Consider the following 144,179-nt stretch of genomic DNA (forward strand, 5'->3'; position numbering starts at 1 on the left):
TTCGACACAGAGCCGCGCAACTCACCGCGGTCCGCCGCGTAAGAGCTTCTCCTCATAGGCCACGGTAGCCTACGGTTACCCAACGCCCCCAGCGTGATTATCACGTTCTATTAGGGACTCTGAGGCAGTACCAGGGCTCCTTAACCGGATCACACCCGCGTGCTGCAGGCCTTTTCTTCTCCCGCACCTCCTTTAGGTGCCGCGCTTTGCGCATGCTAGGTCGCAGGGAACTCCCACTTCAGTAGGGAACAACACACCTTTTACTTTTCGCGCTCGTGAAAAGCAAAATTGTCGTCCCCCCTCTCTAATAAAAATCCTGAACGCAAGATGGCGGACGCCGCTTGTACCTCCCCTGCCGTTACCCGCAGCATGGCTGCAACGCAAGAGGCGCGAGGGTCGACTGCACCCGTCGACACTCGCGTCCCGCCCGCTACCGTGGACAAGGGGCCAGCTGGTGACGATCGGCAGCTTGGCGCGAAAGCGCAAAAGCAGCTCGAGAAGCGCCGGCTGATCAGCGAACTCTTCGGTGCGGACGTATCTCCCATGAAAACAGCCACACTGAACATCACGCTACACTCGCCTGCTACTGGGCAATCATGTACCATCGTCCCTCCGACGCCGCAGCCTCAAGAGACCGAAGCCGTGGCGGCGGATGCGGACCCAAATAACCACTACACAGGGCCCTGGCAGGTGAGGGGCCCAAAACGCAAACACCAAAACACGACACAAACACGCGAGCAACCAAACTCGCTAGGCAACCGAAAGGCGCTGTTGCCTACACCAACTAGCACACCTCAGGCTAGCAACACTAACACGAGACAAGACACAAACACGACTATGGCGAACAACAACCAAGCACTCAAAGCCGCAGCTGTGCCCACACAACACAAGACTGGTTTTCCCCCAGTCGTTATACAAAACTATGGGAACCTCAGTGCCCTTAATACCACATTCGCGAGGAGGCACCCTAACTGCACACTACACGCAAAGTACTCTGGGGATAGGGCCTCACTGTACGTTGCCACAGACAATGAGTACAAAGATCTTCTGACCTTCCTCAAAGGTCAGAATATCGAACACTATACGTACAGAACGCTGGACGAGAAAACCCAGCAGTACGTGATTAAGGGAGTGGATCCCAGTACCCCTAACGATACAGTACGGGAGGCGCTCTGTTATCTGGGATTCGACTGCAAAAGTGCTTCCCGCATGACAGGGTTCCGAACACACGCACCACTACCTCACTACATGGTTGAGTTGGCCAACACGGCTGATTCCCGCGACATCCTGCAGATAAAAAGCTTTCTGCGGATGGACGTACGTGTAGAACTCTACGAACCACCTATGGCCCCACAACAATGCAACAATTGCCAGCGATTCGGCCACTCGGCCGTTCGTTGCGGCCTGGCACCTCGTTGCCGCGGATGTGCTAGCAATCACAAATCCAACACATGTACACAGACACAACCACACCAGCGACGCTGTGCCAACTGCAATGGGCCGCAGGCGGCCAATTACAGGACGTGCAGCGCATACAAACAAGCGCTGAAGCGTAAACTAGAAAAACATAGGGCACTCAACGACATCCCACGTCCAAGGCCGGCGCCGCACCCAGTTAGGAACGGCGTCACGTTTGCCAAGGTTGTTCGCCCTGGCGGGATGGCACAGGCTGCGGAACTTCAGCGGCCTACACCCACACAAGAAACAACCGCTGCCACAACCACACAGCAGCCACAGACAACACCTGTAAACCAGGAAGCACCGGTGCCAACACCTTTGCCTCCAAACAACACGACCCCACTCCCTGAAATCACGTGCTGCGAAGAAACGCACGCCACACAGGGAAACGCACTAACACAAAAACCCCCAGAACCCCAAGCCCAGAGGAAGAACAGACGTACACGAGGGCACAGGGCAGGGAACTCCAAGACGCCACAACAAACCACCCAGCAACAACAGACCAGTAACACACAGGAAAACAGTCAACAAGACATAGAGACTGTAACCCACACTACTACCCCCCTCACCACAGAAGTAACACAGGCGCCTCAACTTCTGTCACAAAACAGAGATACAAACGCCGCCCCTAACAACATACCACTACCTGCACAAGCGGCCGCTAACTCTGCAACAGCATCACAGGCTGCCACATCCAACACCAACACATCACCTGGGCGAATAATGGAAACATTATTTCCTCAACACACGACCACTCATATCCTTGCCAAGGTGCTGACGGTCGTCACTACACTCATTACACAGCTCATGAGCGCCGAACCCGGCCAGTACTGGGCTATCATACGCACTGCCATCTCGACACTTTTCACTCCCCTACATGGATAATATTCCACACCCGCCCCGTAACGCAAACCCACGCACACTATCACAGATCCTGTTCTGGAATGCAGACTCGATCTACAACAAAAGGGCAGAATTTGCCACGTTCTTAGAGCGCAAGGGAATCCTTGTGGCACTATTGAGCGAGACTAAGCTCAAACCGCATAAACAATTAAACTTTCCTGGCTACTGCGTCTATCGTACCGACCGACCGGGCGACGCAGTGGCAGGTGGAACTGCAATCGTCATACACAAAGACATTGAGCACACAAACATAGAGCTCCCTGAACTGGAAAAAATCGAGGCCACGGCCGTCAGGGTCAAGTTCAATGGAGCCTACACTACACTGATATCCGTATACAACACTCCTGAAAACATTTCAACACGCGATATCAGCACGCTACTCAACATATCACCGCGAGTAATAGTCGCTGGAGATCTGAACGCTAAACACCCAGAATGGAACTCACGCATACGAAATCCCAACGGCAAAAAACTGTACGAACATTCACTAGGCAGAAACTACATCACACTAGCGCCGACTGAACCGACGCACATTCCCTATCAGAGGGGACACAGGCCAGATGTGTTAGACATGGCCCTCATCAAGGGCATTACATCAACACTCAACGTTACCGTTATAAACGATCTGCCCTCAAATCACCAACCTGTAATACTATACATAGAGGAAACACTGCAGCACATGGAACAACGCAAGATGCTGGACTATAGGCGTGCGAATTGGACCTTGTTCAAGGAAACGCTCGATAGCCACATCCCACCCATACACGAAATTAACGAAACAGCGCAAATCGACGAGGCAGAAGAAACCCTCACTAACGCCGTCCAGGACGCAGTGGCGGGCACCATACCGGAACGCACGCCACAACAACACAGTGCTGCGCTGCCCCAGGAAATCCTGGGCCTCATCTCGATGAGGAATCGCCTGAGGAGACAATGGCAGCGTAACAGGCGACAGTACTTCAAACAGCACATTAACAGGCTACAGGGTATCATACACAACAAAATCCAAACACACAGAACACAACAGTGGGACAACAAACTCGAAGGGCTAGACACCTCACGTCCTGGCGTGTGGCAACTAGCCCGACACTTCACCAGAGAGAAAATGTACACCCCAACGCTACAAGGGCCAGACGGATCCGCATACTCAGCGGAGGAGAAAGCAGAACTGATGGCCCGCACACTCGCAGCGTCATTCACTCCGAACCTGGTACCATCAGATCCAGTGTTCACACTTGCTACTGACCAGGAGGTTACACGCATTTTAGCCCAACCATCGCGCGATGACATCCGACATGCTAGCACAGCCGAAGTCTCCTGGGCTATAATGCATACCGCTGCTAGGAAAGCCCCTGGCCATGATGGCATTCAAAACCGTGTTCTCCAGGAGTTCACGGATAAAGCTGTAGAATACCTCACACATATCACGAATGCCATACTAAAACACCAACACTTCCCCGCCTTTTGCAAGATGGCCAAGGTCCTGATGTTCAGGAAGCTGGGGAAACACCACTCCCTCCCACAAAATTACCGACCCATCAGTCTGCTGAGCGCACTCAGTAAGATCGTTGAGAAGGTAATACTAAAACGACTCACTAGGCACTGCATAACAAACGACACCCTGAGACCGGAGCAATTCGGCTTCAGGAATCACCACTCAACAACACAACTCCTCCGTGTTGTTGAATACATCACACATGGATACAACATGAACAAAGCAACTGGCGCGGTGTTCCTGGACATCGAGAAGGCTTTCGATCGTCTGTGGCACAACGGCCTAATACGCAAACTTAGCGACGCAGGGTTCCCAGACGGGCTGGTGCGTCTCATACACTCATACCTCACAGACAGGAGTTTCAACACTGACATGCAGGGAAAACAATCAACACGACACGGTATAAACGCGGGAGTACCCCAAGGAAGCATCCTAGGGCCCCTACTGTTTAACCTGTACATAAACGATCTCCCAACCACACACAACACAATGATGGCAATCTACGCGGATGACACTGCCATCCTCGCGCAAGATTGGAAACCATCAAACATTACGTCACGACTACAGACTGCACTCAGAGCGGCTGAGCCTTGGCTGGAGAAATGGCGTGTTAAAGTAAACGTCGACAAGTGCGAAGCCGTTCTGTTCACAAGAAGACCGAAACATCTGCGCAAACATCGGCACTGTAGACCAATAACACTACATGCACGCCCAATACGTTTCTGCGAGAAAGTCAAATACCTTGGTGTCTGGCTGGACCGGAAACTACTCTGGGGGGACCACATACAACACATGACCAACAGAGCAAGCGCGAGGCTCAGACAACTCTACCCTATGCTCAACAGGCGTAGTACACTGAACAGACGGGTGTCGAGGTCCCTATACATGACACTTATTCGACCCCTGATGACGTATGCAGCCCCTGTCTGGGGATACGCTGCGCCCACACATCTGCGCCGTCTGCAGATCATACAAAACAAAGTACTCAAAATCATAAGCAATGCTCCACGATACACATGCATCGCGGATCTTCACCGGGAATACCGCATTGAGACTCTCACGGAGGTAATCCATAAACTCGCCACGAGACAATACAGAAACTCTAGACACTCGCAGAACCCGTTTATTCTGAATCTGGGGAACTACGACCACAACCATAGATGGAAACATAACAGACCAAAAAAGATACTTGCTAGGACCTAACATCTATGGCCAAGTGCATGCAAACACAACGGTACAGGTGAGCCCCTGCCTATCAGCCACGACTACTGGATAACCAGCTGTAACACACCTGCCGAAGAACTGGCAACACGCAGGGAAGCTGTACCGTACACAACATGCAGACAAGCTACACCCACCCCTCACACAGTGAGATGATTTTTGGCCAATCACCCACTAAATATATAACGAACCTTGATTGTTCCAGGACTGTTTCAGGAATGCAGCAGCAGCAGCAGACCAGGACACATCGCCATCGCGTCACGGTATGATGCATGATACCCATACTAACAAACCCAACCTTGCATGAACTGTCGCAGCTAGTAAGCCACTACTGCTCTTACTACCCATCCCACTGTCGCAGAGGTTTTTTTCCCTCGGCACGAGCCTTGGCACTTTTTTTCCTCTGCTCTTCAAATCGCTACCCTCATTCGCGTTTCGCCCACAATCTATCACCTGATGGACCGTGTTAATGCGTAGCCTTACCAGACGCACGGATAACATCACAGCCCAGCATCCTGTGATCCACTAATTAGATAACTAACAAGTTGACGGAGGTGACAGTAGAACTTTTGGTTTGGTCACCACGTTGGTGCGGGCGTGGAGGGGCCCCATCTCTGTGCCTAGCAGTCAGTCGTAGACTCACCTCAGATGATGTTGCCCGCAGCTGGCAACGAAACGTCAGGGAGAAGTATTTCTACTATTGGACCACGGCCTCTTAGCCCGGAAGTTTTAATTACTGAGGACGCCGGCTGTGAAAGCCTACACAATATGATTACTTTATATCCATTACTGATAGAATGGGACTGTCAGGATCAGTAAATAATGCCCTTGAGTATCTGAAACTAGCCTTTACAAATAGCTTCAGGCACATGAATATGTCACTCACTTCGCCAAAAGAAATAACTTCCATAATAAAATCTATGAAAACAAAGCATCCTAGTGGTTACGATGAAATATCAACAAAGTTAATTAAGGCATGTTCTTGTGCGTTTAGTACAATTCTAATTTACTTGTGTAACCAGTCAATTATAACTGGGACATTTCCTGACTGGCTAAAATATGCAGATGTTAAGCCTCTATTCAAGAAAGCGGATAAAGAGATACCATCAAATTACCGACCGATTTCACTTTTGCCAGCATTTTCAAAAATTTTAGAAAAAGTAATGTACAGGCAGCTGTAGGTGCTCCCTCATCATACAGACCAAGTACAGGGTCAGTCATCAGAGCTTTTCCCAGCACACTGAAAGAATCTTGTTGAGCACCACCCCAAATAAATTTAGTATCAGCTTTTAACAACTCTTGGAGTGGCCTGGCTTTGATACAAAAGCCTGTGATAAAATGACAGTAATAAGTACATAATCTGAGGAAGCTCCTCACATCTCTAATACTTTTAGGAATAGGAAATTCCATTACAGATCTCACATTTTCTGAGTCTGACCACACACCTTTGTTTGACACAAGGTGTCCAAGTATTTGGATTTCTTTTGCTCCAAAGAGACATTTTCTTGGATTAAGTTTCAGTCCACCTTGTTGGAGACACTTAAGAATGGCCTTCAGTCTTTTTATATGTTCATCAAAGGTCTCTGAGAACACTATAATGTCATTTAAATAACAAAGACACCTCGTCCACTTCAAGTGATATAGAAGATTGTCCATCATCTGCTCAAAAGTTGTTGGTGCATTACACAAACCAAACGGCTTCACCTTGAACTCATACAGGCCCTCAGGCGTGATGAATGCAGTTTTCTCACGATCATCCTCATCTACTTCGATTTTCCAGTATCCTGAGTACATGTCCATGGTTGGGAAAAACTTAGCCCCCTTCAGACAATTTAGTGTATTGTCAATTCATGGAAGAGGGTAAACGTCCTTTATAGTTATCTTATTAAAGTTCCTGTAATCAACAAAAAAAGGGCCAACTGCCATCCTTCTTCCTGACGAGGACCACTGGTGATGACCAAAGGCTCTGCGAAGGCTGAATGATGTTATTCTTCATCATTGTCTCTACCTCGTTGCGAATTATTCGAAGTTCCGATGCTGACACACGGTATGCTCTCTGGCTTATTGGTTCATGGTCTCCAGTGCTAATCTGGTACTTCACCATCGATTTGTCTAATTTGATCTTCACCTGTGGATTGAAGCATACAGAGAACTCTAGAAGAATAGCAAGTAGCTTCTTCTGTTGTTCCTTAGTGAGATCTGGTGATAGTTGAGCTAGAAGATCTTGTCTTGTAGTGGTGGTGCTAATTTCGCCACAGACTTGGCATGGGAGGTTTCTATGATGTTCAGCTGTTCTTCAATTAATGGCTTGGCATTTGACATGCACATGCATCTTGGAAGGATCTGCAGTTTTCGCCGACAGTTAACTATCCACAATTCACCGAATCCATTCTTAAATGAGACGACACAGGCTGGGATGACCAGTTATTCTTCAGTGGTATGCTTCTCTTACATTCCACTACAACATCCATGGGTTGATGCATGGCATGACACATGATAGTTACTTTTCTAGTGCTGACTGCTGGAATGATCACTTCATCCAGCACACAGTCTCCACACACTCGGATGTGCATCTTCCTGTCCACAGTATTTCATTTCATCTAACATAATATTTGAGCTATCACAATCTATAATTGCCTAAGACGCTTTCAAAAGTCCCATCCAAGAATGATGTCACGACTACACTCTTGTAAGACAATGAATTCGAAGGGCTGTATATGGCCACTTATACTCACACGAATGGTACATCTTCCTGTAGGTTTCGCATATTTCCCAATAGCCACCTTCAGAAAATATGGTTCTCTGCAACTGGTGACGGTACTTCTCCAAAATGACTGAATATGATGCTCCAGCGTCCACAAGAACTTGAGCTGGTCAGCTATTCCTGAGGATATCGAAGTAGTTTCCTATCATTTTTGTAGTGACTGATGGCGGACGATTTTTCTCTTCGGCAGCCTCACCTCCAAGTAAGGCCCCACACTTTAGGTTTCCAGGTTGTGGAGGCTAGGTGAATGGCTGGAGCTTCTAAATGGTGATTGAGATGGTTGTCCTGCAACCACATCTTCTAGGTCATCTTCGTCATCCCGGAGTTGGTAGAAAAATATGTTAGCCAAACACATAGTATCATCCCATTTGCTAATTTTGGCTACACGCTCATATACCTTCAGCCTCTTGTTTGGATCTTGGCGATCATCACCAGAGAATCTGGAAGGATGTCTCATGTGGTGGTACACCTTTGCTGTCATCATAACATCTTTTTCTTCTTCGGTCTCTGGTAGATTGCGATCTGTTGAATATGGCTCGAACTCGGGTTTCTCCCCACGTAAACAGTGGCTCTGTCAAGGCTTGATGGGAGCCACTGTGTCATCAATAATGTGCGCTATCACAAGTTCCAATATCTGGTGTCTCCACCAGAATAATGTCATATAGAAGAAGGTGTAATTAGATGAATGACAAATGCTAACTTCACTTAATGAAGGTTTATTCAGCACTTGCACATATAAGAGCACGGAGCGAACTGCCTCTGGAACAAGCACGTACAGTATATATACAGCTACAGAACATTACAGTACAATGATTCTTGACATTTGTGGATACTGCTAGAATGCACTCAAACTGCATATAGAAATTAAAATTGTACAGTCCAGATTAGTTTTGAACTCATGACCCTCCATGCAACAGTTTAGTATCATAACCGCTGCACCACAGTGCTATTCAGCTTCTTCCGCAACTATATTATACCATTCTCTGCAACAAAATCCAGATGGGAGGCATATTGCTGACATTTCACATTTCGTTCTTGTGATTCTTGTATTTCTTCTATTAAAACATTGTCTGCCTGCACCACCATGACTATTCGGCTTAAAATATCTGCATTCTGCTGCAAACGACCGAGTTCATGAAGCTCATCATAGACATATTCTGATAATCTTAATGCCCAGAGAGTTAAATGACAACTGGGATCATTTAAAATTAACATCTACAAAAGGGCAGCATTGTCAGTGACCACAGTGAATTTTCTTCCATGTTGTTGCTGTTGTCTTCAGTCCTGAGACTGGTTTGATGCAGCTCTCCATGCTAATCTATTCTGTGCAAGCTTCTTCATCTCCCAGTACCTACTGCAACCTACATCCTTCTGAATCTGTTTAGTGTACTCATCCCTTGGTCTCCCTCTACGATTTTTACCCTCCACAGGGTGTCTCTACCTCTCACTAACCAAAATTGTCACACAGGAACATAAAACTTCGTTTTCACAGCTTCTACTTTACTCACACTTCTTTTCACGAGGACCTGTAGCCAGCCAAGAATGTTGTTCTGGCTGACTGGATCAGCCAGCAGGACAGATGTCAGCTGCTGTCAAATTTGATGCCGATCCAGAGAATTCTTTCCTTACCACCATTAATTGCAATGAGAATGGTAGTCCACAGTTCTAGAGAAACCTGGGAAATGGTGCTCTTTCATGGGCTCCTTGTGGCTGTGGAGTATGGGCATCACTGCTGAAACAGTGAAATTTCCCAATGAATTGAACAGTTTGCATCCTATAATCTCTCATGCCTCTATACTGATGTAGAAAATCATTCTCCAAAATGACATCAAAATCTCTCCTTCTCTTCCTCACAACTTCCATATCCCAATGGTAATTACTGCTACTATCAATTTGAACTTTAAAGAGCATGTATGTACTGGATTAGTCCACTGATGTGATAATGTGGCTGTTTTAGTGCTCACTTATCACTGTTAAACACAAATAAGAAACTGATATGCACACCAGTATCAATCAAAATTTTGACAGTTTCCCCTTGGAGTTTACCTTCCAATATTACGTTAGCCACCTCATTGATGTCCTTGTAATGGACTGCATTCATGGTTTTTATTGGGAGCAGGACTGGGTGGCAGGAGCTGTCTGTCTTGTCATTTTCCCACTGTGAACCCTCTTATTGTCTGTAATTGTTCCTTTATCGATTGTACTGTTCTTGCCTCTGGATACAGCTATTGCTAATGTGTTCTATCTCTCAAAAATTCAGACAATAAAATGCCCTATACCAATCAGCGGAGTCTCTGGGTTTTCTGCAACACCCACAATGTCTATCATTAGCAAACACTTGGTGCAGCTCTGTACTGCGCAGCGGCATGGATACAATTCTTCCAGCCTCTTTGGCAGCAAAGCAACCCAAATGCTTCATGTAACGATATGAGCGATACCTTCTCCATCTCACTACCAGTTTATGGGGATACATCCCTGATTAATACAGTAACTGCTGTAGCTGACATTGAGCTTTACATTGGCAGCCCTGTAGCCAGTGTGACAGTGGAGCAAGGACACTGAGTGCAGTGTCTGAGTACTGATGATTCCAGCAACAGTGCACGCTGGTGGGCATGGCAGGTAGACACATTCGCCCAGCATCACAGTTCAGCAAAGGTAGAGCTGTAACACACTATCAAGGGGCACTTCAGTTGTGGCTCAGGAGTAAATTTCAGCAGTGGAGTGGTAATTGAATCAATTCAGCCGTACTTTTATGGGGTCACTAGACCTTTTTGTGACTAACCTCATTTATTGCCTAAGTGTGTGCAGTGTGAAAAGAAATTTGAGAACAATGTAAGAGCCTGGAAGACTTTGAAGTTCGTAAGCTGGGAAAATGAGAAAGAATGATTTATATTTGTAGTTTAGTATGTTTTCATATAGATTCAAAGTGGTCCACATTTTAATTTTTAAACAGAGAGATAGCGCTAAAATCAGAACAGAGGGTTAGAGTCAAATTTAGTATGCAAGGAAGGCTGGGATTTAACTAGGTGATCTGTCTCTTGTCAACATCATGTCTTTTTACCACATTGCAACTTTTTAGTGTGTAGTATTTGTAAACATGCTCTACATCAACCCTTTAACCTCTTGGTACAAACAGTGTCTCAGAAAACATCACACACCACACCAATGATGCACAGAATAGCAAAATACATTACTTGCTATCAGACCATAAAATGTGCAATATGCCACCTTGTTAAAGCCCAGGCTTATGTGACACTCTTGAAGAAATAAAGCAAGACCAGAGAAGATGGAAGATAGGAATCAAAAATGTGTGGTAACAAAAGAAGAGAGATAATTATGAGTTTTTCAGAGAATTGTTAGCAAGACAATATGCATGTATACTTAGCCTCTGAACTGACTTTTTCCACATTATTTTGATAGAAATTGTTCAAATGATCTAGGGAACAAGGACTTCACTAACAATATGAATCTTGTCAGACCAAAACCATCTGCACCTTTTTTACTAGGTGTGCCACTGGCACTGCAGTACAAATTTTCTTGTTTTGTCTGGAGAGTTTAGGGCACCGAGTTGTGCACTTGCTTGCTACAAGACTAAAATAATACAAGACAGGTATGAATGAAAATTTCAGAATTTTCATATTAAAAATAAATAAAGCAAAACTGCATCCTATTGTCATGCACACTTAGTCTGAAAATTTGTCTTTCATGATAGTACAATATATGTCCTACATCAGGAAAAATTATATTTTGGGGGCTGATGAATTGCTTACAAAAGACTAGGAGTAGCCAGCTATTAAAACAGTAAGAGAAATGCCTCTGTATTCTAAACTAGAGATAGATCCTTAGGTAATCAAAAGGCTGACTTTTTGTCCACAAACAAAATATTTCATGTGTTTTTCTCATTTATGGACGCTTAATGACTCAGTTATCAGCAGCCATACAAATACTAGTACAAACAAATGTGGTTAAAAGGGCACAAAAAGAGAAAGAGGAAGTCTTACACAAAAACACACATTCTGTCCCAACCTCATTCAAGGCAATCTGCACTATCACATAGCTCATACCTTCAAAACAATGTACAAATGTTCAAACAAATTTCGGGCTTGCAGCTGGTTGTCGTTCAATACTTCGCACAATATTTCAACTGGGCGCCTGCCAGTCATCTTCAGGTGAGTCGTTGCAGACTGGGAAAAACGTCCTCCATTCCGCAATATATAGCGTACTGTAACTATTCTGCGCACGCGTTGAAAACTTGATAGTTGAACCACACTGCCCGCCGGCATCGCCCTCGCTGGTAGAATAGCGGAACTCAGTCGCCCTCTGCGTTGCTGTTTGCCACGGCCGTCGACGCACTCTGTCGTGTTCGATTTGAACAAATCATGGAGATGATGGGATTCCATACACTGTCCAGCTGCTGGCACGGTTTAACAGATTTTCTGCCAGTCGTATTTCTACGGATTCTTTAATAATGGAGTCCCAGAAAGACGTTGCTGTGGACAAAATCATAGTTGCCCTCACACATTGGTAGAAGAGTGTTGTTACAGGAGTGGTGATTGGTGTGCAAAATGGAAAATTAGCACAGGTGACAGATGTCAATTTTCAAAATTTTAAATTCTCATAATTTTAATAAGGACATTTTCTTTTGTCTTTGCCTGGCCTAGCAGACAATATTTGTGGATAATTGTGTTTCAGAATGTCTGAGAGGGTGTTGCCCTGAGTTCCAGAGCTGTGGAAGGATGAGCTTGTGTGTGGATTATCCATTAGAGATTGTGACATTTCCTGGAGGATGGCCAATCTGGCCACTGGCTAAGCAAGGCAACTGACTGCATTTTGGCCCCACCAAACTTGTACCTGACTGAAGTGAGTGATGCTGTCACCAGCTTTTAGTGGCTGGCAGGAGAGCTTATTTTGTAAGGGTCTTTTTTCACACTACTCAGCCATCACACTTGGAAATTAGTAGAATTATGACGTGAGTGGTGCATTATGCTAACAGTTACAGTAGCAAGCTGAGATATTGCCCAGGAGAACATACACATTAATCAGTTGTTCCACTGAATCAGTGATGGAGGAGGCAGCTTGTATGTAACCAGAGCATAGTGAGAGAACTAGCCAAGAACCGTATGTGGGTTATTCAGACTTTTTACAAAATTGCCTTACCCTGAAGCAGGACTGCTGCAGGAAGGGGGACTGTAGCCTATGATGTGCAGTGATGAGGTCAAATGGTCACTTTATATTCTCTTGGATTTACAGGAGTATGGATAAGTGTTAAACCTGAGTGACAAGTAGTTTTACCAACTTTTGTGTCTGATGGCCACTTGGTGTTTTGATCAAACTATTTTTGAAGGAGGAATTTTTGGAATTTAGGCGGTCAGTATCTAGGAACTTTGACTACACAGATGTGCCATCAGCGCATAGAAAAGCGTTACTTTGGTGTACCGCTGCATGATGAGCCATTACAAAAATACATCTGCTTACAGTTTCAGGAGCATGAGATAATTTGTAATATTTTGAAGGGAATGCTCCCCAGAAATTGATGAAGTGTCATTTTTATTGAGCAACGTAAGAGCTTCAAGAAGATGGAAGACTGATTTTGAAGGTGCAGGCCATATGCCATACTGAAGATACACATGTGGGGATTGAGTTAAGGAGTCAACAGCCACTTGACAGTATGGCAGCCATATGAGAGCAAGGTGTCAGATAATAGATCACTCTCATCAGGTATCGGATGTTATAGGTGCCAAGTTAAGAGCCAACTGGTGAGGAATTTCAAGTAGCCAAAGAACAAGTCTGGTATAACCCAAGAGGTGAAGGGTATTTCACCTTAAATTCCATTCTGTAAATGGATCTTGGATATTTGTGTGTGGGAGCATCATTGAAGAACCAATGTGTGCATTTTGGTTTCTGGAAGTTCTATGAGCCTGGTAAATCATGTTTGATATCTGACATAGAGCTGGATATGCAAATTTCCTGTGTCACTGGTGGGAGAGTGTCCTTAGGGTAGCAAATTCCAGGGAAATGTAGTTGTTGGGGGAAGTTCCCATTAAAGTTCAGATCCACTTACCAAGATGATTAAAGCCAAGGTGGCTTGGAATTTGTCAGTTCCCACTACTTTGGGGGCGAATTATGTCCAATATATGGACCTAATCCCAGATTGGAGGAGAGGCAAGTTTTCCTTTGGTGTCCATAGGGTGCATGCCTAAAACTTTCATAAACATTTGTCAGGAAGAGTTGCACGGGAATCAAATAAGAGTAGTTATGACAGATGCTGCTGAGAGAGAGAGAGAATTATGATTTTAGTCATTTATCTCCTGAACAGGTTGATTGGCTCTGCCAGCTATGTAGTCATGCAGACACTAAACATGTCTGGATGAAATGGGAATAATATAGAACAAAATTTACAGACAATATCCCCATAAGGTATCCACCATATCAAATGTTCCCATTTTGGATTAAGCATCTTAAGACTGCTATAGATGAGATGCTGGAAGAGGGGATTATGAGACTGTCTAAATCACTCTATTCTTCCCCCATCTTTGTTGTACCTAAGGGGCAGGATGGATATAGACTACAATCTTGGCCACCGTCCTTTCTGGAATTTTGGACGAAGCTTTTTTGTATCAGCAGTTTTGGTGTAATTACCCTGGCATTTTGTAACTTTTACTGAATGTTTTGAGTAACATCTTGAGCATATTACAATGCTGGATTCACTGTTAAGTCATCAAAGATGAGCTTTGTGCAATGTGATACTTTCTTTCTGGGTCACGTGGTTTCCAATCAGGGTGTTGGAGACACACTAAGTCCATTCAGTCATTCTCACACCTGAAAAATTCGTAGGAAATAGTGCACTATATTGGTTTGGTATCTGTGTCTGTCTATAATGCCATTACAATAAAGAACTTGGAACTAATGATGCTGGCAGCCAGCAAATTTGTTATGGTGGACAACGAAATGGGCATCTGTGTCATGGTATTGGAAAGAGCTTCTGGTGTCAGAGACAACAAGGTACTGTGGCTGCCAACTCAATGCACTTCTATGTTTGCTAGTTTAGAAGTCAGACATGACGATATTCCACCACAGATAGACGGCTACCTGTTGTAACATCCACGAGATAAATTTTAGCTACAGTGCGACGAGAGGAAATTATGCCTCTAACTGTTATAAACATTATCTATGCAACATATGAAAAAACGGTGAAAATGATGATAAATATTAATTATTTATATAATATTCTATGATGTAATTGGACATATCAAGGTGTATCATACAAAGACAATGATAATTGTAAATTCCTTTTATGATCTGCGTTTGTCTTCCTTTGTTTTTACCTTTTGTTGGTTGACTTTTGTAGGTTGCGGACACATATCAAACTGAGGTCAGTTAAGAAATTTTAATTATTTGTTAATTATTACTTGAGAATAGAGTTCATTATTATTATAAATATGAGTGAATAATTATTTGTAACTTTAATTCCTCTCCCAGTAAGCATTATCTGTGTTAATTATTTCTTTCCACTGCAAGGAGTGCAGCCATTGATGATAGCGATTTGTATCGTGTTTTTGTCTGCGTTTTCCTTAGAAACAAATCAAATGTTTGCTTGATGAAGTCTAAATAGTGCACAATACGAAAGTAGAGTTTATAGAGTTTAATAAGCATTTCAAATACTTACATATTTGGTCTAACAACAGAATGTCTCCATCAATTGTCTGCCCCAGTCTTAACAATTATCTCAGCGGCAAATTCAAATTATGCAACTCTGCAGACATAAATGCCAAACGTAATACAAATGTATAAAAATAAATGTACACCGGTGGTTCTGAACTCATTTTAATGAAAATAATTCGAATCAGATTGATTCTTTAAAAACAGTGCTCACAGCACGATCGTTATAACAAACTTTTCTAGCTGATGTATGGAGCCGAATTTAATTAGGCATGAGTTGCAAAGAATATTGTTTCAGGTAACATACGTCAGTGTTGTGCGCGGCTGATATTCGGTGGTTTTAATGATCATTTTGCTGAAGATAACTATTTCCATCATAATTCATCGTTGTATAGAATCTGTTGTATGAACTGTGATTTAGTGACACTTACACAACTTACAGACAACACTTTAACACGATGTTAACTTGGGAGTTCTTTAGCAACTTGACCAATTCTTTAGCCGGGAGAAAAATTATTTAGTAATTACTCAATGTAATAAAATAAGATTATCATTTTCATTGACTGGAATACTCTCTTTCAAATTCTAAACGTGGCACGGGTAAAATACAATTTGTACAGAAACCAGATGGCAGTTATAACAGTCGAGGGGAATGAAAGGGAAGCAGCGGTTGGGAAGGGAGTGAGACAGGGTTGTAGCCTCTCCCCAATGTTATTCAATCTGTATATTGAGCAAGCAGTAAAGGAAACAAAAGAAAAAATTCAGAGTAGGTATTAAAATCCATGGAGAAGAAATAAAAACTTTGAGGTTCGCCGAAGACATTGTAATTCTGTCAGAGACAGCAAAGGACTTGGCAGAGCAGTTGAACGGAATGGATAGTGTCTTGAAAGGAGGATATAAGATGAACATCAACAAAAGCAAAACAAGGATAATGGAATGTAGTCTAATTAAGTCGGGTGATGCTGAGGGAATTAGATTAGGAAATGAGACACTTAAAGTAGTAAAGGAGTTTTGCTATTTGGGGAGCAAAATAACTGATGATGGTCGAAGTAGAGAGGATATAAAATGTAGACGCGATGGCAAGGAAAGCGTTTCTGAAGAAGAGAAATTTGTCAACATCGAGTATAGATTTAAGTGTCAGGAAGTCGTTTCTGAAAGTATTTGTTTGGAGTGTAGCCATGTATGGAAGTGAAACATGGACAATATATAGTTTGGACAAGAAGAGAATAGCTTTTGAAATGTGGTGCTACAGAAGAATGTTGAAGATTAGGTGGGTAGATCACGTAACTAATGAGGAGGTATTGAACAGGATTGGAGAGAAGAGAAGTTTGTGGCACAACTTGTCTAGAAGAATGGATCCGTTTGTAGGACATGTCCTGAGGCATCAAGGGATCACAAATTTAGCATTGGAGGCAGCGTGGAGGATAACAATCATAGAGGGAGACCAAGACATGAATACACTAAGCAGATTCAGAAGGATGTAGGTTGCAATAGGTACTGGGAGATGAAGGAGCTTGCACAGGATAGATTAGCATGGAGAGCTGCATCAAACCAGTCTCCGGACTGAAGACAACAACAACAACATCATTTTCATTTACAAATTAGTTAAATACCATACCACAGAATAAAACAACGAATGACACACTGTTTAGAGATCTCTCCCCCAATTTGCTCTCTTGACATACTTGCCATTTTGTACTTGTACAGTTGACGTTCCTGGCTTGAGTATGGTTTAGATTGGTTCAGTTCTTTGTATGTTATTAATATCAATGTTGACTGCTTCGTATGGCCCAGAGACAGTGTGGTGTTTTCCACCTTGTTTGCAAGTTTATACTTTTAAATCTGTACCCTGGGAATAAGTTGTAAGAACTGGCATGATCAATGTTTTTCAGAAATTTATTTCCAACTTTGCTCAGATTGTGCACCTCTTTATAACCACAGGGAAAAAATGAGGAAATTTGAATGTGGCTTTTCCCAGCAAAAAGCATGCAAAGCCTTGAAGGTAGCTTTGGCTTGTGCCCCTGTGATGGCACTGCTCAATTTTAATAGGGAATTAGGTGTTGTGGCTACCCTTCTACAGGAGGATGCTAATGGGAGACTGCCTACTGCATATGCTTTGTATACCCTCTCCTCACTTGAACCAAAATATTCTGTGTATGAACTAGAGGCTCTGGCCATTTTGTTTTGAGTTGAGAAGCTGAAAATCTATTTTGAACACTGTCCATTCTTGTTAGAAACAGATAACAGGGCCCTCAGTTAGGTGTTGGCAATGCCAAGATGTATTGCAATATGGGCAGCGAGGATTTCTACTTTCTAATTCTGGGTTAAGCACATCTGCAGTACCAAGGATATTATTGCTGATGGCCAAAGCAGGATGTTTGGGGGAGAATGAGATAAACTTCTGGATGAAAAGACATGTGAACCCAGTAAATTGGATGCCTCATATCATTGAATTTGCTCAGTATTAACCACATGTTCTCTTCTTTTTTAAAGATGTCAGGAAACACCAGGAATCTGTCACACAGCTAAGCAGATTGAAGGAGAGAATTAAGAAAGGGGAAATTGTTTGGCTGTATTTCATGAAGGGGAATATTCTGTGTTGTTCTGCTCGGGTAAGCCATGGTCATAAAATAGTGTCACCCATGGATTTAGTCTCTCGTTTCTAAATACTACAATGAAACTCCTGCAGGAGGTCATATGGGGGTTTAAGATGAAAGCTATGGAATATTTCATACGGAAGGCTATCAATAAGCAAATTTGGGGTTTTCTATCAGATTATAAGATGCATGGAATTGGCAATCTAGCATTAAATACTTAACAATGATTTCTATCATTGAAAGTCATTAATCAGCCCATGGAAAGGATGTATGTTGATTACGTGGTGGTATTCCCATGCTCTTGAGACTGCAATCAGTATATGTTTTGTGTATGTGAATGTGTTTACACACTTTTACTAGTTGCTTCTTATTCGGGGCACTACATCCCAGATTATGATAAACTGCCTCCAATCAATATGTGAGACCTTTGGGGCGTGCATGGTTTTAGTCACAGATATGGCCAGTATCTTCGTCTGGGCATCTGTCCACTATTTCTGCTTTGGTATTGCTCATGCCATGACACCGCCATATTACCCTAATCACAGATTGTGCACTGCCATACTGACTCCCCATCACACAGGCCATATCTGCTGTGATAGTTCCCTACCCTGCTTTGGGTATGCCTTCAATATGGCCATATATGAGGCTTGTAACCAAACACATTACTCTTATGTTTGCCTTTAGTCTGAACTCCCCCTTGTCCAACATAAAGTCAATGAATGATCTGCTTTTGGAAATTTGATGCTATGCAGATTTATGCTACCTGGAAAAGTATGAAAATGACATGAAGTTTGTCCAAGTGAAATTGGAATACTGCTAGAATGCTGGGAGGTGGCCAATCATATTAAAGCCGGATGACATGATTTGGGTATAAAACTTTGGGGCAGTAAGCTGGGAGAAGGGCAGACAAGGTAATGGGGAAACATTTGCCCAGGTTTATTGATCCAGTGCAGGTCCTCCACTTGCGACATCTGTCACCTCGCTTGTCAGAAACCCTAGGACAAGGTGAATTTTAGAGGCTATGTTTCTCCAACCAAATCATTTCAAGATGGTGAGCATAAAGTTTATTAAATTATGCACTAAATGCTACCCTTTCATTTTTTGTGGCACTTTTCAATGATAATAAAGTTAATCAAATTATGCACTGCATTGTACCCTTTCCTTTCTTGTGTGTGGTGGGTCCTCCACAGGTTGCCCACTAATGATGGTTTCACTTCAATAGCCATGCATCCCATTGGCATGCAGCACACCTTGAGATTCAGTTTTTTTTTTTTTTTTTTTGGGGGGGGGGGGGGGGGGTTGTACCATCCTCGTAGCCCAGGCCATTACACCAAGAACCTCGTTCCCTGTGACACACCAAGTTCCACTGCAGTGATGTATGGACTGACTACTGATACAAAAACTCGTTGTCATGACTATTTTTCATCTTAGCAAGTGGGTTAAAATAGACCCTTTACAGCAATTCAGTTTCTGCAAACACTGGCCCCATATACAAGGTTGTTCCTACACGAAAACAGAAGAAAATATGTTAATAAGTGTTTGACTATTACCTCAACAACAGTGTCACCATTTACAACATTGTTTTCATGAAGAATCTCCCTATTCATTAATTAAATTATGCTTGTCATCACGTGAAAAAAATAAAATTTTGTTTTGGGAAAGGCATGCACAGCTGCTCTGTGGTGTACTGAACCCCAGCACCATATATTAGTTAGTTAACGTGTTCCATTAATCAATCTCATAGTAACTGTTATGAAGTGGACGTGTCAAGTGCAAAGAAATGTACACACGAATCAAGGTTTCCTTTTTTTCCCCCTTCTTCTCTAATAAAGCTTACAATTTTTATTTCCTACCCCATTTCCTTCAATGGTACAAAACACACACAATATACCTATAGATTTGTTTATTCCTATTAAAGAACTCATCTATGGTATAGAGGAAGCTGTCAAGGAGATATGATTTCAATTTATTTTTGAAACTATTGCTGCTGTCTGTCAGTCATTTTATTTCATCCGGTAATTTATCGAAAGTTTTACAGCAGCATATTTTACCACTTTCTGTGCTAAAGATAGGTTACGTAGAGGACAGTGTAAGTCTGTCTGTCTTCTGGTATTACAATCATGAATGTCACAGTTGTTTTTAAACTGGTCCATGTTGTTGAGAACAAATTTTATTATTGAGTAAACAAACTGTGAGGCTGTTGTAAGAATTCCTAACCTTTTAAACAGGTGCCTACAATATATGCAACTATGGGCCTCACACATTATTCTCACCACTTTCTTTAGAGCAGTGAATACATTTTGCCTAAGTGTTGAGTTACTCCAAAATATTATTTTGTATGACATCTGAGACTGAAAGTATGCAAAGTATGTTTGCTTGCTAACTTCTATATCCTCAAAATTAGCAATTATTCTGACTGCTGCCCCTAGTCGCTTTAGGAGATCCAAAATTAGAAAATTGGATGTACTGTGTTTTTTCAAAGTTCAGAGCAAGCCCATTCATAGAAAACCAATCAGTAACTTTTCCAGAGATATCATTTTCTATTGGAGTCTCTTTTACTGGATTAATAATGATGTTTGTATCATCAGCAAACAGTGTCAGTTTAGCTTCTTGTTTCAGATAAGAAGGGGACCCATGATTGAACCCTGTAGAACACCTAATGTAATTTCACCCCAGTTAAGTGAAGTGGGGAAACTTCCTTAAATCACTTAAACCATAAGAAGAAAGCTTTTGCTTCCTGTTCTGTAGATATGGCTTAAACCAATCATATGCTGTTCCATTAATACCACAGAATTGCAATTTTTGTAATATAAGTGTCATGGTTCAGACAATCAAATCCTTGGGATAGGTCACAGAAAATTCTTATTGGTGACATTTTACTTTTTAAGGACTGTTATGTAGGCAGTGGAATTTTATATTGCTTTAGCATTTTGGAAATCCAAACGGTGATTTACTAAGTACTCCATTACTGTTGAGATTGCTAACCACTCTAGTACATTACTTTCTCGACAATTGTTGAAAATGCTGTAAACAAGGATACCATTTGGTAGTTATTGGCATCTGTGGTGTCCTCCTCCCCCCCCCCCCCCCCCCTTCTTTGAGAGTCTTGACAATCATATTTTAACCTGTATGTGGAAAATACCTTGAGTTGGTGATGCATTACAGATGTGACTGAGAACATCAGATGTAACTGCTCCACATTGTTTTAATATCTTGTTAGAGATGTCATCTACTCAAACAGAACATTTATTTTTCAAAGATTTAATGATCCTCCTCATTTCACAAGGGGTTGTTAGATGAAAAGTAATCTGACAAGGATTTCTCAAAACTGACTCTTCCGTGTACTGCTTTTTCCTTACTAATTCTTGGTGTCTCTCGCAATTTTATTTTTCTTTCTGAAGATACTTTAATACCTGTAGTAATCCAAGGTTGCTTTGAAAACTGGTGGTACATTTACTAATTTTGTTGGGGGCAACAATGTTCAAAAGGGGATATAAATTTATCCAGAAATATGTTGCATTTGTCATTAGCATTTGGCTCATTATATACATCTCCCCAATTAACATTTCTTAATGTTGCTCTGGAGTGCTCTATAGATACTGGGTTGACCAGCCTTACACTTTTACTTAATGGTTTCTGAACTGTACACCCTGCTAGGTTCCGCAAGTTAATCAATTGTGCATCATGGTCTGATAATTCGTTTACCACAGGGAAAGCATGTGTTAGTTTTAAAGCCTCTTGCTATACAAATACATTATTTGTTAGACTGTTACTGTCTTGAGCTGTATGTGTAGGGAAGTTGATCACTGATTCTAAGTTGTATGTCGTTAATAATACTTCTAGTTCACTTTTCCTATCAGAATTGCTTAGAAAGTTTACATTGAAATCACTACATATCAATAACTTCTTCTTTTCTGACAGACAGCATAATAGGGAGTTACACTTCTTTATGAATATGCTAATATCAACACTACATTATCTAGCTGTAGTTCACATGCACAAACTTCAAAATGCTAATTGTCACAAAATTTGCTTACATATACAGTTTTGTACTTATAACCTTGATTTGTGTAAATGAGAACTCCCCTTCTATCCATGCTAGATCTGCGAGTGTAAGATGCTAAATTATACCCATTTATACTGACACTTCCCATCCCCACAGTTATATAGTGTACAGACAGACAAAGTATATCAATCTCACTATTATTTTTGGTATCAATTAAACACACTAACAGCTCATCTACTTTACTCTTTATTCCCCTAATATTTTGCTGAAGTAAATTGGCACTACCCTTAGCTTTCTCCCTATTTAGTGTACATGAAGCTTCTTTTATTCTATTTTTCTTGGATGTTGTTTGTCTGAACTTTGACTTTAACCTAAAAAACCTGTCTGCCTGGTCCCATTAACCACAGGGATCATCATGTGTGTGACTGTGGTCCCCCTTACAGTATCAGCTAGTAGAGAAGCTAACATATTTTCCCTTCTTATTTAGGTGCAGGGCATGTGTAGTGTATCCCCACCTACCAATAGCATCAACTGGAACTCCACTTACCTGAGATTTTGCAGGTGTCTGGAGCATCCTGTTCAGATCAGTGTAGACATGTCGTACAACAGTATTTACCCAGGGCCGTCAGGGCACTGAAAGACCTCTACAAACCCCACAGTTGTGTGCTCAGTTTCTGCTCTTATTTTGTCCAGGTTGCTCTTAATATTATAACTTGGATTCATAGCCAGGCTGTTTCCTGCTCACCAACTACAATTACCTGATCTTCCTCCTCAAAGTCCCTGCATAGCTGACATAAGTTTCCTGTCACCTGGCTAAAGCTAGCACTTGGTTTCACAAAACTTGTGACCTGGTACTATGCACCTATTTTCTCCTGAAGCTGCTAGCCTACACCCCTCCCTTGACTGCTACCTAGAAGCAGAATTCTCCTTTTACTGTTCTGTTTTGATCCCCACCTCTCTTTTTTCTTTAATCAAATATTCTGCTTCAACCTACATTCAACTACATCTGGACGAGGCCCTTCCTCCACTACCTCAGATAGCAAGCAAAACTGATTTACTAAATGAATTTCCAAAGTTTTATCAACAGTTTCCCTTTTTCGCCCTTTGCTTGCTACCTTTTCCCAGCACAGTCTCTCTTTCCCCCCGTTGCCTACATAATTCCAAATTTGTATTTTCCAATTCAGCGTTAAGTGCATAAATTTTTGTCTCCTGTTAAGTGAGTTTTCTGTTCTTTTCTACATAACCTACATTGCCATGGCAGAGTCTCATTACCAGTCTCCATTTACTCACCGCTACATTCGCCCCAATTAAACCATAACCTACAGTTTTCACAGAAAATTTCCCCCTTTAGATTTCTAAGGAACCATCACATTTTTCACACATAGTTTGATGGAAAAATTTACTTAAAGGCACAAGAGCACTGAAGTTTCGTAGCATGTACAAATATGTAACTAAACACTAATGTAAACAAACTTTTAAACCTACTTTTGAAAGTTTTAATTAAATACCTAAACTGTATATGGAAGACATGAATTAATTTAACTTTGAACCGCTAAGTCTAATAATAATAATAATAATAATAATAATAATAATAATAATAATAATAATAAAAGAGGATCTACACTCGCACGAGATTCATGACTAAAATGTAAACAAAACTAACGACTATCAGTCTTTATGAAATACTTTCTTTTTGATCCAAATACATTCAGAAAAGCAAACCCTTCAATACATATCCTAGATAAAAAGTAAATGCACTAGAGTGGCTGGAACAATAGTAGAGTCCTCACGGTTACGGCCACTGCCTGCTGCCAGGAGGGGCTGCGGATTGCGATTCGCCCGCCTCTTGGCTTTGTTTCCATGTAGGTCCCATTAGCGGAGCGGTAGGTCACAGGAGCTGGAGGCTCAGTGTTACCATGCTATATCGAGTGTTCACATCTGATCTCAGACTTTAGAAAGGTGCTTTGATGTGTGTTTGGTGGTGAATAAGAATGCAGGATCAACGGCCTACTAGTAGTACTCCTCCGGTCGGTGTGCATAAAGGACGGAAAGACAATCGAAAATTGCCGTATCGAATGTACTCAAGTTTTTTACCGATCTGGCCGACAATGAAGAAGTGAGGAATAACTTAAATTTTGTGCAAATTCATAAACTTACTGCTAAAGCGTGTGGTGTCTCCAAGTCAACTGTAGGCCGTATTAGCAAATCTGTGTCAATGGCAGAATTTCCAAATTAATGAGTGTTTCGATTCTCCAAGAAAGGGATACGAATGTGAATGGAAATCAACCGACTTTGACAGTTTTACCAAAGAGCTCGTACGTAGAACCGTACTTGGATATTATGACAGAGGAGAGTATCCAATGGCTGGGCTCAGGGACCCCCGTTCTTCATCTTCCCTACTCCCTTGGTTTCCGATTCAAGAAACATAATGACGGACGGAAATTATTAATAGAACGCAGAGACATTGCAGCAGCAAAAGCAAAATTTTTGTGTATGATGTACTTCTTGTGTGCTGAAGACACCAGGCCTGTAGTGTACTTGGATGAAACTTGGGTATCACAGAACCACACCAATAAGTATATATGACACGACTCCAAAGGAAACGGTGGTTTGAAAGTGGCCATTTAATCACCATGCTGGTTCATTAACCACAGACTTCATATCGGAGGCCAAGCTTGTTTTTCATGGTGGGAAAAGTTCTTGCCAATCTGATTACCATTCAGAAATGAATGGAGAAGTTTTTAAGAATTGGTTTATTCAACTGTTGTCTGCACTGGAAGAAGGGTCAATTACCGTGATGGATAACGCCAGCTGTCACTCCATTCAGATAGAAAAGTTGCCACATTCAAATTGGCGCAAGGCAGATATTATGGAGTGGTTATAGAGAAACAATGTTTCACTTTGATTCAATGAAACGAAGGCTGAAATCCTGTCTAAGGAAGAAATCGTAGGTGCCAAAAAGACTTGCAAATTAGATCAACTGGCAAACAAAATGGGACACCAACTGGTCGTCTACCACTGCATCACTGCCAGTATAATCCCATTGATATATGCTCAAGTAAAGTGAGAAGTGGCGAAAAGAAATAATACTTTCAAACTTGCTGGTATCAGGAAGCTAACACACGAAGCTCTTGACAATGTTACTCAGCAGGACTGGGAGAGGTGCTTAAAACATGCAGAAGCATTGCAAGAAACTTATTTCTTGAACCAAGGTTTAAGAGACACCATAGTGGAATCTGGGATGATATACCTGGATGAAACAAGCAACAGTAAATCTGAAGACACAGAGCCAGAAAAGAGGACACACTGTGAATGTTTTTCCCTTACAGTATACGTCTAATAAATTTATCACAGGCGGTGCCGATTGGTTCACTCGACAGTAAGTGTTAATTAAAATAAGATTGTTAATTCTGCATTAATTAACAACAGTTTTCCCTAAAAACCTTATTGAATGTCTTTACATTTGGATATAATCTTACTGCATTCAGTTTAATTGTACATTCGAAAGTTAACTCCTTGTTTTCATGGGAGGATTTACTGGCTGTTTCGTAGTAAAGTGGTAATGCAGTTCATAAAATCACAAAACGTTGTGGTGCTTCTGTATCGACTCTATATATATAAACAGTGCACTAATATCAGAACAGTCTCGGCACCTATTCTGATTCTTAGAGAAGAGCATAGAAATCTATGATATTTGACAACTTTTACAAAAAGCTAGAACGTAGAACTGTATTACTTTAGTTTGAGAAGAGGGTAGTATCCGACGTCTAGAGAAATACAGGGTAATGCCCCTGATAAAATTGATTAGTCAGGCCAGTCACTTCAATGCGCTGTCTTCTCCAACTTTTTTTAAAAACTCAGCACTGTAATGATGGATGAAATTTGTAACACAAGACAGGGACATTGCAGTAGTAAGAATGAGGTTTTTGTGTACCGAGCACGTATTGTGTGCAGAGAATAATAGGCTTACAGCAACTTTAGATACAACCTGGGTTTCACAAAAACTTTCAAACAAATATTTTGCTAGACTTCGGTGACAATATTGGCTTCATATTAACGACAATTACTTTTGCATAGTGTATGGTGGCATTTTGAGTGATGGATGCAATAACAAAGGATATGTATTAGCAGCTAGTAAAATATTTTTGGAAAGTAGAAAATATTCTCAGTCATATTAAAGCGAGCCGTTCGAACAAAACTCTTGGCGACGGCCTACAATGACTCGTGCACTGCTGCACATGGAATATCATGGGAGTAATTTGTCTCTCTATGTGATACAATAAAATAATAATCTCTAAAATGTTACCAAAAATAATTTAGTAGTTTTCTTAACAACTTTCTTGTGGGAAGTTTCTTCGCAGTCCAGAATGAAAATACATCAGCGACTACATTTTTTGCTATGCAGTCAGCATGGTTTGACACCTCTTATAATATTTTAATTTTCATCTTTGAATACTTTTACATTTCTGAAATAAAAGATGGAGCATAGGCATCTGTAAACTTTGAGGATGTTCATATATTTTTTTCAGTTAAATTACATTAGTGATTCTGTTGCTACCACAGGTTGAAGTAAAAAATTATTTTCCTCCAAAATTTCTTGTAACGGTAGTTTCATTTTTTTCTCTAGCAGCTAGTGAGAATTTGCTTTTGTAAAGTACTCCATCATATTTTAAACTAAAAACAGAATTGCCCAATACGTACCTGTAGTCTTTCCTGGCGTAAACTGTTGAAGGTTTCTCGGGTTTCCAGCCAGATGGTAGCGTTGATATCTTACAACGTTTCGGGTAGTATGAAACTTCTCAAAACAATGCAAGATATCAACGCTACCACCCGACTGGAGACCCGAGAAACCTTCATCAAGAGTTGTCCACTATTTTTCTTAAATTTTTATGAAAATTTGAAATTATCAGTGGGAAAAAAAGCTGGAAATGCTGTAAGACGGAGAGATGACTTTGAAGCCCTTTTTTTCCATTCCAGCCACTATAGTCCAAAATGTAATTTTAACTAAACTAGCTTTGATTTCAATATTAATCACTTAACATAGCAAGAGCTTCGTGGACGCATGTCTGCCAGAGATCTGAGGCACATTAGGAATTAACTTTTAATTACGACTTCGCCCTGAATGAGTCCCAAACCATTTTCATGCAGCTGTTCCATTTCCAGATGACCCAGAACACTCACTTTTTAACTGGTTCAATAGTATCTATAAATTTGTACTGCTTTCTTTTCAGCATACTGATTAAACATAATTCTTTCTTACTTTGCAGATAGTTCACACAAGAATTACATTACAATGACATTATTTTGGGAGAATGCACACATCTTTATTTCAACTTAAAGTGCACCAAAAATTCCATTAATTCTGAAAACATTCTTCATACATTTATCAAACAGGAACACTGAATATGACAAACAAATAGATTTTACTGGAGTGGTTCACTTATTTGCCTTAAAATACAGAGTAAAGCAAAAAAGTATTTGGGGTTGGAAGGAGCTATTATTTTACATGAACAGTTCCAGGTGATCAAAATAATCTGCTTTGAAAGAACAGTATTGGTACTTTTGGCATACATGAGTGTCTAATATTAATGGCACTGTCATTGCAGATATTTAATTGATAGTAATCATGTCTGACATAACAGATCTAAGGTACTGCAACTGAAAACAGTTAAGCGCCATTTGAAACTAGCTTGCTATGCACAATGACAAACAATGAGAACTTTTGCTAATTTTACACTTTTTAGTTACAGAAATGAAACTATGCCTACCTACATTTATATATTTTTCCACTTACATATATGGATAACAAAAATTATTTGGAGTGGGACAGTGGTCACATGTATGGTGCCCTATGACTAAAGACTGGCTTATTTGCACCAGAAACAACAAGTAAGTTCTTGTCGTCTTATTCTGCATTCTTGATACTATTAGCTAGAAAATGTGTTTATTCATTAGAAATTTAAGCAACAGCAACATAAATATTATGCCACAGTCAATACATTTGTTCTGCTACTAAAACGAAGCATTTTTAATGTATAACAAATTTATAAAATGATGTTTGTGGCAAGATAATTACATCACAACAACCTTAAATAAATAATTTTTCACATACACAACAATATTTTCATATAAAGAACTTAATGCAGCACACACAAATGTTACATGGAAAAAAAGCATTCTGAGTATACAAATAGGCTTTTCATTCTGCTGGTGGCTCAACAATTTTCAGGCAAATGTCAGCAAATTCCACAAACATAGGTTCCATCATTGCTGCCTGTATTGCTTGTGAAGGAAATTTAGACTTATCAATTGCTATTAACATCTCTCTTAATTCATGATTTTTCAGAACATCTTTGAGTTCATCCGATTCCGCTGAAAGATAATTACAATAATAGTATTTAATTTAGTTATATGTAATCTGTTGTTCAAACAATCATCACTGCAGTATATAAATGTAGAGAAGTATTCAGTATCATAGCAACCACAATATAAAAACCATATAAAATTAAACCTTTTTTCCAAATATAGTTGTGACTGATATAACAAAGTGTTTTTTTTTTGTAGTTTTCTTTCATAGAAATACATTTTCAGGCAACTTCTTGACCCTTCATCAAAGAAAGGTGAGGGACATTCCAAGAGCCAACTGCAAATTTTCTGTTTAACTGTTCCACTGTCACTGAATTTTTGTCCACTAGACACTTCTTATTCCTGTAAGAGCCCCAACATATGCACGTCACACAGGGATAAATTAGGTTCCTTTGAAACACATTCAGTAGGTACCCAGTGAGTTTCATAGTTAAGGCTGCTGATGCAACTGCACCTCTTCTGGAGAAGCAGAAGATCAGTAATTGGTTCCCACTATTATTTCCTCACAGACAGCATTTACATCCAACAATAATGTACAGTAGTATGCTATATTTATAGTCTTCATAATAAAGAAATTTAAATAGCTACACTTTCTGAAAGAGGGGGGAAAAATGCATTTCTTAGCAAAGTGTCCAGGTGCCAGGGCGAGGAAAAGAAGATTTAACAGATTATATATATAAAAATACAGGATACATGGGACACACGATGGGGTGGCGTATTTGTCACACGTCATTCAAAGGGACAACACAAGTCAATGATTAAACAGAGTCCGAGGATTTATCAGGTAGACATAGTGGGAGAGTCATGCCATAACAGGCTGAGAATCAAGTTAAGAGAAAGGGCGCAAAAACAACTGGGGTCATATGTGCCCAAGTCAAAACTATGGAACACGAAGACAGGAATTAAAAAGTGATTGCACATCAACCCCAATCAACATGAGAATACAGCTAAAAAAAGGGACATGGAGAAAGGTCTGATTCAGAGTGCACAGAAATAGAGGTCCAGAACTAAATATTAAATGGCCTTTGCCATATTGCTACGACAGATAAAAAGTAAAATGCAGTCTACAGCCCAAGTGCCGCTTGCTAAAATGGCCAATAACTAAGATGGCAAACCCAAGCAGGAATGTAAGCAGTTAAAAAATGGGAATTCTATCGGGAAATGGCAAACAGTTAAACTTGGGCACAATGTGCACAAAGTGGTGGGGGGAGTGCTACTTTACAAATGGCAATGGCTAAAAAGGCAGTGCCCAACGCATAGTGTAATTAAAATGACCTCCTTGTGGTGGGAGGGCCGAGAAGAGGTTGTCCAAGCCAATGATAGAGCCTTAATGATCTGGAGCTTATTCCCACGAAGAGGGGATCAATGCCGATGCCAAAGTGACACCACCACATGTCAGGCAACACAACAGAGAAACTAAGGGGCTGAGGTATGAGGACTGCAGCCTTGGCAGCAGTGTCAGCAACCTTGTTTCCTGGCAGACCGACACGACCAGGAACCCACATAAACATCATAGTGGCTCCATCAAGAGTGAACAAGTGACAGTTTTCCTGGACCCATTGCACTAAGGGATGGGCAGTTTACAGCGCACAGAGACTTTGAACGGCAGAGTGTCTGAGCAGAGGACACAATCAGAAAGCCTGTGTCGCAGGATGTGCTCTGTGACCTGATACAGGGTGCTTCCATCCTGATGTTGGCCAAACAAAAGAATGGTGAGTACTGGCTTTAAATCAAATGCGAGAAAAATTTTTAAATTGTCAATAAAGTATTTCCTGCAACTCCCTAAATAGATGCTGACTTTGACAAAAGGAATGTACTTATTGGTGTTTCATCATTACAAATCGTGAAGAAATAAGTGCTACAGGGTAGAGCACACATTCCAACCTTCTGTAGTGCCCACTTAATAGCCTCAACTGCCCCACTAGTAGATTGTGATTGTTGTTGGTGTTATGACCACATTTCGAAAGCTTCTATCCTCCTTTTGTCTGTGCTTTTTATCACTCCTTTTTCACTTCTGTATAGGGTAAATACTGTCACAACAGACTTCATAACAATTACTTATATTAGATTGTAACAAGTTTCTCTTTTTCAGAGATGGTTTTCTTGGTGTAGCCTGCCCAAATTTGATACCTTTTCCTACTTCAGTCATAAGTTATTTTGCTTCCCAAATATAGCAAAACCTATCTACTACGTTTAGTGTCTGACTTTCTAATCTTTATTTCCTCAGCATTGCCTGCTTTAATCTCATTATACTCCATTAACCCTTGTTTTTACTTTTGTTGATTCGTTCTACAACTCTTTTCAGCAACTAGCCATTTCATTCCAAGTATCTTCCAAATACTTTGCCACTTCTGACAATTACAATATCAGCAAACCTCAAAGTTATTATTTCTTCTCCCTTTTAGAAATTTCTTGTTTCATGTACTGCTTGCTCTACTTACAGTTTTATTAACACAGGCGATTAATACATCCCTGTCTCACTTCCTTCTCAATTACTGCCTCCCTTTTGTGTTGTCCTAATCTAACTGCAATCTGTAACACATTGTAGAGTTTACGCCATCTAACACTGTCAAACAAAACCTTTTATCTAAGCTCAAAACTGCTATAAATCCCGGTTTGACTTCCTTCAGTCTATTTTCTAAAATAGGTGATTCTATATCGCTTTGGAAACCAAACTTACATATCCCCTGAGGTAAATTTCTGCCATTCGTTCCATCCTCCTCTACATAATTCATGTTACTATTTTGCAGGTATGAATTGTTACACTGATAGTTCGTTGACACACACATCTCCAATTGCATGCCTTCTTTGGTATTGGCGTTATTGCATTCTCCTGGGTGTCTGTGGGAACCTGTATATCTTACATACCACGTGGATTCTCTCAAGGATCATAATAATTCTGAGAGAAAATTAAGTACCTGAGGTACTTTGGTTCAGGTTAGGTCTTTCAGTGTTCTGTGAACTCTTTTTGCAATATCACGGCCCCATCTTACTTTCATTTTCTCTTATGACCAACTTAAAATTTTGGCTTTTTATGCTCATACGGATGCTTCTTCTACTTTCAAAGTCTTTAGTTAATTTTTGTATAGTCATTCATGCTTCTACAACTCTGCATTTATTCTCTAGCCAGCCCTGCTTCAAGTGTGCCACATACATTTTTAGATATCGGTCTTCTCTACTGTCTGCTTCATTTGCTGCACTTTGCTATTTTCTTCCTTCCTCAATTAAATTCAATATCTACCGCGTTATACAAAAAAAATTCTGCCTTATTCTTCTTTCCATGTACTCCTTTCATTTAACTTTTTCTTAATGTTCCCTTTGGAACACTCAACATCCTCTAGTCCTTTCAATTTATCCAGGTCTAATTTATTAACCTTTGAGTGGGTGCAATGGGGGATCGAGTACCACATTGCAGAATTTCTTAGTGCTGTAGTGTAACACATAGCCCTGTGACATGGCAGCTCTAGGTATTTGTTCAGCTGCCGCCCCTCCCCCCCTCTACTACCCTCCCTCCACGACTCAAGAGCCCACAGTATTGTGTTGTTTCACAGGGAAAGCGGTAGTGGGCACTCCAGACCCTGCGCGCCTGCTTGTGTTAATACTTGATTTTTTCCTGAGAATTTTGAAGGTTTGTACCATTTTCACTTTCACTTTATTTACTAACACAGAACAGGATGACGAAAACGAGAGTGAGGAAGAAATAAGTTCAGAAACTGAGGTGTTCTTAGCAAAACACAAACTTTCAAAATGAAATAAAAAACTGGCCTCTAAAACAAAACCATCTAAGCAAAATCATAACACAGAAGTTTCACCCAGTCTCACAAGATATCCAAACATTATTTATAATGAAGTTTATACATTTTTCAAGCTTTTCCAAACTGATATGACTGATAATTTAGTATCCCATACTAACAAACAAACGGACAAACTTAGAATACACTATAAACATACAAGAGATTGTTAAGTTACATAGATATGTGAAATTATGGCACTATTTACGTCTTATTTTTGGTAGATTTCAAGAAAGGCCAACATGTAAATTTAAAACAATCACGGGAGTCAATTATTACTGGCATGGATATCCTGAGAGCCACAATGAGCTATAAGAAATTTTTAGATATAACTTTAATCATAGACACAAGTGATATGAGCCACCATCCCCTGTGCACAATGCTTTTATTCAAAACTAGCCTGTCGAATGTACTGCAACCAATTTGCCCTTTGTATCGTCCAACTTCGTGGTCTCCTGTCAGCCACCGCCCTAGCCGGCAGATGTATCCACACTGGGAAGTGGTCACTAGAATGTAAATCTGTAGCCACTTCCCACTGAATGGCGTCTGCAATAGCTAAGGAACAAAAACAAAGGCCTATGGCTGAAGAAGGCCCTGTGGGTGTGGAAAAGTGTATCATCTGACCCATGTTCAGAAGGCAGATATTCTCAGAATGGACGAGTCGCTCGATCATCCGAACCTTGTAACAAGGGGTAGCTGAGCCCAACAGCACACTGTGTGCATTGAAGTCTCCCAAAAGGAAGAATGTTTGGTTGTTTGATTGGTTGGTTTAAAAGAGGACAGAAGGGACCAAACTATAAGATTATCAGTCCCTTGTTCCTAACAAAACAATGCCACAAGTGTGAGAAGAAAACGGATGAAACACATAACACAAAACAGAAGAAAAGGGAGAGCCACAGGAACGAAGGGAAGGCAACCAACACTAAAAAGAACAAAAGAGGACAAGAAAACAACAGAGAGACGCTAGAAACAGAAGAGAGTAAAACATGAAAGCACATTACAGTGGCTGGCCAACCAATAGAATAAAAAGGGAAAGCCAGCCACTCTGAAACACATTAAAACCACCACCCTAAAAGCACTAGGGTGGAGGACACAGAGGGACAAAGGACATATGCTAAAACCTACATAGAAGTATAAAACCCACTCTCACGGATAAAATGTAAAACTAAAGCTGCTGTGGAGGCATTGTCGCCCAACGCCGAAGATAGTGTGCTGGGACAGTTGAAAGCCTGCTGCAGAGTGGCAAAAAGTCGGCAGTCCAGCAAGAGGTGAATGACTGTCATTTGGGAGCTACAGCAACACTGAGGTGGGTCCTCGCGATGGAGTAGGTAACCATGCGTTAGCCATGTATGGCCAATGCAGAGCCGGCAGAGGACAACTGATTCCCTGAGAGAGGCCTGCATCGAAGACTTTCACACATTCATAGTCTCCTTAATGTCACACCGTTTGTTGTGCGTGCTGTTATGCCATTCCGTCTCTCAGAGCCGGAAAACCCTGCAGTGTAAGACAGAACGCAGGTCAGCTTTGGAGATTACTATCTCCAGAAGCGGTTTCCGTCTCACCTGTTTGGCCAGCCTGTCAGCAAGTTTGTTGCTGGGGATTCAGACGTGTCCTGGGGTCCACACAAACACCATAGAACGGGACTACTCCTGAATGGACACTACCAGGGGGTGGCAAGGGTAGCACTGGTCGATAGCTTGTAGGCTGCTCAATGAGTCAGTACACAGGAGAAATGACTCACCAGGGCATGAGCGGATGTACTCAAGAGCATGAGATATGGCCGCCAGCTCTGCAGTGAAAACACTGCAGCCAACTGGCAAGGAGTGCTGCTCAATATGTCCTCCATGAACATACGCAAAGCCTACATAACCATCAGCCATTGAGCCGTCGGTGTAAACCACTTCAGAACCCCGGAACACGTCAAGAATCGAGAGGAAGTGACAGCGGAGAGTGGCAGGGTTAACAGAGTACTTAGGGCCATGCAAAAGGTCCAGACGAAGCTGCGGGCTGAGGCGTGTACCATGGAGGCGTACGTGAACAGACCACAAGTAGAGGTGGTACCGGGAAGGACTCTAGTTCGGAGAGAAGAGACCGCACGCGAACCGCAATCGGTAGCCCCGATGTGGGCTACTGATGCAGGAGATGGACTGTGGCGGGTGCGAAAAGGAGACGATAATTCGGATACTCAGGGGAACTATGTATGTGTGCTGCGTAACTGGCCAGCAGTTGTGCACATCTGATCTGCAGTGGACGGATGCCTGCCTCCACCAGTACACAGGTCACCGGACTTGTCCTAAAAGCTCCTGTCGCTAATTGAACCCCACTGTGGTGCACAGGGTCGAGTGAATGCAATGCTGAAGGCACTTCCTAACCATAAACCACACTCCCATAGTCAGTTTGGGATTGGACAAGGGCTCTTTAGAGCTGCAGCAGCGTACAGCGATCTGCAACCCAATTAGTGTTGCTTAGGCAACAGAAGGCACTGAGGTGCTGCCAGCACTTCTGCTTAAGCTGACGAAGATGAGGGAACCAAGCCAATCAAGTGTCAAAAACCAGTTCTAGGAATTGCTGTCTCCATTACAGTGAGTGGACCATCATTAAGGTGAAGTGCGGGTTCCAGATGAATGGTACGAAGCCGACAGAAGTGCACAACACACGACTTTGCGGCTGAAACTGGAAGCCGTGGGCTAGAGCCCATGACTGTGCCTATTGGATGGCTCCCTAGAGGTGCCACTCAGCAATAACAGTATTGGGGCAGCAGTACGAAATGCAGAAGTCGTCTGCATACAGAGAAGGTGAGATGGAGGGCCCAGCAGCTGCCGCTAGACCGTTATTGGCCACTAAAAATAGAAACACTCAATACAGCGCCCTGCAGGACTCCATTCTCCTGGATATGAATGGAATTATGGGAATCACCAACTAGGGCATGGAAAGTACGGAGCGACAGAAAGTTTTGGATAGAAATCTGGAGTTGTCCCTGGAGACCCCACTCATACAATGTGGCAAGGATATGATGTCACCAAGTCATGTAGTATGCTTTATGTAAGTCAAAAAAGACGGCAATCTAGTGTTGCCATCTGAAAAAGGCTGTTTTGGTGGACACAAGATTATCAGTGGTGGAGGGAGCCTGGCGGAAGCCGCCCTGACATAGAGCCAGCAAGCCACGTGATTCCAGAACCCAACCCAACCGCCGACATACTATACGTTCCAGCAGCTTACAAAGAACGTTGGTCAGGCTGATGGGCTGATAGCTATCCACATCAAGCGGGTTTTTACCGGGTTTTAGCACCGGAATGATGGTGCTCTCTCGCCATCGCACCAGAGCTGGTTGAAGATGACGAGAAGATGTCACTTGCAGTCAGATGAGAGGTGTTTAATCATCTGGCTGTGGATCCCATCTGGCTCAGGAGCTGTGTTGGGGCAATATGCAAGGGCACTGAGGAGCTCCCACCCTGTAAATGGGGTGTTATAGGATTCACTGCAGCACGTAGTGAATGAGAGGACATTCCCTTCCAGCCATCGTTTGAGTGTGCAAAAGACTGGGGGGTAATTCTCCAATGCAGAGGCTCAAGCAAAGTGTTTGGCAATCGCATTTGCATCGGTACATAGCTAGCCATTTATGGTAACACTGGAGACAGCTGTTGGGGCCTGGTACCCAAAAAGACATTTGATCTATGCCCAGACTTGGGAAGGGGACGTGTGGCACCCAATGGTGGAGACTTATCTCTCCCAACACTCCTCCTTCCGTTGTTTGATAAGGTAGCGAACAAGGGCATGGAGCTGTTTAAAGGCTATGAGGTTCTCCATGGAAGGGTGCCGCTTATGCCGCTGCAGAGCTCGCCAATGCTCCTTAACTGTTTCAGCGACTTCCAGTGACCACCAAGGGACTGCCTCTCAGGCACCCAAAGACCAAGGGATCACGTTTTCTGCCGCAGAAACAATTGTGCTAGTCACCTGCTTAACTATCACATCGATGTTACCATGTGGGGGAGATTCAGCAGTGATGGCAGAGGTGAAAGTTCCCCAGTCCGCCTTGTTCAAAGCCCATCTGGGCAGGCGTCCGTGTGCCTGATGCAGGGGCAGTGGCAGGAAGATGGGGAAGTGGTCACTACCACACGGGTCATCATGTGCCCTCCAGTGGATCTAATGGGAGAAGTTCTGGGCTGCAAATTGATAAATCAATGACCGAATAAGTACCATGAGCCACACTGAAATGTGTGGTGGACCCAGTATTTAAGTGGCAGAGGTCAAATTGCGACAGTAAAGCTTCAACATCTCTGCCTTGGCCAGTAAGCATGGTACCACCCCAAAAGGGGTTATAGGCATTGAAATCTCCCAGAAGTAGGAAAGGTTTAGGGAGTTGATCAATCAGTGCAGCTAATACATTCAAGGTTACTGCACCATCTGGAGGAAGATATACATTGCAGACAGTTATTTCCTGTGTCATCCTTATTCTGAAAGCCACAGCTTCAAGAGGGTTTTGAAGGGGTACATGTTCACTACAGGCCGAGTTTAGGACATAAATGCAAACTCCACCTGACACTCAAGATTATAGTTGCTATAGTTCCTGTAATATCCCTTATAGCCGCAGAGGGCAGGGGTCCGCATTGCTGGGAACCAGGTTTTCTGGAGTGCAATGCAGATGGCATGTGTAAAGCTTAACAGTTGTCGTAGCTCAGCCAGGCGGTGGAAAAAAAAAAAAAAAAAAAAAATCGCCTCAATACCACTGGAGGATGACATTGTGAGACTGGGTAGGCATGGAACATTCAATGAGGCAGTTTACACCTCGGAGTAACCTGGTGCCACCAATTTATTGCCTGAGCAGTCTATATCCATTGTGTCTGACGGTCTAGCAAAATCTAGGTCCTCAGCGGACGCCAAAATCTCCACCCCATCCTCAGCAGCAGAGTTTGTAGGTATCAGTGGTGTGGGTGCCACCGCAATTTCCTTGGTCTTGGGGGGGGGGGGGGGGGGGTTCTTTTTGGATTTCTCTTGCTGCTCCTTGGGTTTCCCTGGCTGGGAGGACTTCACTGGCTCAGCCTCCAGGATGATGAGCTTTAAGCCCTACAATCAGCTGCTTTTGGGCTCTTCAGCCGCTGGCAGGTGTCATCTTTCCCACCAGAAGAAACCTGGGAAGGGAGTGACCCAAGGGACCCCTTCCTAGCGAGAGAAGCCAGGGAAAACTTATGCTTCTCCGGCTTAGAAGTGGGGGTGGATGTTGCTGATGGTTGGGGGCGGTGTTGCTTCCGAGGTAGGTGGTGCAGGAGGAACACGGAAGGAAATGCCCCCCCACCATCAAGGGGGCAGGTGTAATATTCCGGCTCTGAGAGATCACGTGGGTTGATGGAGCTGATGATGCCAGAACTGTTGTAGCGGTGGCATAAGATGATGTCATATGCACAGGATGCAAGTGTTCAATTTTTCTCTTAGCCTCAGTGTAGGTTTGTCGGTCCAGGGTCTTGTACTCTAAGATTTTCCTTTCTTTCGAGAGAATCCTGCAGTGAGGCGAGCAAGGCAAATGGTGCTCTCCGCAGTCGACACAGATGGTAGGCGGGGCACATGGAGTATTGGGATGTGATGGGCGTCTGCAATCTTGAAGTGTGACGCTGGAAGTACAGTGGGAAGATACAGGGCTAACTTCCAGCACTTAAAGCACCGCATCGGGGAAGGGAGATAGGGCTTTACATCACACCGGTAGACCATCACCTTGAGCTTCGCGGGCAATGTATCTCACTTAAAGGCCAAGATGAACGCACGAGTGGCAAACAGATTATCCTTCGGACCACGGTGGACATGCCAGACGAAATGTACACCTCGCCGCTCTAAAACTGGCATGCAGCTTATCGTCGGACTGCAAAAGAAGGTATTTGTGAAATATGATACTCTGGACCATATTTAAGCTCTCATGGGGAGCTATGGAAAGAAAACATCCCCCAGCTTATCACAAACGAGTAACTCCCGTGACTGGGCAGATGTAACATTACGAGTCAAGATAGCTGTAACAGAACTTGAATAACGTAAAGTTATCATTAAAAACGAACGCCGCGCGATTTGTTACGATTTGGTCGGTCATAATAATAGTAACATGCTTTTGAATACCATTAAAATATGACGGCGATACCTGTTTAGTGTTATTGGAAACAATATGTAGTAAATTAATGAGTAAGGTAGCCAATCCTATAAGAAGAGGTAAAATTGGGCATATTAAGGTGTTTTGCTTTATATCGACTAAGCCGATGATACGGCGTCTTTTTTTCTGTTTACTCTTAGGGGGAAAAAAAAAATAATTAAAAAAAAAACCAACAAGTAAAGAAGTGCTAATTGTGCGTTGTGAAAATAGAGGGGCGAATTTTAAATAGCTACAGTGCATAATCAGACTAACAAATGGACATTCAGCTACGAGAAATAGCGGATAACGAAATGTGGTCATTAAACTGAGTACACCTACAGGGCGGTCAATTCCGGGATAAGTCTATTCGCATCTCACGAGGGACGCGGTATTGAGACTTTTTTTTTTTTTTTATTATTATTATATCACGGAGTGCAGGCTTCAGTTTATAAAAAGGAGAAAAGCTGTATCATTATCATTGACTGTTGGTGCCAAGCAACCAAAACTGTTAATCAAAGGGTTTCGGTGAATGAGTGGTGAATGCGAATGAAACTGTGCACGGAGTTAAGTTATGTTAAATAAAGCAGAAGAGACAAGACAGTTTGGTCGTATCTGTTATTAGTCCATAAACTGTAACATTTCTTCTCGTTGTACGAAGCCTTTATAGACGATCATTATGACAATTTGGTTTGAAGGGATCTCGTTCCGAGCTAAGTTTTGCGGACCTGGTCAAGAGGGGATAGTTCGTAGATCCTAACTACTGCTGCTATTCTGGAATCAGGAGCTACCGTGACTGTTGTGTGTTGTCAATGGCTTAAGGTCATCATATCTCATGCTCTAAGATCGACACGCCTTTCCTCTTGGTATAACAGAGTCTCATGGTACCAAAAGACAACGCTGACAATGAAGAAACGGTAGACAGAGGATGCCGTTTTGATCAAGACTGACCCAGATCTCATTTTGGACAAGCCCTCCACCTCCCTGAACTTGTCCTCTAAATGCTCAACAAAAAACTGAGGCTTCATCGTCATGAAAGATTCCCATCAGCTCTCGAATACACAAGGTACCGGAGTGAATAAGATCCGCTGCCATCCTTAACCTGACTTTCTTCATATGGTGTGGCCAGGGTGGGTAACGATTTGGGGTTGTACTTCTGTGCGTTGAATTGAGGTCGTGATTGCTTAAGAGACTGCTAGTATTTCACCACCAGCAAGAGATGATGGACTATGCTTCATTGGGTGTCATCCACCCTGATGCCATCTACTCCAACTAGGTGCCACCCAGCCGCACCAAACGCCACCTGGCAGGATGGCCATCTACCCTTGGCATACGTGGGGAGTTAATGGCGCAGGCATCAGCAGAGAGATACCTGTGTGTTCAGGGGGCTACAACCAACAGGGTACGTGGTGGTCCCACCACAATGTGCTGGATATCAGGTGCAAGGAAGTCCATGGTCATCGTCGATGCAGAAATTGACAGTGCATGGTGGAAAATGCACCCAAGAAGGTGTTCTCAATCAAGAGATGGAGAATGGGCAGGACTGCAATGAGACTACGAGAAAATGGGCTAAGGTTCTCAATGCATGATGGACAACATGCACCTTGTAAGTGGCCCTTCCCCAATTGGCTCGCTCTTCAGGAAAATTTTGAAAAATGGAGGTGAAACCCTACAGGGGTCCATAACATAATGGCTGAAACGTGTGAAACTCTTTTTAGTCACCTCGTATGACAGGCAGGAATACCTCTGGCCTATTCTAACCCCTGGACAAGAAGGGGGAGGGGGGGGGGGGATGGGCGTGGCAGTGCCAGGAAGAGTTCTGTCAACATGTCTGCATCCAAAGCATCATTAGGTGGAAGTTACAATAAACACACTGTTACATTAAAGGGCACTAGGACTGTCATGGCAATTGCTTGTATGGTCACGGTAAGAGGAATGGCATCTGTCATCAATGACATCAGCCACTTCACCTTTATCCCTGTCTCCAATAATATCATTCTTCCCATAGGCATGGTAACCCTACAATGCTGGTGTGTCGGTGACTTCAAGATGTGTTTCTTGTAAGCAGATGCAGAATGGTTTCTCCTGGACCAGGAGCTGTAATGCTTCCAAATGTAACATCCATTTAAATTCCACTACAATACGAGAAGTCCCTGCAGAAGACATTGTTTAGCAATTGTAGCTCTTCTCTTTCTCACTCGGAGGTGACAATTTACCGGGTAGGTCAGGGGGAACGTTAGCCGGTTCCTGGCTCTCCGGTTCCTCCGGTTAGAAGTCCATACTCTCAAGAGCACAGTCCCCATCAAATAGGGAGAAAGCTTGCCGATCCAAAGGTTAAACTACCACTTTCTTTGACTTGGAACTACTTTCCGAATAACGGTTTTCTTTCTTATGGGAGGAGGTGGTTGCTTGGGTTGAGGGGACAGTTTAATAGGCTTCTGATGGTCGGCAGTGGTATGTGGCTTAGGTGGTGCCCATTGCTGACTGCTTCTGAGTAACTTTTGTTACCAAGTGTCCCCCCCCCCCCCCCCCCCCTCTCTCTCCTCCCCCACAGGTACACTGGCAAGTACAAGCGCTCATATTTAAATCTGTCATCTTAGTTCGTGTATGGGCATAACACTTGGCAATTGACGTCTTAAGGGCTGATGCAAAAGAAGTAGCAAAAATGGAGGTCACATAGCTTTGAAAGCTTTCTTAGCTTCACCATAGTGTGTGTGTCTCTGACTTTCAACTCCTGACTTTTCCTTCCCTCACTTTAAACATTACATTCTGCTCCACACTGGGTGATCCCTGAAGTAGTTTACACATTTCGGAGGAAGTATATAAGAATTGCCCGATTTGTGAGCTGAGTCTCTAAAATTGCCACATGTATCCCTCCCTTTAATTCCCATACTGGTATGGCCAAATCTTTGACATTCAAAGCATCGCATTGGGTTAGAAACAAATGGGTGAATTTTAAGACAGATGTACTGTATCGTACACAAGAGCATCACCAGCAAACAATCACAGATTGCTGCCCACTCTGTCTGCCAAATCATTTATGTGTATAAAGAACAGCACTGATCCTATCACACTTCCCTGTGGCACTCTTGATTATACCCTTGTCTCTGATGAACACTCACTGTCCAGTAGGCAATATACTGTGTTCTATTGCTTAGAAGTCTTCGAGCCACTCACTCATCTGTGAACTTATTCCATACGTTCATACCTTTGTTAACAGCCTGCAGTGGGGCACTGTGTCAAACACCTTCCGGATATCTAGAAATATAACATCTGCCTGTTGCCCTTCATCCATAGTTTGCAGTATATTATGTGAGAAAAGGGCAAGCTGAGTTTTGCACGAATTATGCTTTCTAAACATATGCCGATTTGTGGATATAAAGCTTCTCAGTCTCAAGAAAGTTTATTATATTCAAACAGAGTATGTTCAAGGATTCTGGAGCCAACCAAAGTAGCGGTATTGGTCTGTAATTTTCTGGGCCCATTCCTCTACTATAAATATGATGCTGGCAACAATCAGAGCAAAATGCCTCGGACCTTTGGAGGTGACGGAGTCCCACCTCTAACTGACAAACCAGGGACTCCTAAGATACGACTTGGCAAGCAAATGGCAATGAGATGGGGAGCTATTAATATCAATGGGGGCTACTCTGGTAAGAAGGTAGAGCTGGCAGAGGCTGCAAGTAAGATGGGGCTGGACGTTTTAGCTGTTAGTGACATTCGGGTAAAGGGTGAGAAAGAAGAGGAGAATACAAGGTCTACCTGTCAGGAGTCAAAGCAGGAATAGCACAAGGGGGTGTAGGGCTTTACATCAGGAAAGAAATGGAACCCAGTGTAGTTGCAATAAGGTATGTAAACGAACGACTGATGTAGATAGATATGACAGTGTCTAGCAAGAAAATTAGGATTGTGTCAGTATATTCGCATTGTGAAGGGGCAGATCAAGACAAGACGGATAGTTTTTATGAGGCACTCAGTGATGTAGTTGTTAGAGTAAAGGACAAGGACAGTGTTCTGCTCATGGGTGATTTTAACGCCAGGATTGGAAATCGAACAGAAGGGTATGAAAAGGTTATGGGTAAATTTGGAGAGGATATGGAGGCCAACAGAAATGGGATACAACTCTTGGATTTCTGTGCCAGTATGGGCTTAGTAATCACAAACTCCTTTTTAAATATAAGAACATTCACCGGTATACTTGGGAAAGCAGGGGAACCAGTTCTGTCATTGACTATATAATAACAAATCTGGAATTCAGGAAGGCTGTGAGGGACACACGTGTATTCAGGGGATTCTTCGATGAAACTGATCATTATTTAATCTGCAGTGAAATTGGGATTGTGAGGCCGAAAGTGCAGGAGGTCAGGTTCATATGTAGGAGGATAAGAGTGGAGAAACTTCAGGATAAGGAAATCAGGCACAAGTACATAAAAGCAATCTCAGAAAGGTACCAGTTAGTTGAATGTAGTCAGTCATTGGAAAAGGAATGGACAAGGTACAGGGGGACAGTACTAGAAGTGGCTGAAGAACGTCTGGGAACAGTAGTGTGTAAAAGTAGGATGAAGCAAACAGCTTGATGGAATGACACAGTCAAGGCAGCATGTAAAAGGAAAAAGAAGACGTATCAAAAATGGCTACATACTAGAGCTCAGGTAGACAGAGAAAGTTATGTTGAAGAAAGAAACAAAGCCAAACAGATAATTGCAGCATCCAAGAAGAAATCTTGGGAGGACTTTGGAAACAAATTGGAGACCTTGGGTCAAGCTGCTGGAAAACCATTCTGGAGTGTAATTAGCAGTCTTCCAAAGGGAGGTAAGAAGGAAATGACAAGTATTTTGGACAGGTCAGGAAAACTGCTGGTGAATCCTGTGGATGCCTTGGGCAGATGGAGGGAATATTTTGAAGAGTTGCTCAATGTAGGTGAAAATACGATCAGCAATGTTTCAGATTTCGAGGTAGAAGGGGATAGGAATGATGATGGAAATAGGATCACATTTGAGGAAATGGAGAAAATGGTCAATAGACTGAGGTGCAATAAAGCAGCTGGGGTGGATGAAATTAAGTCGGAACTCATCAAATACAGTGGAATGTCAGGCCTTAAATGGCTACACAGGATAACTGAAATGGCCTGGGAGTCGGGACAGGTTCCATCAGACTGGACAAAAGCAGTAATCACATCAATCTTTAAACATGTAAACAGAAAAGATTGTAACAACTACAGAGGTATCTCTTTAATCAGCATTGCAGGTAAAATCTTCTCAGGTATTGGAGAAAGGACAGTGCGAGTATTAGTTGAGGACCAATTGGATGAAAATCAGTGTGGGTTTAGGCCTCTTAGAGGTTGTCAAGACCAGATCTTTACCTTACGACAAATAATGGAGAAGTGTTACGAGTGGAACAGGGAATTGTACCTATGCTTTAGAGATCTAGAAAAGGCATATGACCGGGTTTCTAGGAGGAAGTTATTGTCTGTTCTACGAGATTATGGAATAGGAGGCAAACTTTTGCAAGCAATTAAAGGTATTTTCATAGATAGTCAGGCAGCAGTTAGAGTTGACGGTAAATTGAGTTCATTGTTCAGAGTAGTTTCAGGGGTAAGACAAGGCTGTAGCCTGTCTCCACTGTTGTTCATACTATTTATGGATCATATGTTGGAAACGACAGACTGGCCGGGCGAGATTAAGACATGTGAACACAAAATAAGCAGTCTTGCATATGCGGATGACTTAGTTGTGATGGCAAATTCGATTGAAAGCTTGCAGAGTAATATTTCAGAGCTAGATCAGAAATGTAAGGACTATGGTATGCAGATTAGCATCTCCAAAACGAAGGTAATGTCAGTGGGAAAGAAATATAAACGGATTGAGTGCCAAATAGGAGGAACAAAGTTAGAACAGGTGGACGGTTTCAAGTACTTAGGATGCATATTCTCACAGGATGGCAACATAGTGAAAGAACTGGAAGCGAGGTGTAGCGAAGCTAATGCAGTGAGCGCTCAGCTACGATCTTCTCTCTTCTGCAAGAAGGAAGTCAGTGCCAAGACTAAGTTATCCGTGCACCATTCAATCTTTCGACCAACTTTGTTGTATGGGAGCGAAAGCTGGGTGGATTCAGGTTACCTTATCAGCAAGGTTGAGGTTACGGATATGAAAGTAGCTAGGATGATTGCAGGTACTAGTAGATGGGAACAATGGCAGGAGGATGTCCACAATGAGGAAATCAAAGAAAAACTGGCAATGAACTCTATAGATGTAGCAGTCAGGGTGAACAGGCTTAGATGGTGGGGTCATGTTACACGCATGGGAGAAGCAAGGTTACCCAAGAGACTCATGGGTTCAGCAGTAGAGGGTAGGAGGAGTCGGGGCAGACCAAGGAGAAGGTACCTGGATTCGGTTAAGAATGATTTTGAAGTAATAGGTTTAACATCAGACGAGGCACCAATGTTAGCATTGAATAGGGGATCATGGAGGAATTTTATAAGGGGGGCTGTGCTCCAGATTGAATGCTGAAAGGCATAATCAGTCTTAAATGATGATGATGATTCTTCTAACCATCTTATATACTGGAGTTACCTGCACTTTTTTCCAATAACTTGGGACTTTGTGCTGTGCAAGAGATTCACAATAAATGCAAGCTAGGTAAGGAGCTAATGCCGCAGAGAACTCTTTGTAAAACCATATTGGGACTCCATCCAGACCTGGTGATTTATCTGTTTTCAACTCTTTCTGTTATTTGTCTATGCCAGTGATGCTTATTACTAAGTCCTTCATCTACATCTACATATATACTCCGTTAGCCACCTAGCGGTGTGTGGCGGAGGGCACAATTCGCACCAAAGTCATATCCCCCCCCCCATCTGTTCCACTCGCAGACCGTGCAAGGGAAATATGACTGCCTGAATGCCTCGGTACAAGCTCTTATTTCCCTTATCTTTGAATGATGATCATTACGCGATTTGAAAGTTGGTGGTAATAATATATGCTCTACATCCTTTGTGAAGATTTGACTTCAGAATTTAGTGAGCAGCCCCTTCTGTTTAGCACGTCGTCTATCTGCAAGTGTGTCCTACTTCAAACTTTCTATGAGATCTGTAACCCTCTCACGATGGCTAAATGTACCTGTCACAAATCGTGCTACTCTTCTTTGGACCTTCTCAATCTCTTCTCATACGAGAGACTGCGCGATGGTCAAACAACGTTACCTTTGTACGATTCTCCTGCATGAATCATTTCTTAACTGCAAAGTTTAAAACTTTATCTTTACTTTTCCTATCTCCTACTGCTACACTAAACTAGTAAATGGGTGAGTGGATAGAAGCCTTAGACCCACTTAGTGATTTTATGTGGGACCAGATTTTTGTTGAGTTCAGCAGATCTATTGCCAATGAACGATGGTGGTAGTTGTTTAAAGGTTCACACATCAATCTTTTTAAAGACTGATGAATTTCTGTTAACTTTCGCCTGTCGTCAGTCACGCTTTTTCTTTTGAACCGAGAGTGTAACAGTCTTCAATTCCCAGCATTATTTGAATTTTGTTGTTGACTACAGTGGGTCTTTCTTGTCCTTACTCCACATACTAGGCACATATTTCCGCAGAATATGATTTACAATCCGTTTAAGATTTACCCTCCGATTCCATCATACATCCAAGTTGGATGCTAATAACTGTCTATCTGCTCTTTCCAGCAGAAATACTCTCGTAGGCTACTTTATCAACTCCATTAACTTTAGTTACCAAAGTTGCTATAATGACATCATGATCACTAATACCTGTCTCCATACTGATACCACCAATCAGGCCTGTTTGTAGCTATAAGGTCTAAAATATTTCCATTGTGTGTGGGCTGTAGAACTAGCTGCTCAAGACAGTTTTTGGGAAACTGTGTTCAAGAGAACTTCGGAAGACTGTGTGCCTGTACCCCCTTCAATGAATAGTTTATATTCTGTAGTTTAGAGTCTCCTCCAATTAATATTGCACAATGTGGGTACTTCCATACTACTGACTGTAGACTGGCTGTCAATGACTGTAAAACTGCCACAGCAGAATCAAGTGGCCAGTAAAAACAGCCAACAATTAACTACTTTTTCCACCTAGATCTGGTGTATGTGACCAGGTAGCTTCACTGGACAGGATCAAATTCAGTCTCAGTAGAGAGAATATTGGTTGCAATGTGGAATTTTTTTGGGTCCAAGTGAAAGCTACATTTTCATAATTCATTTAACAGACCTCTAAATCCTAACCTGTAATTAGATTTTTGTTAGATATAGCAGTACATACATGATATTACAATGTGGTATAATTGAAGCTTCACTGCAATTTACTTACATTTGCTAGACATATCACATTAATGCTTGGATACAAAAGAAAAAGAAACTAAAGTTAATGAAAGTGAACATTAATTTTAGTGGGAAGTAAACTGGTGCCCATTACGTAAATAAAACTGCACACTCTCTCTCTCTCTCTCTCTCTCTCTCTCTCTCTCTCTCTCTCTCTAGCTTTGCCATTTACACATTCTTACAAGTAGATGAACTATATACGGGACTACTGTATCACTAAATACTACTATGTAAAAAACAGCAATGTATACCTAACGCTTGTAGTTTCTCCTTGGCAACAGCATCTTCTGACGTGGATTCAGCATTTTCTTCCGCTGCACTTACCAAATTAAGACGACGCTGTACCTGTCTGTATACTACAGGCTTACATGTTGTTGAAGATTTGTGAGTCTTCCAGCAGTCAAGAGAACAACTGAAATATGTATTACAATACAATGTACCATCTATGGTATTAATGGAAAATGTATTCTACTTTCAATACTCTTTCCCTTATGTACAAATTTTCTAAAAGTCCAAGCCTTCACCATGGTGTGATGACTAAAACCACAATGATGTAGCTGGCTTAACAGTGGACTTTAATCCAGGATTGAAGTTCTGTTGTTGCAACAGAAACTGGAAACAATATATAGGCCTATAATTCTATAATGCGACTGCTGTTAAGATGGTAAAAAATCCGGACTTTGAAAATATATCTACACAATCTCCTTCAATTTCAGCAAAATATAACTGAAAATAGTTTTTGTTATGGCTAGGGGTGATATTTATTTAAGATTCCGGTCTCGAGACGAATCAAGCACTATGTAGTTCGCCATTAGCTCTGAGCTCATGGGAGTATTTCAGAAGTGTATAAAAGAAAAAACAGAAGTAGGGCGTAAATCCTAAAGAATATATTCATGGTGCAAAATGCAAAAAATGGGCTTCCACATTACAATAATAGCCTACGTATCAGACAGAGTAAATACTTACTAAGAAATCAGACATTCCGGACATTTATACTTCGACTTTCCAAGCTCACATACATTGCAAACAATTGTCATCTTCCAGTCCTTGCACTTCACACACGGTTCTGGCGACAGCTATATACAAACACTTACTTCAGTTTTCAGTAACTGTAATGTTGGTGTGCTTGCATATTCTAGTAGTAGTAGTAGTTTGTTTTTACAGTAGTGCCATGAGATTTTTTTTTTAATTTGAAGGATTATATTGAAGAAACTTCTTTGTAACTTGTGCATTTCTTGACATTTGATATGAAACATTAATGTGTCAATAAAAATATTTTTTCAAACGAAGGTTTTGGAAAATCCTAGAGGAACAACGTACAACTCTGTTATCGTTGTGTTGTCATCATTGTGAAAATATGGCAGATACAAATTTGCCGCTTCGTCTAACTTTAGAGTTTGGGTATGTAATTTTTCTGACTTAATTTTATTGGTATGGGTAATTTTACGCATTTCTCCTGCTTTTGCAGTACCGTTGTGTTCACTTATTAACATTTCCCAAAAGTCACTTCACCAAAAGAGAAAAATGTAATACTAATGTGTCAGTCGTACTTACAATATATTTATTAATCCTGCTCTGCCCTGCCGCTGTGCACAGTCGTTATTTTATGCTTCTGTGTGTGATAAAATACCATTTTACTAGCGGTAGTGTATCTTTCTGTAGTTTCAACGTAATACAGACTTTGTGGACGAATGTCATCAACGAAACTTTTATGATTTTCAACAGAAATAAGACTTGCTCTTCATGAACGGCGAAGCACGTTTCCTAATCCTTACGTTCGATAGGAGGGCATTACGTATCATCAGTGTGTAGTGTGTGGTAGTGTAATCTGCGATGTCAATAGGATGTGTTGAATCTCTAGCGAATAGTTACATGTGACTCATACAACTCTTGACAGTGGAAGAAAATTCCGGCAAGATTATATTTTACGAGCATTATTTATTTATTTATTATTTTCGTAATTAATTTTTCTCTTTGCACGTACCTGTGAGATTATAGAAAAACGACTGCCTGTTGCTAACGTTTTACTATACATTCACTTCTGTATGAGTGTTAACAGTGGGCTTCTTGAGATTTCAGTATTTCTATAGTAAAGAATGTGCTCTTTAATTTTTGCACGGAGACGTATAACAGAGGGGGAAAACTATTTTTCAGAGGAATGTAAAATGTTGCATTTGAATACTGTATGTGAATTAAAGGATGGTTATTACCCTAATAAAATTTTTGGGCTTCTACTTGAGATTAACAAACCATTTGATCATGGTAAAAAGTTGTCCTGTCTATTACATAATCATAATTTGTTTGTTAACCATTGTAGTTATGAGAAAAGTAGTGTTAGTAGTGTATTTAAAGTAATTATAGTAGATGAACTCCTCTCCATAAAGACTGACACTGTGCAAAATTTGTCCTGTTGTAGTTTATACAGATTAATGTAGCTAAATGACAGGTAACAACTATTTAAGGGACAAAATAAACTTACGCTTTATTCACCCAACACACATTAATACATTTGACTACCAAATTATATTATGTTGCTCCATCAACAAACATGGGACATATATATTCCATAGAGTCTAATGCACTCTGCACATCGTATCTTGTGCACCACTATACACGCTGGAAAATGTTTCTTTACATATACCCAACACTCCCTGTTGAACGAATGTTTTTCAGATACTCAACACTATACATCCCAGGTTAAACCATAATGTTTCACCAGATTCTGAAATTTGTCCTTACTGAAAGGTTTGGTTAAAAGATAAGATAATATTTCTTCTGTGCATAGATAACTGAGGATTATATTCCCCTCTTCCACATGATGTCTTATATAGTGATGCCTTATGTCAATACGTTTGGATCTTACACTGGTGACATTATTTTTTGCAAGTTTAATAGCTCCCATATTGTCACAAAATATCACAGTTGGCTTTAATGTTGGAGGAGATTCTGTTTCACTCATCAGTGTACGGATCCAAAGAGCTTCTTGGATAGTGGAGGACAAGGCCATATATTTAGCTTCTACAGTACTCAAAGCAACAGTTCTTTGTCTCTTACAAGACCGTGATATCAATCTTCCCATGAGTCTAAAAGAACTTGCAGTGATGGAGTATCTTCTTTCCAACTCATTTCCCCAGTCTGCATCACTGTATCCTTCTAAATTTGCATTTCCAGTTTCAGAATATTTTAACTTATAATCAGCAGTTCCATTTAAATATCTGAATATTCTATTGACTGCCATCCAGTGCTTTTCTTTCAGATCACTGCAAAACTTGCTTTCTGCATTTGTGGCAAACGCAATGTCTGGTCTGGAAGACTGTGCTAAGTACAGTAGACTTCCTACAGCTTCCAAATAGGGTACACTTTCCTTACATTTCTTGTCATCATCAGTTATTAGCAGTTTAGCATTGTTTTTCATAGAAGTAGGAACAGGTTTACAATTTTTCATATTGAACTTTTCTAAGATCTTTCTTGTTTACAGAGATTGAACAATCCATAATTCTCCTGTGTTGGCACTTCTTAGAATCTTCGTGCCTAAGTATTGATTAATTTCCCTTAAACCATGCATATTAAATTCTCACCGTAACTGTTCTTTAAAAACTTCATCTGGCTTTCACTATTGGTTAAAATAAAAGAATCATCTACCCATATGGCCATGATTGCAATTTCTTCATTACTTCTTTTATTATATAAACTGGGATCTGCCTTTGACTGTAACATACCTAGTTTTATCAAAGTTTTATGCAAACATTTATTCCAGTAATGGCCACTTTGCTTTAAACCATATATGCCTTTCTTCAAACACCAAATTCTCCTTTTCCCTTTATAAGGTCGCTTAATTTCATCAGGTGAAATCACACGTTTCCTTTTCCAGTCTTCCATTCAGGTAGGCTGTTTTCACATCCATTTGATGAATTAATAAGTCTTCCTTTACTGCCAGAGCTAAAAGGTATCTTAATGATGAATACTTCACCACTGGCGAGAAAGTTTCATTGTAATCTATTACTTCTTTCTGGGAATATCCTTTAACTACCAATCTGGTTTTGAATTTTTGTATTGCACTTTCAGGATTTTTAATACTTATACTCATCTTGTTCTCAGTGGCTTTTTATTTTCAAGCATGCCAACCCATTCACATGTATCATTATCCACAAAAGATTGCAGCTCCTTTTCAACAGCCTTTTCTCAATCTTGAGCATTTGAACTTGATGAAACTTCATCAGCTGTGATTGGTTCATTGTTGATTGTTTGGGCAGCATATATTTCATAATCTGGATATTCTTTTGGTTTTACTAAATGTGAAGACCGCCTTAAACTGACTTCCTCTGTTGAATCTTCTTCCTCAATTTGATTCTCAGGGGCACATCAGCTTCCTCTTTATTATCCTCTTCTTCTGTTTCAGCTTCCATCTCTGTTTCAGCACTATCACACATTATGCTTGACTGCATTACTGTGTCATTTTGACTACTTTTCTTTATTTTAGGTCTATAATCCTCCAAAAATACTACATCTCTACTACGTATTGTCTTCTTATTCACAGGATTATAAAATCTGTAGCCTTTTGAATCCTCACAGTAGCCAACAAAAATATATTTTTGAGATTTTGCTTCCAACTTTCCTCTTAATGGTTTTGGAATCTGAACCAGGGCTTCACATCCAAAGACTTTTAAGTGCTTTAGATCCAGTTTCTTCCCAGTCCATACTTCATAAGGTGTCTTGTGTTTCACAGCTTTGGTAGGTGATCTGTTAATTAAATACACTGATGTTGACACAGCCTCTGCCCAAAAACACTTAGGTAGCTGCGCATCACTTAACATACTTCTTGCCTTTTCTACAATGGTTCTGTTGGCTCGTTCTGCAACTCCATTCTGAGGAGGACTGTAGCGAATGGTAGTCTGATGTCTAATACCCATTCCATTCAACTGTTCCTTTAACCGTCTGTTTACATATTCTGATCCATTGTCTGATCTAATAATTTTAATTTTCTTCCCAGTCTGTCTTGTTTGGGCAGCACATATTTCATTATTTTGCAATAAACAACAGATACATCATTCACTTGATCCTTGCTACTTATAAAATAAACATGCATGTATGTAGAAAAATCGTCTATGAATGTCAGGAAATAGAAGCTACCTCCTAAGGATTCATTCTCCATAGGTCCACAAAGATCTGAATGTATGAGTTGCAAGACTTCGGTAGGTCTGCTCTGACTCGATTTAAACGGCAATCTAGCCTGCTTCCCTTGCAAACTCACATTGAACATTATTCATTCCATAATTTTCCATCCTAGTTGCCATATTGTCCAGTAAAGTCATACTTTTCCTATTCAGATGTCCAAGTCTCCTTTGCCACAAGAAACCTTTTGCAGCATAAACAGAGTGATTTCCTGTTTCAGCATTATTTTGAACTGTGTTCACATTGTAAATACCTATTACATTACTTGCAGTAGCTACAATATCACCACAAGAGTTTATCACTTTGGCTCCCTCTATATCAAAGATAACTTTGTTACCCTTCTTTACTACTTCGCTTACTGACAACAATTTAGTTGCAATATTCTTTACATAATGTACATCATGAGCAGTAACAATTTCCTTTTCCCCATTCACAAGCAAATTAAAATCCACTTTTCCTGCGAGTTCACACCTTAACTTAGATCTGTCAACTGTAGAAATTCCAATGTCTGTCCTTGACTGAACATCATACAAACCTGATGGAGCTTTGGTAATGTGCACAGATGCCCCTGAATCTAGCACCCATTCTGCGTAACTCGCTTCATTAAAAGAGTAAAAACAGAAAATGCCTTACCTTTATCGATAGTCTTTCTCTCAGGACTACTAGAATTAACATGCTTCTTTTCTTTTATATTTAACTTTTCATTACACTTTAAAGCAATATGTCCAATTTCCTGGCATCTGAAACATCTTATTGGCTTCTTCTTCTTGTACTTAGAGTGTAAAGCTGACACTGTTTCTTTTCTTGAGGCATTAGAATCTGGTTCATTCTTCACCTCCTGTAGAATCTTTACTTTAACAATATCCGCTGTAATGGATATTCTCGAACTTTCCAAACCCATAATCATTGGCGAAGACTTCTCTGGTAGTCCAGCTAACAATAAAGTTCCAATCCATTCGTCCGCAATTTCAAAACCAATATTCCTCAGACGATTGGAGTTTGAAATTATTTTATTCACATATTCATCCACACTTTTACACTTGTGGTTATCAGCTCACAAAGTAATCCTACTTTTCTGGTTAAACCACCATCTTCAAATGCGTTTTTCAGTTTGTCCCATACCTCCTTTGCTGACATAGCCTTTTCTATATTAACTTCCGATCCTTAGTAGCAAAACGTGATTCCGTAGGTGCCAATTTACCATTTATGACATCCCATAAGTCATCCATATGCAAATACACTTCAATGGCAAATTTCCGGGTCACGTAATTTTCACGCCCTACAAGCTTCTCTATTTGCGGTTTCTGTGTTGTACTCAATGTACAGTTATTTTCTTCTTCGTATAGCGTACACAATCCAAGTTTATACAAACTTCCGTGCACCTTTTGCGCAAATACACGTCACCTTAAAGCTTGTTATTCCGCTTTAATCCAGTACCTGGACCCATAACATGTTGTAGTTTATGCAGATTAACACAGCTAAATGACAGGTAACAACTATTTAAGGGACAAAATAAACTTATGTTTTATTCGTACAACACATATTATTACATTTGACTACCAAATTATCTTACGTTGCCCCATCAACAAACACTGAACATGTATATTCCATAGCGTCTAATGAATTCTGCACATCATATCTTGTGCGCCACTATGTATGCTGGAAAATGTTTATTCATGTATTCCCAACACCACCACCAATAACCTTCCACCCATCAGCAAATGTTGTGATGTTTATAATGATTCAAAAATCCATAGTGAAGAGAAGTGAGTTCAGATACCTTTGTAAGGTTTCTGCCAAATTATCTAATCCCTTCACAAGTTTCCTACCCTGGCTGGTCTAAAATAACATATTCTCTTTATGTAATGACCTCAGTGTCAATATATTCAATTCTGAGCTTGCATTCTTTTCTTTCTAACCTCGAAAATACACTGGTGTCCAAAATTCAAGCAACAGACAGAAATTTTGTAAAGTTACATTTATTTTGCCACAAAACAATGTCAACGCACAGTAGTAAAGTAGAAACAATGTAAAGAACACAGAATTTAAACAACTGCAACATGCTTATCAGTAGAGAAAAAAGTTCTTAGTTTTTTTTTCCAACTTAACGGATTTGAGCGCACATTCCGACAACTGGTTAATGTGCTCAGCATAGGGTGTTACCATGTCTAGTTGCAGTACAGGCATGACAGCGATGGGACGTGCTATGAGTGATGTCATCAGTCTCATGTTGAGGCAATAATGTCCATTCTTCCTGCAGAGCTGCTTTCAAGTCTTGGAGAGTGATTGGTGGATTCTGACATTATGCAACCTGTCTCCCTAGCGCATCCCAGACGTTCTCTATGGGATTCAAATTGGGAGAGCGAACAGCTCATGCCATATGTGCAGTATCCAAGAAAACATCAACCATCTATGAGGTCGAGTATTGCAATAAGCCTTCGGGCCACATCAGTTTGCAACTGTCCTGCAACCATTCTTCTTATGGCCCTCTTGCACAGAGTGTGTGGTAGGTGTCTTCTTTGTGCCATATTGCACCATCTGTGACTGTGTACACAGCGATTGTGGATGTCGGACTATCGAGCAAACACTACCTCATTTGATGGGTGCCCTGACGTTATCGTTGACGTGGTTGTCCATTTATCAGAATGCCATCTTCCGTACAGAACACAATTGTATGGACATTGTTGACATTTTGTGTGATTATACCGTAAATTAGATATGGCATCGGGAAAAAGCGGTTTGTCTTTTTAATTTTGGACACTATCAAATTCTTTAATGGGGGACACTGCAACTCATGGAAGTAGTTCTTTTTTAGGTTAAGCTCATTATCTACATATTCAATATTGAAACAAGATGCAACTGAGAATGTTAAGCATAATATTTGTGAAGACAAAAAAAGTAACAGTAAATTTACTACATCAAAATATCAGAGGTGTAAAATTCAAAATTAATGAATTTCATATCTGTTTAGATGAGCTACAGTCTACAAATCCTGTTGATATTAATTGTATTTCTGAACATCATTCAGGTAGTGAAATTGAAATGCTTAATATGGAAGTATATATGTCAGCTTCAAAGTATTGTAGAAAAGAGATGGAGAAAGGAGGCATTGCCACTTACATTAGAAAGGGTTGCAATTGTAAAAACATTGACATTCTTAAATACTGTAGTGATCAGCATTTTGAAGCATGTGCCACACAAGTAGAAACACACAAAAGAAAAATAATTATAGTAACAATATACAGTGCTCCAATTGGTAATTTCCAGCTAATCACTAAACATATTGATGCAGTGTTAAATTTCGTAACTTCTAAAAATAATGAACTCATACTAAGTGGAGATTTTAATTTAAATTTTCTGGAGGATAGATACTCAAGATCCATACTGGAGCCTCTTACCACTTCTTATAATCTCATTCCCTTAGTACAGTTCCCAACCAGGGTTATGGGTCCCAGCAGCACTGACATTGATAACATTTTCATAGATACTACCACACTAGCAAATCCTAGTATAAATCCAATATTTAATGACCTTTCAGATCAAGGTGGCCAGTTGCTTACATTTAATATAGTGAGGTCTGATTCAACTAATAAAATGAAGTGGGAAACTATACATATGATAAATGAAACAGGAATTGAAGGTATAAAAAACTGTTTGAGGAATACATACGGGAAAGATGTATACAACTCACTCGGGATAAATGAAAAATATAACCATTTCTCTAAAACGGTCATAGGTCACATTGAAAACTGCTGCCCTAAGAAAGTAATCAAAGCAAATAGATTAAATGTTGCCTTAAGAAAGTAATAAAAGCAAATAGATTAAATGTTTCAAAACTTTGGATTACAAATGAAACAAAATTATCTTGCAAAACAAAAAGAAGACTGTACTTAATATCAAGAGAAAACAATGACTACAGAGCTAAATCACATTATAAATTATATTGTAAAATTCTAAACAAAGTAATCAGAACTTCAAAATGTATGGAATTGATGGCGTTTCCAGCAAAATACTAAAAACTTGTTCTCAACAGATAAGTAAGATTCTCAGCCACCTGTGTAATAGCTATCTGGAACAGGGTATTTTCCCTGATAGACTGAAATATGCTATTGTTATACCTTTGCATAAAAAGGGTGATAGATCTGATGTCAACAATTACCGTCCAATCTCCCTTCTAACAGCTTTATCCAAAAATTTTGAGAAAGTGATGTATTCAAGAGTAGCTTCACATATCTAAAAATGAAGTACTAACAAAATGTGTTTGGTTTCCAGAAAGGTTTTTCAACAGAAAATGCCATATATGCTTTCACCAATCAAATTTTGAATGATCTAAATAACCAAACACCACCCATTGGGATTTTTTGTGGTCTCTCAAAGGCTTTTGATTGTGTAAATCATGAAATCCTGCTAGACAAGCTCAAGTATTGTGGCATGAGTGGGACAGTGCACAAATGGTTTAATTTGTACCTAACTGGAAGAGTGCGGAAAGTTGAAATAAGCAGTTCTCATAATATGCAAAGATCAGATAGTTCCTCAAACTGGGGAACTATCAAGAATGGGGTTCCACAAGGGTCAGTCTTGGGTCCTTTGTTATTCTTAATATATATATATATATATTTTAATGACTTGCCATTCTATATTCATGAAGAGGCAAAGTTAGTTCTCTTTGCTGATGATACAAGTATAGTAATCACACCTTACAAACAAGAATTAACTGATGAAATTGTCAATACTGTCTTTCAGAAAATTACTAGTAAGTGGTTCCTTGTAAACGGACTTTGAATTTTGAGAAGACACAGTACATACAGTTCTGTACAGTGAATGGTATGATGCAATTAATAAATATAGACCTTAATCAGAAGCATATAGCTAAGGTAGAATATTCCAAATTTTTAGGTGTGTCCATTGATGAGAGATTAAATTGGAAGAAACACATTTATGATCTGCTGAAACATTTGAGTTCAGCTACTTATGCAATAAGGGTCGTTGCAAATTTTGGTGATAAACATCTTAGTAAATTAGCTTACTACGCCTATTTTCACTCATTGCTTTCATATGGCATCATGTTTTGGGGTAATTCATCACTGAAGAATAAAGTATTTATTGCACAAAAGCATGTAATCAGAATAATAGCTGGAGTCCACCCAAGATCATCCTGCAGACATTTATTTAAGGATCTAGGGATATTCACAGTAGCTTCTCAGTATATATACTCTCTTATGAAATTTGTTATTAACAACCAAACCCAATTCAAAAGTAATAGCAGTGTGCATAACTACAATACTAGGAGAAAGAATGATCTTCACTATTCAAGATCAAATCTAACTTTGGCACAGAAAGGGGTGAATTATACTGCCACTAAAGTCTTTGGTCACTTACCAAATAGTATCAAAAGTCTGACAGATAACCAACAAGTATTTAAGAAGGAATTAAAAGAATTTCTGAATGACAACTCCTTCTGCTCCAAAGAGGAATTTTTAGATATAAATTAAGAAAAAAACAAAAACATTATAAAAAAATAAAAAAGTTGTTACATTAACTTAAGTATGTTGTTAAATTAACTTAATTATGTCATGTATTGGAAAATTTGACTCGTTCCACATCATTACGAAATATCATATTCATGATCCATGGAACTAGTATTAATGTAATCTAATCTAATTTATTTTCAACAAAAAATAAATGACTCTAATAACAAGATAAAAACTATATGGAACATAGTAAAAAATGAAACAGGAAAAACTAATCAGGCAAATGAGGAAATTATGTTAAATATAAATAATGAGTTTACTAGAGATACCTCCACAATTACAGACACTTTCAACAACTTTTTGCTTTCAGTAGCAGACAAGTTAGTTTTGCATAGTTCCTCAGAAGACAGCTTAAAATATTTAAAAAATGCATTTCTGCAGAAGTTTGACAAAAGTCAACTATATTCCTCCTCACCGAAGGAGATTTCTAGCTCTCTTAAGAACAAATGTTCCAGTGGTTATGATGAAACAAGTACTACCATAATTAAACATTGCTCCTTTGAACTTTGTGACATTCTGAGTTACTTATGTAATGAATCCCGCCACAGTGGTACTTTTCCAGATAGGCTTAAATATGCTATTGCCAAACCATTTCACACAAAAAGGAGACAAATCATCACTGGAAAGTTCCGTCCCATTTCATTATTGGCAATATTTTCAAAAGTGGGTGAAAGGGTTATGTACAATAGACTTTATAAACACTTAGTACAGAAAAATATTCCCATTCGCAATCAGTTTGGATTTCGGAAAGGATTGTCAACTGATCAAGCTATATTCACTTTTACAGATAATATATTAGAGCCAATAAATCAAAAGTTATTACCACTTGGAATATTCTGTGACCTGGCTAAAGCTTTTGATTGTTTTAAGCATGATGACCTTATACAAAAGTTAAAATATTATGGGATAACAGAAGTAGCAGGCTCTCCTATCTTTTTAATAGAAAACAGTGTGTGCCTGTATCAGGCTTACCACATAACAATAGTCATTCAAAATATGAAACCATCAGACAAGGGGTGCCCCGGGGTCTATTTTAGGTCCCATGTTGTTCTTATTATATATTAATGACCTTCCATATGCAATACCACAAAATGCAAATTTTGTCCTATTTGCAGAGGATACAAGTATTGATATAAAAACACGGTACCTGTGATCTCATTGAGCAATGGGGCCTAATGAAATATTTGTAAGTATCAGTGGGTGGTTCAGAGCAAATGGGTTGTCACTGAATTTTGACAAGACCCAGTACATACAGTTTAGTACCTAACAAAGAACACCTGACCCTATAAGTATATTGTATTCAAACAATGAAATTAAAGCTGTAGACAGTGTACAATTTTTAGTGCTACGAATTGACCACAACCTAAATTGGAAAACTCACTCTCTAGGCTTAATGAAACACCTTAGTTCAGCTACATTTGCAGTATGCATGATAGTGGAAATAGGTGATTTAAAAATGAAGAAGTTAGTTTATTCGGCCTACTTCCATTCACTAATGAGTCATGGAATCATCTTTTGGGGAAACTCACAAAGAGAACATTTTCAAAATTCAGAAACAAGTCATTAGAATTATATCTGGTGTCAGTCCTAGATCATCATGCAGAGACCTCTTTAGGAAACTTGGTATTCTAACTACTACTTTTCAGTACATATATTCGTTGATGTCCTTTGTCATTTCCAACATGTCTCTTTTTACACAAAATAGTGCAAAACATGATTATAATACCAGAAATTAAAACAATCTGTATAAGGACTATAAAAGCTTAACATTAGTACAAAAAGGAGCCAAATACATGTGTACTCATACATTCAATAACTTTCTAGAGCATATCAAAGGTCTTGCAAGTGATAAAGATCGGTTTCAGAGTGAATAAAAGAACTTCCTGATGGCCATCTCCTCCATCGATGAAGATCTTCACAAGGATTACAGCTCATAACTCGGTCTGCATTAGAATTGTACATTATCCATGTATCTGGGAGGGGGGGGGGAGGGGAATCCACATCCCAGAGACCCCTCTCCAACAGATCAATGGAAAACGATAAATGTAATGTTAATGCTATGAAATCCTAAGCACATCATGTTATTGGCTCTTGCCCTTGTTTTGTTATTAAGAAGTAATAAAAAAAAGTTTTAGATTTAGCACAGACCGCCATTGTCTTTAGGCCTCTATCTTTTGAGAACAAAAGATTAAGAAATGAGCTACCAAGTCCTAAAATATCCTCCACTAACCTCAACTACATTTCATAAATAACTTAGAACTAAAGGAAAGAAGTCACTGAATAGAAGCATTGAGACATTGACAGGCAAATAAAGACGAGTGAAAACTTCCAAGAGAGTATTCTTCCAAAAGCTAATGAGGTTTTCATTCCTTTGTGTGTACCTGTCAAAGACTCAACACTTCTACTGTTCAGTAAGTTGTTTACGTAACTCCTACATTTTTTATATTCTGCCAGAACTTTCCATACTGTCTGTACATTATTTCAATTTAAAAAAAACTTTGTGATTGACATTTCAGTGATTGAGTGGTAGGGGCAGGACATCAGCCAATTGTGGCTGTTTCCAGGGGTCGGTCCTCATACTCACTGTGCTGCCCATTCTGCAGGCATTAGCAGAAGTGCTTTGCTAGATGATGCAGGATATACATGATGGGAGAAAACACACTTAATTCACTCAAATACTGGTACTAACACCGTGTTTGGAGTTTTGGGACACTAAAACAATATCTAAAAATTGAAAGGTCATGTTGATGAAAGCTGTCATGTTTCAAGCTGGGTGGCAATGCTAAATACCAATATGTTTCGAAGTGTGTCATACTCATCATGACCTGTTCTGGCAAAATGTCAAGATATTGCAGATGTAGCCCCCCCCTCCCCCCCCCCCCCCCTCAACTTACAGCACTGGGTACTGCGTACTGTGTGGGTGGTGAGGCAGAGGGGGAGGTTGCAGTGCTGAGGGTAGCCAGTGTGTCTCACTGAGTATTCCTGCCATATCTTATGATGGGGGAGGGGGATGGTGCTGGGTGATCTCTTGTCGTACTGCCGCTAGTGCAAGGTTCTGTGCCACACTCAGGTAGTATCCTTCATCCCTTTTGACCAGTTTCTCATGAATCTGTATTTCAGTGTATTCCTTCATAATGCAGCCCCAATAGCCAGTTGCTTGGTGTAGCACCTTGATGTTCTCAAGGCCAAAAATGTAGTCTTCTTTGTTTCCATGGTCTGCTATTGCTGATTTCTCTACATGCCCCAATCACAAATATCTGATGTGCTTCTCACAGCATTTTGTAATACAGCACTGTGTTTGACCAGTGTGGTGTTGGCCACATTCACAGATGATGCTGTAGATTCCAGGTAGGTTCAGTTTAATGGGTCTTTCGCAGAGCCACACTCTCATCTTCAGCAGTAGTCAGAAGACGGCTTTTACACTGTTTTTTCAAGTAGCCTCACAGTTCTTGCTGAAAGTGGTCCCAAACATGGGAGAAAGTGAGTCTCTTGTCTTCTTCCTCTTTCCAGTTTGCTGCTTCTTTTCTCTTCTTGAAAGCCCAGCTGTCTGTGCTTCACTACCAATTTTTGCAAAACACTTTCCTGTATTGTTGTAGTTCGGCTGGGAGGCTTTCTTTATCGCAAATGTCTCATGTCCTTTGTACCAGGATGGTAAGCACTGTCTGCCGTTGCCCTGTGTGATGGCAGCTTGTTGCATATAGGTGTAGGTCTGTGCAGGTTTTGTTCCTATGTACTGAATGGTCTAGTATACCAACTGCCTCATTCATTAGTATGTCTAAGAAAGGGAGGTAAAACAGTCTCCTTTATTTCCATACAGAAAGCAACATTTTGATGGTTCCTTTTGAAGTTATCGAGAAACTGATCCACTACCTGTTTTCTATGCTCCCATACTACAAAAGCTTCATCAACATAGCGGAAGAAGTGCTTGAGTTTCTGGCTAGCACTTTGAAGAGCCACATCCTCAAAGTGTTCCATGTTGAGATTTGTTATCCCTGGACCCAATGGGGATCCCATGGCTATGCATAAAATTCTCCATTGCACTTGGAGTAGGTGGTGGTCATCATTGCATGTTTAAAAAGTTTAACTATCTATGTCTCAAAATGTTGAGACTGATTGCCAAGGAATCTTACAGAGGTAATTTTATGAATGGTAATATAATATTGAAACTCACTAGCATGTCATCTCTTTGTAGGTATGTATCCTTAACTACTTTCACCACATTGGCTGAGTTCTTAATATGCCCCTTAAGGGATTTTAGAAGTGTTGCAAGATATTTAGCTAGTCCATAATTTTGTGAATTAATGGTGTTGAGTATTGGCTTCGTGGGCACCCCTTCCTTGTGAACTAGCCAAATATCTTGCAACACTTCTAAAATCCCATATGGGACACGTTAAGAACTCGGCTGATGTGGTGAAAGTAGTTAAGGACATATGGCTACAAAGAGATGACCTTGTAGATTTTGGGCAGTCCATACAGGTGTGGCATCACTGGCACCCTAGGAAATGACCACTTCTTCACATCCTCTGGTAGACCTGAGCTCTTCAGTAGAGTCACTGGTCGCCATAGTGGTTGCATCCTTCTTGAGCTTTCTATAGGTCGGACCCTGTAGCAGTGAGCCAATTTTATGATAATAGTTGTCGCTGTACATCACCAGCATTGCATTCCCTCCATCTGATGGAAAGACCATAGTGTCAACATAAAAAAAATGGCTCTGAGCACTATGGGACTTAACTTCTGAGGTCATCAGTCCCCTAGAACTTAGAACTACTTAAACCTAACCAACCTAAGGACATTACACACACCCATGCCCGAGGCAGGATGCGAACCTGCAACCATAGCGGTTGCGCGGTTCCAGACTGTAGTGCCTAGAACCGCTCGGCCACCCCGGCCGGCATGTCAACATCATCTCTCAGTGATTGGATAATCTCTCGTTCCATTGCAATTATGTACGCTTTCAGAAACACAGACTTGTTGATGACCTTGCGTGTTTCCCACCTGATCTCCATTTCTTCCTTTGCTTCCTCAATGCCATTAATAATTTTCCATTTCAGTATAGTCCTTGCGATGGGTATGATGCTCATACCTTCATGAGGTCTGAAGTTGTAGCTGAATCCAGTACTTTCTTTATCATATTCGCAATAACTCTGGTGTTACTTGCTCCTTGTTGACCTTTGGAGCTCCTGACAGTGGCAAATTTGCTGAGCTGTTTTGTGGTATCATGTCGTTTCTGTACCTCATTATCAGTGTAAGAGTTGCATTCCACCCATTTCATGTGTATGCTGGTAGTGCCTGTGCCATATGCAGGTGGCATGGGAGCAAAGTTTGCGCATTCTTGTCCAGCTCTTTCTACGTAAAGTGAATGCACTCCCTCACTATGGCCATGCCTGCCCAACTGGATTTTACATACAAGTAAGCACATCTTACACACACGAATGCCATCTTTGGCAGCTTGGACTCATTCTCACTGCCGGAGACAGCAGTAATATGGGTGTGAGGTGTACTTGCTTGTGTAATGAATGTGTGCATGTGCGTGCACACACATTTCCTTTTCTGAAGAAGGCTTTGGCCGAAAGTTAATTGTGTAACAATCTTTTTGCTGTGCCTCTCTGCAATTCAGCATGTCGTACGTCATCTTTACAGTGACTAGCAGTCTATCTTTTCCCTTATATTGTTGATTTTGATTCTGGAGTTTCCATTGTTTAACTTTTGAATTTTATTTTCATGTTTATACTTCATTTTCACTTGTACAAATGTTGGCAAAAATATATGTTACTTAATATTTGATTTACATTTGAACGGTTATTTCAATAAGTCCATATGTAGCAATTGTATTGATTTGGAAATGTGTGCCATGTTTGGCTATATTTGGCATGGAAATTATTTACACACTTTTAATACTACCTCTACAACACTTCGATTAAAGTAACATTGTGGTTGACATTTTTGGCTGGGCATGAGCCAATCACAGCTGCAGCTGGGGCTCTACGTGCTTACTTCATAGCCTATTCTGCAAGCAGAAGCAGAAGTGCATTGTTAGACGATATGGGATATATGGGGTGGGATTCAGCATGCAACTGGCACTAACATTATGTTTGTACTTTCAAAACACTAAAGCAATATTTAAAACTTTAAAAACCATGTTCAGATAAGAAACACCATTTAACTTGCGATGTTGTATCAAGATGTACCAAAAACAGCCACCCAGATGAAATTATGTAGTCTTTTGGAAATAGGAATACTAAATTGTATTTGTATAGAATGTGATCATTATACAGATGCTGACACCGAGTAAGTATTTCAAGTAAGTATTTAAGGAGAACAAACAGCCAAGGTCATGAGTCTGCTATTCACTCCCCCCCCCCCCCCCTTTTCACCCTCCCACCCAGGACAGAAGCAGTGTACCCAATCTCTCTGCATGTAGAGTACATCCTGTATGCAAGTGTGAGAAAGTGTATGCGTAGCATGTACCTGAGGTGAAACTTGGGAACCAGCCCAGTATATTCACCTTGTGGGATGTGGGAAACTGTCTAAAAACCACGCCCAAGGCTGGCCAGCACACCAGCCCCTTGTTAATCTGCTGGACGGTTTTGATGTGGGGCCAGCATACCTCCCTGCCCAAGAAGTGGTTGCATTAACATGTGGCTACCTGGCCAGGTATTACACAGAAGTGGAGATATTATATTAAAATTGATCTCGGAAAGATGCATCACATTTGGCACAGAAATACTAAGGGGAGAGTTGCTGGTAAGGTGTGCTATCAGAAAGATGTGCATGTAATTCCCATTTATGTCAAAGTGTTGTGCAGTGTTAGCACCAGTCTTTAAACCTTAATGTGTATGATTCATAAATGGAACCAGAGACAGCAATAAATCTGAAAAAAAAATTAGGTGAAAAATTTAACATTTGGAGAAGAGTTAAAGGAGGAGATATGATCTCAACCAAGTTATTTACAGTTTGAAGAAACTTTAGAACATGCCTGTAGAAGACAAGATTAAGAGAACCCAGGAATCACAACTACAGGAAAGAAATTGTACCATCTGACAGTTGCAGATGAAGTAGTGCTCTTCGCAGGTAGTCCAAATGATCTATAGAGATAAGTCCTATAATGCAGCAACAGCTAGCAATTGGAAATTGGTACTCAGGCTACTAACAAAAAGAGAAAGTATTGGAGCTTTATATATTTCAAGAAGGCTAACTTAGTAGTATGTCTGAAAAAGAATGTTTTCAATTTGTGTATCGATCCTACCATCTCATATGGCTCCCAGACCTGGTATTTGTCATCCAGGCTTTAAATAAGAAAACAAAATTAGAATGCATTGGAATGCAGCACATAAATATATGGAGAAGATTGTTGTTGTTGTTGTGGTCTTCAGTATGAATACTGGTTCAATGCAGCTCCCCATACTACTTTATCCTGTGTAAGCTTCCTCATCTCTGAATAATTATTGCAACTTACATCTTTCCAAACTGCTTACTGTATTCATCTTTTGGTCCCCATCCTACATTTTTTGGCCCCTACACTCTGATACTAAATTTGTGATCCCGTGATATTTCAAGATGTGTCCTATCAACCAATCCCTCCTGCTTGTCAGGTTGTGCCACAAATTTCTTTTCTCCCCAATTCTGTTCAGTACCTCCTCATTAACTATGTGATCTTTACACTTAACCTTCAGTAATCTTCTATAGTACCACATTCCAAAAGCTCAAATTCAATGTTAACAAATGTCTCTTCTTCAGAAATGCTTTTATTGCCATTGCCAGTCAGCATTTTATATCCTCTCTGTTTAGACCATTATCTGCTATTTTACTGCCCAAATAGCAAAACTCATCTACCACTTTAAGTGCCTCAGCATCACCTGATGTAATTCAGTTACATTCCATTTCATGTGTTTTGCTTTTGTAGCTGTTCATCATATATCATTTCTTCAAGACACTATCCATTCCTTTCAACTGCTCTTGCAGGTCCTTTGCTGTCTCTGACAGAATCACATCATTCCATCCTTATCCCAGTACAAAGTGAGGGAGTGAATCATCTTACTAAAAGTATCTTTTAATTCATCAGTGATATTAACTTTGATGCATAGTTGACAAGGTTCTGCTAGTTGTCAGTGTGTTCACAGCCTCAAAGTTATGAAAGAGTTTTATTGAGTCAGTTATACTCTGCAGCAAAAAAGCTGTGTTATTGTATTATACATTACAAATTAAATACCTGTTTCATCTGTGGATACTCTCCAGCGGCTTGTAAATCTTTCTTGAATTTGTGCGTGTACACTCGGAGCCCCAAGCTATTGCAGCCTCACTACCTGGTTTGCAATAGGATGGACGGGGACACATTCATCGCCACAAAGCCATTGTTTTTGTGGAGAACAAGTTTGACGAAATGGAGTCTCTCTGTAAGCTGAGGTTGGACTTCTGGTTGATCATAGCTTTTTCTACATGCTTTTTATCATCTAGTCCCAGTGTCTATTAACCCTCACCAGTCTCTGAATATGGTCCAGTGAGTGATTTTTCATAGGGACCTCATCCTTTGAACTGATGAGGAATTCCGGGCTAATCTGCAGCTATGAGGCATTCATTTTATTCGACGTGTGCAGCAATGTTGTAAAGACAACCACACTAATACCGGCACTTTTATTCTGGCTTTCGAGGGAGATACTATTCCACAGAAGCTCCAGGTTATGTGTTACCAATGTGGCATGAAGCCATACGTACTGCCACCCATGAGGTGCTTTTCTTTTGGGAACATATCTTCCTGCTGTACAGCGGACACTCTGTGTGGTGACTGGACATCCACTCCATGAGGGAAGCCCCATTGTTTCACTATGTATGTATAAATAGTAATGACTGACACTCTCCACGCTTGCCTGATTGTCCATATTACAACAAAGAAAAGGAGATCCAAGAGTATAAGTCTGTAGATTGTCTTATACTGAGGCTCGTCAAAACTATAACTGACTTCACCCAGTGTTGATGTCTTCTTCTTTTGGCTTTGTTACATCCTTTCCTCATCCTTCCTCGTCCTTACTCTGGTCCCATGCCCCCTTCTCTCTCCTACCCCTGCAGTTCCCCCTTCCCTCCAGCAGCTCTTGTCCCTCTCCTCAAGGAACCGCTCGTCCTCCTCCTCCTCCTCCTCCTCCTCCTCCTCCTCCTCCTACTTGGCCAGAGAAGAAATTGTCTTCCCTGACTCCAGCTAGGGATGAGCCCCCATCTCCAAATACCTCTGCCCGGTGTTCTCAATATAGGAAGCATGCAACCTCGGGTCAGATGAGGGCCCCAAAGCTGCTCACACACTGTCCAATCTGGACATCACTGCCACATATTCCCTTACTGATAACACCTCTTCCCTCCCTCCAAGGGAGAAGAAGAAGCAGGAGTACAAGTCCAAGGTCGAGACTTCGCTGACATCTTGGGTGGCTTTGCCCCTTCCTTTTCAATCTGAATCAGACCTAGTTTTTATGGATGTCACCCCATCCTCATCGATGATGACCACTGACCCGATAACATAACTTCCCCTTGGCTTCTTTATTAACCTGGACTCTCGTGACACTATAATCGAGTGGAATTGCAATAGATGTCATAATCTACCACGAATACAGCTTGTGTCTCTTATTCTGCGTTCTGCCCTTTTTTTTTTAAGAAACACTCTTCCATTATGACCACTCTCCAATATTTCATGGTTATTGAGCATTCTGTCAGAACTGTGCTCGCCCCGAGATAGCATCTGAAGGGGTCTGCATTTTGGTTCGCAGTGATGTCATTAGTCACTGGATCTCCCTTTGTACCAACCTGAAAGCAATAGTGATATGAGTGCATACGGCCCCAGAAATCACCATTTGCAATTCCTACCTGCCTTCAGATAGGCCACTTCCTTATATTGAACTACTTACCTTAATACAGCAACTCCGACCCTCCTACCTCCTCCTCAGGGACTTCAGTGCATAACACCCCTTGTGGCGGTCACTCAACAATTTATACATCTTTCACAGACTAACCTTGTCACTTTTAAGTGTTACTGTGCTAAGGCTCGCTACATTATTAAGCAGTGTAAAACGGAATGCTGGGAGCACTGTTTTTCCTCCCTGGGGATGTATGGCTCTTCATCCCAGGTTTGGTCCAAGCTCTGCAGCCTTCTGGACCACCAATGACAATCAACTGTCCAGGGTCTTATCCTGCAGGGTTCTTTGTATACTGATCCATCAGTCCTTGCAGAATACCTCACGGCACACTTCGTGACAGCGTAGGCATCCTATTCCTATTCTGCTACCTGTCTCTCGCAGGAATGATGAGTTGAAGAATCCCCTCTCTGTTTCAACACCCACCAAGCTGAAGGCTACAATGAACCATTCCTTGAATGGTAATTCTTGCACCCTCTTACCTCTTCACTTGACTCAGCCCCAGGCCAGATTCCATTCACAACCCATTAGTGTAACACTTGGATGTTACCCAAAGGCAACATCTACTCAGAATCTTCATCTGCATTTGGCTCACGGGTGTCACCATTGCAAGGCGAGACGTCATAGTTAGCCCCATATTTAAGCCCAGCAAGAACCCAGTGTCTCTCGACACCTGTTGACTGATTAGCCTGACCAACTTACTTTGTAAACTGCTCGAGAGGATGGTTAGCTTGCGATTATGTTGGGTACTCGAATTGAATCTAAGGGCCTTTTGTCCATGTATCAGTGTGGTGATCATGTGATAATAGGTGTAAATGTGTATAAGCTATCTTTAACCAATCAAAAGATAATTCTCTCTGAACTGGGGTAGGGAAAAAATGTGGTACACTATTTGCTGTGAATAATTTTCATTTTTCTCAGGTGAAGACCCAGAAGAAAATTTATTAGGTTTCCATTCCAATTGTTCCCAATTAAAAATATGATGGCCTATAGGATTCTTTTCTTATTTGAAGAAGCAGCATCAGTTATGAGTAATGACTACATTTCTCATGTTGACAGATTCAGTTTTTTTTATTTTGCCAAAACACGGTATAATTAGCACAAAATCACCTTGCAGTAGGATCTTGAAACAGCATCTTATTAAACAAGCAATAGGTAGCCAGAGAGGTCAATACATTACATAAAACATTGTGCTTGTTTGCAGTAACACAAAAGTAGAAATTTCATGTTTATTTTCATACTAGCACATTCTCTTTTCACTACCTATCAATGATTTTATAAAAATTACTGTATTGGATTGTAAAAATTAAATAAAAGCTACAGCTATGGCTATATTGATGTAGAAGTTCCGTATGTCAAGCACGTGACAAAATACTCTCCACTTTTCCTGCTATTATTTGCCAAAACCTTGCTTCAGTATTTCAAATGGGTTAGGAGGTATTGGGCATGTCACGAATATTTCATTCTCATGCACATTTGATCAGAAGTGAATGTTCATTTTCTCGAGTTTGGAGACCACCTCCCAAATGTAAAGAAAAATTCAGTACCATAGCTAAATTTCATAGAAAGAAACATACATCTACATCCACATTTTCATTTACATTTTACTCTACAGTGTGTGGTGTGTGTAGTATGCTGTACCACTACTAGTCATTTCCTTTCTTCTTCCATTTGCAAATAGAGTGAGGGAAAAGTGACTGTCCATATGTCTCTGTATGAGCAATAATTTCTTGAATCTTACCTTTGTGGTCCTTACGTGCATTGTATGTTGGCTGCCATAGAATCATTCAACAGTCAGCTTCAAATGCTGGTTCTCCAAATTTTCTCAATAGCATTTCTTCAATAGAACTTTGTCATCCCTCCAGGGATTCCCATTTGAGTTTCTGAAACATAACTCTTACATATTGTTCGAACCTACCAGTAACAAATTTAGCAGCCCACCTCAGAATTGCTTATGCCTTCCTTCAATCTGACCTGGTACGGATCCCAAACACTTGAGCTGCACTCAAGACTGGATCGCACCAGCATCCTATATGTGTGCTCCTTTACAGGTGTACCAGTTTTTTCTGAAATTCTTCCAATAAACCAAAGTCGACCATTTGCCTTTCTACCATAGTCCTCACATGCTTGTCCCATGTCATATCACTTTGCAACATTACACCCAGATACTTAAATGACTTGATTGTGTCAAGCAGGACACTAGTTGTACTGTATCCGAATGTTACAGGTTTTTCTTCCTACTCATCCTCATTAACTTAGATTTTTTCACATTTAGAGCTAGCTACCATTCATCAAACCAACTAGAAATTTTGTCTAAGTCATCATGTCTCTTCCTACAGTCACTCAACTTTGACACCTTACTGTTGTAACAATGTTTTTGAGTTGTGAAGTTTGGGATGTGTGTCGTTGCTTAAAAATCATGTTATGGATATCCTCCACCAAATAAATAATAAGTATGTTGTGTAATCCCTGGTGCTGCTTCTTAATGCTGCCATAGGTTCACCTTGATGTTGCTGCATCGCCACCCAGGTATCATGCAATGGTTAAAAACGCTTCCAGTATTTCTTGTTCGCAAAGAGTGTTATTTCGCACGCTAGATGTTTGGTGGTGAACTACATGCGTAAAATTGAGTTAACACTGTCTCATGACTGATGTAAGACTGACTTCAGACCAAAATTCTGGCTGCGTACAAATCGCCTCTAAATATGGTAGTTTTAAACAATTACTGTCATTTCCTTTCTTTCTTTCTTTGGGCCTTGTCCCATGTCAGTGTGGGGTCAGCCTTGTTATTATGGATTTGGTAGTGTTAGTTGCAGAGGGTGGCCAGATACCCTTCCTACTGCCACCTCAAACCTCCTGGGACATAAGTAGCGTACCTCAGCTGTCTGCGTTGAGTGTAAGCCATGAAAGAGTGCGAACCTGTACAGATGTCTGTGAGTCGTGTAACTGAGGTGGAACTTGGGGACCAGCCCAGTATTCACCTAGTAGGATGTGGAAAACCGCATAAAAACCACATGCAGGCTGGCTGGCATACTGGAGTTACCTGCACTTCTTTCCAGTCACTTGGGACTTTGTTTTCGGCGAGAGATTCATGATAAATGCAGGCTAGGTAAGGTGCTAATGCCATAGACTACTCTTTGTAAAACTGATTTGGGATTTCAAATCTGTCAGTAGTGTCTCTACGCCAGGGATGCTCATTGCTATGTTGTCCATATGGGATTCTGCATGAAGTGTCAAATCAGTGCTGCACCAGACTGTTAAATCAGGAACAAATGGAAGCCTTAGACCTGCTTAGTGATTTTACATAGGACCAGAATTTTCTTGGGTTCTCTGTCAGATCTTTTGCTAAGGTGTGTGATGGTGGTGGTTGGTGCATGCTTCATGCAAATATCTTTTCACAGATGGACGAGTGTCTAGTAACCTTTGCTTGTCGTCATTTGTGCATTTTCTTTTGAACCGAAACTGCAACAGCCTCTGCTTCCACAGCTTTTACCGATTTCATTATTAAACCATGGCAGATCTTTCCCATTCTTTGTCCACTTACTAGGCACGTAACTCTCCAGACCAATATTTACAGTCCGCTTAAGCTTTGCCCATAATTCCACTATATCCATCTTACTGGAACTAAGTTATGTCAATTCAGTGTCTAAGTGAGATGCTAACAACTACTTATCTGCTCACCTAGTAGAAATGCTCTCCTAGTCTCCTTGACTGATTTATTACCTTTTGTAGCCATAATTGCTATAATGACATCATGATCGCTAATTCCTGTTTGCATATTAACCTTTCTGACAAGATCTGGCCTATTTGTAGCTAAAAGGTCTGTGGGCTGCCGAGCTTGTTGCTCAAGACATTTTTCAGAAAACATATTCAAAAGTATTTTGCATGACTATTTGTCTGTACGTCGCACAGTGAATCCTTAGACATCCCAGTCTATACTTGGTAGGTTAAGGTCACCTCCAAATTGTATTACATGATCTGGATTTTTATGCATTACTGACAGTAGACTTTCTTTGAATGATTATAGAACTGTGACAGCAGAACCGGATGACTGGTAAAATTATTCAACAATTTTCTTGTTTTACCGACACCTATTATACTTCACTGTCACACTCAACTTTGACCTCAGTAGAGACAATATTTTTCTGAAGTGCAACGAACACTCCTTGTCCTGTGGCCTCTAATCTGCCTTTCCAGTATATGTTCCATGACTTGCTAAATATCTCAGAGCTTTCTCCTTTGGGTTTCAGCCAACTCTTGATCCTACATATAATGTGAGTACGAGAACTTTCCTGGAGGACAGTAAATTCGTGAACTTTATTACAAATACTTTAACAGTTTACTGATAAAATTTGGGGACTTGAAGTGTCTGTACTCTGACCGCAATCTGACTTCCCTTGCTGCATATTGCCTGACGAGTGTTCATCAGAGCATCTGAAAATACTGCCTAGCCGAAAAAACCTTCATTGGCACTTCACAAGTACTCTGCTACCTGAATAGTTACTTCCTTTGTGTATTACATCCCTGACCTATTCAGGGAGGTCCTACAAATCCCCTCATAACACAGGTTAGAAATCTGCAGCCAAGACTGTCACAGAATAAACAAAGCCTTTGTTGGAGACCTTCCACTCGGCCTCAAACCAAAGAGCCCCAATCAACTCTGGGAATAGTGCTGCAAATTGTGAGCTCTGCTTGCACCCAATTCATGAGGCCAGCAGTCTTCATCACCTCCACCAGCCGTTTGTGCAAACCCATGTGACAGGAGTCATTGCTGCCAGTGTGAGCCACAAAATGCAGATAACTGCACCCTGCATGCTCAATAGCCACAGGTGAGGTCACTTCACATCTTGGATAAGCCCCCCCCCCCTTTCCCTCCCTCCCTCCCTCTCTCCCTCCGGCAGACATACTGAGTGCACATTGATTTCTTTTCAGCCCTCAACATTCTCTGCATAAGGAGCTCCATAATGCGCATAGTGTTAGAGCTCTCGATAACTAGTAAACCCCTCCCCGTGTGGCTGCTTGGACTTTGCTGAGGGAGTGGCCACCTGCCCATACACAGTGGCCACATTGGCCATCCATATTGAGAGATGCAAACATGTTAGCACACCCTGCAGTGAGGGCAGATAAACCATGATGGGCAACACTGTGAGGTGCCTCGGAAGCAGAGCCCTTGCGCAAAACAAGCGGCACCTGAGGTGTCCCACATGACGCGCCAGATTCTCCGCCACTGCTACACCCTGAGGCAGCAGCCTGAAGGTGACGGACTGTAGCAAAAAGCGTATTCAGCTGTCTGCGAACTGCGACCAGCTCCTCCTGCATCCACGCACAGCATGCACACGTCCTAACCATCCTCACAAGACTAACTGAAGAAGTAAACTATAAAAGGAGACAACTTCCTATGCTCCAGATGTGTCACCAATGGATGCTGACATGTTAATAAGCTATGAAGCTGGCTGCTCAGTGAACAGCTATTGAGCTACAGGCTAAATGAATTCACCCTTGCAAAAAACGAGGTTGAACTCTTATACAGAGAAATACACGAAATTTAATAAATGTACTATGACAAAAACACAGAATGATAAACACTTAACTTGCTGCTCTGTAGATGTATATCAGCTGAGAGCTGGAGCCTGACTGACTAGCTTACCAAATGTATTGTCTATTACCTTGCGTAATAGTCAATTTTTCATTTTTGTAATAAATGGTTTCTGTAAAATTGCGTGAGGAAGACTGCAGAGCTCAAAACAAATGAACAACTCCTGCGCTACAACTGAATGAATTTACACTTACAAAACTGTGAGATTAATCCTAATCCTCTTTAAAAAAAATTACACACATAATGTACTAATTAGGTTGCGAGGAAAACAGAGAAAAAGATAAACATTTAACTTGCTGATTTGTACATATGTATCAGCCAAGAGCTGTGGCCTGATGTATGGTGTAATAATGCACCAAGACCATTAGAGGGATGATGGGCAAATCACCATGAAGCTGACATACGAAGCTAAACCTTTCGTTATAGTAATTTCTTTTGGAATAAGTGGTTTTTGTAAAATCACGTGAAGTGTGCATGATGTTTTGCTCATAATGGGGCTGCTGTACACTGACTAGCAAGCTAACCAGCATTTTCTATGTGCACCTGTAAGAGCATATAGTTCACTGGACAGTGTGATGAGTCAGCACACAGACTACCAGCTTTCTTTCCAGACCCTGGCTTACAGACAGGATGAAAGAAAAACCTCACTAATAAAATGGCTACCATACTGCAGCAGTACATCAGTGGGTTCAGGACATGTGAAGGAACTGCAAATATTAGTGCAGGAGTTTCCCCTGTTCTCATGTTTACAAGAAATGCATTTTAAGCTTACTGCCATCCATTGGGCATTATGCTGCACCCTCCATCACAAGGGTGACATGACGGGCAAGACGAGGGAGGATAGCTGTGTTTCTTCACAATACATACCACTCTTCGGAACTATCCATGGTCATTGAGCTTCAAACATTTGCAGTTGAAGGTCATATCGGTCGGAGGATCGCCATGTGGTCACCTTATTTGCCTCCACAAGAAGCAATAAATTCTTACACTCTCACAGATCTTACTAACTCTCAGTACTTTTTGTCTTTTTGTGAGACTTAAATGCTCATAATGTGTTATGAGGCTTCCAGTCTTCTTGCCCCAAGGGTCCTTCTCATTAGAGAGCCTTATGATATCTCTAAATGGGCAATCCAACTCATTTTGACTGTGCTACTGGGCTATCCCCAGCCTTAGATCTCTCTTTCTGCTCCTCAGCAGTTGCAGATTCTGCTGAGTGGGAGGTTACTGTTGATCTTCATTCCAGTGATGGCTTCTTACTCTGGATCCACCTACCAGATGGAGCAGTACTGAAAAGTAAACCACCTAGATTGATGATCAGCTGACATAACTAGACTCTGTTTAGCCAACTGACTGTGTTTGAACACTGAGGCAGCTGAATGAACTACAGTACTTGAGTGATCCACCATGCTGCCGACTTATCCATCCAAAAGTCTTTATGTAATCTTACAAGGCAGCCTGTACCTTAGTGAATTGAGGAATGACACTCTGCAGTTGGGGTCAGGTGTTAAGCTCTGTGACGGTTTAAGTTCCGCACAACTGTAGAAAACCTTGTTCTTGCTGTTGTGGTCTTCAGTCCTGAGACTGGTTTGATGCAGCTCTCCACGCTACTCTATCCTGTGCAAGCTTCTTCATCTCCCAGTACCTACTGCAACCTACATCCTTCTGAATCTGCTTAGTGTAGTCATCTCTTGGTCTCCCTCTATGATTTTTACTTTCCACGCTGCCCTCCAATACTAAATTGGTGATCCCTTGATGACTCGGAACATGTCCTACCAACCGATCCCTTCTTCTGGTCAAGCTGTGCCACAAACTTCTCTTCTCCCCAATCCCATTCAATACTTCCTCATTAGTTATGTGATCTACCCATCTAATCTTCATCATTCTTCTGTAGCACCACATTTTGAAAGCTTCTATTCTCTTCTTGTCCAAACTATTTATCGTCCATGTTTCACTTCCATACATGGCTACACTCCATACAAATACTTTCAGAAACGACTTCCTGACATTTAAATCTATAAGCGATGTTAACAAATTTCTCTTCTTCAGAAACGCTTTGCTTGCCATTGCCAGTCTACATTTTATATCCTCTCTACTTTGACCATGATCAGTTATTTTGCTCCCCAAATAGCAAAACTCCTTTACTACTTTAAGTGTCTCATTTCCTAATCTAATTCCCTCAGCATCACCCGACTTAATTTGACTACATTCCATTATCCTCGTTTTGCTTTTGTTGATGTTCATCTTATATCCTCCTTTCAAGACACTATCCATTCTGTTCAACTGCTCTTCCAAGTCCTTTACTGTCTCTGACAGAATTACGATGTCATTGGCGAACCTCAAAGTTTTTATTTCTTCTCCATGGATTTTAATACCTACTCCAAATTTTCCTTTTGTTAGCTTTACTGCTTGCTCAATATACAGATTGAATAACATCGGGGAGAGACTACAACCCTGTCTCTCTCCCTTCCCAATCACTGCTTCCCTTTCGTGTCCCTCGACTGTTATAACTGCCATCGGGTTTTGGTACAAATTGTAAATAGCGTTTCGCTCCCTGTATTTTACCCCTGCCACGTTCAGAATTTGAAAGAGAGTATTCCAGTCAACATTGTCAAAAGCTTTCTCTAAGTCTACAAATGCTAGAAACATAGGTTTGCCTCTCCTTAACCTTTCTTCTAATATAAGTCGTAGGGTCAGTATTGCATCATGTGTTCCAAAATTTCTACAGAATCCAAACTGATCTTCCCCGAGGTCGGCTCCTATCAGTTTTTCCATTCGTCTGTCAAGAATTCGCGTTAGTATTTTGCAGCTGTGACTTATTAAACTGACAGTTTGGTAATTTTCACATCTGTCAACACCTGCTTTCTTTGGGACTGGAATAATTATATTCTTCTTGAAGTCTGAGGGTATTTCACCTGTCTCATACATCTTGTTCACCAGATGGTAGATTTTTGTCAGGACTGGCTCTCCCAAGACTGTCAGTAGTTCTAATGGAATGTTGTCTACTCCCGGGACCTTGTTTCGACTCAGGTCTTTCAGTGCTCTGTCAAACTCTTCATGCAGTATCGTATATCCCATTTCATCTTCATCTACATGCTCTTCCATTTCTATAGTATTGTCCTCTAGTACATCGCCCTTGTGTAGACCCACTATATACTCCTTCCACCTTTCTGCTTTCCCTTCTTTGCTTAGAACTGGGTTTCCATCTGAACTCTTGATGTTCATACCAGTGGTTCTCTTATCTCCAAAGGTCTCTTTAATTTTCCTGTAGGCAGTATCTATCTTACCCCTAGTGAGATAAGCCTCTACATCCTTACATTTGTCGTCTAGCCATCCCTGCTTAGCCATTTTGCACTTCCTGTCGATCTCATTTTTGAGACGTCTGTATTCCTTTTTGCCTGCTTCATTTACTGCATTTTTATATTTTCTCCTTTCATCAAATAAATTCAATATTTCTTCTGTTACCCAAGGATTTCTACTAGGCCTCGTCTTTTTACCTACTTGATCCTCTGCTGCCTTCACTACTTCATCCCTCAAAGCTACCCATTCTTCTTCTACTGTATTTCTTTCCCCCATTCCTGTCAATTGCTCTCTTATGCTCTCCCTGAAACTCTGTACAACCTCTGGTTCTTTTAGTTTATCCAGGTCCCATCTCCTTAAATTCTCACCTTTTTGCAGTTTCTTCAGTTTTAATCTACAATCCAATAGATTGTGGTCAGAGTCCACATCTGCCCCTGGAAATGTCTTACAATTTAAAACCTGGTTCCTAAATCTCTGTCTTACCATTATATAATCTATGTGAAACCTGTCAGTATCTCCAGGCTTCTTCCATGTATACAGCCTTCTTTTATGGTTCTTGAACCAAGTGTTACCTATGATTAAGTTGTGCTCTGTGCAAAATTCTACCAGGCGGCTTCCTCTTTCATTTCTTTGCCCCAGTCCATATTCACCTACTACGTTTCCTTCTCTCCCTTTTCCTACTGTCGAATTCCAGTCACCCATGACTATTAAACCTTAGAGCTTTTCAAATAGCTAGAACCAGGGCCCGACACGTAATCAGTGAGAGCAAGAGAAGCTCATGGCAAGAGTTCTTGGGCTCTATCAGTCACACCACTTGTTTCGCGGAAGTATGGAGGCCATCAGAAAGATTTCTGGTAAATGCATTTGTGTATGTATTGCAGTGGTGCTGAACCAGGGATGTCTCCAAATAACACCATAAGACATCGTCCAGACAGTGGCAGTGCGTTTTGCAATGAATACTGACACTGCCAGGCATGATCCAGCATTTTGCTGCTACTGTGCAACGTGGAACTTCAAATTCACCAATTCTTTGTCCTATAATTGCTCTTTCTCCATGTGGGAGTTGTATAGAGCACTGTCTGTGGCTTGTGATACTGTGTGCAGTTACAACCAAATCCGATGCAGCAGGCTGCAAAACTTGCAATCAGCCACAATGGAAATACTCATAGTGTGTTTTAATTTGATGGTGGACAAGACAAGTTCTCAGTTGGTGAGGTGAGACACTTTTGATACCTCTCCTCAAACCAGAAAAGCAGAAAATGCATCCCAGTAGTTTCCTGGGTGTCACTTTAACACACTGTGTAGGAAAGTCGTTGGAGCGAATTCCGCATCGGTTCAGGAGACAGCAGTCAACTGTTGACTAGCTGACCCTGGTGGAGGTGGCTATCCAGCAGTATTATATTGGCATATTTTAAATGTCACCCTATTTGCCATTGCCATTAACAGTATGACATCTATGGTGAGGAGTCTTGTGGCCAATTCTGCAGTTCTGTCCCTCCTCCAAAACTACAACAGTGACTCCATTACTTACAACTTACAGTGAAGAGGCGGGAGAAGTTAGTAGCAAAGACGAATATTACAGTTTCTGCAGATAAATAAATGTGTGTGTTTGTGTTTGTTTGTTTGTTTGTGTGTGTGTGTGTGTGTGTGTGTGTGTGTGTGTGTGTTTATTTTTAAAATTCTCATTTAATTTTTAATGTACTTGACTTGCATACAAGGTATACCATTCTACACTTTAAAGACATGGTGAAGTTTCTGGGCCACATTTTTGATTCCAAACTGTTGTGGTTTCCATAACTAAATGGCAAAGGGCAAGAACACAGAAGGTACTGGGTATCTTAAAGTGCCTTAGCCTCAGAACAGGATGAGTATGCTGCAGTATTTTTAGGGCTTTTATGAGACTGCAGCTAGACCATGGATGCACAGTGTATGAATCAACAAGCTGTTCATGCCTGAAGATTATTGACACTAATCACCTTGAGGAGATCAGGCTGGCCACGGATGATAACAGGACCAGTCCCATACACAGTCACTATGATGAGCCTGGGGAACCACCACTCACCATCTGGCCGCAGCTCCTCATTGTGTCAAGCATGTAAGGTCCTCACTGCTCTTATTTCACCAGCATACCATACTGTTGCTAATGAGACTTTGTAAAACCTTTTCTCTAATTGTCCACGAGCAACTAGGCTGTTTGGGATCTGCGTGAAACATATGCTGGAGTAATTTGGTATGGGACAAGTACAAACTCAAATCCAGGTTTTTAACTGACTGTTCCCCTGGTTACAGTAGAGGCCCAAATTAATTTTAGATTTAAAATGGTACTGGAGAGGTTGCACTCCTCCATCTCATACAATATTTTATGATGTTTTTAATTAGCACCACAAGTGCATAGCTGTATTATCAGGTAGATGTAAACAGATGACTCCGTTGGTTTTCCTGATTGTGTCCTCAAGATCCAGTTACTCAAGACTTCACTGTTTTCAATTTGGAATTATACACGACTTAGCAGGTAGGGAGCAGATGATATGTGATGCAACAGTAAATTTCTTGAGTATTCCGACACCCTGCGTTCATCACCTCTCTACAACACTTGTACCCAGCAGATAAAGTAGTCCTGAATACCCAGTAGGCCGTGCTCCACCTTTCTGCTGGATGCCTGGGCACATGTGTAGGCAGACGTGGTAACCAAGGATGCATGTTGCGATCTTCGGGTAGTTCAGTGTGCTGTCCTTGTCCACACTATCGCCTTGCTGTTAAGGTACAGTGTCATCAGTCAGCGGGAAGAAGAGTGCCTGGAAGTGACAGACAATAAGCTGCATCTGATAAAGTCAACAATGCAGCTGTGGCATACCTCTTTCCAACAACATTGACAGGGTGGAATCTTTCTCTCTCATCTTTGTGTAAGGACACAGCCGTATGATGGTGTGGTGCTTGTGGTGTGCATGTCACAAGAGCACAGTGGCTCATTTGCCAACAGATTTTCACAATATTTTTACTGACAGGAAGTCAAACATAGTATGTGTTTTACGATTTTTTGAACTGTCCGAATTGTTCCCTCAAATTTTAATGAGAAGTTTCTAAAATGTTATTAGTGTGGCTGGCTCATTCATGTTTTTTGTAAGTGATCACCCAGCCACATATTCTGTGTCCTTATTTTCATTTGCCTCTTGTTTTAGATGTATTTTAGTTGGTAATTTATTTTAGTGTGATTGTGCAATTCACCATGGGTGAAATTTGGAGAGGGTGAGTGGAATTTTACATCTGATTGCTTCAAACTATTCAAACTAATTTTATCACATTGTTGGCGTTTCACTCACATTTGTTTCTTCTAATTGTCTTAATGGTTGAGGTAACCTTGTCATTTGGTACCTCCCAACCACACACACACACACACAGGAACAATCTAATTCGTTTTACCTAAGCTTTTGGCATTATTTGCTGTGATTTGTTACCGTGCAGTAACCTCGTTACCCAAAATCATATTATCAATATACTTATTCTTAAACACCAACTCTGTTGTATTCAATTTTTGGGATTCAAAAGACTTTCTACTGATGTGTTTATTACAGCAACTGTCAACCTGTGTGCCCAACTGCAGTGCAGTTACAAGCCTTAAATCTCCATCTGACCATCCTGATTTAGATTTTATTAGGTTTTATTAAATTGTTTAATGTGCATTAACCAAAGAATTAAATGTTGCTGTGTTAGCTATACCAGTTTACATTGCTTATGTTAAGCTATACATTCTTAAATAATGTGGGCAGCGCTTGCATCAGAATTATGCATGTCACCGTTCCTTATCTAATATCATTGTTACTTATTTTTGTAGTGGAGGAGCAGAGCTGCTGTTTGACAAAGTGAAGAAACATACACTGGAGTTGCCCCATACTGACAAGACATGTAAGTGAAATTTCATGAAAGAGTTCACAAATTGAGTTTTCACTTTTGCCATTTGATATGTATGAGTAAGGCTGTTCACTGAGTGGTTGATTTTACACAGCAGATATCATGGTGGCACAGTGATAGCATAAATATGTGAAAATTACAAGTGTAAAATAATTGCAATGTCTTAATCTGTGAGAACTGTAGCATCTTGAGGGTAGGAATGGTGGTTGGTGCCAAAGTCAGGTCAACGCCAGGAGTTCAATGGGGCGCCATTTAGGAGTATGGGTATGCCATCTCAGAGGTAGATGCCTGTCTGATCCTGAAGGTGGTATTAAAATAGGGTCGTAACATTAAAACACTTATTGTCAATAAAATATGACAGTTGAGATATATAATAATAATATGAAAAGGAAAGAGGCTACTCACCATGTAGCAGAGACGCTGAGTCACAGATAGGCACAACAAAAAGACTGTCACAAATAAGCTTTCGGCCTCATCAAAAATAGACGACAGACACACATACACGCACAAATGTAACACAAGCATATAACTGCACTCCCTGGCAGCTGAAGCCACACTGCGAACAGCAGCTCCAGCAGCCAGCAGTGGCAGTGCATGATGGGAGTGGCAACTGGGTGGGGGTGAGGAGGAGGCTGGGGCAGGGAGGGGAAGGGATAGTAGGGTAGGGACAGTGAAGTGCTGCTGTTGACCATGCAGGGATGCAGTGGAGAGAGGGTTGGGCAGCTAGGTGCTAGCCCTCACTAACATAGTCCTGCAAAACCATATCCGTCAGGACCAAGCCTCCATGCAGTACCTTCTCTCCATCTGCAAACTTCTCCTGCTATGCAATCTCAAATTCCTGGAACCCACAACACACATTGAAACTCTTGCCCTCCAGGAACTAGAGCAACATGCTCAATGTCACCTCAAAAAACTCTCCACCCTACTCACTTTGTACTCCCACTTTGTAGTACCACTGTCCACCACCTCTACAATAGCCTCAAAATCTCCTCCACATCCCCTCATAGCTGACAAACCCTGTCTTACAGGGCTGCTACATTTACCCCACCCTCCAAAACTCCCTCCCACCACCACACAAAATGCAGAAGCTAAACAGACCTCAAACACGGTCATGAACCTTTCCTATAAAGCCATAGCCCCCCAGAAATATCAGTCCTTTAAAAGGCCTCACCTTTTGCCCCACTCGGCAAATTCAGTTGTGCAGGACTTGTTGAAGACCTCTCCTTCTCCTGGTCCCTACAGTGGAAACACTTTTTTGCCACCAACCCTACCAATCAGACTCAACCAAAGACCAATGTTGAACACTGCCTGTCTCATTTCACGCCTCCATCCTTCTGTGATCCAGCCCCACTGTTCCCATATCACCTCATTAACTTTCCAGAATTTCTTAACCTCGAACCTTGCCTCACCATCATTCCCTAAATCCCTCAACATGCAAACTAACTTTACATCCTCAGAAAGAACCACAACCATCTAAAAACTGATCCTGACCTTCTAATACTACCTGTGTACAAAGGCTCCACCACTGTTGTTTTGAACTGCAAAGATTACCTGGCAGAAGGACTCTGCCAATTGTCAGATACGTCCACCTACAAACCTTGCCACTGTGACCCCATATCAGAAACCCAGCACGATCTCCAGCCACTCCTTAAGTCCTTAGGCTCATCCCAGAACCTCTGCCTGTAGTCCATCTCTCTGCTCACCTCTCTACCAGCACCCCCCCCCCCCCCCTTTTCCCTTCTACTTGCTCCAATGAACCCAACCACCCATGATGCTCCCCTCTCCCCCTCCCCAAAAGAATCTCTGCTCTCGTAGACTAACCCCTTCAACTTATTACCCTCATATAGAAAAGATACCAGCCATTTCCTCCATCGACCCTAAGCAGTTCATGTCCCTTTACCACACTGCGCCCTGCTCGTCACTGTTGGTGCCACCTCTGTTTACACTAACACCTCTATTGCCCATGGCCTTACCTCTATTGAACACTACCTTTCCCAACGTCCGACGGATTCCAAACCAGCAACCTCCTTCCTAGTTGCCATGTCCAACTATATCCGCATCTGCAATTACTTCTATGAAGGCATTATTTACAAACAATCCCAGGGTATGGCTGTGGGCACCTGCATGGCACTATCCTATGCCAGCCTATTCATCAGTCATCTAGAGGAATCCGTCCTATACACCCAGAATTCTAAACCCCTCACCTGGTTCAGATGCATTGATGTCATCTTTGTGATCTGGATTGAGGGTTTGGACATCCTCACCACATTCCTCCAGAACCTGTGGATAAGCAGCTGCCAGCAGAAAGTCATATACTGCTAGCTCACATTTGTTACATAGTTTAATTCTTAATTTCTTTTTGTGTTTTTGGTACTTGCATTGTCTAATTCATAAATTTCGGGCGTATTATAGTATTTGAGAGTTGTAGCATCGCGTTTTAGTACCTGAATAGTGTAAAATCACATAGTCTCCTTCCACCGCCGAGCACTGTGTCAGCAGTGCGCAAGTAGCAGCGTTTCTGCATTTACTAGGCAATCTTGTATTTTAATAACTGTTTCAATTTTGTGTCAATTTGTTTGTGGTCTCTGTAGATTAGTTCAGATGTTCTTTGCACAACAGTTTTTAGCATGGATACGGACTGCAACTGCTGTGTTCGGATGCAGGCTGAGTTGGCATCCCTGTGGGGGTCCAGATGGGGGTTTGTCGGGGACGGCCAGCTCGTCCCACGCATCCCCTGATCGGACTACGACTGTGGCTGCCTGGGATACTGCCCACATTGAGGCTGATCCCTCACCTGTGGTAGGGTGGGAGGTCGCCTCGAGGTGTGGCAGGGGGCGAAAGACATTCCTGAGGGCTGAACGGAAGGCCTCTCCAGTTTGTCTGACGAACCGGTTTCAGGCTCTGTCTCCAGCTGATACTGATCTTCAGCCGGACATGGCTGCTTGTCCTGTTCCAGAGGTTGCACCTCAGTCTGCAAGATCCGGGCGGTCGCAGAGAGTGGGCTTACTGGTAGTTGGGAGCGCCAACGTCAGGCGCGTAATGGGACCCCTTAGGGATATGGCAGCAAGAGAGGGGAAGAAAACCAATGTGCACTCCGTGTGCATACTGGGGGAGTCATTCCAGATGTGGAAAGGGTCCTTCCGGATGCCATGAAGGGTATTGGGTGCGCCCATCTGCAGGTGGTCGCTCATGTCGGCACCAATGATGTGTGTCGCTATGGATCGGAGGAAATCCTCTCTGGCTTCCGGTGGCTAGCTGATTTGGTGAAGACTGCCAGTCTCGCTAGTGGGATGAAAGCAGAGCTCATCATCTGCAGCATCGTCGACAGGATTGACTGCGGACCTTCGGTACAGAGCCGAGTGGAGGGTCTGAATCAGAGGCTGAGACGGTTCTGCGACCGTGTGGGCGGCAGATTCCTCGACTTGCGCCATAGGGTGGTGGGGTTTCGGGTTCCGCTGGATAGGTCAGGAGTCCACTACACGCAGCAAGCGGCTACACGGGTAGCAGGGGCTGTGTGGCGTGGACTGGGCGGTTTTTTAGGTTAGATGGCCTCAGGCAAGTACAGAAAGGGCAACAGCCTCAAAGGGTGTGGGGCAAAGTCAGGACATTGCAGGGACCAAGCAGCAATCGGTATTGTAATTGTAAACTGTCAAAGCTGCATTGGTAAAGTACCGGAACTTCAAGCGCTGATAGAAAGCACCGAAGCTGAAATCGTTATAGGTACAGGAACCTGGCTGAAGCCAGAGATAAATTCTGCCGAAATTTTTACAAAGTCACAGACGGTGTTTAGAAAGGGTAGATTGCATGCAACTGGTGGTGGCGTGTTTGTCGCTGTTAGTAGTAGTTTATCCTGTAGTGAAGTAGAAGTGGATAGTTCCTGTGAATTATTATGGGTGGAGGTTACACTCAACAACCGAGCTAGGTTAATAATTGGCTCCTTTTACCGACCTCTCGACTCAGCAGCATTAGTAGCAGAACAACCGAAAGAAAATTTGGAATACATTTCACATAAATTTCGCCAGCATGTTATAGTCTTAGGTGGAGATTTCAATTTACCGGATGTAGACTGGGACATTCAAATGTTTAGGACGGGTGGTAGGGACAGAGCATCGAGTGACATTATACTGAGTGCACTATCCGAAAATTACCTCGAGCAATTAAACAGAGAACTGACTCGCGGAGATAACATCTTGGACCTACTGAAAACAAACAGACCCGAACTTTTCGACTCTGTAAGTGCAGAACAGGGAATCAGTGGTCATAAGGCCGTTGCAGCATCCCTGAATATGGAAGTTAATAGGAATATAAAAAAGGGAGGAATGTTTACCTGTTTAGCAAGAGTAATAGATTTCTGTTCCGACACTGACAATGTTGAGTGTTTATGGAGAAAGTTAAAGGCAATCGTAAAATGCGTTTTAGACAGGTACGTGCCGAGTAAAACTGCGAGGGACGGGAAAAACCCACCGTGGTTCAACAACAAAGTTAGGAAACTACGGCAAAAGCAAAGAGAGCTTCACTCCAAGTTTAAATGCAGCCAAAACCTCTCTGACAAACAGAAACTAAACAATGTCAAAGTTAGTGTAAGGAGGGCTATGCGTGAAGCGTTCAGTGAATTCGAAAGTAAAATTCTATGTACCGACCTGACAGAAAATCTTAGGAAGTTCTGGTCTTACGTTAAATCAGTAAGTGGCTCGAAACAGCATATCCAGACACTCTGGGATGATGATGGCATTGAAACAGAGGATGACAAGCGTAAAGCTGAAATACTAAACATCTTTTTCCAAAGCTGTTTCACAGAGGAAGACAGCACTGCAGTTCCTTCTCTAAATCCTCGCACAAACGAAAAAATGGCTGACATCGAAATAGGTGTCCAAGGAATAGAAAAGCAACTGGAATCACTCAACAGAGAAAAGTCCACTGGACCTGACAGGATACCAATTCAATTCTACACAGAGTACGTGAAAGAACTTGCCCCCCTTCTAACAGCCGTGTACCGCAAGTCTCTAGAGGAACGGAAGGTTCCAAATGATTGGAAAAGAGCACAGGTAGTCCCAGTCTTCAAGAAGGGTCGTCGAGCAGAAGCACAAAACTATAGACCTATATCTCTGCGTCGATCTGTTGTAGAATTTTAGAACATGTTTTTTGCTCGTGTATCATGTCGTTTTTGGAAACCCAGAATCTACTCTGTAGGAATCAACATGGATTCCGGAAACAGCGATTGTGTCAGACCCAACTAGCTTTATTTGTTCATGAGACTCAGAAAATATTAGATACAGGCTCCAAGGTAGATGCTATTTTCCTTGACTTCCGGAAGGCGTTTGATACAGTTCCGCACTGTCGCCTGATAAACAAAGTAAGAGCCTACGGAATATCAGATCAGCTATGGGGCTGGATTGAAGAGTTTTTAGCAAACAGAACACAGCATGTTGTTCTCAATGGAGAGACGTCTACAGGTGTTAAAGTAACCTCTGGCCTGCCACAGGAGAGTGTTATGGGACCATTGCTTTTCACAATATATATAAATGAGCTAGTAGATAGTATCGGAAGTTCCATGCGGTTTTTCGTGGAAATGCAGGAAGATCTGCAGCGGATAGGCACTTGGTGCAGGGAGTGGCAACTGACCCTTAACATAGACAAATGTAATGTATTGCGAATACATAGAAAGAAGGATCCTTTATTGTATGATTATATGATAGCGGAACAAATCCTGGTTGCAGTTACTTCTGTGAAATATCTGGGAGTATGCGTGCGGAACGATTTGAAGTGGAATGATCATATAAAATTAATTGTTGGTAAGGCGGGTACCAGGTTGAGATTCATTGGGAGATTCCTTAGAAAATGTAGTCCATCAACAAAGGAGGTGGCTTACAAAACTCGTTCAACCTATACTTGAGTATTGCTTATCAGTGTGGGATCCGTACCAGATCGGGTTGACAGAGGAGATAGAGAAGATCCAAAGAAGGGTGGCGCGTTTCGTCACAGGGTTATTTGGTAACCGTGATAGCATTACGGAGATGTTTAGCGAACTCAAGTGGCAGACTCTGCAAGAGAGGTGCTCTGCATCGCGGTGTAACTAGCTCGCCAGGTTTCAAGATGGTGCTTTTCTGGATGAGGTATCGAATATATTGCTTCCCCCTACTTATACCTCCCCTGGAGATCACGAATGTAAAATTAGAGAGATTTGAGCGTGCACGGAGGCTTTCCGACAGTCATTCTTCCCGCGAACCATACGCAACTGAAACAGAAAAGGGAAGTAATGACAGTGGCATGTAATATCCCCTCTGCCACACACCGTTGGGTGGCTTGCGGAGTATAAATGTAGATGTAGATGTAGAACCTCAACAATCCGCCATTTGCTACACCTGGTCCTACTCAACACAAGAAGCTGCCTTCCTAGATGTTGACCTCCACCTCAAATATGGTTACATATCAAACCTACTAACTCCACTTTGACAGCCGTCACCCGTTCCATATCTAGAAGTCCCTTTCATACAGCCTAGCCACCTCTGTTCATTGCATCTGCAGTGAAAAACGGTCCCTCTCAAAAAGTACCGAGGGTCTCACAGACCATAATTATTCTCTCAAAAGCAAATGTCCCATGCCTTATCTTTCCAGTCTCTCGCCACCTTACAATGTTTCACCGACTGGCCACAGAGGAGCATTCCTCTCGTAACTCAGTACGACCCCGGGCAGGAGCAACTGAATTACATTTTCTACCAGGGTTTCGACTACCTCTCATCATTCCCTGAAATGAGTAATATCCTGTCCACTATCCTTGCCACCCCTCCACAGAGTTTCTGTTGTCCACCGAACTTACACAATATACTTGTCTATCTGTACACACCACCTGCTCTCAACTCCTTACCTCATGGCTTATATCCCTGTAATAGATGTAAACCTGTCCCATGCATCCCTCTCTCCAGTCTGGTCACAAACATCACCTAGCCCATCAAAGGTAGGGCTATAGGGCTACGTGAGACACCAGTCATGTGATCTACAAACTAAGCTGCCTTGTATGTGGGCATGACAATCAACAAGCTGTCTGTCCGCATGAATGGCCACCGTCAAACTGTGGCCATAAAAGTGGACCATCTTGTTGTTGAGCATGCTGCCCAACATGACATCTTTCATTTCAGTGACCGCTTTACAGTCTGTCTCATATGGATCCTCCCCACCAACAGCAGCTTTTCTGAACTGCATAAGTGGGAACTCTCCCTGCAATATACCCTATGTTCCTGTAACCCTCCTGGCCTCAACCTTCGTTAACATTGTCCTTACCCATCCAGCCCCTTCCCTGTTCCCATTTCAGCACTAGGCAGCCCTCATTCCACCATCACACCCAGTCTTTTTACTTCTCTCCTTTTCTGCACCCCCCCCCCCCACCCGCTCGCCCCCTTTCCTCTCCACTGCCCACCACCTAACCTCCCGAGTGCACCTAGCTTCCCTACCTTCTTTTCAACTTGTCCCTGTGTGCTCCCCAGCAGCACTTCACTGTACCCCACCCGTACCCTACTATCCCTCCCATTCCCAGTTCCTTACTCCCACTAGTTGCTACTTCGCCGGCCGGGTGGCCGAGCGGTTGTAGGCGCTACAGTCTGGAACCGCACAACTGCTATGGTCGCAGGTTTGAATCCTGCCTCGGTCATGGATGTGTGTGATGTCCTTAGGTTAGTTAGGTTTAAGTCGTTCCAAGTTCTAGAGGACTGATGACCTCAGAAGTTAAGTCCCATAGTGCTCAGAGCCATTTTTTATTTGCTACTTCCATCATGCACTGCTGCTGGTGCTCGCAGTGTGGCTCCAGCTGCCAGAGAGTGCAGTTATATGTGTATGACAGTTGCATTTGTGTGTGTGTGTGTGTGTGTGACAGTCGTTTTGTTGTGCCTATCTGCGACTCAGCATCTCCGGTATATGGTGAGTAAGAACTTTCCTTTTCATATTATTGTTACAGTCATCCTGGATTTTCCATTGTTTGACAGTTGAGATATGGACATTCAGTGAGTGCAGAAGTGCAGGCTGCAAGCGACTACCTGGTATGTGCTGACCAGGGTGTGGTTCACTGCCACAGTGGCGGTGGCTGAGTTTATGGTGTGCACCAGTGTTGTCACAAGGACATTGCCCCATGAAATTAGTACAAATGTGCAAGGAAGATGCATTAGGAAAGGAAGGTTCCTGAATTGTGGTAAGGCATTTTTCACCTTCATAGGTCTGCAAACTGAAGAGCGAGAAGGTGATTCCCCTCTCTCTATATCGCAATAAGTTATGAGGAACAACTACAAGGTATTTCACAAAAATATACCACCCCTTCGCCTTTTAAATCTCTGGTGACATATAAGCTGGGAGCCTACCAAAAAAGAAAAGTGTGTAATGATTTGAAACTTCCTGGAAGATTAGAACTATTTGGTGGACTGGGACTCTAACCCAGCATCTGGGTGTCGTTTTCCACAAAATGTGTTAACACTACTTGGAATACAGATACTAGGTACTAGTAATACTAACACTAGAAACAGCATATGTACAGAGTTTACGTAAATCTATGCGCACTGTTCTACACTCCTATGGGGGAGAGCAATTCTTAGTCATCTTATACAGTGCTTATAGCATTCTTCCAAGAAAGGTAACATCTCCCACTATGAGTGCTGCTTGCTGGAAAGTTTACAGCCAGCATTTCCTGTTCAATGTTCTTTTGTGACTAGATGAAATAACTTCACTGAGCTCAAACAATCGAAAATCCAGGATGGAATGTAACAAAATTATGAAAAATAAAGTTGCTACTCACTATATAGCGGAGATGCTAAGTCGCAGATAGGCACAACAAAAAGACTGTCACAAGTAAAGCTTTTGGCCATTAAGGCCTTTCTCAGCAATAGTTCACTCACTTAAAAAAACACACACGTGTGCGCACACGCTCTCTCTCTCTCTCTCTCTCTCTCTCTCTCTCTCTCTCTCTCTCTCTCTCTCTCTCTCACACACACACACACACACACACACACACACACACACACACACACACAAACTCACTGAGCTCATGTGTTTATATAGTTGAGTTATTTTCAGTTTATTAAGTGAATACTTATTTGCAGTTGTTAAGTGAACAGTTATGTAGAAATCTCAACAGCAGGAGCTGTTGTGTACGCCACTGAAGAGCCTATCCCAGATTTCATTGTCTCCGTTAGCAGTGGCTGGAATACTTTTCATAATGTGAGGGGTATCAAATGCATCTGCCCAACCTCAGCTCTTTGAAATTCTGATGAGAGGCTCCCCCTGCAACAGCAATAGGTCATCAGTTTGTTAAGGAATGTAAGACATTTCAACAAAAGTCAGGCAATGCTTTATAGCACATACACTTATACATTATTAGTCTCATTCCATCAGGCACATTCCCACCTACTTTGCATTATGTACTGGTGATGTGAGGTAAGTGATTTCAGTCAGTGCAGCCCTCTTTACAAATGCCAGCAATTCCTTTATGCAAGAGATTTATGTAGTCTATGGCTAACACAATGGTGAGAGAAGTGCAGTTACTTTATGGTATACATTAATTCACCACCAAGTGCCTACAAGATGGCTACACAGCCTTACAACACACTGTCAATATAGACAGCAAGAAGTTGCAACATTTATGATTCCAATCCCTTTTCCACCAACACTACATAGGTCACTGACAGTATAAACTTCCAAACTAAACACTTCTCAGGTGTTGGTTATGGGAACATATTTTACACAAAAGCTCAATTAACAACTGCAGATAAGTACTCACTTAATAATTCCACTATATAAATAGAGATCGATCAAGTTGTCTTGTCCACTCATGTAAGAGAACTGGGTAGGAATTGCTGGGGAGCTATAGTCTGTCTGTAAACTGAAAAGTTAGCAGTGCTGGCAGTGTTGGAAGCCACCTTTCCTGGGAGAAGGCCATATAGAACGACTGAGAATCAATTTTCACTCTAGCAGTGTTTAACAATTTGCAGAGATTTAAGTAGAATCTGCCCATGTGTTGGTATTATTAGTAACTCATGTCTGTATTCCATATAGTGTTAATGTAATTCACAAAAAATAAACACCCCTAGGATGTGTCTGCACACTGCATTGCCATTCATTAATAAGCTGAACTGAGGTAAAGTTCAGTACAACTTTGTGAAACACCCTGTAATTGTTTGTTGTGACATAATGGGTTAGGGAGAGGGGACTCACCCACCTGCTTGCTCTTCAGATTGCAGTCCTACAATGTAGGGAAGTGCTTGACCACAAACTGGCGACTTGCCTTCCCTCACTTGGTAAACCACCCCCCCCCCCCCCCCCCTCCACATCTCTTCAGCCTGTCCCATCGCCAGAACACATTTACTCCCTTAATGTGGTTCTACTGCACTTAGATGTGGTGCACACATTTAATATTTGTTCTTGGTCCACTTCATTTAACAATAATCATATTCAAATACTATTTTTAACAATCAGTGATATTTTCGTCACCTGCAATATGGGAACTATTAGCCATAGAAGAAAGTGATAAGGATCCTCTTTATAGTGAAAAAATGATTAGGATTCTCTTTATAGGAATTTAATGTTGTTTAATTTTGTACCAGGAATCATTTTTGCTAGAATCTGCAGTTTTCGAGTTATTTAAGAAAAGCATAAAAACATGTCCTTTAATCCCTGCCTTCCCACCCACCCAATGCTCACACCCCACCAAAAAGGACTTCCAGTAAGTTGTTCATGGCCCTCCCTCATACCACTGTACAAAAAGTTTTGAGTACACAAATTTTTTACCCAAATTGACCTTTTTTGGACTTCGTTGATTGGAATCTTTCCAGGAGAGCGGTACTGTGGAAGTGGAGATGTGAAGGTGGGCCAAGTGCTGTGCCTGAAGAGCTGAGTTGGAAGAACATTTTCTCACAAAAGACAAAGGTTCCAAATTTGACTCCTTGTTCAGAAAAAAGTTTTAATCTGCCAAGAAGTTTCAGATGTAAAATTTTGTAACTGTTTTTTTGAGATGATAATTAAAACCATATGAGTCCCTTCCAATGAGCCAGAAAATAACTGAATAAATAACTGAAGCTTTAGAATTTTATAGCCCCCATGATACAGCAACATCAATGGAATTAAAACTGAAATTTCATAATTTGAGAACCTGTTCCTTCTTCATGGTGCTACAGAAATAAAAACAGAAAAAATATGGTAATATGTTTCTACAGAAGAGAGAGACCCAGAAAACACCAGTTATTAGTTATTAGATTTACTTCATTCCAATTGATCCGTAGTGAGGAGGTCCTCCAGGATGTGGAACATGTCAGACATGATTATATCCTAGATAAAAATATGCCAGTCTTCCTGTCATTGAAATATGAGTCAATCAGAATGTCAAAGTTAGAATGTTCATCAAACAGTATGTTACACTTACAGGTTTGTTCTTGGATGTCACTCCATCCAGAGCAGCTACATTTGTGTTGCAGGAGCCCAAACATGTTTGGAACTGCAGTAACTGTAGTAGTTCTCTAGTATGAGGGCTGCTTTTGAAGTTTTACAAAACAATGTTTCTGAAACTACTGCCATTTAAAATTTGTACTCTTTTACAGGCATTTGAACCAATTCTCAAAAAAATTCTTCCACTATGGTGTAGGTACTTCAAAAACATGATTTAGAAGTATTCAGCAATTGAGCAGCTTCTTGGGATGATAAAAATAAATGTCCTTGCGTTCTTGAATGGCATAAGGGAACAAAAAGAAGTTAGGGCAATAAATCAGATAAATAAGGGCAATGAGACAGGATTCCAATGTTTTTGTCTCTCAAGTAACCAATTGTTTGAAGTCCTTTATGACAGCTTACATTTGCATGGTGAAGACTGTCACATTTTTATTATTTTTCCTTGTTTCATTAATGACATGGGGCAAATAACTTTTGTATAAAATGCAGCATTCTGTGTTCTTCGATTTTCTAAAGGAATGGTCATTACAAATCTAACGTCATCAAAGGAACAAAGATTTCCTCTGTCATGAATCACAAATGAAATACTTTTGTAGGTTTTGCTTCATCTCTCAATATCCAAACAGTCAATTGCTATATAATTTCAGGATGTGCAAAAGTTATCCACATTTTGTCTTCTGCTTTATGGATTGGAAGTACTCTTGTTGTATACTACGAGCATTTCCTTACACAAATTTACATGAACCTGTTTGTTGAGCTTTGGTTGAATTGTGTGTTGTCCATGTGGAACGAATCTTGTTCACATCTGTAAATGCAAAATGGAATGGCTGTAATGCAATCATAGGTATTTCTGAGGATGTCTCTACCTCGTGGTAAGTCATGTGCCAGTCCTCTTCAACCTCGTTACACCATCTACTGGCTGTTTGTAGAACTTTAAAAATGCTTCACATTTTAGTAGAGGTTATGGTGATACTAAAGGTATCTTACCATCACAGTTGATACACAGCTCATAATTTTTCTCTTTTAACAGGGACAGTTCGGAAGCTTCTTTTGTGGATTAAGGATAACTTACTGAAAGAAAGACCAGAGCTTTTTCTACAAGGAGAAACTGTGTAAGTCACTTATTAGAAATTATGCAATGTATCTCTGTTTTATTTAATTTTACTTAACATTACTTTTCCAAATTAGGTAAGTAATATGTGGCTTTTCAATCAATTTTTGTTTTAAAGGTAGGTAGTTTATATCTTGCTTCACTAGCAAACAATAGCAACTTGTTTCAAGAGCAAACAATAGCATTCTGCAGAATACCTTTGCGATGGAGTAGAGTTGTGAGTATCGCAGATACAAAATTAGGAAAACTGGCTGCAGATATGTGAAGCATAAAAATCCAGTTTAATGTTTTGAGATGTGAGATGAAGAAAGCATACAAACCTCGTGTTAACTTGCTAAAGATTTGTGGTCCTAATACTTTTTATTATGTTTAAGAAGTGAAATTTCTTACAGTGCAGAAAGTTACACCAGTCGTATGAAGCTAAAACTGTTGTGTAAGAAGAGTGAAGCTTGTCAGAAGAGAGTAAATCTTCAGAGTTTCCTGCAGACACAGTTCTACTTGGGCATGGATAATAGGTGCTTCGCAGTGTGGGAGTGAAATGGCACAGCAGGTGGAAACATATTGCAAAGTTGAAGTGTGCAGGACAGTAGGATTCTTGTGGGCAAACATCTGAGTTACACACAGGTTCACCATGACGTTCTGGAAGTGTACAGTCCAAATACAGTGTTGTGTCCAATAGGAATAACACTGGCTGCATAAATGTGGGTGATGCTGATGGGGAAGGAAGGCTATCAACGTCGACTAAAGACGAGAATGTCTGAACAATTGAGGAATTAATTCACAGCAACCAGTTTTTCCAATGATGAGGACATATACATAGTGGTTCTCGAATGGATCCATGGTGTGATTTTCTGTTGTCAATGAATGGAATGGTTAGTAGAATAGTCCAACTGTTGTTTGCGGAAACACTGGTGACTGTATTGAAAAGTAGTGTCATGTATCTGTTCTGCTTTGAAGTGTAGTGCTGCATTCCAGAAAAGTTACTTGATGTGCGTAGTAATATGTAACTTACTTTTTAGTTTTTGAAGTTCCTTCGTTCTTCTGATTACTGAAACAAATGCTAAAAGTACAATCCTTTGCAATTTTCATGTATGTATTTGATTTTGCTCTTAAGACTGATCGAAGTTAAAAGCCTACATATGGATGGTTTGTAGTCAGTGGCCAGTTGGGGGCAAACAGTTTACACATGGGCAGTCAACACTGTGCACTAGGAGGAGATGATGACTAACAAGGAAATTTCAGACCAAGTGAACCACCAAATATTATGAGCTTCAGGATAGTATCTGGAGGTTACTGAAAAGAGTCACTGCTATTGCACCTTAAAAAAAATTGAGGTCAAAGCTGATGATGCAGGATATGTTTTGGACCAGGTTGTAAGGTTGAAACATTTCAAAATAGTTGAATTTTGTTTATACATGTGAGGTGCACAACCTAAAAGTTTCTGAAACGTTAAAAGAGTTATTAAGCTTGATTCCATTGCAGATGTAAATGTGCAAGAATGACTACAGTGTTGGCTAACTGGCTGTAGGACTGTTCTCTTATCATACGCCCAGTGCGATGAGTTTAAATTAAATGTTTTTTGCTCTTTGACAAGGTAATGCTGTTGTGGAATTTGTATAGTGTTACTTTGGATAAAAGAAATTTTAAGATGCGCAGGGAAAAGGCATTGGCATACATACCTATGAAGTTTGACTTTTCTTGGTGCAGACTGTTCATTTTTGTGATTTTTTTTTTCTGTTCTCCATAAATATATAAATGTATTATTTTTTCGGAGAATATGAAGATGAGAAAGAGATCAAGCATGTTTTTTTAATTTTTGCTTGAATCTCCCTCCCTCCCTCTCCCTCTCCCCCCTCCATCCCCCACCCCCTTCCCCCTCCCCTCTGCCTCCCCCTCCCACTCCATCACGTGTGCGTGTGTGTGTGTGTGTGTGTGTGTGTGTGTGTGTGTGTGTGTGTGTGTGTGTGTGTGTGGCAACAGGGCAATTCTTCGGCCAGCGTGGTGCCAAGTTTCCATAGTTTAAAAATGGTGGGTTTTCGATCTACACAACATAGTAATTTTGGTTCCTACTGGCATCCGCTATCCAGGGTTAAAATTTTGTGACACAAGTATTCTCCACTTTCTCCACCCGGTATATATCACAATTTTGTTGCTAACAATGACATCAAACAGAATAACCCCTTCAGAATCCCAGAAGACTGTCGCCAGGACTTTACCAAGGGTGTGACTTTCTTCAGAGGAGAGATGTTGTGGCACCACTACCATGAATTACTGTTTTGTTTACTCATGTTTCATCACCTGTGATGTGATCGACGAAAAATTGTCGTGATCGACCTCATAACATGCAAGCAATTCTGCACAGATGGCCCTTTGTAGCACAGTATGGTCTCGTGTTAGGTGGCGAGTAGCCCAGTGGGCACGCACCCATGAGTACCCCAACTGGGTGAAAAGTGTCAGCAGTACCAACAGAGATGTCCAGTTGAGCAGCGAGGTGTTTGATTGTCAACTGTTGATCTCCTCGTATGAGAGTGTCCACATGTTCCAACACTGCAGGACTCACAGCTGTTTGAGGCTGACTGGCACAAAGAGATTGGACAGGTTTATTCAACCTTCTTGCAGTGATGGAAGATGATTCATCCACCAATTCATTTTGTCATTGTGTCTCGGTCCAGCACACAGTTTTAATCTGCCAGGAAGTTTCATATCAGTGCACAATCTGCTGCAGAGTGAAAATCTCATTCATTTTGTCTTTATTCACTGCCAGGTATCAGTAGACATTCTGCAAGTGCCTATGAATGTCTGTGATGCAGTGGTTTTCTACCAGAAGAAATCCAGTGATAGCTTTCTGCTTGGAATACTCCTCCATTACAGACGTCTTTTTGAAGGCTGTGTATAGTGCTACCACGTATTGGGACTTCATGAAACTATAAAGGCAGAAATGGGAATATTCCATGATGTCCCACAACAAATACCGCATTTTTTCAACTAGAATTGGCTGAGAAAAAAAAAGTGTTGTGTTACTTATTGAATGCCGCTTATGAGTGTTTCGGTAAATAACATTCCTGGCATCACTGATACAGTTATCACAAATTATGGGGTTAGTGATCACAGTGGTGTTGTTGCACGGTGGGTGAATGCGATTGGCAAAATTTCTATGGAAGGGAGGAGGAAAAAAAGAAAACGACATGTATTTAGATCCAGGAGTACAATTTTGCCAAAGAACTATAGGGAATATCTGGTTAAAATTCCTGTTTATTGACAGAATGTTCTTGATAAGTATGCATTAACTAAGGCAGTAAGAAAGTTTAAAAGACACAGATCACTAACAGAATTATGAACTTCATTAGGTAGCTGAAAGAGCAACATTGCAGATTCAAATGGAGTCATCAGATAATAGATAAGCTGAAGGTAATAGAAATCAAACAAAAGTGTTATCTACAAGAGCTGTATCACAATAAATTTTGGTAATTTTTAAATTCAAGCAGGGATCTGAAATGGCCTGTTCAGTTGTTTGTTGATGAAACTGATACTGAAGCAAGTGCAGCAAAATCAATATAGTTTGGCGCTCCAAACCCAAGTTTATCATTCTTTCACAGATGCAACTTTAATACATTTCTCTGCCTGGCCATTCTACAGATACAAAGATGAAAAATGCACAAACATACATCAGCCAAATTTAAATCCAACTAAAACATCTTCATAAAGTGGAGGCATTCAGACCTGATCAAAATTTCGTATTAAGTTTTGTTTTTAGTAAACACCTGTAGTTGTTTACTCCAGGTCGTTACACTTGAGTGAGATAGAAGTAATCCAGTTTTCAACGACTTTATAAGAGGACTTACATAATTAATGAAGTAGGTTTGCAGTCAGTTATTTGTAATGCTGTATATAATAGGGAACAATGTCACTCGATTTCTTCAAGTCTTTCCATACTACTGTTAGGTCAGTAAACAGTGTGCTAATGCAATATCTAGCCAGATGGATGATTTGATCAAGCATGTATTCTTGTATGGATCCCACTATGTTATTCAATACAAAAAAATTTTAGGACAACAACGCAAGATCTAGCATGCTTCAGGATGTAAACTTTTGATAAAATTTTAGTAATTCTCACAGGATTGTAAATAGACTATACTGAAGCGAGGTAGTCTGTTGTGACAATCGTTAAGACATTCAGGAAGATTCATAGTAAATGAGCGCATGATGTTGCCACCGGGGAATTTGAAAAGGTGTATCACAAGAGGTGTGTAAATGAACAATGAAATGAGTAAAGATAGTAAGGAGACTGGGAGCTAGTGAATGGTTATTTTTGTACATTCTGTTGTTTGTTTTCCACAGAGGATATTCCAGTATGGCTAGTTTTAAAATTTTGGGGGCATTTTGCAAAGGATTGTAGATAGACATTATTCTGTCTTAAATACACATATACACACAAACCACACTAACAAAATTAGAGAAATCTGGGTACTTGCAGAAATATACACTTAACATATAATTATGTCACTTTCTTATGAAGTAAAAATGTAAATGTGGACAAAAATATTAGGAAAATATAGACTCGTACTCACCGTAAGGGTGACATGTTGATTTGCAGGCGGACACAGCAAAAATACTATTACACATTAAGCTTTTGGCCAAAGCCTTCTACAGAAAAGAAAGTGCACACACAGACACACACAAAAGCAAGCACATCTCACACACACGACTGCCATTTTTGGTAGTAAATTAGTCTTTAATTGTCATGTTGAATGAAAGCAGCAATCTGGAGTGTGGCTGGGAAGGGACAGGGATAGAAGATTGTGTGTGTGTGTGTGGGGGGGGGGGGGGGGGCAGTTGCATTCTCGTCTGAGCTTCCGGATATGGTGGTCATGTGTGCATGGGGTATGATGGGGTATGCTTGCTTTTGTGAATGTTTTCTTTTCTGAAGAAGGCTTTGGCCAGGAGCTAATTGTGTAACAGTCTTGTCATTGTTCCTGTCTGCAACTCAGTATGTCATATTTACCGTGAGTTGCAGTCTATACTTTTCCTAGTATTGTTGGTATTCCAACTTGGAGTTTCTATTGTAAATGTTGACAGCATGTTTATGTCCATTGGTTCTGATTGAAAACTTGTCATACATAAAACACATGCATGTTGTGCCAGTGGTAGAGCTCTAGATTATGGTATTTGATGGATGTATAAAGATAGTTTTGCTTGACATGTAGTCGAGAGGAATGGGCTGGCAAATAATGTGATACAGTCTGTACTTCTACCGCTGGTGCAGCATGCCAGCAATTGTGTGAAATATGTAAGTATGCACATGGCCTGTGATTAAAACTAATAGTTCTGTCCATCATTTTGTACTGTGAGACTAGCAGCCAAGGCAGCTTTATCAAGGTAAATGGCCAAGTATAGACTGTCTACATTGGCCAAACTCAATATCTATGTTACCAATCATGATCTGGAACAGCAGGAGCAGGAAGAATTTTTTTCATTATTTCTGTCATTTTGGTCCCTTCTCTTTTCCCACTGAACTCTCATGATGGAAACTGCCTTGGCAGTACAAATTCACAGTCTTTTTTTAAATTTTAAATCACACTAATTACTGCTCCTTTTCACTTTCTTTAACCCAATCTCATCCTCATTACTTCTGCCACACTTACTCGCCCTTATTGTTTTTTCTTTGTGAGTTTCTTCTCTTGTGCACAACCTGTTATGTTATGATTCATATGTACAGAAACAGTAGGAACTGAAATGAGTATACTGTATTATATTTGAGTGTACATTAATTTCCATTTGTTGTCAGAGTGAATGAAAACCTAGTATTTACATTACATTTGATTTCTTACTTGATTTGGAAAGTTTTTATGTCTAGCTATTTATTTTATTCTGTATTTATTGTTTCAGGAGGCCTGGTATACTTGTTCTTGTTAATGATGCTGACTGGGAACTCTTGGTAATATATTCTTTTGAATTTTTAGTGTTGCTAGTAACTGCAACAGTTGTTGCCTCTTACGTGTTTCTATTGTTGCTGCATTGAGCAAATATCCTACAGCATGTATGTGCAGTATAGATAGAATGTGGCGAAAATGTGACAGTTATTTACTTTAGATTACCTTTTCAGCAATCGCATCTTGCTGCTTCAGGAATATCAACGGCTTGAATAATAGAATCTTGAAAGTGTTTGCTACATTATTGTAATGTTGAAAACTTATTTGTGTGCTATGGTAAGATATGCATTGTTGAGTAAGCAAAAGAGTGTCACAAAGTGTTAATTGATACTAAAATTACCAAAACATTTGAAAAACAATTTAAATTACCAAGTGCTAGACAGCTGCTAACTTCGAATTATAGTAGAGTTTTGTGGATGGTCTGTCATGACAATCATTTTGTTTTATCAAGTATAGCAAAACATACAGAATTTCTTTGATCTCTGACAAGTTTTTCAGGGACTGTTCTTCTTGTTTGAATAGAAGAAGTAAACAGTGGGGAGGAGGGTATGAGTGTAAAATGAGGATGGCTGGGAGAATGCGGTTGTGGGACAGGGGCGAGCAGAGGTAGAAGCCAGGAGAATCACACAATCAGGGGATGTGTTATAAGCACTGTTACTACCTATGTAGCCCATAGAAGCTGTTATTGAAGGGGATGTTTGAGATGGTGTGGGTTGTGAAGCAGCCATTGGAGTGTAACATGTTGTGCTCAGCATTGTGTTCCACAGCTTAGTGGTCAACTCTGCTCATGCTCACAGTTTGATTGTGGCCATTCATGTGAGTGAGCATACCCACATAATAGGCTGTGCAGAAGTTACTGCAGATTTGATACATATGAAATGACTGTTTTCACAGGTTCTCCTTCCATTGGCAGAATAGAGTATTCCTGTGATGAGACTGGAGTCAGGGTATGCTAGGTAGATGCATAAAAAAGGTCAAGCACATAGGTCATCCACTAAGATATCATTCATGTGGCAAGAGGTTTGTAGACTGGGTGGGTGATGGATTACCAGTTTGGGAGGGTGTGAAGAATTATGGCTAGGATGTTTCTCATTTTTGGGCGCAATGATAAGTAATCAAAGCCTTGGCAAATGATGAGTTAAGTTGTGTCAGCTTTGGCGTAATAATGGATATTAGAGAGGATACTCATTTGTGTCCGTTAAATGATGGTCATTGGAGAAGTAGTGGCATGTGTAGATAAAGCATGAGACTTATGTTTGTGTGCTAGGTTTGACGGATAGTGTTTCTCAATTAAAAGTTTATAGCCATGATAAAAAAAAAAGTCATTTACTGTATTTACTCTAATTTAAGCCGCACTTTTTTCCGGTTTTTGTAATCCAAAAAACCGCCTGCGGCTTAGAATCGAGTGCAAAGTAAGTGGAAGTTCTGAAATATGTTGGTAGGTGCTGCCAAAGCTGTCGAATATATGTAGCACTACACAGGCATCTTTGCTGGCACAAAGATAAATTCTGGCGCCAAATTCTCTGCGTCAGTAAATAAATTTATAAAAAAGGTGAAAGACGAGCTTTTTCCTCCGCGCCGAATTTCGACCACTGCATTTTCATACATTATCCATCGAAGTAAATACAAATTCCGTATTGTTCTTCTTCGAATGTAGCAGCTTTTCAATGTATTACGAAAATCCGACTGGCAAGACTGTTTGCAATGTTTGTCAATATATGTTCTGAATTTTTTCCTACCTGTGAGAAGAGATGGTTGCTAATTGGAACTTTTATGAATTGTGAATCACATGCAGTATTCTCTTCACCATAAGAATAATACCAATATAAACATTTTGCCATGTATTCTTTCGTGTTTGCTGCTATCTCATTTAAATCCTGTCTGCCTAATAAACTACAAAACTAGAGTGAGACAACAGCAAACGCGGAAGAATACACATATCATGTCATGTTTATATTCGTATTAGTCTTATGCCTAATAGTGATACAGTCAGAAATGAAGCACGGCAATTGAGTAGATTTTTAAATCTAAGATGACTCTAATTTCTGTGCAGAAAGTAATGTACTAAAGAGGCGTCTGCAAAGATTTTCAAACAGAGAAAATTTTTCACTAAATTCTCGTTCAGAACATCTTCTATCATACGCAGTTTATTATTTGGTTCTTGTTGATCATTATCAAAGAAAGCAGTAGTGTAAATAACAACAAATAGCAGTCTCTTGCCATTGTTTCGCTAATGAGACGATTCGTCTCCTTTTTTTAAATTGTAAGCGGCGGCAGCGTACACCAAAGCAAGCCATGCCGCGAGCGGCGACAGGTCGTGAACTCACATTACCAGAATGCGACAAATAATGCATGACACAGTACAGTAATACATTTTCAGCTTAGAGTGACGTAAACACCTATAACAAAGAGAGTGTCACTTATTAGATCAAAGAAAAATAAGCAATCAATTCAAACCAGACAAAGCACATGAAAAACGAAGAGTACCCATATAAATATGGACGGAGCGCCTGACGCATAGCAATGGCTACTTGGTAAAGCTTAACTGCTAAGCTTACGACTTGAACCAAACTACTGTAGCTGTATCATCATTCATTCGACCTAAATTGTGTCTCATATCACAATGGACTAACTTTGTTTCGATTTGGAGGTGCGGCCTAAAACTTTTGTATCCCCTTGAATTTCGAGTCTCAAATTTCAGGTGCGGCTTAGATTCGGGAAAAATCTTTTTCCTTGATTTCAAGTCTCATTTTTCAGGTGCGGCTTAGATTTGAGTGCGGCTTAAATTCGAGTAAATATGGTAGTTTTGTTATTTTGTGTTGAGGAAGGGTGCTGCATAGACTTTGACAAATTAACTGTCCAGCTGTTGTGAGCATTTGTGGTACTGTGCCGCGCTGTCTAACTCCAAAGTGCCTACAAAAGTTTAGTAATATTTAAATAAGGTGCTGGAATGTGGTAAATAAAAATCACAATCAGTGGTTTGTTTAATAAAATATTAACCTTGGCGAGTGTTTGGCTTTCACAAGCTGTAAGCTTCTCCACGTTGAGGTGTTACGACATTCACTACTTGAAAGCTTCTCTGCATTGGTGTGTCCTAGCATTCACAAGTTGAGCTGTGCTCCAAGTTAATGCAAGCTATAAAAGCTCTTGAATATAAAATTGACAATTAACTGTGTTAAAGTACAAGTTAACGGTATTCAAAGCAGTAGCATGAGACAGCACTCAACCTGTGCAACAGCTGATTACTAGCACAGTCAGCCACTAAGTTCCGATGGTTGGAAAATATAGAATTACCTTAGCAGTGCAGCACATCACCAAAGAGAATTAGAGTCTAGTTTGTGGAACAAAGTGACACAGTTATGTTGCCTATAACTGAATGCGAGTGATTGATGCTAGTTGCTTTCACTGCCAGCTTGTACAGAGAATCTTCTTAATATTGCCCATTGTTCAAATTGTATTAGAACCATGTTTAAGTATTATCAATTGAGAGGATTTGAGAATACAGTGATAGTAACACATATGATTGAAATGCATATAAACATCAGTTTTAGTAATGTTGATCTAATTTAAACAACAAAAACCTGTCTTTAAATTATCAACAATATTATGAAAAGGATACATTGCTACTCATTGTAAAGATGACACAAATTGCATAGAGGCACAAAGTATAATTGTCCTTAAAAATTGTGGGTTCTTGAGCAATTTCACACTAATTGACTTTTCTATGGAAAAGTCGAAGTTCTTGATGTAACATACAATCAGCCAGGCAACACATGGATTGTTTGGTGCAAAGCAGTGAAATTAGTAATCCTGTATTTCAGAAATATTCAGCAGCTGCAATTTAAGCTGTGCCCTATGCTCTGAGGATCCTGCCTAAGTGCACCCCAGAAAAAACAACAAAAATATTTGACAACCAATATATTGATGGTGGGCAGTGAAAAGCTCGTAATTCCATTTGTTAAATTTTGCGGGTGAAGCGAAAACAGTTCCATAAGAAAACAATATAAGCTGCTACAGAAAGTTGCCACATGTGTAACTGTATAGTGGAAGCTTCGTTATTGACAGGTAAGGGGAATACGTACACTTTTAAATCTCTCTCTGATTATGGAGTCACTGGTTACTGGAATTACTAATTTTCACAGACAGATGGAGTTATGAGGTTTTCATTGCCTACAGTCGATATGTGAAAGCTTTTCCTTTCTTGTAGCTATGCTTTGTGTATATTAATTTGAACCATTAACTTTCCTATTTGTGTGTTTACCCTACTTGACAGTGATATTGTTGTCTGCTGTCTACGTAATGCGTCCTGTTCTCTGAATATTCGCTGTCATTGGCTGGCGAGATCATGTGACATGAGCTATGATTGGCAGACACAAATTCATCGCCCAGGGCAATCTTGATTTCATGGCTTTGAAATCTGCTGTGATGTATTTGGTGGAATTTGTATTTATAGTTTTTGAATATGAAAATACACAGTGTACATATTGCCACACATCTAAGATTTTTCCAAAAAGTGTTGTTTTTTACTGTGTTTTATTTCCTAAAGTTCTATCATGTTTTGCACTGCTGTGTGTAAAACCGTTACCATTCAAAGGATTGCAGCTCCAAGGGAACATGCATTGTCACTTAACACAGAAAAAATGTACTTTCACCTAGGATATAGTGTATTTTCACCCATGAAAAAGTATACTTTTAACTGGGAAATCTGGGATTTTTTTTTTCTTGTCCACGGATACTTCCTGTGCTAGGCATTAATTAATAAGCAGCACTAATGTGGGACCTAACATTAATCAAACCACACCACAACACAATATAAATTAATTTTTGTGTATGAATAGCTACAGGATCCTTTTTGTCCACAGTGCTACAGATCTTGTTAGTTTTGTGGGAGATTGTGTGTAGTTTATCACTACATGTTCATGTGTTTTAAATTGTGGAAACTCCACGTTGGAATATCAGTAATGCTGGGAATAGGATACAGTGCTACTTACTGTAAAGATGATGCATTGAGTTGCAGACAGGCACAGTGAAAAGACTGTTATACATTTAACTTTCGGCCAGTGCCTTCTTCAGAAACGGAAAGATGCACACAGTTACACAAGCAAAGACACCTCATGCACATGACTGCCATATCCAGCAGCAACTCGGACTGGAATGCTGCTGTCACATTGAGCGGCAATCTGGAGAGGGACAGGGGAGGAAGAGGTACAGGGCAGGAGGGAGGGAGAAGGGTGCTGTCTGGCGGAGTGTGCAGAGACGAGATGGAGGCATGACATGACTGCCAGGTGCAGCATCAGGGACTGTGGGGCTGGGAGGTGACAGAGCAGTGAAAAGGGGGGGGGGGAGCATGAGGGGGAGGGGAACAGGGAGCAGGAAAGGAGAGGAGCAGGGAAGGGGAAATACGAACATGTGCATTAGCAAAGGGTGTCACACCAGGAAGGTTAGGGAATCTGAATAAGGAGGAGATAATACAGTAGAGGGGGCAGAAACTGTTGGGTGGAGGGTGTGGGACAGAAAATTACCATAGGTTGAGGCTAGGATAATTTTGAGAGTGGAGAATGTATTGTAATGTGGTAACCTACTGTTCCCACAACCTCCACCCAACAGTTTCTGCTCCATCTGTTCTATAACCTCCTCCATATTCACATTTCTTCATCCTCATTGTGTGCAACCCTCTGCTAATGCAGCTGCCCACTTTTCCCCTGCTCTGATCCCCTTGTTTTCCATTCCTCCCCCCCCCCCCCTCCCACCTCTGGCATCCTCCCCCCTTCCACCTCCCTCACCTCCACAGCCTCCTGATGCTGCACCTGGCAATCTTGCTGTGCCTCCATCTAGTCCCCTCCACCAGACAGCACTTTACTCTCTCCCCACATGTACCCTGCTATCCTTGCACCTTCCCTGCCCTACTCCAGACTGTCCCTCAACGTGACACTTGCAATCCAGTTCGAGTTGCCAGAGATGGCTGTCATGTGTGGGTGAAGTGTGCATGCAAGAGTAGATGTGTGTGCCCATGTTTCCTTTTCTGAAGAAGGCTTTGGCCAAAAGCTAAATGTGTAACAGCTCTTTCAGTTGCAATGCTATGAAATGGATAGTTCCTACTCACCATGTAGTGGAAGTGCTGAGTCACAGATGCTGAGTCGCTATATGGTGAGTAGCAACTATCCTTTTGATAATATTGTTACATTCCAGCCTTTTCAGTTGCCTGTTTGCAACTCAATGTGTTATCTTCACAGTGAGTAGCAACCTATATTTTTCTCACTATTATTGATACAGGTGTTTTAACTTGTTATAATCAGCTGAGATGTACTGCCCACATTAGCTTGACATACACAAGAACAGTGAAGTGTACTGTTTTGCTGTGACAGTTTCCTAGTAATAAAAAAGTGTCTGGAACTATTTATTAATTTTTTAATTTTATTTATTTACTTTCTAGGGGGAGCTTGACTATGAGCTGCAGCAAGGTGATAATGTGATGTTCATATCGACCCTTCATGGAGGCTGAAGAGTCCTGAGCACTGTGCAACAGTGGAATTTTGGCTTTAACCCTGCTGTTGACACAGCATTAACATACTAATTTATGTACAATACTTTTCTAAAAATATATGTATATAGATGTATAAACATTCACTTTCCTGCCATTTAAAACTTTCTAGTTGTTACAGTATGCAGAGTTAGTTGTCACAAAAAGTTCAGTCATTTCTGAATCAGGACAACAACTTTGAATCATCACACAATTCAGGTATTAAGCAAAGCAATGACTGATAGTGTCTCAGTTAGTTTTCTCTTCTGTCAAAAAGTTCACAACATAATGTCACAAAAACACGTTTGCATTGAAAATGTAGGACACTGAATGAGCTAAAAAGTGTCATTTCAAATCTTTAGCCCTGAAACAGTGACACATGAAATGTTTGCCATTGGAGAGTACTAGTTACACCTAGAGTGACAACTTCACAACGAGATTGATGTCTGGAACATCGTGGCCAATTAAATCTCAGTTTTGAAATGGGATTTGACCCCTGGAAACTTCACTTTTTGCTGGCAAGTGTTCTGTCAGCTTAGCTATCGAAGCACTACTTAGTAGAAGAGATACTGGTGGAATTTAAGCTGTGAGGTTGGTTTGGGAGTCATGCTTACATAGCTCAGTTGGTAGAGCATTTCACTAGTGGAAGGCAAAGGTCTGAGTTTGAGTCCTGGTCTGACACTGTTTTAATCTGCCTGGAAATTTAAAATCAGCTCACACCCTGTGCTGTAGAGGGAAAATTAATTCAGGGTTGATATCTGACTAACTACTTGAAAAAATCTGTTTGTATGGCAAAGATAATACATAATATGATGAGACCAGACCAGTTAGTTGATAATGGGGCTCTGATAAGTAGGTGTAAAGGAGATTGTGCAATTTTCGGAGCTTTACATTTTTCTTGGTGAATTAGAGACCTCATGTGTTGACAAATGATGGTGCAATCTCTCTGTCTTATTTCTCTGCATTGTACAAACTGTATTAAGTGCATGTTCCTTCAGAAGTCCGAAGGCGAGGCTGTAACTTGTGAACCAGTTATCTGCATAACATTGCTACCGGAACACAAAATGGATTGTCTAATTTGTTCTACTAAGTCTCTTGTTTTATTGCTACAGCCATCTGGCTGTAGACCTATATAGACTCCTAAATTCACAGCCTAGCATCAACTAAGGCAGAGATTTTCAAATCATACTTTGCTGTTAATATACAAAAAGATACATGTGGTGGAGCTACTGGAACCGCTTGTGTTCCTTTTTAGTGATATGGTTCATCCAGACTTTCTCTTTGCAGACAGTGTCCATCCACACAGAACTGCTCATTCCAATTAACTTTTTTTAAAATTTGAAGATCCTTGTGGGATAAACTGGTTTGTGGATCTTACTCTTATGTTAGGTGAATCTTAATGTCAGCAATAAAATATCAGAAGTTAGTCAGGGATATTTTATTAGTGTTTTGGTGCCTGGAACCTATGGTCTGTGGATGCTCGTTACAGACTAATTATGATTTAGGAGCATCTCTCCCATAGGACTCAGTGAATCCATACTTAGGTGCATTTGTCCAGATCTTTATTAGTAGAATTTTTCTTACTGCGGTATGATACTATAAATGTATAACAAAAGCTGCCGGTAAAACAAACCATGGACAGAATAGAGCAGTATTGAATGCAGACTTGAGGGTGAAGAGTAAATTTGTCATCAGTGTTGGCAGGGGATGAGTGAAGGAAACACAGTTGTTTCCAAACAAAACATGCAGCGCATGCCACCAAGATGTGGACTGTCATACAGATGTTTTCACTGCAATACGTACACGAAGGTGAACGGGGGTAAGAAATCAAATAAAATGCAAGTACTCTGTACTGAACCACTGCAGATCGCTGGTCCTTATATCAAAACACTTGGAAAATATCCCTGAACAACTTCCGGAATGTTGTTGGTGGAGTTTGGGTATATATGTGGTACATGTAGGAAACAAATAAGAGCCTGTTGCTGCCAGCAAAGGGTGTCTTCCAAATATCTGCTTATGTCTTTCAAGAATGGAACTGATTGCTGATAAGGCTGTTGCACTGCCATACAGACCATTGCAGTTAGTGTAATGAAATCTTGTCTTAATTGTTTTGTTTTTAAAAAGTGTGTGTGTGTGGCAGGGGGGGGGGGGGGGGGGATAGGTGGGGTGAGCACGGGCAAGTTTTATTTATGTATTGTGGACATTTTGTTTTTATGATTTACTTTTGCATACTTCTATAAGCCTGTCAGCATCCTATCCAGGAAACATTCTCTCATTAACTGAACATTCTTAACCCAGCACTGGTGTGACCTGAAATTCTTACATCAGTGGTCTGTGCATGTAGTAGACCCCACGTACTCTCTTGTGTATTTTAAATATTTTAGCATTTGAATTAGTGGCTTAATAAACTGCAAGTTATTGGTATAGGTTAGTAGTATTGTGTATTATTAATATAGATGACAGTGATTGGATTTTTATTTACTAGTTATTAGTCACATACTGGTTACAAATATCGAGTCATACAATGTTGAAACTAATGTTTTGTGTCCAAAGCTATTGTACTGAAATAGTGGACACATTAAATTAACAAAGCTCAATATAATGTAGAGAAAAACTCTAAATTAGGTCATAAACATTTACTTGCCCTGCGTTACAAAGTCATGTACCATAACAAACACATTGTCAGAAAACCTTTCCATTATTCATCATCTAATTTCTCCTCACAGAGAAAGTCATAACATTACTATGAAATGGTCCATACACAAACATCTGTCACATCTCTTGCAAGTATATTTTGTTTTGTGGCCTTTTGTCCTTGGACAATTTACATGAACCCCCTTTTTTTTCTAGCTTTGTTTGGAGATTCTTGGGATAATGATTATGTTGCATGTCATCAGCCACATGCCGCCAGTTCTATAAGGAGATTCACATTTTGTTTCTGATTTACTCGGCTCCTAATAAGTTCTAGAGACAAATTCTTGAAGAACTTCTGATGTATATACTTGGTTCTGGTATTAGAATCATAAGTTATTTAGGAATTAATACCTGCCACATTCTTTAGAGCATGGGTTCCCAACAAAATTTTCTCGAGGACACCCTCATCGAGCGTGATTGGTATCTTGTCTTATCACAGTATCAAGTACCTAAAGAACCCAAATTAAGAGTCTTTTTATACATTTTCTATTTTTGGTACTTAGAAAAAACATTGACATACTCATTATTGGAAAAATATTGAGCTTAAAACTTTTTCAATTTAGCCATCATTGTTGTTGTTAAATTTTTGATTATTGCTCAAAATCTTTGTTTTCAAATCTGGGTGTTTAGTATAACAAACACCTTAAAAGAATAAAAATTGATTATGAACTGAAAATGACAGGAAAATATTAAAAATGAGTACATTGGTCTTTCAAGTGTACTACACTTGAGATTGCATTGAGTAGACATGTGAAAAATAAGAAAACACTAATTTCTTACAAGGTATTATTTATTTGAAAAAATTCAGTTACAACAGCCATCAGTATACAGTTAGTTTTAATTTTCTGTTCTTAATAAGATGAGTTCAATCTGACCTTTGAGTCCATTATTTCTGAAATATTAGGTTCCAAACTTGAAACTTTCACTCTGAAATCCGACCGCATGTCGAGCCGATTCCTATATTTGTTTTTCATGCAACACAAGGAAGAAAATGCTTGCTCACACAGATATGTGGTTGCAAATGGGAGGATCTTTTTCATTGCCTTATCTCCAAGTTTCTTGTAGTCCTTGTGTGCTGATGCGCAGAAGTCTGTAATACCACAGCTGGACAGATCCACAAGTTGATCTTGCTCTTCTTCAGTGAGGCCTTGGATTTTGTCTATTTCTTCACAGCTGAAGAGATATCGAATCCATCTGTCGTCAGGGCCAGGTTCATGGACATACTCTCTAAAAGTGATGGCTAGGCTGCATAGATACTTGGCTACATTGATCTTGATCTGGTCAGGCAAACTCTCCTCTGATGACTCCAAGAATTGTTTTAAAGTAGAAAAGATAGTTAGTGACTCGTTTTCTATGCTTGACACCCAGATCTGACACTTTTTAGTCATAGCACTAAACTTATCCTCGACTTTGAATATGTGTCCTTTTTTTCCTCGTAAACTCAAGTTTAACACATTCAACTGTTCAAACACATCAGCCAAGTATGCAGCTGAGCAAAGCCAAGAGAAATTAGTGAGAGAATCTGCATACTTTGTGTCAAGAAGGAAGACACGAACCTCGTCTCTAAGTTCAAAAAATCTTGACTAGATCCTACCTCGAGAAAGCCATGTTACTTCCGTATGAATAATAAGTTGCTCATGCTCTCTGCCAATCTCTTTACACAACGAAGAAAATAATCTGGATTGCAGATGTCGAGTTTTAATGTAGTTGATGATTTGAACTACTTTGTTAAGTATCTTTTGCAAAGGGTCAGCCAATCTTTTGACTAGTAAGGCTTCATGATGGGTACAACAGTACAGTGAGTCCATTTCACCTCAGGGGCTACTGCTTTGATGTGAAATAGAAGTCCTGTTTTTTTTTTTTCTTTTTTCTTTGTTTTTTTTTTTTTTTTTTTTTCCCGCCAGCCATTGACTTTGCTCCACCCATTGACAAGCCTACACATTTTGTCCAGGTGACATTGTGTTCATTGAGATAATTATTTAATGCAGTAAAAATATCATCTGCTGTTGTATGCAGTAGTTTGCATGAAAAAAGAAATTTTTTGAACACTTGGTCCTCCCATAAGGATCATGCGAAAACCATAATTACAGCTTTTTTTTTTTTGATATGTCCGTGTTTTCATCCAATTGTAGGGTGTACATGTCACTCACGCAAAGTCTAGCCAGCAATGTTTCTTTGATGTTAACTCCATAACAGTAATTCATCTTCGAACAGTTTTATTTGAGAGTGGGACAGTTCTTATTACCTTAGCAGTTGCATCACCTAACATTCTCTTGCAAAGTATTATTGCTGATTGATGGCAGTATAAGGTCTTCAGCAATTGTGTTGTTTTTCCCAACAAGCTGAGCCACCTTGTAAGACACAAGGGTTTCATTTTCATTTACATATGCACCACAGTGTTTGGTAATTGTTTTACGAGATGTTTTCAATTTTCCTAATTTATTTTTGAAAAAATCTAATGACTTACTTTTGTACTCTGGGTGCTTTTTTTCGTTTTAAGATGGTGGTGGAGTTTTGATGGTTTCATACATTCATTCGAAAGGCTTTCATAGCAAATTACACATTGAGGTTTATGCTGTTGCTCAGGTCCAGTCAACGTAAAACCGATTTCCAAGTAATCAGAGTTAAATTTTCTAATTTTTCCATTAAGCTTAACACTGATCTTGGAAGGGTTAGGTTCAAGGGACGCCGACAATTTAGGTTCAATGGACACTGACAACTTTGGTTCGAGAGTCATGGACTTATTTGCTTGAAAATCAAATGCATTTTCTTCCTCTTCATCTGTAGGCCTTTCTCGTTTTAACGAACCACTTTTTGACCAACGGTCCATTTTTAACTACGCGAACTGTAGCTTCCGCGAAAACACTACTGTTTTAATACAGAATATTGAATATGTAATCAACACGGTCTTTGAAAGCACTGGTAGTAAATTAACAATGGCTGATTGTCGTATGAAATGTGAGTTTCTCTGTAAAGTGACTGTCAGTTGTCAGGTGCAAAGAGGCTGCGCCCGCAGTCTAACGGCATACAGCAGAACTATTTGCTTCTATCTAATTCTAGTTTTGCGCCAGAGTGTGCTAGTGTCAGTTCCTGATTTAATACAGCAAGGCATCAACTAAGGAAAGATTTTCAAATCATAGTTTGCTAGCTTTGTGGGTATGTATATTCTTAAGGAGCAGTTCCCACAAGATGCTTCTAATGTCTTGCCTAATGTAATGTATTCACTTTCAGAGAAATGCTCTATGCAGTTACTTAAAAACTGGTCAAGAACGTCTCCAATGGGAACCAATTTGTGTACTTATATCCTTACTGCTTGATTATCTTGGCCATCAAAATGAAGACACTGCAAGAGTAATTGGAATTTTTGGAAGGACATAGTAGCCCAAGAAAAAAATCTCATTTTCCAGTTCCATCAGATGCCTAAAGGTCTTCCAAATTCAATCTACTTGTTTTGTTTGGCCCTGCTGAATACAGTAGCCCTAGTACTGTCATCATTTGATGCTTCTCTGTGGGTTTTAGTATGTGAATGCTTCTGTCTCTTACTACCTGTCTCCTTATGTGTAAACAAAACAATTTTTTCAGTAATGTAAGGAAAGAGATACACTAGCAGTGTAGAATATTGTTTAGCATCACCAACAACACCTGTAAGGTGGGTAATAATGTTATGCGACTTTGTTCGTACATGATTGATCAACAATTCATACAGTAAACAATTGTTTAAATATGGGTATTAAAGCTATTAAAATGTAATACTCAAGAAAAGTCCAATAGTCCACTGTAGCTGTATTTATTCAAGTCGATTACAGACCTACACAACTGGTTTCACAACTCTTAAGTTGGACCTTCTGGTGTATATCTGTACAGAATTTGTTGTAATTAATGCTTTGATAATGGGGTATTGAAGTTATCTGAGATATCTTAATGTACTGATTCAATAGACTTAAACTTGAAAGAGAATATTACACATCTATTTAACAAAGCAGGCATTCTAACAGTACGTTGTGAAAATTATTTTCTCCATTTTTTCGTTCCATCTTTTCCCAGATAATAACTATCACTCACCACGTCTTCATTGTTTCATTTCTTTGTGCTCTGAAGATGTGTTGTGATCACTGACAATAACAGCACCTTCATCATCAGATGCAATTGCTCCCTGATCAAGTAAGTCATCAATCAATGCTCGCAATTGGTCCCTTAGGATCCTGTAAGGATCCATACACAGCAGTATTTGCTGTTATTAGTTACACAGTAAAAGACTGTATCATATCCAAAATGGCAATGGCAAGGAAAGCGTTTATGAAGAAGAGAAATTTGTTAACATTGAATATAGGTTTGTGTCAGGAAGTTGTTTCTGAAAGTATTTGTATGGAGTGTAGTCATGTATGGCAGTGAAACATGGATGATAAATAGTTTGGACAAGAAAAGAATAGAAGCTTTCGGAATTTGGTGCTACAGAATAATGATGAAGATTAGATGGTAGATCACGTAACTAATGAGGAGGTATTGAATTGGGGAGAAGAGGAGCTTGTGGCACAACTTGACAAGAAGGAGGGACCGGTTGCTAGGACATGTTCTGAGCCACCAAGGCATCACAAATTTAGCATTGGAGGGCAGCGTGGAGGGTAAAAATCGTAGAGAGAGACAAAGAGATGAATACACTAAGCAGATTCAGAAGGATGTTTGTTGGTTGCAGTAGGTACTGGGAGATGGAGAAACTTGTGCAGGGTAGGGTAGCATGGAGAACTGCATCAAACCAGACTCAGGACTGAAGACAACAACAACAACAACAACAACATCCAAAATGCAATGAAATAGATACCTTGACTTTTCTTCCTCTGGGATGATAGTGATAAGTTGGGGTTTCACAAACCCCAGCAAGCTCAAACTTGTTTCAACAGCCCCTCACAAAGTCCTGTTCACAACTAAAGTTACAGAAACACACTTGGAAAATTCAGGATGGAATGTAACAATATTATGAAAAGGATTGTTGCTACTCACCGTATAGTGGAGATGCTGAGTTGCAGATAGGCACAACAAAAAGACTGTCATAAAATAAGCCTTTGGCCAACAAGACCTTTGTTCAAACACACACACACACACACACACACACACACACACACACACACACACACACACACACACACACACACACAGACAACCACAGAACCTCTGGAAGCTGAAGCCTGACTACGAACAGTGCAGCAGCAGCACTAGCAGCAGTGCATGATGGGAGAGGCAACTGAGAGGGGGTAAGGAGGAGGCTGGGGTTGGGAGAAGGGCAGATAGCAGGGTGGGGGTGTGGGATGGTGAAGTGCTGTAGGGGAGTGTGCAGGGATGAGGTGGAGAGAGGGTAGGGCAGTTAGGTGCAGACAACAGAGTAGAGGGAGGGAACCCTGCAACCCACAATAAAATATATATATAAATAAAATGTTTTCTTTGATCTTTTTGTGACTTCACAGCAATTTTAGTGGCTTTTTGCCTTTCACTATCATCGTACTCCCTCAGATTTAATCTTGTTCTTCCTATTTAATCCTTTCTGTGATTTTTCCTTCACATATTTGGATGTATTTTTGCAAATTTTCAGATGTAATTCTACACCATGTACTTATATATTTCACATTTTTGCCACCACCATGGATTCTTGCTCCTCCCATCTGCATCAGTATAGAAAAGTTTTCTTATCCTTAGCCAGAACCCAATCCCACATACTGTTTCTGCATTGTTGCTTGGCACATGGAATCCCCCCAAACGGGGGATGACCTCCATCTGTTCTGATTCCGCCAATCCTTAGCCCTTACCAACATAGTCCTGCATAACCATATGAAACAAGCCCAAACATTCTTGCTATACGTTCTCTCCATGAGTAAAATTCTCCTCCTATGCAATCCCAAATTCCTGGAACCCATGAACCCATATCCATTGAAACTCTTGCCCTCCAGGAACTAGAACAAAATGCCACCTAACAAACTCTCCACCCTGCTTGCTTCCTACTCCTGTCTTGGAGTACCACTGTCTACCACCTCTACAACAACCACCCAACCTCCCCCATATCCCCTCATGGCTGACAAACCCTGTCTTGCAAACCTATTACATTTACTCTATCCTCCAAAACTCCCTCCCACCACCACACAGAATCCAGAACCTAAGCAGACCCAAAACAGTCATGAATGATTCCTCCAAAAGCCTTAGCCCCCCAGAAGTATCAGTCATGCAGGACTTGTTAAAGACCTTCTCTCTGTTCCTACAGTGGAAACACTTTTTGCCGCCAACCCTGCCAATCAGATTCAACCAAGGACCAATGCTGAACCCTGCCTGACTCAGTTCACTCCTCCATGCAACCGTGATCCATCCCCATTGCCCCCAAATCATGCCCTGTTAACTTTCCAGAATTTCTTAACTTTGCCTCACCATTGTTCCCTAAATCCCTCAACATGACCGCAGTCCACAACCTAACAGCTGATCCCAATCTTATAATCGTACCTGTGGGCAAAGGCTCCACCACTGTAGTTTGGAACCAGAAGGATTACCTGACAGAAGGAGTCCGCCAGCTGTCAGATAATTCCACCTACAAACTTTGCACAGTGACCTCATTCCAGAAATCCAGCAGGATCTCCAGTGTTTCTTCAAATCCTTAGGCCCAGCCCAGAACATCTTCCCAGAGTCCATCTCTCTCATCACTCCTCTCACTCCTTCCTTCTACATGCTTCCTAAAGTCCATAAACACCACCACCCAGTACACCCCATTGTGGCCAGGTACTGTGCCCCCCCCCCCCCCCCCCCCCCCGCCCAAATTGAGAGAATCTCTGCTCATGTAGACCAACACCTTCAGTGTGTTACCCTGAACCTACCCTCCTATCCTCCTATATAAAAAATACCAACCATTTCCTCCACCAAATCTCCACAGTCCCTGTGTCTTTACCATATGGTGCCCTGCTCGTTACTATTGATGCTGCCTCTCTTCACACTAACATCCCCAATGCTCATGGCCTTACTGCTATTGAACACTACCTTTCCCAATGTCTGATATATTCCAAACCATTATTTCTCCTTTGAAGACATTACCTACAAACAAGTCCAGGGTACAGCTGTGGACACCCGCATGACACCATCCTATGCTGACCTGTTCATGGGCCATCTAGAGGAATCCTTCCTAAACACCCAGAATCCTAAACTCCTCATCTGGTTCAGATTCATTGATGATGTCTTTGTGATCTGGATTGAGGGTGAGGACACCCTATCCACATTCCACCAGGACCTCAACAGCTTCTCCTCCATTTGCTTCACCTGGTTGTACTCAGCTCAACAAGCCACCCTCCTAGGTGTTGACCTCTGCCTCAAAGAAGGCTAAATCAGTACCTCTGTCCATATCAAACCTACTAACCACCAACAATATCTCTACTTAAATAGCTGCCAACCGTTCCATACCAAGATGTCCCCTCCATACAGCCTAGCCACGTATGGCTGTTGCATCTGCAGTGAAAAGTGGTCCCCCTCAAGATATTCCAAGGGTCTCTCTGAAATATTCACAGATCATAATTATCATGTCAACTTTGTACAAAAATAGATCTCTTGTGCCTATCTTTCCAGTCATGCACCACCTCCCAAAGTCTCACTGTCCAGCCAGAGAGGAACATTGCCCTCGTAACTCAGTAACACCTACAACTGGAGCAACTGAATTACTCTCTCCCCCAGGGTTTCGACTACCTCTCGTTGTGCCCTGAAATGAGAAATGTCTTGCCCACCATCCTTCCCATCTCTCCCACAGAGGTATCCTGCTGTCCACTGAATCTACACAATATACTTGTCCATCCCTACACAACCCTCCTCCCATCCCCTTACCTCATGGCTCATATCCCTGTAATAGACCTAGGTGCAAGATCTGTCCCATACGTCCTCCCACCACAACCTACTCCAGTCCAGTCACAAACATCACCCATCCCATCAAAGGTAGGGCTACCTGTGCCAGTCACGTGATCTACTAGCTAAGCAGGAACCATTCTGCTGCATTCCATATGGGGATGACAACCAACAGGCTGTCTGTCCACATGAAACAACTGGACCACCTTGTTGCTGAGCATTACTTCAAAGCCTGTGCCATGTGGATCCTTCTCACCACCACCACCAGCTTTTCTGAACCCATTCTTCCCTCCCCCCCCCCCCCCTTTTCCCCTGCTCTCCATCTAACCTATCCAATGCACCTAGCTGTCCTACCTTCGCCCCTGCATGCTCCCCAGCAGCACTTCACCGTCCCCCACCCCTAACCTGCTATCTCTCTCCTTCCCCACTCCAGTCTCCTCCTTACCCCACCCAGTTGCCTCCTATCATGCATTGCTGCTGCTCGTAGTCTGGCTTCAGCTGCCAGAGGGACTGTGGTCGTTTGTGTGTGTGTGTGTGTGTGTGTGTGTGTGTCGTGTGGCAGCTACCTGGAAGAGCAAAGCAATGTGATGTGTTATCTAGTGATTGTCTGTAGGAATTCATTTTATAGGGTATATCACAACCCTACACACCACAGCTGGATTAACTGTTACTGGAATTAGCATTGCATCAACACTGTAATACCTGACAAAAGTAGAAGATATGGTAAAGAATGATTGAAAACATGTTTTAGAAATGGTAATTAAAAGAGTTTTTGTGGATTTCTCAAATAATTCCAGACTAATGTCAGTATCCTTGTTTCAGTAAAGTCATGTCTGATTTCTTCCACCAACATTCACACCAGGTATTTCCACTGTTTGGAGACAATGAAAAGCATTTCTTTTGTAGTGCCACAACCCAGTCCTTCATTGGAAGATTAGTAGTCTTTAACAAAAGTAAAAAAAAAAGTAGCATGGAAGTGTTATAGAGCATTGTGTTAACAGGAGTGGAAGCCGCTGGAAGAGGTTAGCTATCCGGGCCATGTCATTAGTAACGACTGTGTGAGGAAAGGTTAATACGGGCAGTGCAAGAGTTTGTGGTACCGCAAACGACCAAGGAATTACAGTCTTTTTCTCAGTCTGACAGATTATTATGGAAAATTCATGAAGGGGTTATCGAACATTGCCAGCCCACTTACACAGTTGCTGAAGAAGGGAATTAAGTTTGTATGGTTGGAAGAATGCGAGGAAACATTTGTTGAGTTGAAGAGAGTATTGATGTATAGTCTGGTGTTGGTATTTGCAGACTTTTAGGAGTTATTATCATGTGACATGTCAATTCATGCTCTGGGGTGTATTTTGAGCTATGAGATTAACGGACAGGAACGTCCTATTGCCTACATATTAAGAGAGTTGATCACAGTAGAGAAGAATTATTCTACAACAGAAAAAGAAATGTTTAACTTGATATATGGGGTAACATACTCCTGGTGTTACCTGAAGGAATTTCAAGGTAGTGATGGACCATGATGCTTTGAAGTGTTATTTAGTTTGAAGGACTCATTCAGTAGATTGACAAGGTGAGCATTGAAACTCGGTGAATTTGTGTATGAAGGAATCCACAACCAGAAAGAAAACATGGCAATGCAGACAGGCTTAGAAAACAACTGTAGTACAGGTACTAGATCATGACCTTGGGGAGTGGCAAGCAGTGCATAAGATGAAGAATGTAAGTAGTTTGGCAAGCAACAACAGTTTATGGATTGTTACATAGAGAGACAAAATTGGGGCCACAGGTAGTGGTGCCAGCCAAGCTGAAACTAGAAGTGTTACACGAGATGGATGATCACATTATATCAAGCCATGGGGGATCTCGGGCAACAAATCAGTGTGTGGAAGAAAAGTATTAGTGGAAGAGAAAGAAGGATGATAATGATTAAAAAGTCAAGAATTCTGTGAATTGAGCACATTGAGTGGATTTGAGTCGGAAGCAGGTACTGTAACAAAGGCTACTAGGAGCAATGCAAACATTCAATTTATTGGGGTGGATGTGTTAGACCCTTTCAACTAATCATTGGTAGGTAATCATTATGTGCTTTATTATAATTTTGTGTGTGAATCACTATGTTTGTTTGCAATCAGGTTATTAATTTTTATTGGTTCAAAAATGGTTCAAATGGCTCTGAGCACTATGGGACTTAACATCTGAGGTCATCAGTCCCCTAGAACTTAGAACTACTTAAACCTAACTAACCTAAGGACATCACACACATCCATGCCAGAGGCAGGATTCGAACCAGCGACCATAGCGGTTGTGTGGTTCTAGACTGAAGCACCTAGAACTGCTCGGCCACACCGAATTTTCATTGGTAATGACCATTTCAGACCTAGAAAATAAAAGCACATAGAGGTAACCTAATTTACAAAACATTCATAATGATATGAATTTAAAGGAGAAAACAATAAAAGAAGTGTACCAGATATCCATACCTGAATAAGAAAGTGTTGTATTTTACATATTACACTATTACATGTGATGCTGCATTCAAAATCATTAGCCGTTTTGGCTTCTTAAGCAAATAAAATTATGGCATGTAAAAATCACCATTGAAATGAACATACTGCACATCTAGAGAGACTCAGTTATACTGCTATGCAGCGGCAAGAAACATGCCTCCATCAAAGGCCCACTAGATGTCGCCACTGCGTTATTTCAAAGAAGTACATTCCTTATACTCAAGCGTATAAAAAGTTAATTCACATCTTATACAAGGAAAATGTAGCAGATAAAACAGAAACAATTGTGCTTGCATGTCATAAAAATGTAATAGGAAAAGAGGTGTTATTAAAACAAATATATTTTAGCAGATTATATAATTATCTGAATAATTGAAACAATTTAATTACAGAAAGAATTACAGCCGTTAGTGAAAACATTATAAAATGTGACCACTGCCCTGATGGTACATGCCTGCCAGACGGGAGCTCACAATAAACACAACAGTAAAAATTCACATACAACAGTTGTTGCGGTCTTCAGTCCAGAGACTGGTTTGATGCAGCTCTCCATGCTACTCTATCCTGTGCAAGCTGCTTCATCTCCCAGTACCTACTGAAACCTACATCCTTCTGAATCTGCATAGTATACTAATCACTTGGTCTCCCTCTACGATTTTTACCCTCCAATACTAAATTGGTGATCCCTTGATGCCTCAGATCATGTCCTGCCAACCGATCCCTTCTTCTAGTCAAGTTGAGCTGCAAATTTCTCTTCTCTCCATTTCTATTTAATACCTCCTCATTAGTTATGTGGTCTACCCATCTATTTTGCAGCATTCTTCTGTAACACCACATTTCGAAAGCTTCTATTCTCTTCTTGTCTAAACTATTTATCGTCCTTGTTTCACTTCCATACATGACTACACTTCACACAATTTCAGAAATGACTTCCTAACATTTAAATCTATACTCGATGTTAACAAATTTCTCTTCTTCAGAAATGCTTTCCTTTCCATTGCCAGTCTACATTTTATATCCTCTCTACTTTGACCACTGTCAGTTACTTTGCTCCCCAAATAGCAAAATTCATTTACTACTTTAAGTGTCTCATTCCCTAATCTAATTCCCTCAGCATCACCTGATTTAATTTAACTCCATTCCATTATCCTCGTTTTACTTTTGTTGATGTTCATGTTATATTCTCGTTTCAAGACACTGTCCATTCAATTCAACTGCTCTTCCAGGTCCTTTGCTGTCTCGGACAGAATTACAATGTCATCAGCAAACCTCAAAGTTCTTATTTCTTCTCCATGGATTTTAATTCCTACTCCTTTTTTCTTTTGTTACCTTTACTGCTTGCTCAATATACAGATTGAATAATATCAGGTATAGGTGACAACCCTGCCTCACTCCCTTCCCAACCACTGCTTCCCTTTCATGCCCCTCTACACTTACAATTGCCATCTAGTTTCTGTACAAATTGTAAATAGCCTTTCACTCCCTGTATTTTACCCCTGCCACCCCAGAATTTGAAAGAGAGTATTCCAGTCAACATTGTCAACAGCTTTCTCTAAGTCTACAAATGCTAGAAAGGTAAGTTTGCCTTTCCTTAATGTATCTTCTAAGATAAGTCATAGGGACAGTATTGCCTCACGTGTTCCAACATTTCTACAGAATCCAAACTGATCTTCCCCGAGGTCAGCTTCTACAAGTTCTTCCATTCATCTGTAAAGAATTCGCGTTAGTATTTTGCAGCCATGACTTATTAAACTGATAGTTCGGTAATTTTCACATCTGTCAACACCTGCTTTATTTGGGATTGGAATTATTATATTCTTCTTGAAGTCTGAGGGTATTTCATCTGTCTTATATATTTTGCTCACCAGGTGGTAGAGTTTTGTAAGGGCTGGCTCTCCCAAGGCTATCAGTAGTTTTAATGGAATGTTGTCTACTCCTGGGGACTTGTTTCGACTCTGGTCTTTCAGTGCTCTGTCAAACTCTTCATACAGTATCATATCTCCATTTCATCTTCATCTACATCCTCTTCCATTTCCATCATATTGTCCTCAAGTACATCGCCCTTGTATAGATCCTGTATATACTCCTTCCACCCATCTGCTTTCCCTTCTTTGCTTAGAACTGGGTTTCCATCTGAGCTCTTGATATTCGTACAAGTGGTTCTCTTTTCTCCAAAGGTCTATCTAATTTTTCAGTATCTATCTTAGCCCTAGTGAGATAAGCCTCTGCATCTTTACATTTGTCCTCTAGCCATCCCTGCTTAGCCATTTTGCACTTCTATGTTCATCAATTAAATTCAGTATTTCTTCAGTTACCCAAGGATTTCTACTTGCCCTCATCTTTTTACATACATGATCCTCTGCTGCCTTCACTATTTCATCTCTCAAAGCCACCCATTCTTCATCTATCGTATTTCTTCTCCCATTCTTGTCAATCATTCCCTAATGCTCTCCCTTAAACTCTTTACAACCTCTGGTTCTGTCAGTCTACCCAGATCCCATCTCCTTAAATTGCACATTTTTCAGGTTTAATCTACAGTTCATAACCAATAGATTGTGGTCAGAGTGCACATCTGCCCCTGGAAAGGTCTTACAATTTAAAACCTGGTTCATAAATCTCTGTCTTACCATTATATAATGTATATGAAACCTGTTAGTATCTCCAGGATTCTTCCATGTGTGCAACCTTCTTTCATGATTCTTGAACCAAGTGTTAGCAAAATTCTACCAGGCTGCTTCCTCTTCCATTCCTTACCCCCATTCCATATTCACTTACTACGTTTCCTTCTCTTCTTTTCCTTGCTGTTGAATTCCGGTCACCAGTGACTATTAAATTTTTGTCTCCTTTCACTATCTGAATAATTTCTTTTATCTCATCATACATTTCATCAATCTCTTCGTCATCTGCGGAGCTGGTTGGCGTATAAGGTTGTACTACTGTGGTAGGTGTGGTTTCCATGTCTATCTTGGCCACAATAATGCATTCACTATGCTGTTTGAAGTAGCTTCCTCGCACTCCTATTTTTTTATTCATTATTAAACCTACTCTTGCATTACCCCTATTTGATTTTGTTAAAACTTCAGAATCTGATATCCACAACACACTAGTCGCACAGCTTACATCCCTGTAATACCACTTTCAGTTCTAGTTTTTACTCAAATAAACACCTAAGACTTTATAATATGGTGGACCTAATATTGATCCCTGTGGCAAACATTAGATAGATTCCTTTGTGTAGTCACTTTACAAGTTGTGTTCCTGGTTAGTGTGTTACCAGAGAAGCTTTGCAATTTTCTTATAGTAACCTGATATGAACAATGTCTATGTAGGTGAATAACAAGTCATAATTATATTACAGCAAGGAATATATGTAGACTACACCATGGTGTATTTCTGTTTCTTTTTCAGGGGCACTGTAAGTCAGGATACATGAGGGTAATCTTCACAATTACATCACAACAGTTACACAAAGCAAGCATATGGCCGATACTCTTATTACATGTATTTGATTTTGAGAGCATACAGTTAGCTCCTCCTTTCATTTGCAGTCATGTACAAAGTGTAGCATGCTGTCGCATGAATGATTGGTGGTGATAGACATTGGGGTCCAGGGCAAACAATGTTGTCAATTACAAAGAGCATTATTGACCTTGGTACATGGCATAGTGAGGCAGCCGTGCCTCTCCTCACTGACCCTGGCTGGACCCATTTTGGCAGTGGCTTCTGCCTGAGCCTGCTGGACTACGCATCTCATGCTGCTGAGACCAGCAGCCCCTGTAGGTCATGGACATTACATCAGCGTTGCATCAAGCACTGCAATCGCACCCCATTGGGGAGGTGGTCTCTCGGCTCTGCGCACATGTGTGGTGGCGATGTGTGCACTACTTTCCTCAGTGTCGTGCAGATCCAGTGGCCACTCGCCTCACTGTGACAGAACGCATAGATGGCTTTGTGTGGGGTATGAATTGCTGCCCTCGTATAGCAGTTGACTGTCAGCTGGGACTGTGGTACCGAGTCGTGCTAGGAAATCAGAATCAACAGGTGCAGACAGCAGATCAGCTGGGCTGAGACACAAAGTCCCACGAGTGACTTGGTGGAGATGGCAGGTGCAGCCTAGTGTAGAACCCATGGCTGTAGCTGGTGGAGCCTGGTCATCTTGTTGTACAGCGTTGCTCAAGTGTCGTGGTGGTACTTCTGGATTTCAGCAATAATGAGTGATTCCTGCCTTAAAATCCAGGCTTATTCATATACCTCTAGAGCCCACATGTATCACTAACCATGTTGCCAAAACAAGAGACTTGCCCTGGCGTGATGACACCACACCACTTGAGACATGGTTACGGCTGCAGTGTACTGTTTACCATTGAGCTCGGTTGTCCTCACTGCGCAATCCACTGGCATGTCTGTTATTGTAACCCACATGTTGCCACACCTGTTAACTAAATGCTCTATGGTGCTTCCATTCTGCTTTTCCTTACTTTTGTTAAAGACTAATAATTTTCTGTTTAAAGACTAATAATTTTCTGTTTAAAGACTGGGCCGTGGCACTTCACAGCTGTCCCCTACAGATAAAACCTGGACCCTCAGGTCTTACCCCCGCTCAGACTCTCTTGTAGTTACTTCTACCCTTTATCAATAAAACTATTACCTAAGACTAAATTGGCTATTCTTAACAACTCAGTTGCTGTATTTTGGATTAATGAATGGTCCAGGCTAGGTTTAAGGAATGTAAGGTTTTGTTGGAACAACATCACTAATGGTTCAATGGCTAGTATGGCTGTGGCTGTGGCTGAGTCACATTTAGTGGAATAACTCCCATCACAGTAACTGGCCATTGAAACATGGATCCGAAAATATAACACATGATCCCATTCGTCAACAATCTGCTGCCTCATAATTCCAATTGTCTTACCCCCATTAGTTTCCCCTGCTTATAGCAACTAGAAACTATCACTACATTCTTGTGCACTTGAGAATATCCAGTGCAGACTTGTCCTACAAAAATATGGTTCCAGTTCGATCACCTCCTTTTGGAAAGGGCATTCCTCTGTTTCACCGCTGAGGAGTTGCATGCTGCATGTGTTCCTACTTGTCATAATTTCACGAGTCAGGCACGTGGTAACAAACCTGCTGTGGCATTGCTGGAGCTAATCCTTGTTCATCACCACCTGTTGATCCCCATCTTTCACTTATAGCAATGCCCTTACCTCTCTTACTTGCACAAATTTTCCAACTTCCTCAAACTGTGTAACATCTGAAGACTGTGTGCTTGCTCGCTACTGGTACCTCCATCAATACGAACAATCAGGCTCTATCTGTTGCATCACCCATTGTTGCACCGTGGTAGTATATTGGCAAATTATGGCTGCTCTGCTCTATGAGCTATAATTCTGGCGGCAATTCTCCTTGCACTTTCCTCAGTCCTCTCAAGTTCTGCTCAGGTAACAGCAAGACAGGACTTATCTGGCTCATGTAGCACTTGATGGATTCCTCCTGCAGATTTCATAATTCCGATCTGGCTACTCTGGTACTATCCCCCAGGGACTGTAGTAGCCTCATTAATGTCAGTGTTACATCCAGCACCTGTGTTAGAGCTGGTACTGTTTCCAAATCCCAGTTCAGAGTACCAGCTGAGGACCTGGCATAATCCACAACTTCCTCATTCCTTAGTCAGTTTCTGGGGCATGCATGTGTTGTTTAGCACTCTGTTCTCCAAGTTCATGATCAACATAGAATGTCACTCCACAGTTACTTTATTTGCCTCTGCTAACCCCCTTGCGGTCTCTGCCATTTTGTTTAACCTGCATACAATGCTCCAGTCTGCTGTTCTGAGGATGGCCTGTAATATTCTGCCCACAGCATATATTGACCCTACCCCCTTTTACTCCCCTGGATTCATGCAGAACCACTCCAATCACCTCTTGCATTTGCTCCTTCAATCATCCATGTGTCTCAAGCAAATTCCCATGTTCCTTCAAGACACTGCCTCCCTCCCACTAGTACCTGCTAATTGTTGTATGCAGAAAAAACTTCTTCCAAGCTCCTAATTTCAGTCTACAACTCCCACACATTAAACAGTGAAGCGAATGACCACCTGTGTCTGGGTAACACCATGTCTGGTTGTGTGAAAAACGCAACTACTCCATCCAGGTGATGATCCTACCTCTGACAAATGGCTGCAGCATCATCAAAACTAGCATCCTTCTTCTTTGATCTTTCTCTCATACAGAAATCTCTGTCAGGGACAAAAATCACTTGCCTCCACCCCTCCCCCCTCCCCCAACCGTGCTGTCTCCGAACAGCATGTCTCAGTACACTTTAAATTTTATCCAAAACGATGTTAATGCCCTGTACTATATACACCATGTACATTCAACTGTGATGTAGTACTGAGCGAGGTGCCGCAGTGGTTAGCACACTGGACTCGCATTCGGGAGGACGGATCAATCCCGTCTCCGGCCATCCTGATTTAGGTTTTTCTGTGGTTTCCCTAAACCATTGCAGGCAAATGTTGGGATGGTTCCTTTGAAAGGGCACGGCCGATTTCATTCCCAATCCTTCCCTAACCTGAGCTTGCGCTCCGTCTCTAACGACCTCGTTGTCGACGGGAGGTTAAACACTAACAACCACCACCACCACCACCACTGTGATGTAGTTTTAGTCACTTGGTAGGGATCCTGGTCCGTGTTACAGATTTCACCTATCCCTTTGGGCTTGACATCATAACCCACTGAACCACTTCATTCTGAGGTAATTCCCCCATTTGTTTGACTGATTCTTCCTGCTTCTCCAATGACTTAGTTTTCACTCATTATACCTTCCTTCAAACTTCACTTACTGTTCTAGCCAACTCTCTTATTCCCTCCCCTTTCCTGTCACTTTTCTGATGATTTATATCACATGCTGATGGAGTCTTCTTCCCGTAAACCACCTCTAATGTTGGCAACTCTGTACTAGAGTGTACTTTGTAATTCTATGCACTCACCATGAAGGATAGACATGTGTCCAAATCTGAATGGTGTGAGTTCACCTAACAACTAAGCGTCTTCCCAATTGCTCAATTACTCATTCCGTTCTTCCAGTACTTTGTGGGTGAAGTAGACTGATTCCCAGTTTGTTTTGCCTGGAGCAAGTTACCACAATTCTTTCATCAGGTTGTTGGTAGCCCTGCGCCTGCTATACAGACTTCTGAGTCAGAGCTCTCGTACAAGATAAGTAATTTAAGTAGTAATGAACTGTTTTTAACACTTTAAACTAATTTATTGCGTTAATTATAGTGCTCTTCAAGTGCACCATTAAAGGTTTTTGTCCTACTCGCGTATTTTCACAGCAATCGCGTAAAGTTCGTTTTGTTTACATATCGTGGCCAGGTCGAGCTTTTGAGCTTTCAGATTAAACTTCATACCTCAATTATAAGTGCATTTACTAATAGTTTAGTGTGCTAAATACGTTTACTGCCCCTTTATATCTGTACCGTTTCGTCATCTCTTAAGTAATTTACAGTAATAAACTTCTGAACCACTGTTTACATAGTTGCGAGTAGGCCTAATTTTTCGTACACATATTTTCATTGTTTTCCAGTAACTTAATTGTCTTTATGTCACTAAAATTGATTTGTACCATGAGTGTAAAGTGCCTGACATGCCATAGAATCATTAGCTCTGGGGTCTGGGGTGATGGATGGAGTAACTTTTTTCATTGGATTTTGGGTAATAGGTAGAAGGTAGGGGTACGTGGCTCAGGTGGAGTGAGTAAGTCTATGGAAGCCGTTGTAAGGTCTTGTGGGGGACCTTGGATTTTTAGGGTTTTCTGCAGCTCAGTCTGGATGGAGGGAATGGGATCCTGGGTAACAGCTTTGTAGGTTGAGGTATCGGAGAGTTGATGCAGTCCTTCTGCCACATACTCCACACGGTCAAGTACCACAGTTGTGGAGCCTTTATCTGCCGGAAGGATTACAATAGAGCGCTCTGTTTTCAGCAGCTTAATGGCACGGGATTCAGCTGGGGTGATGTTGGGGGTTGTCGGGATGTTCTTCAAGAAGGACTGGGAGGCAACACTGGATGTGAGGAATTCCAGAAATGTCTGCAAGGGATGGTTTTGGGGGAGGGGAGGAGGATCCCTTTGAGAAGACGGTCGTAACTGTTCTAGACAAGGTTTAACACTGGGTCTAGTATTTGGGGGCTGTGTTTGGGTAGTGAAGTGATATTTCCAGTTGAGGTTCCGGGTGAATGAGAGGAGATCTTTAACCAGGGCAGTGTGGTTGAATTTAGGTGTGGGGCTAATGGTTAAGCCTTTTGATAGAACAGATGTCTCTGGAGGAGAGAGGGATCTGGATGAGAGGTTTAGAACTGAATTGGGGTTGGTGATATGTGGCATTTGACTGTGGTTATAGTTGAGATTTGGTCTGTGTGGGGTATGTGCTGGGATGGGGAGATTGAGTAGGGTGGCTAGGCTAGGTTTGTTGGCTATGAGGGGAGTTTGTTGACGGTTCTGTTGTGGTTGGTGTTTGTGAGGGATAGGGAGAGGGACCCCACTTCTTAGGTGTTGCACTAGCAATCTGGATAGTTTTTTCACGTGGTGTGTGGCATGGGACTCAAGTTTGCGGCTGGCTTCTAGGATGATATTCCTGAGTGTGTTCTCCAAGCAAGGGTTTGAGAGGTGGAGGACTTTGAAGAGAGATAGGAGCTGTTGGGAGTGGTGGTTACATGAAGTAGTGTAGAGATTCAGGACAAGTTGGGTAAGGGCAAAGGATTGAAGGTTGTGGAAGTCCAGGAGAGATTGGTGGAAGGAGGAATTGCACCCAGAGATGGGAACTTTTAAGGTAAGTCCTTTAGGGGTAATTCCAAAGGTTCAGCAGGAACGGAGGAAAAGTATGTGGGATTGCAGCTTGGCTACGGTAAATGCATGTTTCCGGAATGAATGTAAATAATGTGGTATAGGATTAGGGTACATAGTGGGTAACTGGTGGGTAGGGAAATTAAATAACTAAAGTTAAAATAGTAATCATAAGAAGGAATAAAACACGGAGGGAAGGGCGACAAAGAAAGAAATTGTGTTGGTAATGTTAAATACCAAAGAAAGACCGCCAAATAAGAAAAATACGGAAAAAGTTGACCAGACCAAGCAAGTATGTCCAAATCAGGGAAAAAAGAACACATGCTGCTCAAAAACAGAGATAGCGAGTAGCGAAAAAAAGATCGCGCGTGCCGCAAAAAAGTTCGCGCATGCCGCAAAAAAGTTCGCGGATGGTGCAGAAATGTCCCAAAAAATGTTTCCTATGGCAGAGAAAGATAGCCAATGGCACAAAAATATCACCAGCAACACGAAATCGACGGAATTGGATGATACTGATAGGTGTGGAAGAGATTGTTGGCAGTGATTGTTGGCTGGAAAACAGCGAATAACGAACGTTAAAACTATGGAATGTTAAATAATGGAATGTTAAATAAATAAATCAATAAATAGAAAAAGATAAGTGGACTATAAACGGAACAAGACAATAGGAGGCAAATAAAACTAGCACAGTTGGTGACGAATATATATATATATATATATATATATATATAACATTGAAGAAGAGACAGATGTAAGTGATAGCTAACAAAAGAGATAAAACAATGAAGAATTTGGACAATATAGGTGATATAACTAATTAAAGGAAAATCTCATATAAAGATGTGAAACAATTCCTAACAAAGAGATAGAGGGTCTGGCCAGTCCTTACCTCAGCTCAGTACAGCCGATAGAAACATAAAAAACAACCGAAAATTTAAGTTCCTAGCTTTCGGAATAAATGTTCCTTCATCAGGGAGGAGAGAGGGGAAAGAAAGGGAAGAAGGGAAAGTGGATTTAGTTACTCACAACCCAGGTCATGAAGCAACAGAGAAAGGAAAACAGGGAGGGTAGCAAGGATGGAGGCATGGTTGTCAGAGGGAAGCCAAAGATATTCTACTGTAGGTACTGCGCCAGCTTCAAACCAAAGAGGATGCATACAGAAGTAAAGAGGTGCACAGTATAAAGATGTAGGATGAAAAGATGCATGAATGGCTAAAGAGGAAAGGAAAAGAGGAGAAGACTGAAAAGTAAATGGGAGTGAGGTTGTTTAACGTAGCTTCAGTCCAGGGGGATGGCGGGATGAAAGGATGTGCTGGAGTGCAAGTTCCCATCTCCGCAGTTCAGAGGGACTGGTGTTGGGTGGGAGAAGCCAAATGGCACATACGGTGTAGCAGGTGCCTAGGTTCCTAGAATTATGCTGGAGGGCATGCTCTGCTACTGGGTATTGGAAATCTCCTAGGCGGACAGTTCGTCTGTGTCCGTTCATGCGCTCAGTCAGTTTAGTTGTTGTCATACCAATGTAAAAGGCTGTGCAGTGCAGGCATGTCAGCTGATAAATGACATGTGTAGTTTCACACATGGCCCTGCCTTGAATTGTGTATGTTTTACCAGTAGCAGGGCTGGAGTAGGTGGTTGTGGGGGGATGCATGGGGCAGGTTTTGCAGCAGGGTCGGTTACAGGGGTAGGAACCGCTGGGTAGAGAAGGTAGTCTGGGAATATTGTAGGGTTTAACAAGGATGTTACGGAGGTTAGGGGGATGACGAAAGGCAACTCTGGGTGGTGTGGAGAGAATTTTGTCAAGGGATGACCTCATTTCAGGGGTTGACTTGAGAAAGTCATATCACTGACGGAGTAATTTATTGATGTATTCGAGGCCAGGATAATATTGGGTGACCAGGGGTTTGCTTCTGTGTGGTCTGAGGGTAGGAATATTGTTGTTGGACGGGGAGGAATGTATTGCTCGGGAGATCTGTTTGTGGACAAGGTCTGCAGGATAGTTGCGGGAGAGGAAACCTCTTCATGGGCGGAAGGACTGCTTCAACTCTCCGATACCTCAACCTACAAAGCTGTTACCCAGGATCCCAATCCCTCCATCCAGACTGAGCTGCAGAAAACCCTAAAAATCCAAGGTCCCCCACAAGGCCTCACTACGGTTTCCATAGACTTACTCACTCCACCTGAGCCACATACCCCTACCTTCTACCTATTACCCAAAATCCACAAAGAGAACCATCCTGGCCATCCCATTGTAGCAGGCTTCAAAGCCCCAACAGAACGTATCTCAGCTCTGGTAGACCAACACCTCCAACCTATCACCCGCAGACTCCCATCCTACATCAAGGACACAAACCACTTCCTAGAACACCTCAAATCCATTCCCACTCCTCTCCCACCTGAAACCTTTCTTGTCACCATAGATGCTACATCCCTTTACACAAACATACCACACACCCATGGTCTCTCTGCCCTTGAGCACTACCTCTCCCAACGCCCACCCGAAGATCTTCCAAAAACCTTGTTCCTTATCACACTTACCAACTTCACCCTCACCCATAATTACCTCACTTTTGAAGGCCAGACCTACAAACAAATCAGGGGAACTGCCATGGGAACCAGGATGGCTCCATCCTATGCCAACCTCTTCATGGGCCGCATGGAGGAGGCTTTCCTGAAGACCCAACAGCTGCTTCCCCTGGCCTGGTATAGGTTTATAGATGACATCTTTGTGGTCTGGACTCTTGGTGAAGAAACACTCCTTAATTTCCTCCATAACCTCAACTCCTTTTCGAATCTGAATTTCACCTGGTCCTTCTCCAAAACCCAAGCCACCTTCCTGGATGTTGACCTTCATCTTGTTGAAGCTCACATCCACAGCTCTGTCCATATCAAACCCACCAACAAAATAACAGTACCTTCACTTTGATAGCTGCCATCCATTCCACATCAAACACTCCCTTCCCTACAGCCTAGGTATTCGTGACAAACATATGTGCTCCAGTGACGAATCCCTCAACAATTACACCAATAACCTGACCAGTGCTTTCCTCTCCCGCAACTATCCTGCAGACCTTGTCCACAAACAGATCTCCCGAGCAATACATTCCTCCCCCTCCAACAACAATATTCCTACCCTCAGACCACACAGAAGCATCCCCCTTGTCACCCAATATTATCCTGGCCTTGAATACATCAATAAATTACTCCGCCAGGGATATGACTTTCTCAAGTCAACCCCTGAAATGAGATCATCCCTTGACAAAATTCTCCCCACACCACCCAGAGTTGCCTTTCGTCATCCCCCTAACCTCCGTAACATCCTTGTTAAACCCTACAATATTCCCAGACTACCTTCTCTACCCAGCGGTTCCTACCCCTGTAACCGACCCCGCTGCAAAACCTGCCCCATGCATCCCCCCACAACCACCTACTCCAGCCCTGCTACTGGTAAAACATACACAATTCAAGGCAGGGCCATGTGTGAAACTACACATGTCATTTATCAGCTGACATGCCTGCACTGCACAGCCTTTTACATTGGTATGACAACAACTAAACTGGCTGAGCGCATGAACAGACACAGACGAACTGTCCGCCTAGGAGATGTCCAATACCCAGTAGCAGAGCATGCCCTCCAGCATAATTCTAGGGACCTAGGCACCTGCTACACCGTATGTGCCATTTGGCTTCTCCCACCCAACACCAGTCCCTCTGAACTGCGGAGATGGGAACTTGCACTCCAGCACATCCTTTCATCCCGCCATCCCCCTGGACTGAAGCTACGTTAAACAACCTCACTCCCATTTACTTTTCAGTCTTCTCCTCTTTTCCTTTCCTCTTTAGCCATTCATGCATCTTTTCATCCTACATCTTTATACTATACACCTCTTTACTTCTGTATGCATCCTCTTTGGTTTGAAGCTGGCGCAGTACCTACAGTAGAATATCTTTGGCTTCCCTCTGACAAGCATGCCTCCATCCTTGCTACCCTCCCTGTTTTCCTTTCCCTGTTGCTTCATAACCTGGGTTGTGAGTAACTAAATCCACTTTCCCTTCTTCCCTTTCTTTCCCCTCTCTCCTCCCTGATGAAGGAACATTTATTCCGAAAGCTAGGAACTTAAATTTTCGATTGTTTTTTGTGTTTCTATCGGGTGTACTGAGCTGAGGTAAGTACTGGCCAGCCCCTCTATCTCTTTGTTAGGAATTGTTTCACATCTTTATATGAGGTTTTCCATTAATTAGTTAGGTCACAAGTTCTTTCAAACCTAGTGCTGGACTGGGGCAGGTTACAGAGGATTTAGTTTCACTATGTAGAGGCTTTACTAAGGAAGATAGCATGCTTATTGTGGATGGGCCAGGCAACAGTATTGACAGAGATCCGGGGTACAGCATAGAATGTGACCTGGCAAAGATTGCATCAACATCGAGTCATACCAGTGTTGGGTTTGTGTCGGTTGTGGAGTGCCATGACCGACCTCATTTGAGCTCTTCTGTCAGGAGAGTTAATTTGGAGTTGGAATGGGTACTTGGATCTGGTGCAGGGTCACACATTGGTATGGTTCCTGTTGATTCACTCTGTAGATGGGACAATACTAGACATGGCCTACACCTCAACAAGAAAGGGAAGGGTAAACTGGCTGGGCTGATAGCAGGAAATGTAAAGGGGGGAGGAACTACATCCCATGGTGGAAACTCTTTTTTTAGTGTAAGATCACTGTCCAGTGGGAAACTCAGCCAGGCAAGTACTAAAGATGTTTAAAAAAGTTCAAGATACTCACATAAGTAAAGTGAAAAATAATGTTAGTATATTTCATCAAAATATTGGGGGACTGAAGAATATAACTGATGAGCTTCTGCTTTATTTATAAGATATAGATACTGAGAATGTAATACATGTACTACACCTGTCTGAGCATCACATTGTCACTGATATGCAAAAGGTTTGCATCAATGGGCACAAATTAGCTGCACATGTAAGTAGAGATAATATGATGAGAGGAGGAGTTGCCATATATGTCAAAAGCTTCCACAGTGTAAAAAATTTAGAAACTAAAAAAAATTGTGTAGAGCAACATATGGAAGCATGTGCCACTGAACTTAAACTAAATGATGGCACTTTCATAATTGTAACAGTGTATAGGTCCCCCTCAGGGAATTTTCAGCTATTTCTAGAAAACTTGGATGCTTTGTTGTGCTATCTGTCAGACAGGGGGAAGCAAATTATCATTTGTGGGGATTTCAATGTTGATTCCCTGAAAGAGTGTAATAGGAGGAATGACCTTGTAGTATTATTCAGTTCTTTCAATTTGAGCTCCGTCATTGATTTTCCTACTCGGATAACAAAGAACAGCAGTACATTGATAGATAACTTTTTTATAGACCAAGATAATTTTAAGGACATAAATGCTTATCCTGTTGAGAATGGCCTTTCAGATCATGGTGCACAGCTAGTTACAGTACATGACATAGCTCCATGCAGTATATCAAATCAGACTTTCAAAGCAGTGTGTTCAATTAACAATATAAATATTGCAAACTTGAGGGAAAGCCTACAGCAGTTAGACTGAGATGAAGCGTATAAGGAACCCGATGCAAACTTGAAATAGAACTTATTTCGTAATACATTTTCAAGGGTATTTGAAAATCGTTTTCCCAAGAAAATAATTAAACATAAAACCAAGAAAACATAAAAAAAACCCTCGCATAACTAAAGGAATAAGAATATCTTGCAACCGTAAAAGAGAGCTGTATCTAACTGACCTCGAAATTGTTCAGTATTATAAAAACTATTGTGCAATACTAAGAAAAGTTATTAAAAAGTCCAGAAGCATGTGTATCATGTCTGAGTTCAGCAACTCTGACAATAAAATTAAAGCAATTTGGAATATTATTGAAAGGGAAACAGGGAAACCAAGAGCACAGGAAGACTTCAGTGCCATAAAACGGAATGACAAGTGTACTAACAAACAATCAGAAATTGAAAATATTTTCAATAATCGTTTTTTAAATGTGGAGAAAATATGATCTAGATCTTCACTAGAAGAGGCAAGGCTACTAATAGAAGAGGCCATACATGTGCAGTTTGAAACAACTGTAATTCCACCAACCTCTCCCTCTGAAATCAGTAAAATAATAAACTCACTGAAAAGTAAAAGCTCTTACAGAATTGATGGCATTTCGAGCAAGGTACTTAAAGCTTGTTCCCCACAGATAAGTAGGATTCTCAGCCACGTATGTAATAGCTCTTTGGAGCAGGGTGTTTTCCCCGATAGACTGAAATATGCCATTGTAAAACCATTGCATAAAAAGGGGGATACGTCGGATGTCAACAACTACCGCTGAATCTCTCTTCTGACAGCTCTATCAAAAATTTTTGAGAAAGTAATGTGTTCAAGAGTAGCCTCCCATATTTGTAAAAATAAAGTACTATATTAAATGCTCTGTATAATCGAAAATCACCCATTGGTATTTTTTGTGATCTCTCAAAGGCCTTTGATTGCGTTAATCATAGAATTCCTTTAGATAAGTTAAATCATTATGGTTTGAGTGGGGCAGTGCACAAATGGTTTAATTCATACTTAGCTGGAAGAATGCAGAAAGTTGAAATAAGTGAGTCATGTAATGTTAAAACAGCAGCTGATTCCTCAAACTGGGGGGCTATCAAGTACGGGGTTCGGTCTTAGGTCCTTTACTGTTCTTGATATACATTAATGACTTACCATTTCACATTGATGAAGATGCATAGTTAGTTCTTTTTGCTGATGATATAAGTATAGTAATAACATCCAAAAACCAAGAACTAAGTGATGTAATTGTAAATGATGTTTTTTACAAAATTATTAAGTGGTTCTCAGCAAACTGACTCTCTTTAAATACAGTTCCGTACAGTAAATGGCACAACTCCAGTAATGAATATAGACTTTGAACAGAAGTCTGTAGCTAAGGTCGAATTTTCAAAATTTTTAGGTGTGTCCATTGATGAGAGGTTAAACTGGAAGCAACACATTGATGGTATGCTGAAATGTCTGAGTTCAGCTACATATGCTATTAGGGTGATTGCAAATTTTGGTGATAAGAATCTCAGTAAATTAGCTTACTATGCCTACTGTCACTCACTGCTTTCGTGTGGCATCATATTCTGGGGTAATTCATTGTTGAGTAGAAAAGTATCCATTGCTCAAAAATGTGTAATCAGAATAATTGCTGTAGCCCACGCATGGTCATCCTGCAGACATCTATTTAAGGATCTAGGGATCCTCACAGTAACCTCACAGTATATATATTCACTTATGAAATTTGTTGTTAATAATCCAACCCAGTTCAAAAGTAATAGCAGTGTGCATAGCTATAACACCAGGAGAAAGGATGATCTTCACTTTGCAGGGTTAAATCTGACTTTGGCACAGAAAGGGGTAAATTATGCTTCCACAAAAGTCTTTGGTCACCTACCAAACAGCATCAAAAGCCTGACAGATAGCCAACTAACATTTAAAAATAAATTAAAACAATTTCTAGATGACAACTCCTTCTACTCATTGGCTGAATTTTTAGATATAAATTAAGGGGGAAAAAATCTTAAACATTAGTGTGATGCAATATTTGGTGTAATGTAATATCTTGTACAGACATCTTTTATTAACCTGACACTTTCCACATATTCATGATCTATGGAACAAGTATTAATCTAATCTAGGTCTGACACGAAATTCATCCGCTGGTTCAGTGTTATTGTCACTGCTACCTAGAAACTCAGTATCTACCTATTCACTAACACTTGTGCAACCGCGACTGCCTGTTGGTCTGGCATATGCACCATTTTGGTGTAACAAGAAAAGTGGTCTTTTACAGTCAGCAGAAAACGATTATACAAGTTGTGGCATAGTCGTGAAAAAAATTTAAGTGATCCAGGAAAATACTTGCCTTAATATAATTCCAGTCTTGGATCATAATGTTTATTTGTAATCACATTATTAATTTTGGTCAGTAATGATCATCTTCAGATCTAGAAAATATAAGCAGATAGAGGTAGCCTACTTTGCAAAACAGTCCTAACTATATGCATGTAAAGCAGGAAACACCTATAAAAGAATTGTACCACATACCCATACCCGAGTAAAAATATGTTGCATTACATGTCATGGGGCAGTCAAAATCATCAGCCCTTACGGCTCCGTCAAAGAGCACCAGATGTATATGTACTGCACATGAAAAGAGATTCAGTTACACTGTTGTACAGTGGCAAGAAACTTGCTTCTGTGCAGGTCTGCTAGAACGGCGATTGATTGGCAGAGAGCAGCCTATCAACTAACATACATTTGTGTAATCAAATCCTTCTGGATATCTTAAGTGCCACATATACTACAAAATCTTTGACAAACATTTTTTTATTAAAAACTTTTTTCTAATTACACTTTGTGTTTTGGAAATGGAGCACAGCATGTATGTTTGATACATTTTCTTGGTTTTATTTATGATGCTGGAGAGCTTTTCTCTTTTTCTCTCCATGCACCTACTTGTCACAATTTCACAAGCTGGGCGTACAGTGGCTAACCCACTGTGGCATTACAGGAGGTCTCCCTTGGTCATCGCTAATAGCAGCCCTCCTTGCTCTCTTACTTGCATGCATTTTCAAACTTCCACTAACTTCACTGGATAAGTGTGTACTGTGCAAAAACTAAGTAACTAGCTCTCCAGGCTAGAAATGCACTGGCCCACTTGAAGTTGTGTTGTGAACGACAATAGATGTGACCATGAAATTTTTGTATCAAAGACACCATGAAAGTTAGTTGCCAAAAAATGAGGGTTGTTCAATAAGTACTGCAATACATCTTTTTCTCAGCCATTTTTGGCTGAAAAAAATATAGCATTTCTTGTGGGGCCTCAGCCCCTATAGTTTCATAAAGTTCTGATGGGTGACGGCGTTATACATAGCTTTCAAACTGGCATGTGTAATGGAGGTGCATTTCAAGCAGAGAGCTGTCATTGAGTATTTTTGTGGTGGAAAACTAGAGCTTCACAGATATTTATAGACACTTGCAGAATGTTAATGGAGGTCTGTCAGCGAACAAAAACATTGTGTATCATTGGACAAAGCGTCTGTCATCATCGCCACAATGTCGCACAAACCTGTCCGAACTCCTGTGTGCCAGATGGCCCCACACAGATGGGGCTTCAGCAAAGTTGAACACATTACTGCTCAACTGGATGTCTTTGTTGCTAGTGCTGACACACTCATCCACTATTTGGGGTAGTGAAAGGTGTGTACCCATTGGATTCCTCGCCGCCTAACAGAAGACCATAAACAGCAGCGATAGACCATTGTGTGGAACTGCTTGTGTGTTAGGAGGCTGATAGTGACAATTTTCGTCGAAAATTGTCACAGGCGATGAAACGAGAGTTTATTGCTTTGAACTGGAAACAAAGCACCAGTCTATGGAGTGGTGTCACATCACCTCTTCTCTGAGGAAAAAGTTGAAAGCTGCACCCTCAGCCATTCAAGTCATGGCAACAGTCTTCTGGGACTTTGTAGTTGTTGTGTTTGATGTCCTCCCTCATGGTACAAGAATAAACTCTGAAGTATGTTGTGCTACCCTCAGAAAACTGAAGAAACTGTTTCAGCCTCTTTGTCACTGCAAAAATACAAGTGAACTACTTATCCTCCATGGTGATGGTAGGTCTCATCCAAGTCTGCACTCCACCTAGTTTACAAAACTTCATTAGACTGTTCTTCCTCATCCACCCTACAGCCCAGATCTCGACTTCAGAGTTCCATGTGGCGCACTGAAGGCTGTACTCCACTGGAAGCAGAATGTGGGTGATGGAGGGTTATTGATGCAGCAAGATGTTGGTTCGGGTGTCGGCCAGAAGAGTGGTACCATGTGGGCATGCAGGCCCTCCCAGTAAGGTGACATAAAGCCGTCACATGGAATGAAGATTATGTTGCACAATAGTGTTTCGTAGTGGGGAATAATATAGTGTTGGAATCCAGAATAAAATCAACCTGCATTCAGAAAAAATATGTTGTAAATCCTGAAATAAAATCAACCGGTTTTCAGAAAAATATGTATTCTGTTACTTATGCCCTTTGAATAATACACATGACCTCCCCCCCAGTCTTCTCTTTTTTGAGGTGATGATTCTGGCTCTGTACCACCAAGCTGAAAATAATGATGACATTTTGTACATCTTTATTCAGGCTTTGTTGTGAATCCGGATCACTATTGGAGGTACCACTAACAATTTCTACAACTATGCTAAGTAACTGTCAGTTTGAAAAGTACCCGGAATGGAGCAGATTGTATCATCTATGATAACCAACCATAGACCTATATTTTTCACTTACATGACTTTAGATAATGTTCATTTCTTTAGCAGTAACTATAGTCAAAACTTTCGGGCAGATTAAAACTGTGTGCCAAGTTTGGAGTCCATTCTGACACCTATGCCTTTCACATGCAAGTGCTCTACTGACTAAGCTGTCCAAGCACGACTCATGACCCGCTTTCACAGCTTTACTTCTGCCAGTAAGACTTCACCTTCCTCTCAGACTTCTTCAGTGTACCTTGTGGGATTAGCACTCCTGAAAGAAAGGACTTTGCACCAATGTGGTTCAGCCACAGCATGGTCGATTGTTTCCAGAATGAATTTTTATTTCTGCTGCGAAATGTGCACTAATTTGAAACTTGGTGGCAGATCAGAACTGCCAGGAAGTTTCAAGTTAGTGCACACTCTGCTGCAGAGTGACAGTTCATTCTGGATATTACGCCATTTTGTTTCTGGTTGAGATCGTGGCTAATGGGGGCATTATATAGTTTCTTAATTTGATCTTTCGACGCGGCCCATCACCATTTCCTCTCCTGTGACAGTTCTTTATCTGAATAATGACCGATACCGACATTAGCTTTCCTTGTATTCAGAAACAAAACTTCTTAAAGCAAACAAGGCACCATGCCCTGATGAAATCTTAGATTTTACATTGAGTGCATCCCAGAATTACTGCATTTCCTAGCTCGATAGTCGCCTCCGCAGCAAATAATCCAACGTGACTGGAGAAGGACACAGGAAAAGGGTTGCATGCGCAGAATTACTGACCAGCATTGCTACAACCAGAACATATTATTAGCTTAATAATTAGGGTGTCCCTGAAGGGAAAAAAAAATTCTCTAAAAGAATCAGCACAACTTGCTTCATTCACAGTACGTGACTTCTTGCAAACAACAAAGAAGTACTAACTTAGTAGTAGTAGTAGTAGTAGTAGTTTTATTCATCCGTAGATCTCTTTTTACAAGGATATAGGACATGTCAAAGTATTTACAAGCTTAGATCAATTTACAATAATCACTGCGCACACTATACACACATTGTTTCATAACACTTCACACACACACACACACACACACACACACACACAGGTGATCCTTGGGCCATTTTCTGTACTGCAAGTTCCCATTTGCTATCCTGAAAAACTGAGTCAGCATCCCTTCATAATGAGTGAGATGTTGAGCTCAGAAAGAGGAAGAGGTGTTAGTATTGTGCAATGCATAGCTTGAGGGGAGAGTGTCTCTAGAAAGGAAAAAAGAAGAAAAATAATAAAGTGAAGGTGTTATGTGGAATATTGGATGTTTTATAATCATCATTATTATTATTATTTGTTTGTATAACATTTTTTTTATCAAACCCCTACTCTGCTTTATCTAAGTAATCCTTCAATGTATAAAATGTATTGCATAACAGGTACTTTTTAGCTGCCTTCTTAAATAAGTGTATTTTTGAAATTTCTTTAATCTCTTTTGGTAATTTATTGTACAGTTTTATTCCTTGGTAGAAAATGCTGTTTTGAGTTTTATGTTTATTTTTTCTTGGTAAATGTAAGTTGAGTCTATCTCTTGTTGCATGGTCATGGACAGAGCTGTTTGTGCAGTAATTGCCAATGTTACTTTTGATGTGTACAACTGACTGGTAAATGTGTTCACATGGAGCAGTTAAAATTCCCAGTGTTTTGAACAGATCTTTACAATGAGCTCGACTACTATTTCTGGTTATTATTCTTATGGCTCTTTTCTGGAGTTTGAAAATTGTGTTCATATTTTGTGGATTTGTTCCCCAAAAAAGAGTGCCATAGCTAAGAATTGAGTGTACATATGAATAATATGTAACTAAAAGACACTGCATGTTACACACAGATGATAGAATTCTAAGGGCATAACATGCTGACGACATTCTGTTTGCAAGTACCTTTGTGTGTTCGCACCACTTCAGCTGAGAGTCAATATTCATTCCTAGAAATTTTGCATTTGTTACACAGTCTATAGAGGTGCCATCTACATTTAATTTAACATTGTCATTTTTCCTCTTCAAACTGAAGTTCATGGCATTAGTTTTCTTTATGTTTAATGTCAATTTGTTGCTTATTGACCAATCGTAAACTTCCTTGAGAGTTTCATTTGCTTTCTCGGTAAGTAGTTCTCTTGTTCTCTCAGTGACTATAATATTGCTGTCATCAGCGAAGAGAATTTTCTCACCATGAGTAACACTACTGGGAAAGTCATTGATGTATATCAGGAATAGTATTGGTCCTAATATGCTACCTTGTGGAACCCCTATATTAATATGTTTTGGTTCTGATAAGTATTTTACTAAATGTTTAGATCTATTTGAAGTATGTGTTATCTCTACTCTTTGTACCCTATCTGTTAGGTATGATCGAAACCAGTCATTAGCTACCCCTCTTATTCCTAATGCTTCTAATTTATTTAATAGAATCTTGTGGTCGACTGTATCAAAAGCCTTAGAAAGATCCAAAAATATGCCTGTGACACACTCATCTTTATCAAGAGCATTAAGTACAACTTTTGTGAATTCTACTATGGCTGACTCCGTATTTTTGCCACTTCGAAAACCAAACTGTGATTTGCTTAAAAGATTGTATTTATTCAGATAATTCATTAATCTGTCTTTCATAATTGCTTCTATTATTTTTGAGAATGCTGACAGCAGGGAAATGGGCCGGTAATTTTCTATGTCTTCTGCATTACCTTTCTTAAGCAAAGGTACAACTCTTGCCTGTTTTAGCTGCTCTGGAAATGTCCCTGATGTGAAGGATTCATTTATTATATTTGTTAATGGGCCTTGTATAATCCCTATGCATTGTTTCAGTACACACATTGGTACATCATCTAAGCCTTCTGACTTTTTTATTTTTTAGCTTTTGAACAGTTTTATTGACTTCATTCTCTGTGGTTGGAAGTAACATCATTGTATCTAGTGCAACAATTTTTGCAGGTGTTATATTTGTTTTGGGGAATTTTTGCTGTAACTTCTCTGCAATACTTGAAAAATGCTCGTTTACATAGTTTGCTAAGTGTTGTGGATCATTTATTACCTTATCCCCCTCCCTTAGCAGTATGTTATTCTGCGTTTGTTTGCCTCTCCCCGTTTCCTTTTTTATAACATCCCAGACTGCTTTGCTTTTATTCTCTGCATTATATATTATTTTGTCATTAAATGACTTTTTTGCAGCAATCAGCACCTTCCTACAAATCTTAACTGATTGTTTCAACAGTAAACTATGTGACTTGGGCAAAAGTATGAATTATAGTATCAGTGTTATACGACCCGGGACAACAGGGAGATTCGGGAAAAACCCGGGAATTTTTTTTATTGTTTTAGTTTTTAGTTAGATTTTTGTAATTTTGACTGGTAAGAACCAATATTCTAACAAAGAATATTACTGTATCCCGATACTGCAGAATAATACTGCAGTAATAAAACATCAACAAGAGAATAAAAACCATAATAGAACTTAACTTGCGAACAAAATGTGTCATATAATACAACAAAACACAATGCTCATACAAGCGTCTGCCCGCAGCAAAGGCTTTAGGACGACTATTGAATGCTTCAGAACAACTAATTGCCCGCCGATGACCGTGACGTCACAGCTGTTAACATTAAGCCTAGTTTACATGACGACATTGGACTCCGACACTCGTTGAGTGGAATGAGTTGCAAGCAAGTGGTTTCATATATGACTGTAGACACGGCGACACCAGTATACACTTCAGTTTCGTCTGAAATGAAAGTTTTGGCAGCTGCACGTCGCACGAGTTGTGATGTAGTTAAAACTTGTTGCGTGGAATCGCTGCATAAGAAAAATAAAAAACATGTTTCGATTCGTGACTGTATGAAGAAAAAGCATCAGTTCGGTTGCTCAGCATCCTTGCCGAAATAATTTGTAACGGAAGATCCAAGAAGTTGTTTTAATTATCTAAGAATGTCACCAGAACTGTTCAAGTTTCTTCTAAATAGAGTTAATTATGCGATAAGGAAGAAAGGCACTACAACGCATGAAGCACTATCGCCAGAACTGAAATTACGTATCATATTGCATGCATTACAATCAAGAACACTAGGCATGTTAGAAGATACGGTTTTAGTTGGTGATGACGCTATTTCAATTGTTGTTAACGTTAACAGTAATAATTATTAACACGAACAAAAATAATTATTCGAAGCGGGCCGCATTAAGAAGAGAATGGTTCGCAAACTACTCTCCTGAAGATAGATCTGTACAGTGGCAATATTTCAAAATTCTAATATATGTGAATGGGGAGCACTGCAGCGACGTTGTATTTGAAGTGAAAACAGAAATTTCGCGTCCAGTATGTAATTAGAAACAAGAAGTGCATTATTCATAAAAAATAAGTTTCATAAGCACGAGATGTAGGTATTTCAAATCGAATGAGGAAAAAACTGGTTCGGTTGGAGCCAACGCACGATTAACGACTTTTTTGTAAACGATATAGTACGTTGCGTTTGGTCTGGGCGGACGTCACAAGACATCCGTTGAAGTTGATCGGCGATTCCTTGACTCAGTTTTTTAATTACAGAGAGCACGCAGCCCTCTTTTTTAAATCTCATTTTGTTCGTAGTTGTTCGTTGCATCTGGTCTGGGCGGACGTCGTAAGACATCCGTTTTTGTTCGTTGTTGATCCATTAACTCAGTTTTTTTATTGCAGAGGGCAGCTAACCCTCTGACCGAACACGCTGAGCTACAGTGCCGCCACCCTCTGACCGATCACGCTGAGCTACCGTGCCGGCTTTCAATTGGCAGTCCATTACACTACCGACTGCGCTACACGCTCAATCTAACTTATGTATCAATTTCAATACACACAACGCTGGGAAAACTTCAAAGCTGATTATCTCCGGAAAATTTATAAAAAAACATTAAGAAACAGCCTATTTCTTGGCACTTTTTAACCGTATTCTACGCGCATGTTTCATTACGGAACAGAAAGCAGGCTCAGCCATTTTTATGGCACATTGACAGCGCGACAGAGTACAACGCTGCAGAGGCTGTGCCTGTACACGATTTTTGAAATCAAAGCTACGTAACTGAAGCTTGAGTAAGAAAACCGTTGATGGCTGTCAATACATTTGAATATCTTAAAGTTTCATTTAACATAACTTAGTAATAAGATATCTAATACATTAGTAGGACTTACTTGCAATGGCGTAACAGCACCAATATACGTCTGCTACGCCTTCTGACCAATCATCGCGTTTGTGTTTATTTACATCAGGTTTATTCTTATGATGAACGGATAATAGTCAGGGCCAGTTGTACAGTTCCCAACTAGCAGGCGCGTAAGGTCTATTCTGGGAGTAGCCCGGAAAATGCGTTCTACGAACGAGTAATAATGCCTAACCGGAGCGCGGGATAACTAAACCAGTGATTGTGACAGGGTTAGTAAGTTAACTGGAGAAAAAGTTTTGACACTGGCAGGAATAGTTACAGAATTAGTGATGACAAATTTCTTTTATATATATATATATATATATATATATATATATATATATATATATATATATATAAGAGGAAGGAGAGCAAACGGAGACATCAAACAAATTATAGAAGAGTATGACGATTCCAAATTTATTTAAAAATTTCGTTCCACTACTTTTCGATCTCGTTTTTGAGAAGATGAAGCGTATGAATGGAATGTGAAACTATTTCCTAACACAAAGCTTTTTCCTTCTAGTAGGCCTAATAGGCATTTGATACTTGTACTTCGTGAAATATATTCTGTCGTGACATAAAAATGACCATTTGTTCCAAAACAGTCTCGTTTATTTGGTGTGTATTGCAACCGCTGCAACATTAGAAAAGCCTATTTCGTTTTATCTAGCATACAGTGACAAAATACACGTAATGAGCTCGAGAAACCACACCAGTCTTGGGTACTATTTGTATTAGCATGTTTTTCAGTATTAGCAAAGACATTTCATTATTTCATGTAGCAAAACGCTTGAAGAACTTTTTCTTTCTCAAAAAGGAAAACACGCCATGTAAAGCCATAGCAAAATTAGAGAGAAAAATGTGTACTGCCTTGCTTGTCTCTTGTTTTTACTGGTTTTATGTACCCTACATTTAATTTTATGTCACACAAAACAAGTTATTAATTAATAGGCAATAAGGAGTGCAAATTGTCTGAAGAGTTCTTGTTCCCCAGTTGCAAATGATTCCATCCAGTATTAATTGCGAGTGTTTTATTTCTTCTTTTTTTTAAGAAAAGAAAAAAATAGCGACAGGATGTCAAACTGGCCGACTGGGAGCAGGAGAGGCATCACAGGACGTTTTAATTTCCATTGTCCTGAATATAGTTTGATGGCATCCATAACAAAATATTCACGTTTGAATTCGACAGAGCGAAATACAGTGACGTGCGATAGCAGAATGCTGTGTGAAGAGGCATGGCGCTGTTTCTTGACACACTTAAGAAGAAATAACGTCTTACACTTCCTCGAAGACGTATGTTTCATGTGTCACATTCTTCAGAAAGGTGTGCGCTACAAAATGAACATTTTTTGAAAAGTCGATTTCATTTTTGGCATCGACCTCTAACGCTGGAGGGAGGGAGGGGGGCGCCGCTATCTACACACATCGAAAACCGTTTTGTATACCTATGTTCTGAGAGTTCTGGAACTTGTACAGAGAGTTGGAATAGAGATCAACATAAACATCATTTTCACCCTTTTTATTGTTCATGGAAACCACACATTGCATTTTGTACCACCATACAGCGAGACCTTCAGAGGTGGTGGTCCAGATTCCTTTACACACCGGTACCTTTAATACCCCGTAGCACACCCTCTTGTATTGATGTGTGTCTGCATTCGTCATGGCATACTATCCACAAGTT

General features: G+C 40.9%; 2 protein-coding genes across 2 annotated transcripts; one reads left to right on the top strand and one right to left on the bottom strand.

Moving 5' to 3' along the window:
- Nucleotides 1-27,426: 27,426 nt before the first annotated feature.
- Nucleotides 27,427-47,798, bottom strand: LOC126266908 (zinc finger HIT domain-containing protein 3). The gene is made up of 3 exons (XM_049971585.1): nt 47,669-47,798; nt 46,954-47,114; nt 27,427-28,475 (listed from the first exon to the last, which is right to left on the bottom strand). The coding sequence occupies exons 1-3, from the start codon at nt 47,737-47,739 to the stop codon at nt 28,303-28,305; spliced, it is 405 nt and encodes a 134-aa protein (XP_049827542.1). The 5' UTR covers nt 47,740-47,798; the 3' UTR covers nt 27,427-28,302.
- A 221-nt stretch (nt 47,799-48,019) lies between these two features.
- LOC126266909 (ubiquitin-related modifier 1) lies at nt 48,020-105,180 on the top strand. The gene is made up of 5 exons (XM_049971586.1): nt 48,020-48,103; nt 80,024-80,094; nt 92,549-92,630; nt 98,516-98,564; nt 104,993-105,180. Exons 1-5 carry the CDS (start codon nt 48,060-48,062, stop codon nt 105,059-105,061), a joined length of 315 nt encoding a protein of 104 aa, XP_049827543.1. The 5' UTR covers nt 48,020-48,059; the 3' UTR covers nt 105,062-105,180.
- Nucleotides 105,181-144,179: the final 38,999 nt, after the last annotated feature.

Source organism: Schistocerca gregaria, chromosome 4 (assembly GCF_023897955.1).
Source record: "Schistocerca gregaria isolate iqSchGreg1 chromosome 4, iqSchGreg1.2, whole genome shotgun sequence".
Taxonomy (NCBI): domain Eukaryota; kingdom Metazoa; phylum Arthropoda; class Insecta; order Orthoptera; family Acrididae; genus Schistocerca; species Schistocerca gregaria.

Coding starts and splice junctions, on each gene's coding strand:
- LOC126266908 (XM_049971585.1), bottom strand. CDS start 47,739: ATGACAATTGTTTGCAATGTATGTGAGCTTGGAAAGTCGAAGTATAAA. Junction 47,115..47,668: donor CCGGAATGTCTGATTTCTTA/GTAAGTATTTAC, acceptor TACATATTTCAG/TTGTTCTCTTGACTGCTGGA. Junction 28,476..46,953: donor GGAGAAACTACAAGCGTTAG/GTATACATTGCT, acceptor ATTATCTTTCAG/CGGAATCGGATGAACTCAAA.
- LOC126266909 (XM_049971586.1), top strand. CDS start 48,060: ATGGCAGATACAAATTTGCCGCTTCGTCTAACTTTAGAGTTTGG. Junction 48,104..80,023: donor CGTCTAACTTTAGAGTTTGG/GTATGTAATTTT, acceptor TTATTTTTGTAG/TGGAGGAGCAGAGCTGCTGT. Junction 80,095..92,548: donor GCCCCATACTGACAAGACAT/GTAAGTGAAATT, acceptor CTCTTTTAACAG/GGACAGTTCGGAAGCTTCTT.